The 144,179-nt window shown below is 42.6% G+C and overlaps 1 long non-coding RNA gene across 1 annotated transcript; it reads right to left on the bottom strand.

The window, feature by feature from the left end:
• Nucleotides 1-55,265: 55,265 nt before the first annotated feature.
• On the bottom strand, nt 55,266-87,784 carry LOC131831387 (uncharacterized). Its single transcript, XR_009353631.1, has 3 exons — nt 87,708-87,784; nt 86,995-87,077; nt 55,266-55,334 (listed from the first exon to the last, which is right to left on the bottom strand). It is a non-coding gene; the product is annotated as an uncharacterized LOC131831387 (long non-coding RNA).
• Nucleotides 87,785-144,179: the final 56,395 nt, after the last annotated feature.

Raw genomic sequence — 144,179 nt, 5'->3', positions numbered from 1 at the left:
TGCCAAGCGGGATCCCTGATTCTGTCAAATCCATGGGATGGGTATCCACCTTTGTTGTTACCCCTGAGCCGAGGCACTGGGAGGTTATCAGAGATTCTGCTTCTAAGAGTCAAAGAAGCTTAGGATGTTTTAACCTACACGTGGAAACCTGTTTGCTTGTTTGGTTGGTTGGTGTGTGTGTGTGTGTGTGTGTGTGTGTGTGTGTGTATAACAAATTCCCAGCCACTACTTTCTTTAGCCTCGCTTCCTCAGTTGGTTTTCTTCTCGCTGGAGATGAGCAACACAGGCTTGAATGAAAACCAACGTAACAATGCAAGTTAATTGGAGTCTGAATGGATCAGGACACTTGAAACCCAACTTGATAAACCCCCACAGGGTTTGGAAATGAGTCTGATGGGAACCAAAAAAAAAAAAAAAAATCTGGTTTCCATGGCCTCAGGGATCCATTTACCAACTTCCTACAGTAATCCCTGGACTATAACTAAATGCTTAGTTTTAAATGAACAATATATGTTTATGCCCCTATTTTACATGATACTGTAGTAAGGGTGTTACATAAAGAAATGCAAAAGAAAAATGTTAACAGTCTTTTTAGCCACTGATGGAACCTATAATATAGTGGGGAAAAGTAAGACTGTTCTGTTTTTTCTTGTTGGAGCTGACATGTACTTACTTTTTTCTTTTCCTTGTTTAAATATGTCAAAATCTTATACTATCTTTTAGCCTAGCTCTAATGCACTTTCCCTCATTTAGCCCTCCTAAAATTTATTTTTCGGTGGGGAGGGAGGGAGAAAGGTTGTTTCCCACTAAAAAGAAAGTCTTCTAAGCTGGAAACAGTAAGAAATTTGACACAGGACTTATTTGAGACTACCACAACATGAATAGGAACGACAAGCCGGGGCTGCTGGGTAATGGAAAATAGAACTGTTAACCTTTAGTCTATCCGCTGAATTTTGGCTCTGGGTATAATGACAAAGTCATTACCCCCTGAAGGTCCAGGGTCTTTGGGGAAATGAGTGTATAGTGGTTTCAGCTTCATCCCTAACAGCCCAGAGTCTCCATCAGACTGGCTGCCATTACAATTAGAGTTAATTGTCACCAGTGCTACAGAGAACAGGGATTGAATGAGATGGGAGAGTGAACTACTTCGCCTGCACTGCTAACAGTGGTCCCTGAGCAACGAAGGACTGTTCTTCTCCTAGGCGGTGGAAAATCTGGTTTTGGAAATTTAAGGAAAATGGACGGAAGGCCTGAAGATGTCTGTTCCTACGTTCAGTCACAAAGTCTTGCGTTCACACGGAATAACATTTTAATAGCCAGTGTCATTTAAAATTATATTTCATTAAAGTCCCATCTGTGTTAAGTCCACAGAAGAAGGAATGGTAAATCAGCTACTCCACTTCCAACGAGAATCAAGTATCTTCTTTGGAGGGTACCATGTGACGTAGTTTTGGAATATAGGTGAGGTTTGGCGGGGTGAGGTCCGGAGCTGACAGCCAAGAAAGAATTCTTGAGATGCCTTTGGTGCAAAACAGTGGTTTTATTAAAGCAAGGGGACAGGACCCATGGGCAGAAAGGGCTGCTGCCATCTGCTGCTCCTGGCCACCCTAGAATTATGAGGGGCACCTGATTTTATACTTTGCGGTTGGGAGAAGAAAGGTAAGAGAAGTTCTGAAAGGACTTTAATATGCTAAAGAAGACTCACAGGATACCTAAGGCCTCCCTATCCTCAAACTAAGGTTGTTTTCCCCTTGAGCAAGGCATTAACATTAAGACATTTGGGAGCGTCCCAGAGGAACTTTATAACAGCCTGCCTCAAGTGTTTGTCAAGGGGTTGCAGGTTGTAAGGATATTTATTCATCTACATTTCCTTGTGCCTTTGTTTCCCACATCACCATTGAGTCTGAGTGTTTTCGGATGGTAGGCTTGTTTCAAAAATTGCTTATCCAGGCAACAAAAGTCAATGCTTCCTCTTTGGAAGAACCTCCATTGGAGAGTTTTTAAAATCGACTTTAGTTGGACACTTTAGAGGCAGGGTTTGTTCATTTCCTTGTTTATTGTAGGTTGCATTTAAGCCTCAAATAGCAACAATGGTGTAGTTTTAGAATAAAAGAGGCAATTAAATATAAACAGTGGATAGAAATAACCCTAGCCTCTTTTCTTCACATATTTATAAAAGATGTTTCCTTCTCTTTAACCTTATCCTAAATACCATGAGGGAACTTGGATAACTTCTCTTCCAATTGATGTTTCTAAATTGGTGACATACAATTACCTTCTCCATATTCACGCTGCTGAATAAGCTGAATTTTTAAATTATACACTTGTAGCTGGTTGAAATCTTCCCTGAGTATAAAATGGATGTTAAGTGTCTTGAGAGTTGATTTTAAGATGTTTTATTGTTTGGTTTCCTGACAGGAAAACTAGTCTTACTTCAAAACTCTTAAAAAAGACTACTGCCATGCTAACTCTTTTCTGATCTTTGGAATGATTCTCTGATTCTATCTCCTGCTCCTGTCCCAGTGTCACCAGGTAAACTCTAACCTGAAAATTCTGGCTAAATTCACCTTCTGAGAACAAAGGACTTAAGAGTTTCAAAGTACCAGGTAAAGGGGATGGAATGGGTAGGCTTCAGTATGAAAGTGGTAACATGCATGGTAAGCTCATTGATATTTAGCTTATTCGTAAGACAGCCTGATTTAATTGGGGGAAATTCTAATATGTTCTCATCCAAGGGCTTAACAAATAACAGAAATTGAGTCATTTGGGGTTGTTTTTGTCTTTTGTTTCTTATCTGCCTGGTTGTGAAAAATGATACCATCACTCGGAGAGCTGTTTACAAGCGACATGAACTCCCGTATCTTACCTCCACGCATCAGCCAGCACAGACCTGGCTGGGACTTAAGAAGGGGTAGTGATGTCAATGAGAGTAGCTGAGCTGATCCCGAGATACACAAACAAGGACACAGGAGTCAGTGAGTCAGGGGCTCAGCAGACAGGCTGGAACAAAGCCTTGGATTTGGAAGTTATAAAGATACAAGAAACAGAGAAGCCATAGATTTAGGCGAGTTTGTTCACATGGCACAGAGAAAGAAAGAGAACCAGATGGCTGACAATGGAACCCTGGGGCACAGCAGCATTTTAGGGGAGAGCAAAAGGACCAACAAAGGAAACTGAGAAGAACAGCCAGACAGACGGAGGCACAGAATTAAGAGACGATACTGTCCCCGAAGCCAAAGAAATGCTTCAAGCAGGAAGAAGGAGTGTGCAGTGCCAAGGCTGTGGAGAATTCAGATAATGACGGAAGCTTGGGGCGTGTCCATCAGACGTGAACACTGGAGCCACCTGTGACTCTAGGGTCAGGAAAGCAGTTTCTGTGGGATGGTGGGGCAGAACCCACACTGTAGAAAGAGGGTCAGAAATAAGTGGGAGAAGAGGAAGTTAGGCTGTAAAGGGTAATAAGACAGAGGTAATCTGAGTAATATTTGGGATTAAAACCATTTAGACATTTGTTTGGTATTATGTTTTATGGAACTGAGAGGCCTGAGATCTTGGGTCTACCCAGGGGTCAGCTTGCACAGCAGAAGGGAGGTGGAAATGTTCGGCAATGAGAGCCAGGGACTTGATGGAGGGAGCCTTGGAGGTGGTGCCATAGTTTAGACTGACCACACGGAATGAGTCTTGCCCCAGACACAAGAGGAAGACCCAACCCCTTGCCTGGACTGCTGCCAAGGGAGCAGGGCCGAAAAGAAAGAAGGAATGGACTTAGACACATTTGTGGTATGCTGTAGCATAGGGGAATCCTATGATGACTTTTTTTTTCTTTCTGCAAAAAGAAGTTATGGTTTTTTGGAGAGAACAAGGAGAAACTGGAAAGGAAGGAGCTTTTAAAGAGGGTTAAAATCCCAAATAGCCACTGAGGGGCATGGGAGAGCGCCTGGGAGGGAAGGCCAGCAGGTAAAGGATGAGAAATAGCTTAAGCTGACAGTTTTCATCCTACTGCAGTTAGCATGCATACCTTCCCCTGGCCAATCATCAGTCTTGGCTCATATTTGAAGGGTGGGCTGTGGTCCTCACTATACACTTGGACTTTCAGTCAGAACAAGGACTGGTCCTTTAATTTAACAAAGCAAAAATGTCATATTACCCCAAACTGGATGGTTTTCCATTATTTTGAGCACCCCCTTCCAATCCTACATTAAAAAAAAATCACTTTTACCAGTTTGATTTTGATGGACAAGTGACCTTTTGATTATTATATAATTCTTCAAAATGGCTTAGCCACTTCAGTGATTATAGTGCTCAGAGGATATTTTTACATTTTGGTCTAATTTTGAATCTTTCTTAGAATTTTTGTGTACGTTCTTTTGTGTGTGTGTGTGTGTGTGTATGTGTGTGTATACTTTCAACTATTAGGGCTTTAAAAAAAATTTTTTTTAATGTAATTGTAATGGAGGGATTTTTATTTGCTTACTTAGGAAAAAGTGTGACTCATGATGAGAAATTATCTTTTTTCTAAAAGCCTTATCATCCAATTAACATGACCTCGGTTATTTTTAAATTTAGTTTTTCCAAGTTGTCTTTAAAATTTCTGGGAGGTCAACACACCTTTAAAAACAAAAGCCAAACCAAAGACCAATAAACCAATTTCCCTGCTTTCTCTTTTTCATACCATCTTTGTGCTAGAAACACATTACCACTGACACCGGATGAAGTTTCCTGACTGTTTAAATTCTTAATCTCAAGATAAAGTAGGGAGAGTGGCATTGAACTAATCCATTCTTGAAAACATCTTAACATTATAAGCAGAACAAAGTGGTACAAAATGTATTCAGCCTCACGGATTTCTCTAGATTGTAACCAGAATAGAAAATGGCAGAATGTATTAATTCCTAAGATAAAATTATAATGAGAACAGAAAATGGTGCGAGATGAATTAATGTAGCGGCAGGCTTCTGTCTGCAGAGCTCAGCGTTCTCTAAATACCACACTGCAGTGCTCTGTAGTCAGCCTCTGTCTTGTAATCTATATTTTAAAGATGCTCTAAAGATAAAGCCAGACCATATTCTCATCTCTGGGAGAACCGCCACAGCACTCCGGACACTCAAGGGCCCCAGGGAGGCAGCGGGCAGACTTACCTTGAGGGGACAAAGCAGATTTAAGTTAGATAGTGGGAAGATTTTTATTACTGCAAACATACGCTGACGTGCTTCCTTCAACCACAGGTCATCTTAAATCTGGAACTCCAAGGAAAACTCAGTTTGAAGTGGTTCCGGTTATAAAAGAAACATCGGCTCTTTGTTAAAAAGGAAAAAAAAAAAAAGTCCCATTTCACAGTGTATTATAACTACTTGGTGGTTTCTGTAATTGCCATTTGGGAGTGCAGGGATGACCACCTTCTGTCTGGGGTGATTTCAAACAGATTCTGTCCCAAGTGTGTGTCTGAAGCTAGACTGTCTTTTATAGTATCTTTCATCCATATTATAAACATACTTATTAATAGTCCCTCTGTGAATTTGGGGACAGAGTTGGGAAATGCAGATGAGTATTATAGTGATGCACCCGCAGTGTCATTCAGCTGCGTATTTTTTTATCAGCTTTGTACTGTTCAGTGAAGTCAAATGTGTCCCCACAAGAAGCCACTGAGACACACAGCTTCAAACACTTCAAAGGTAACTGTGGTTCCAGAAGCCACTGTGGAAAACCTCCGAGTGGCGATGCTAGACTTTTGAAATGTTTAATACTGCCTGTTCCACATAGCTTTGCATCCTCCAAGACCTGATCTGATTGCAAATTTTTAATCCAAAAATCTGGTCTTTGAATCAGAACAGGTTTGCCGATTTGATTGGCAGCAATATTGCTCTTGTTTTGAATGTCCATGATGCAGGAAATTTGATCCAGATTTTCCCCTTTCTGCATTAATACCATGACATGGGGCACAGCTAGGTTACCCAAACTACGAATTAGAGTTTTTAATAACGTCAGAGCAAGGCATTAGCAGTACTATCTTATCACGATTGGTTGTGATTTCAAAAGAAATCTGCTAACTCGATGATAATAAGCAATAATGAATTTTTAATTACCAGAATATGCTAACTCCAGATGATATTGTGACCCAGGCTATGCACCTTTAATGGCCTCTGTTCATGTATCACCGGCCACCATAGTTCTGAGACATCACCTCCTTAAGCAAACTTGGAGACTTGTGACTGTACCTTTCCGAGGACAATTTCTTTTCCCCCTGATCCCCTCCATCTGTCCCTTTGGTCTTGCCCTTACACAATCAGGCATTATCCCTTTGGAAATAAAGCTGTTTTTTTCCTCTGACCTGTCTCTAAAGATACAACCAATGGTGTTGTAGCTGCTCTCATGTTTCATTAAAAGAGAGAGAGATACTCGGGATGGAAATCCAAAATTGCCTTATGCTTTAAGTTTTCAGAAATCAAAACCTTTAAGAAAACAGTACTTCTGAGCTTATATTTTGGAAGCTGGAGTTAATGAAGCAGCCTCTTTTTCTGGAGAAATTTAACCTAACATATATTCTCCCCACTGTTTGCACACCCAGTACACGTAACATTTGCATTTTTTTTTAAAAAACCATAATAAGGAGAATTAGAACCCTATGATTAACCATTTAACATAAAATTAAATGGCCATGGCTATTCATTAGGAATGTACTACATACCTGGAATTCAATCAGGTCTCATATAGGTTTTTCTTTCTACATAAATTACATTTCATAGATTTGATATTTCTGTCTATCTTTTTTTCAGGCATAGCTCATAATATTTTTTTCACATCTATAGGATTTTGGGGGTAGGATAACACATTTTTCTGAGTTTACCATGGGCTGGATTTTTACTTCCCTGCAGAAATTCCAATTCTCCTCAGCTTCCGTAAACTACATTAGGCTGAAAAGAGAGGGGCCCAGAGAAGGCATGAGGTGACTACAATAAATTGGCCTGCATGCATGAACCATACAGTCTAGAAGGAAAGGCACAGACACTCTTCTACACAGAAGAACTTTATACACGCAAAAACGAAACAAAAACAAAAAAAAACCAAAAATACCCTAGTGATATAACAGGAAGGGTTGAGTATTTGGAAACACAATTCAATGTAGATCCTAATCTTCTGCTGTATTCCATAATAAATCACAAGTATATTAAAATAAAAACTGTGAAGAGTAAACAAAAGTTCAATATTTACCTGTTCCTGTATGTGGAGGGATTGTCTGCATTTGAAAACAAGAGAAAAGTACTACATGCAAAGAAAATAAATTTGAATCAATTTTAAGAGTCCAGTTAAAAAAATAAATAAAATTAAGAGACAAACAAGAAACAAGGAAAAGCATTTGCCACAATAATGAAAAAGGTCAAAACTACTTATCATACCAAAAGCTCATACAAATTGATATATACCTAAGACTTCATGAGTAAATGGGTGAAGTGATAACAAACGGCAAAAGAGGGAACTCAAGAGACCAAAGTGAAAAAGACATTATAGAAAGCTAGAATAAGTTACCATTCAGTAGCAATGATTGCGGCGGAGGCCATATTTGGTGATGGCGCTGATAGAATGAATGGTCACTTCTGTCCCACAGATGAGAGTGGCACTGAGGGGCCTTTCTGGACATCAGTTTTACATGTATCAACATCCTTAAAAAGACTATGTTCTTTGTGTCCACAGTATATTGCTAGACAAGAAAAGCAAATTATGAAACTGTTTTTAATAATACAATTCCATCGCTTTTCCATGGAAAGAGGAGGAAGGAAGGAAGGAAGGAAGGATGGAAGGAAGGATGGACGAATGGACTTGGTAGGGAAACAGTGGTAATTTTTTTAAAGTGTCATGGTTTTTCTTTGTTTCTGCAATGAGTCCATATTGCAATCAGAAAGAAGAATAAAATTCTCTTTAAAAAGAGAAAGAAACTTGCAAAAAATGCTCACATGCTTTGCCCCAGATGCTCCCCATTTAGAAAATCATCCAAAGGAACTGTCAAAAATGTAGACAAAGATTTATGTACAAATATGTAGTTTAAAATGAAGACAACATCAGGAGACTGTTGAAATAAATTCTAGAACATCCAAAAGATAGAGTATTATGCAGTTGTTATCAATTATATGTCAGGATTTTCAATGACATGGCAAAATACACCACAAATTTTAAGCAAACAGAATAAAACAAAACAGGGTATAAACCATATAAAAAGAATGATCCTAACCTCAAAAAATGCAAAAAAGACTAGGAAAAAAAAAAAACCCCACACATTCCAAGATGTTAATAGGGTTTATCCCTGGGTAGATTAATTATTAAGAATTTTTTTGTCTTTTACCATGCTTTAAAAAATTATTACATACTTCTATATTATGTACTTTTATACTATGTACTTTTTTGTACATTTTCTTTTTCTATGATGTACTTTTATAAGCAGGAAGAAAAAAAACCCAGATCCTCTGACTTTCCATATTAAGTTCTTTCAATTATATCAGGGTACAACAGTTTTCTTCAATAAAGAGCTTTGCCTCAGACTGAAATGATGAAGTATTTGAAAGGGGCCTTAAAATCTGTACATCATTGGGAAAATAAAATTTCTCCCACTAAGCAGCAAGCATCACTGTCCTCTACCTGCTTTGCCCAATGACACACCAGCTAGCTAATGTCCATTATTTAGAATGACATACTATGCTGCTAAACACAAGCAGCCAATAATCCATACTCAGGGGGACATCATTTCTAGAAACAAAACCTCCAGAAGGTCTGCTTTCCATTAATGATGTGCTAACTCTCAGAAGCAAGGTTCGGTGGCATGGCCACGTGTAGTACCTTGGATGGTTGCATCGCTGGGTGCATTGAATAATCACTAGATAAACATCTGAGTGCCAACTGCAAAAAGATACTCCTGTGGGTAGTAAAAAATGTTCTCTGTTTGCGAGTTGAGGCTTACCCCTGCGTTTTGGAAATACCTGAATTGGTCTGGCTCTTTTCCAATTACAATCTGTTCGTAATCACCCAGGGTCTGTAACATCAAGCAGTGTTATGAGGGAATTAATTCTTTCCTTGTGACAGTTGTTAGTGTAATTCATGTCCTTGTTTTTAATTGCTGGATCAAATTACTTTGTAGATTATTTCATATTTCATCCCAAGAGAAAGGAATAGAAAAAAACGTACAGTGCCTGTGGTGACTTATTTGTTTAGTCTACCCAGGAAAAAAAAAAAAAAAGAGCAGAATTAAAAAGATTGACTTTCTAAACAAAATGGCTCTTCTCTATCCTTAGAGCATATTTTGGATGATTTTAGATGGAAAGTTAGCCTGAGTATATTCTTTCTGTTTAAACACTCTAGGAACTAAGTTTATTTTCATAACAGTTCTGCCAAAATAATGGCCATAAAGGTCACAAAGCAATATCTCCTAATAAATACTTTGAAAAGGATTTACAATTCAATGCTCTTTCGTTAAAAGAAGCACCTTGCAGATAAGAAATTAATGAGATTTAGAATAATTTATTAAGGAACACCTAATAGACTCTCGTGAGATTCAAATGTCAAGATGTTAAAAAAAAAAAAACACAAAAGAAACTTAGCAAATGCAAATTATATTTGGGAGAAAAAAAACAAAGAGTATTTGAAAAGTCTCAGAAGTGTTTGTTTTTGCAGTGCTGAAATTTAATTCTTGTATTTGAATACATACCCAGTAGACATTTCTTCCACTTTAGAGTCAAACCCATCAAATGCTTTTCACCCTAATGTTTGGAATCTCAGAAAGAAATCACCTATTTCTTGGGTGTCTTACTAGTTGAGAGTTTACTTGTAGGCTGACAGGGAGGTGAAAGCCCAGATGAGACAAGCTCACATAACTGAAAAGCTATAGAGAAAAATTAATTATTCTCTTTATTTCCACTTTGTGATGAGGTGAATGGAGAGCAAAATGTATTTATAACAATGGGACACTTGAAATGAACTGCTATAACTGTTCAAGGCCAGCCAACATTCATATTGCCTCATAAATAGTCATCTTATAAAGTAGAACTGAGTGATAAACTAAAGAGGAATTATAGATCAGCAATCACTTAAAATCAAGCAGCAGGAGAAATTGATAAATACTGCCTGGCTGCCTGGCAAATAAAAAAACTCAGTCATCATTAGAGAGGGAGTGGCAACTTGCTGATTGCTGGGAAATTACACCAATAGACAAATGAACAGACCCACTCACTTAGGGCAAAGATACCTTGTAGTTCAGGTAGCAAAGTACTGTCAGCATGGAAAGGTCCTTGAAATAGGAGCTGACCCTGCTACTCCCAAAACAGAAGACATATATACAGACGCAGTGTTGAAAAGCTGGCAGCCCTAGATCCATTTTCTCAGCCTGAGTGCTGCATGTATTGTCACTGTCATCTTTAAAAAGGGAAAAGAGATATCTGGAAAAATAGTTGTCTTTTCCACCTCTGGCACCATCAAAGGATTACAAAGAATTCCTGCGGTCACTTAGGTCTCTCCTTAAAAACCCACTCCATTCTAGTCTATTAGAGGAAACCAACGTGGTTATATTGGTTTAAACACTGGTTGTAGAGTTCTCTATTCTAAATGTTGTTTGTTTGCTCATGTGTTGATCAAAAGAAGCAAGTTACCTGTTACAGGCTAAGTTGATGGATGGCGTAGGTTTTCTAGCTACACTTGAACCACTACAAAGCAAGTCTCTAATGTTGAATGAGCTCAAATCCATCTAAATAAGTCTCTTTAGAAAGACAAGAAGGCATGGGGCTACCAGGAGTCCACTGGGGACGATGCCACGTTGTCCCTGTGCTTCACACAGATTTCATTTACACTGGAAACAGAAAACCGTCTGAGGAATTTAGGGCTGCTGATCTGTTATCATAGCTTACCTGTGTGCAGGGCATTCGCATTTACAAGGCTAACTGACATATGTGGAACAGCTCTGTAAAGTGTGTGTTGTTATCCCCCTTACGAAAGGAGCCTGAGGCCCAGAGAGATCCGGGACTCATCCACGGAATAAGAGACGTAGAAGCCAGAACCAGGAGAGTTGCAAGTATCCAAGAGGATGGCAAGTTAATACCTCCTAGAACATTCAAACATTTTACATTATATAAAATCTTTCATCAAGAAATGTAACAGGTGGCCAACATATACCAATTTCAGTTTATTTTCGTATGCTTGTTCCAAAAGAAGATGTTTTAAAGTACAATAAATATGATGAGTATTTCAAGGTATTTACTCTAAGATTTCACATAAAGATTGACTGTTGTATCAATTATCTTTTGCTATGAAACCAACTACATAAAACTTGTTAGTCTGTAACATTTATTTAATTTAGCTCACAATTTTATGGGTTGGCTAGGATAACTGGAATATCTGAAGTGGCTTTTTTGCTGAGGGTCAGCTTGGCTGGAGCTGGATGGTCTAGGATGACCTAATGTGTCTCATTTTTGGCAGACTGGTCTATGAAGTTCTCAGATACCTTGTCTTGGCTCCATGTGGTCTCTTATCCTTTATTCCACCAGCATAGATTTCTTTGCATGTTGGTTACAAAGTTCCAAAATGTAAGGAGAGAGGACAAGCCCTAACAGGGAGTGCCTTCTAAGACTCTGTTTGTCTTGTGCTTGCTAGGGGACAGGAAGATTGGTTTGGTAATGGACATCATACCAAAACCTTAATGATAAGTGGAAGTTAGACTAAAGAGCTGAGGTCTAGGGTGGATGAAGGAGTGCTAGGTATGAAGCCCAGAAGAAAGAGGATGTCTTTAAAGAGAGTCTGGTCTGTTTCAGGAGCTGAAAGACTTTGGCTCTGGCTGAAGCCCAAGGGAAGTGATAAGTTGCAAGAGGTCAAGATGGAGAGGAAGACAAGGGAAAGATGACAGAACCAAGGCTATTTTTAGATACAATGAGAAGTCATTAAGGGGATTTGAATAGGGATAAGATAAAACCAGACTAATATTCTGGAAGAATCACTTTGTAGCTGAAGATTTGAACAGAGAGAGTACAGCTGTAGTCAAAGACTAGTTAGAAGGCTTCCAGCCTGTTATAGTGACTTCTTGCCTTAAAATCCATTTTTGTCAGATGTTAGTTATTCTAGCCCTCCTTTTCCTTTTTAGTTATTGTATTTATGGTCTTTTTTGCATCCTTTTCCTTTCAACGTGTCTTTATATTTATGATGTATCTTAGATATATAGCATATAATTGAAGTTTTTAAAAAATCAAGTGTGATAATATTTTCTAATTAGAATATGTAGTCCATTTACATTTAACTTAATGATATATTGGGTTTAAATTTATCATCTTAGTATTTTTTTCCCCAACTCTCTTTTGGTTTTAATATTTCTCTTTCTTGCCACAGTTTGGATTAATCAAATAATTTTTATTCTATTGCTTAAATATCTTGTTAACAATATATATTATATTATTCTTTCAATGGTTACCTTTTCAGTATGCATCCTTGACTTATTAAAGTCACTTTAAAATTGGTATTTTCCCAACAAACCAGAAAATTCCAACAAGCCAGATTTTACAAAACTTTAGTTGTACACGGATTTTTAATCACACCATTATTTTAAAATTATTGTTCATTCCATGGTCATCTAGATTTATCTATATTCTTTTCTCTTCTGTTGTTCTTTATTCCTTCCTGTGTTTCTATGATTCCATCTGAGATTCTGAAGACTCCCCTGAGTATCTGTTTAGCATGGATTTGGTGATGAATAATTCTGTCTGTTTTGGTGTTCCTGAATATGCCTTTATTTGGTCTTCATTTTTTCAAGGAGACTTCTGTTGGGTATAGAATTTTAGATTGCTTGTTATTTTCTTTTAATAATTTAAAGATGCACTTTCTGCTACAGATGCCATCCAAAGCAGAAAACGGGGGAGAAAAATCCAGATTTCTCATACTATTCTGCTTTTCTACTTCATTCAGTGCCTGTTACCTGAGCCCAGCCAGAAACCAGAAGGCATAGGAGCCCTGAAACATAGCCTGCAGCCTTTTGTCCTCTTGTGATAGAACTCAGAACATAGTGAAGTCAAGGAATGGGTCTGAAGGTAAGCAGGACATAGGCTTGCATAATAGCTAATATTTATGAAGTATTACTTTGTACTTTGCACCATGCCAACCATATTACATGGTGTGCCCATAAGAATAGACTAGGTTATGATGCAGTGTAAACAAACAAAAATCCCATGGTTTAATGAACACAAACTTTGTATCTCAGCTACATTATATGCTTCAAAGAGACTGGTGGCAGGTTCTTCTCTGCACACAGGGACCCACACTGACGGCAGCTCTTTAATCTTGTAGCTTTACTAACTGGAATATGTCACCTTTGGCTGCCACCTAGGAGGAAAAGATCCTGGAAAATTTTGCCTGGCCTCTTCACTTCTCCCCATAGCTCACTCAGCAATACTAGCCACATGGCCCCGGTTAATGATATGGATGCTAGGAAGTATGGAGAAGCACATGGAGCATTTGGTGAGTGTTATTATCTTTTCTACTCATTTTGTCACTTAATACCCAGCTAAAAAAGTCTGAGGTCTCCCTGCACAGGTCACTGGAGTTTAATTTTTTCTACTAGGTTCTCCCTGTCAAGTACCTTCTGGGATTTCCTCAGTCATGCTCACATGTCACACCAATTCCTCCTGGAGGTTAGTTGTCACCTCCCCCAGCCATCTTTCCTCTACCACTATAGGAGACCCAGGAGGTAAATCAGCTCTTGCAACTTATATTTGAATTCCCTGCACTACATCAGGTTTCTGCATTCTATTGTTTGATCCCAGGATGGACACATATAGTTCTCTTAACCATACAGAGCACACACAGACCAGACAGCAGTATTTAACAAAATTCTACAGACAGCTTGGGGATACTAAAAGGTAGTTAGAACACAAAAGAGGAAAACTAAGATATTAACTAACTTCTACTTCTAGATCTTGTGCTTTAATAAGTGGTTATCTTCCGGCTCTGACCCTTTTCTTAGACTCCTCGGTCTGCTGTAACATTTACAGTGGTCAGACCACAATGGCAGTTCTGTATCATGTCCCTCCTACTCAAGAGGACAGATTTGCTCCTGGGCTTCAAGAGAAGAGAAATACTTCTCTCTCTCAGGCTTACAGCTATTTTCTTCAGGGGAAAAGTCAACTCTTAGACAACAGTGTGTCGTCTGGTCCTAAGTGCTCAGACAGGGCAATCACAAAATTTGCCTCTCAGTTTCCCCAAATCTAGATTATACTACCTGAAATAATATCACAAGTGGGTTTTCACTCCAGATGGCATTTCCTATCTGGTTCCTTTTGGTTCTCTGCCCCTTAGTTTAAGGTAAAGATATGCTTCTCCATCTATTCTGTCATCTTCTGGTTCTGCTCCTGATCTCCAATAAGTAATTTTAAGATGGAGCCCGTGCATGCGTGTGTGTGTGTGTGTGTGTGTGTGTGTGTGTGTATGTGAGCATATGCATATACATATACCCAAGAACAAAGAATAATGTGCTGACACATTAGTTTTTAAAAATCACATTTAGAAAAAAAAAATCTTTTCAAGTGCACAATCCTACTAAAAATATATTAATTTGCCTTTCTAAACAAAATGTGCAGCATGTCAACTTGAGACATTTACATCTGGTTAACAGGTGAACAATCTTCTTCAAAAATGACACATACATATTTGCTTTACCATTGGTTCAGGAAATTGTCCTTTCCAATTTTCTTAAAATGAAGAAAGTTATTTCCAAAGATAGATTAATGTCTGTACTGGAAGAGATGGAAAATTGGTAGAAACATTTAAAGGACACCTTACTAGTTTTAAAACAAAAGTCTGTCCCACTGGATATTTTGCTATATTTGGGACTAATACCCAGGAGAAGGAGCTATATGAAGATACATTTGGTGGTTGTAAAGGAAATTATATGACTGCAAACAGTTGTTTGTGTTTATGGTTGTAGGTGTAAACAAAAACAATAAAAAAGTAAATTTTTGGTCATGCATCTAGAGCATCAAATAGTCCAATAGAAATATAATGTGAGCCACACACGTAATTTTAAATTTTCTTGTGGCCATACTACATAAGTAAAAACCAAACAAAACAAATGAACCCTCCTGTTCCCCAAACCAGGCTAAATTAATTTTGTTAATATAATTTATCAGTCCTATATATCCAAAATGTATGTTTATATTTATACTGTACATAAATATAAAATATACTAAAATATAGAAAGCGTTTAGCAGCTATAGGTAGCTAATGGCTACCAGGTTGAAGTGTATAAGCCTAGAGTAATGGCTGAGTACAGAGATTCAAATGAGGCAATAGGATCCATTTTTCTCCCCAGTTTCTCTATTCTGCTTGTCTTTTGGCCTCATTCTCAAAGTTGCTCCCTCCTCATGGTGGCAAAATGGTGGTCATACCTCCAACCTACATCTTTTCAGGTTCAGGGCCCATAACAAAGGTAAGCTTCTCTTTCCTCAACAGTGAGAACAAAAGTCCTGAGCCTGGTCGCCGTGTATCCATACTGAAGCATTCGTGAAGCAAGGAGAATAGAATGAAGGTCCTAATTCAGCCCCATCAAACCATATATACTAAGAATAAGGGGAGGTCCTGAGAGTAGAAACAGGTGCTATCACCAAAGCAGCTGTGGCTGGACAGAAAATACTGAAACAGAAGCAAAATGAAAAACCAGAGGTACTCTTCTAGAAATCAGCAGAGGGCAGACAGCAACTGAAGCTCTGGGGCTAAAAAAACATTTCAGGACTACAAGAAGCTCTGCTGGGCTTCCATACATGAGGAAGAAAGACTGAGAAAGGGGAAGAGTAGGGGCTATGACACTGACAGAGGGAAGCGGGGGAGGCAGCTAACTCACAGAAGCCAAAAGTGAGAACTGTTCTGGTGTTTAAGGCTGCCAATACTCAAAAGAAGTGCCAGCAAGCATTCAACCGCTTGAATGAAGCATGGGCCTTACTGACCTTGGCAAGAGCAGTTTTGGTGGAATAAGGGGGCAGAAGAGCGATCCCAACAGGTGGAGGGTGGGTTCCGTGGGAAGTGAGGGAATGCCATTAAAACATGAGAACTCAAGAAGTTTCAGCGCAAATGGGAAGAGGGATTGAAGGTGGTAAGCGGAAGAGGTCATCAAATTCAGAAAGGATTTCTTAAATGCGGTGGATATGATTTATTGTGTACAACTGTTTTTATAGGGGGCTGAGATAATAGGCAGTCCAGAGTAAACCTGGGTTTGAATTCTAGCTCATGACTGGCCAATAGACCACCTTTAGGAAGTCACTCGGCTTCCCTGCCTTAAGAGTTATTTGTAAAATGTTAGTAATCATGTTGCTTTCACAGGTATGTGAGAAGTATGAATGAAACAATGAATGTGAAAAGTACTCCACAGTGGCCATTATTACTCTCCTACTGTTCCTCTTTACTAGCCATTGGTGAGTGAGCCATCCTGTTTCTTATTCTTGTGCTTTTGTATTTTGTTTCAGATGTTTCTTCCCTTCTACTATGAGCCCAGTGAACTGCTCACCCCACGAGATCCACACAAGAGTATCTGTCTCTCTCTGCTGGCTGTGTGTCCTCTTTCCCACAGAGGCCCCATGCACAGATGAAGCACGGCTCCCCATGCTCCCACGTGCATGCTGCCCCAGGATGCCTATCTCGGAGGTTAATCTGTGCTGGCCCACCCGGAGGGCCACTCTCTTATACAGAAGTGCATGTCCTATCGCAGGTATCCCAATCGGGTATCAGGTCTTCCTGTCTGTAATTCCAGGAATTCAGTCTTCTTAAAACAAGGACCTTCCCTCACAAACAGCTCAGACTTCAACGTTTGCATTTCTCAGTCTAGCTTTTTGCATTCCTGTTGGTGACAGCATGATTCTGGGCAATTCAGAAAAGCTGGAGGTACAGTTCTCCATGTGTTGCCTTCAGAAAACAAATATATTCTGCTGATGCCTTGGGCAAAATGCCTCCTCCAAAATGCCATTGTCTGAGAATGCTTCCTCCCACAAACTCTAGCTGTGGTTACAGGGTGAGGGATTTTATGGACAAAAAGTAAAGTTATGTTTCTCCCTTTCAGATCACTCAGAAGTTCAGTCCTTTCTGGCTGCCTTCTGCCATCCACTCTGTTCACCTGGCTCTGGGAGTCTGTGTGCACCTTCCACCCTCCCTCAGCTTCTGCAGCTGGAGTTAGATCTGCCTTCTGCCTCCGGAGCAGGTTTTGTTCTTATCGCTTTCCTGCCATCTTGTATGTGATGACAGTGAGTGGCCTGAGCACAGAGATTGGGGGGGAGTGGGGGGATGAGGGGATGGGGAGGTGGAGCGGTAGTAACAGGCGCAAGGAGATTCTAATTTTGTACTGTAAGTCTTTGCGTCACCCTTCTTTGAGTATCTTCTGCCTTTTGAAATCATTTAAGCTACAAGAACATATACCTGCTACGTTGATACACTCTGGCTTTCTCTGTACATCCCTCCCACTCAGGGCAAAACAAAGTGTGAATGGTTTTTCTGCATTCTCGTCCCCCAGAAGCTGGAGTGCAGCTGTGTGGATGGGACAGAGGGTTAAATCCTGGGGATTAGCAATCCTCACCTTTCAAATGACTGCAGCTCTTGAGTGACTTGCTTGATAGCTATAGGTTACAGAAAAGAGGCTCAATAGAGAATGGGTTTTAGATATTACCATTTTGTTGATTATTTCAAAGTACTGCCATTGAGATATAATTGCTTAGAGACTGTTAAGAGATATGGATCAATGGATACAAAGATAGAACAATTTTGGACACATCAAATTGGCTCTGTTTCTGAGACTAAATATTTTGCTGTTTAGATGCATTTATTTCCTGATGGGGATTTCTTTATGTTCTGGAAACCCAGAAAATTAAGAAAGACTCCTTGCTGCTAAGGAGGCTGAGTCCAGAATGCAAGGCACAGTATCTGGAACACAGCAGAGGTCCAGTGAATGTTTGTTAGGGGACTTGATGCTCCATTTGGCCTGCTGGAGATAGTGCCAGCTCCTCGGTGCTCCATCCTTGTCAACAGACTCTCCCAGCCATGGAGGTACACCAGAGCAGACTGATGGATTTCACCCAAAGTTGTTAATCCGTTCACAATTGGCTGTAAAAGTATGCTTATGAAAACAAAACGGGAAAACTAAAAACCAGATTTGCAGTTGCAGTGTAAAAATATAATTGCCATGCGTTAGCAGAAAGAAGGGCCCCTTGCAGATTGCAAATGTTATTTTAATACATAAGGAAAATGTACTGGATTTAATGAATTTGCTTTAGCCATCAGCAAAATGGAATTTTGGATTTAGAGCCCTAGACCTGATTTTTTTGGGGTTCCTGCTGCTATATATTTTTCTTTTCTCATTCAATCATTTAAAAAAAAAAAAAAAAAAAAAGGGCTTCTGACCAGGCAGTTCTGCCACTTAGCAGGTAGATGACCATGGGTGATTCATTAAGCTCTCTGAACCTTGATTTCCTCATTTACAAAATGGGTATAAAAATTGGTATTTGTCGGGTGACTGGAGGAGATGATGTGTATAAAACATCAAGCAGAGTGCATGGAACACAGGACAGTACTTGAAAACAGCAGAATGTGCTGTCATGGCTACCACTACCCCTTGATATCAGGGTGGGCTTACACTCCCCATATTAATCCTGAGTCCCAAGAAACAGAACCAATATGGGGTGTGTGTGTGTGTGTGTGTGTGTAGAGAGAGAGAGAGAGAGAGAGTTTTATTTTAAGGAATTGGCTCACACAATCATGGAGGCTAGCGAGTCCAAAATCTGCAGGGTGGGCTGGCAGGCTAGAGGCCCAGCAGAGAGAGCCCACATTGCAGCTTGAGTCCAAAGGCTGTCTGCTGCAGAATTCACTCTGGCTCAGGAGATGTCAGACTTTCAGCTGATAGGATGAGACCTACCCACATTATGGAGGGCAATGTGCTTTACTCAAAGTCCACTGATTTAAATGTTCATCTCATCCAAAACACCCTCGCATAAACATAGAGACTTGATGTTTGAGTACACATCTAGGCACTGTGGCCAGCCAAGCTGACATGGAAAATTTTAGCCATGACATCCTTGTTTCTTTATCAGCCAAGGCAATGTAAGATGACAATAGCCTCCTGATGCACCTCTCTGCTTCTACTTGTTTCCTTCCTTCCAGGACATCTATAAACAGTAGCAAGAAACAAAACCTGGGTTCCTTTTCTCTCATGCTTAAATCCAATGACCTCTCATCGCACTTAGAATAAAACCAGTTTCTTATCAGTGCATAGAAGACATTGGCCCACTCTGACCTCTTTAATAGAATATTCCGGTTTGCTCCTGCCTTGTGTTACTGAAGGCAATGCCAGCTGCTATAATTGATAACACCTGGAATCACAGTGGCTTCATGTAACAGAGATTTACATCCTTACTTGCAGTGGCTGACAGCTTCTGATGTGTCTCGGAAGATCCCTGCTTCCCAGCAGTCATACCCAATGCCTCTCAGGGAAACCCTGACCAACTGCTAGAGGTTGGAGGTAGGGGCCCAAGCAACCAATGTGCTCTCTATAATGCAAGTAGAGGAATTCTGAAATTTACTCCTGGGTTGGGAAAGAAGAGGAGTAAAGCAAATGAAAGGAAAGAAAAAGACCGGTCAACCAGTGAGCCATCTGGAAGTTGGGTGTTTCTAAGAATGACACAGAACATGAGAAATTCTCTTTAAGGCAGAACTCACATAGATGGGAAATCGCTGGCTATGCAAATTACAATGCACTCCATAAATCCCTAAGACCTAGAAAGTTTTAGCAGGATACCTCATTTACATGTACTTTACATGAGTGGAGTGTGTGTGTGTGTGTGTGTGTGTGTGTGTGTACATGCATATGGGGTCATTCAAAATGAAAACGGGGCTGCCTTTTGCCTTTACACTTACCACTGCAAAATACAGACAAGTAGATATGGAAGTGCGAGTCCAAAGGCAGAAGTTATCTTGAGAATTTAAATCCCTGAGAATTCCCCAAGATTTCTGTAAGAATTTCAGACATTCCATGGGATGGAGAGAAGTTTGTTTTCCACGTTGAGTCTGAATTGATCTCAGGGCTGCCAGCTGGCATGTTTCTCACCAACCTTCTGACTTCCTGTTGTAGTCTTCACCATCAACATGCTGATGCCCAACTGGGGAGGACATCTGCCAGCCCCACTTGAATATAGGTAAGATCACGTATCTAGTTTTGGCCAGCAGAACATGCATGGAAGCAATATACTCCCCAGCAGGCTTGGCACATGGAAATCCTCCTGCATTTTCCACTTTGTTCTATTTCATTTACCAGTCAGGTATGAAAGAGTGTGGTCTCCATGAAGAATAAGAAAAGCAAATGCTGTATCAGGACCATGATCCTTGCCTATATGTCCATGCCTTATGGACTTGTGTGAGAAAGAAAAAGACACAGATGTAAAACAAACAAACAAACAAAACAAAACAAAAAACCCACACATAGAAGTCAAGCTCTTGGCAATTGGTGCCAAAAGAGCCTTTGGAACAAGAAAGGCTCGCTTTTTCAGTCTTATCCCCAAACAGGGCAGCTTGTTGAAGCAACCATTTCCAATGGTCTGTGAAAAACTATTTAATAGGTGTAAACTTCTTTGTGCATGGATTTAAACTCCCAGGTTTGGGAGGATGTTTGAGTCCCCTCCAGCAACCTTTACAGGGAACAATGAAATAAGGAAATGAAGGGCTTTTCTCCACGTGTCCTCAGTGTAAAGTTCCTACATAATTTTGGAGTGGGAAAAAGGTAGGGGAGTTGCTAGGAACTGCTTTTCCTCCTTATACAGCAGTATTGGGAGAATTCATGGGAGCAGTGAAGTAAGGAAGGTTTACTGGGAAAGGAAAAAGCCACCCTGTTTCAGGATGGAGTAAGAGTGGAGGTCACGGAAACTTCTTCAGGACAAAAGCAGTGGTTTCTCCTGACTCACTGTTGCCACTGTTGCCAAGTAAGCGACACAAGAGTCCCTTCCTGAGGGTGGAGCGACCCAATGGCATTTGTCCTGTACACAGAAAGTTTCTGTGCCTCTGGAGAAGGGATCCTATTTAATTTTTCTTGAACTGTACACCTTGTGGAGAGATCTATGCCATACCCTCTCCTTGTTAAATAAGACACCTTGGAGGAAGCTTGGCAGAATCCTAGTTTGAGAACATCTTTTTGGAAGCCAGCATTGTGATTTAAAGTCGAAGAGAAGAAACAGTGCTTCCACAACTTCAGTTCTAGGAAAGCATCTGTCTTCATCACCTTCATCCAGACTAACAATTTGAGCTTAGGAGAGACAGATGTGTCCTGCAGGTCCTTCCACCCTCAAATGACGAAGGGGGCAGTGCATCATACCTGGCTTGCGAACAAACAGACAGTATCAGCTTCCATTTCACAAATACATCTATTCACTGGAAGAATTTTTTTTTTCTGCTGGCTGAGGGAGCAAAATGCCCATTATAGTGTATTCTCCTTGTCCCCAGGCTTTAATATATCTCAGAGCAGCTCTCCTCAGCATTCCACATTATAAAATCAATCTCTATTTAAGTAAGAGGGGGATATTTATTTCTTAATTTTTTAATAATGTATTTTGTGATTTGTTATAGCTTCAGTGTTGTATTATTTATTTATTGTGCCTATAGGGTGCACTGCCACTTGGTAATAGAGGAGCTATCGAAACTTGAGACCTAAGCAGAAATGAGTTCAATAATATTGCTACACTCCAGGACTTTATCCAAAATTAACAAAAGAACAAAAGTGCAAGGCAATGATAACCCATCTGACAGCACTAGGGGAACGATTGTGAAGGCAGTCATGATAGAGATCTTAAAGAATGGCAGGCAATTAATGGGAACATGTCTGTCAACAAAAATAGAAATTTATAAACAGGAAGTCAACTTGTATGCATAATGCTCATCCGAAAGGTAAACCTCTCTTATACTCCACAATCCATTTATCCCTCAATTTTTCAGTTCCTTCAATAAATTAAACCTCTCTGGCCTGTAAAAAAAATAAATAAATAAAAATAAAAATAAAAAAATAAAAGAATGGCAGGCAAGGAGGAAGTGACAAATGGGTGGACAGTTTTACAATTCGGAAGCATTTCATAAACCTCCTAAAACAGGATTTACCATGTTCTTATGGATGTGTGTTTATGTGTGTTTATTTAATGTTTTACTAAAATAAATAAAAATAAAAACAAAAAACCCCACACACACCTGTCTAAGGACTCAGTAGAACTTAAATGTTGCCTCCCATCCTCTCGCAAGCCATACAGACAGGAATAGTGATGACTGCAGCTCTGGACGGAGGCCTTCACTTTGATTCCAAGGCCTGCCAACAATTTGCTGAAAAGAAGGGAGACCTTCAAATGGAAAGCAGAGAATGGTTTTGTTCGTTTGCTCTTACCATTTGTTACACACTATAAATGTGCTTCTTACGCTTGATTTTTGCCTCCCAAAGTTCAGGTAGGAGGAAGGAACCTCTAACAGTTGAAAATTCTCTGACAGGCATACAAATACTGGGGACCTTCAGTTAGAAAACCGGCGTTCAATTGGCATGTCTAACTCCAAAGCTTCCTACACCTGTAAGACATTACAGTCCTGCCGTTGATGATACCGTACGAATTGTGACCAACACCTCCGAACAGTTTGGAATTCTGTACCTCCCTTATTAATCCTGATGTGCATTTCAGGAAAATTATACCATGCTGATGACACCATTTGACATGAAGCAATAAATACAGGCAGTGAAGGACACTTGCCCTTGGTGGAGAGATGCCATTTTTAGTCAGGCAGTCAGCCAGTCTGTCAACAACATTTATTGAGTGCCTAATGAGAGAAGGTGCCATGAGACAGCGAGGAGACGCGGGCTCTGGCCTTGAGGGGCAGCCAGGACAATGACAGAGTCAGAGCAAAGAGACAAGGCTAGGAAAGCCATAGAAGCAGCACCTCAGCAAGAGCGACCAGGAGGATGCACGACTCACCTTTGTGGCGCACCGCCCGCCCGCGGCGCCATCTACGCTAAGGGTCTTTTTATCACGGAGCTCCTCGGACCCTCAAGCAACGCTGCGAAGGATGTGTCTTACCTTCTCCGAGCCTCAGTTTCCCCAGCAGCAAAAGGAGCTCAAAACTGGGGTCCACGAAGAGAGCCAAGCAAGGCCAGTGCTTGCGCAGCCCGCTCCACCGCCCGCGCACGCAGGGGTCAGAAGGCGCCGGAAGCGTCGAGGAGGTCACGTGGGAAGGGGAGGGCTCCCACCGCGGGGTGCGGGGGCACCTCACCCCTTTCGCGTCCAGTCATACGATGTTCGGTTTGGAATGAGGGCCGAGCTCTGAAATTACCGTTTTAAGGTCTGGCTGAGGAGATGACAGAAGAATCGCAAGCTGCACATTTGGCTCCAGCACATGTTCAGTTCTGTCATGTTTGTGTGATTTATGCTGGTGGAAGCAAGTTTATGGCTGGATGCCTGTGTAATCTAGTAATCCTCAGTAGCAGAGCAGGGCAGAGCCGCCTGATTCTCCCTTCTGTCTCCTTGAAGGAGCGACTTAGGGCTGGTTCTCTTTAAGGAGCTGCACATCGTCGCCCACTTCGTGGTATCCTGAAGACAGAACCCACAAAGGAAGGGTGGCATAAACTCAATCCCCATTGTCTTGGAGAGAAGGCTGTTCAGTACTCTCACGAAGGCAGCATTTTTGCCCTTTGGAGATCACAGCCAAGGAATGGGCCTTTGGGAATAGATGAGAGCCATGATGACTTTCATGGTAGCCATCTGAAGCTATAGAGACTGGGTGAAATCAAGACATCTTTGATCAGTAAGCTGCTTGATCAGTCTTGATGACAGCACAAAGAGGAAGGCTGAATTTTCTTTCTCTCTTTTACAGTCAAGTGACTGATTTGGAGGAGGTGAAGTTGGGGCAGAATGGCTGCATTGTCAGACAGAGAAGCCAAGTCATAGCTTCCATGTATGGGAAGCAAGGCCATCTAAAGATGGTTATAGCATTTTTATGTGCTGGAATATTTGAATATGGGATGTACTTATTCTTTATTTCCAAATACAGTGTGAACAAATAAATTCCTTCTGAATCAAATAAGCTTAAATTTCAGTATGATTAGGCCATTCATTTCTTTAACAATTATGGATTACCTACCATGGATCAAATGAAACACCAGGTATTGGGAGTTTCGAAAAGCCTGCCCCACCCTTGTGCTCAGAGCTCATCATGGGAAGGAGCAGGTATAAAGAAGAGTGTGGAACACACATATGGATGATCTAAGTATGAGGTACCCTGGCTATCCACAAGAGGCCATGTTTCATGGTAAACACACATACTGTGACTTTAGGGTGCTATAAAACCAAGCAAATGGCCCCAGGCTCGGAGACCTGTGGAAAGTCTCATTTCAGTTTACAAGTGTAAGTTCTCATGCCTTGGAAGGTAGAGACTTAGTTGCTCTGGAGTTGCTACAGGTTAATGAGTGGAAATGGGATGAGATTGGCTTGGAGGTGCAGGGGTTGAAATTGATCAAAAGCTGAACATCCATTTTCTCCCCAATCCCACTGCAAAAAATATTCTCAGGGTGGAATAGTCAGGGTGTTGGCCTGATGAATCTCTGAAGGCTCAAAGTTGCCATAGCCACAGCGAGAGGGGGAACAGGGCCATCTACCAGAATTACGAGGGGACAGATAGGAAGGGAATGGATGGGTATATTATATAACACACTCCTAAACTTTGGGGGGTGGTAAAGTGAATTTTGATCAACTGAATCATGATTTTTAACATGTTATGAAATCTGGCTCATTAAAATAGCCCTGTGAATAAAATAAAGGCATATATTTTGAAGTAAAAAATAGAATCCAAATCAAATCAAACCAGGGTTTTAAAAAAACAGAGCATCACTAGAGGCAATGAGAAGCAAAATGAAAGAAGACAAGAAGCGGCAGAGGATCTCGAGTTTGTTTTTGTTTTTCTCCCTTTATAATGGAAAATTTCAAACATCAACAGAAAGAGAGGGGCTGTGTAATATGTCCTCGTGTACCCAATCACTCCGCTTCAATAATGTGGTAAGCTCGTGACCACACTTATTCCATTTACATCACCCACTCCCTTCCTCCCCCACCCCCACCAGCTCAAGGACTGACATGGCACTGTTGACTGTGATTTCAGGACCAGGCATACCAAGTAAAGAGAGTGGTGAGCAGGGAACAATCTGTGCCAACTGGGAGGCTGTGCCAGGTGGCACCGAGTGAAGCGGTGGCATCTGTGTCCCCATGCTTGTTGGTTCCTTTGCCTGCTTCTAAGCTTCTTGTTTCTTTCCAGAACTTGGAGTTTGAGACTCTAGGAAGTAGGATACAAGTGGTTTAGGTATTTTCTGTGGTAATAAAGGACTGTATCTGACAAGAAGAGGGGAGGAAGGGAGAGAGAAGGGAAATGTGGAAGGAGGAAGGCGGGCCTGAATAGTGGAGTACGGTGATTAGGCTTGTAAGTGACCAGCCACAGCCTCAGAAGACTGGGAGAACCAACCATGCTCCCCAGCCCCCGTCCAGCCTTCCCACAGTCCAGGCTGTGGGGAAACAACCTGAACCACTGCCATTTCCTCAGCGATCCTTGGTCTCTCTTCATTTTGGATTTCTTCAAGTGCTACAGTTCAGCCTTGAATATCACTCCCCCCACGTGTGGTCCCCTGAGCCCCAGGACTGGGTGGAGTGCCCTTTCTGTGTCCTCCCCAGCTCCCTACACTCATGCCCGTAGTGTCATGTAACTCACTGTTCAATCACTTGTCTTCCCGCTGCAGACCATGCCTTCTGTAAAGACAGGAGCTGTGATTGTTTCGTATCCCCGTCTATATCAAGTGCCCAGTACGCAGTAGGTGCTAAATATAATTTCTAATGAATGCACTTAAAATAAGCTGAAAACAGTATGCTGGATATGCAGCAGTGCACACCCAGCAATAGGGGAATGACCCAGGGCCTCCTCTGTAGAAATGAGACAAAAGGTAACCCAATTTTGAAAACAAATGCCTCCTCCAAATTAGGGCACACTGTGTGTGGGCTGATTTTCAGTCCTCACTGGCCCCTCAGTCAGATGTCGTTGTGTAGTGAGCTACCTGCCCAACCACGGATCACAGACCTTTTAGGATCTTCATACCCGTGGTTCTCAAGTCAGGCTACATGTTAGAAAAACCCGGGTTGCTCTTTGAAAATATCCTTGTCTGAGTCCCCATCTTGGAGATTCACATGTGATTGATCCTGGGGCACTGGTTTATTTTTAAAGCACCTCAGGTATAACAGCCTGGGTTGAGAGCTCTAGCTTTACACAGCATGGTCGTGAACATCTCAGACCAGGCTCTGTCACAGATACGTGTGTGCATCATATAGGCACGTGAGTCTGTCTTCCATTGGTGTTGGCCAACCAGTGACACTTCTTCATTCACTGCCAGGAACATTTGCCTTCATTGCCCACCTCCACACCTCTGTCCCCTGACTTGCCCCACCTCAAGAAGGGAGCTAACAGGGAGCTGAACCACTACCCTGCCACTGTAACTCAAGACTGTGGGAACAGGAGTTCTGAAGTCCTTGGCCCCCTGCACCTGGCTGCCCAAACTTAAGAAAGATCCTTTATAATTCCCTGCATTGGCGACCTTGGCTAGAAAATCATACTAATGGTATGGACCCACTTGCTGGAAATGCCCTAAGATTTAATGAGCAAATAATTGTAAACTGCTCCATAAATACAAGTTGTTGTGCAATTGTTAAATAACTTCACTATATAGAATTCCATAGAAATCTGTGTTGTTCCTTTGGGTTTTTTAAAAATCGCTATTTATTTGATTTATGCATATAAGACAGCATTTGCCTAAAACCCCTTTCCTACATTGGTTTTCTCTTTGATTTATTCTCTTTCCTTCTGCCAGCACACAGTCTGACATATGTATAAAGGATTTGTAAGAAAAATCACTTAATGCATAGCGTTTCCTTCGTTGTGACTGTCTTATCATGAACTGTTATAGTTGTCACTTATTCTCAGAATTGTTTGTCTAGTTTTCACTCAGGCTTATAAATACTCACCTTGGACGTGGTTTATAGACACTGTAGGGAAAACAAATACATATGCTGGAATAGTCAACTTAGATTTATTCTTACTTAAGGAAAAAAAAGGCTTAAAGGTTTAATGTGTGTATGATAAGCTATAATTCAGCCTGAAAGATGCAAGTGGTTTGTATTTACTCTCTTGGGTAAGCTCCACATTTATGGTTTCAACTCTTCACAGTACCTCTTCAGTAGGTTACATCTTTCCCAGAAGAACAGATCTCAAAGCACAACTTCCAAGAATGCTATCAACAGAGGAATGGGGCCTTTTAACCAATGAAGTCATGCAGAGATCTCATGAGAAATGCAAGGGTTTTGAGTGTTTGTGATGTACCATGAACAGGCTTGGCTACTGATGCACCCAAGGCCACTCAGAGTGCTGAGGCTTTGAAAATGTGTGAAGTAGACAGTTTGCTCTTTGAGCCCCCAAATCGCTAAACAGCACTCCCCACCCCTATTCCAGAAGGAAGCTATCCAATCTGACCACACAGGAGTCTGCTCTCTAGAGAGGGCCCCAGGGGCTGGTGTTTAAGCAGGAGGCACCACTCATCACCCTTCATCAGAGATGCAGTGTGCTATGGTTTAGGGTCTCATGACTCAGTTTCCTCACACTCTGGATCTTTTGGCAAGTCATTTCATTTTCTGAGCCTTGGTTTCTTATCCTGTAAGATGAAGGTACAAATGCCCAGTGGAATTATAGTGGGAAACCATGATATGTCTAGCACATTGTCAAGGTCACAAAATCAATTCTTTGAAGGTTTGCATCTTAATCCATGAAGAAAAGCAAGGTTGAAAATGAGAGCAGGATAGCACATGGTAAAGGAAAACAGGCTTTGGTTTCAGGAGAGCTCTATACCTCTCGCTGCCACTGACTGGCTGTATAACCTTGGATCTGTCACTTCATGTCTCCCACCCCCATTCCTGAGCTGCAAAATGTAGATGAGAGCGTCTTCCTCACAGGGTCCTTGCGTTACTCGTCAATCAAATAATACCACTGAGTCCCTGAAAAATGGGTTTGATGGAGTCAATGACCATGGTTTTCGTGGCCTCTCTCTTAGGAGATGACTCTTCAATACCTTCAATCGGTGATGAACTGGAGATTTAAAAAACATTGTGATGTTCATAGATCTCAGAAACTCTCTATTGACTGTACACTGAAAAGTCTCTTACTAGTTATTTCCTGCAAAGCAAAATACAGATCAAATACTTTGTGCAAGGCTGGTGTTTCTCTGAGCTAAAATATTGCACAGCAGCGCTGATTAATGCCCTCTGAGCCGCTTGTAAGCCTTTCCCCTCATAGCATGTTAATAGGTTAAGTTTCCTTCATGATTACTAATTTCACATGACTTCACGGGATGATTACATATTTATGTATTATTTATTATGCAAATCTAGCATTATACATTATTTAAAGCCATATTAACAGTATGTATTATTTATGATGGAACTGTATTAATACATATTATTTCAAGTAACTTTGGCTAGGTCTTTTCTTTTTTTTTCTTCCTGTGGATCACGGACATCAGAAGTTAGTATTCCATTCAAGAATCCATGCAGCTCTCCTTCTGGGGACATTGCCATCAAGTTCCCTTTCAGCACAACTTCTGCAGAGCCATTGTCTGTGAAATGGCTCTAATATGAAGGGGCAAAGCCTGCAGGATTCTGTGACTGCCTACAACTCTGCTTAGAGAGTGCCACTCCCTTGAAAAATCACGAAGTGGGTGGTTTGTCATTGGGATTCCACCTGCTCTGACAGCAACCACTCTTCTCAGAATGTCATCTTTCCTCTTCCAGAAAAAAGAAATCAGATAAATCTGAGAAACTGAGCTATGTATGGTAAAGGTAGGCATCAGTTAAGGGGTATTTGTCTGCAAGTCACAGAGAGCCTGCAAAACCGTGGCTTAAATATTAGGAATGGATCTCACTGATCAGGAAGTCCAAAGGTAGGTGAGTCCACAGCTTTCCCCCCCACTCCATATTTCATACTTTTTTCCATACTTCAATCTCTTAAAAACAAAATTGAATGCTTACACAAAAATAGTAACAAAGTATTGTGCAATTTGTAATATCCATACAAGTTAAATGTATAACAACAATAGTACAATGGCCTGGAGGGGAGAAATGCAAGCATACTGCTGAAAGATTTTTAAATTATGCTATAAAAATACTATGCGGGGAGTGGTATAGTGTGACTTGAAGGGAGACTGATAATTGAATGATATGTAAGGTAAGCCCCTGTACCATGCTGTGAGGAGACCAGTCACTTGGTCACAGCTGATTAAATTAGACCCTTTCCACCCTAGAAGGGGTAACTATCAATCTTGATTGAAACTAGCATATATTCTGAATATGGATTTGCCTTCTAGAGTGTCTGATTCACTAATACAAGACTGCAGATAACATCACATGAGGCTGGGGGACCCACATTGTTATAGAGGAGGTTCAGCAGTATGCACATGCCACAGGATTTGCTACTTTTATCATATTCCTCACTTTCCAGAAGCTGTTGGGCTTCTGGAACAATCTTTTGACATGGCACCTGAGGAGTCAGCTTAGAGCAGACACCCTAACAGAATGAAATGTCATCCTCCAGGATGCAGTATATACTCTGAGTCAACAACATAATATATTCCCCAGAAACATGCCCAAGAACCTAGAGACAGAGTAGCATCACTGCCAGTGGCCTGAGGGAATTTCTACTTTCTGTCCCTGCAGCTTTAGGATATGTAGGTCTAAAGGTGCTGGTTCTGAAAGGGGTGATTGTTTCTACCCAAGGACACAGTGAGAACCATATTAAACTCTGAGCTACCATGGCTGCCCAGTCACTATGGGCTTCTTAGGCCAAGAAACCAACAGGCAGAAAAGAATTCACTATCCTGTCATTGGTAATGGATCTAGATCTTGGGGAGGTGATACAATCAGGGTAGGGGATTCTTTAGCAAATTAGTGATCACAACACATGGACTCAAGCAGCAGCCACGGGCTGAGATGGCCCTCGTGACCAGCGTTTCAGAACATTCAGGGACGAGAAGGCTGTGGTCCCACCAGTTTAGCCACCATAGCCATCAGAGGTACAACTGAATGGGAGGAATCTAGAATGGGCAGCAAAGGAAGGAGATGAAAAGAATCAGTAAAGGCTTTGAGACCAGCTACAGGGCTAGGGACTATAGCTCATCCCACCACCTTGATAGTTAAGTTTCCTTGTGAAGAAACCCAACCCAAATCCTGAAAGGCAGTTTCCAGATGGGCTGAACTCCATTTGGAAGAAGATGCAGACAATGCAATGGAGGGCTGTATTGACATGCCTCTGAGATCCCCTTTCAGGGTGAAAGTACTTATTTTTCTAACTGCCAAAAGTGGTGATTAGTGACAACTCATACCCAAGTCCCAGGCCAGGGATTTCCCTCTGTTAATGGGAGTTGTCTTACCCAAATTTATAGCCCTACCTGGTCTAAACCCAATGGCTGGTTATGGGGTAGGGAGCTAGTCTCTTTCTCAACTTATTCAAATAGAAAGAGCCATCTCAGCTCCAGCATTACCCAAAGATTTTCAAAGATCTCTGTTGCAACTGTGTGACAGTTCACCATGTCCCTCTGCTTGATCCTGCTTCTTTCGTCCTCCCCAGATGTCAATCCCAGGAGCAGTCCCCAACAAACCTTCTGCATTCAAATCTAAGAGACTTGAAGTCTCTTTTCTAGAGAATCCAGTATATGACACCCACGAGGTTCATAATGCCCCATACAGAGGATCAGACACAGAGGCTGGCAAGAGGCATGCTTGACACACGAAAAGAACTCCTAATAGAGACTGTAACGTCCTAAACCAGCCCGGAGTGAGGAGAACTGAAATTACCCATGAGGCTACCACCTCCACATACTTGAAAGGCTAGCCCTGGTCCCAACAGAAAATGTACAAGTATCATATTTTAAAAATGGATGGGAAAGTTCTCAGAATTTCCTGTAACTGGCACAATCTCAGAACAAAATGCCTTCACCAAATGAAAATCCAAGTCTCTTTGATAACAAAGCCCAAGACGTTAGAGGCAGATAAAATGTCAATATGAGATGGCAGGTTTATATTTACCTAAAATATAAAATGGCAAATTGAAGGGTTACATCATTAATTCACTAGAAATATCATCTGGATTAGTCTTCTAAGACATTCCCAAAAAGCCAGTTATAAACTCAGTTCTCCAATACATGGATGAACATATCTCCCCAATACCAAACCTTTGGGTACAATCTCTGAAGGACCCCCCTGTCTCTTGCAGACGTCTGTTCCTCCTTGCTCGCCTTTACTGTGACAAAGTGTTCAAAATCTAAATGACCTAAGATGATCTGGACAACTGTCTGGAGTGGTAAAACCTTTATGAAATGCCAATTCTCACGTCCAACTTTCCATTATTTCCTGCTTATTTATTCCGCATGTGTATTGTCCAGTTCTCTTTGTACCCTGGCTTCCTAGTCATTAAATTTTTTTTAACTTTTAATTTAGATTTACAGAAAAGTTGCAGTGATAGAACAGAGTGTTCCTGTCTACTCTTCACCCCACTTTCCCTAATGTTAACATCTTACATAACCATGGTACACCGTTAAAACAAAGAAATTAACATTAGTATAACACTGTAAACTAAACTACAGCCTTTATTTGGATTCCACCAGCTTTTCCACTAATGTCCTCTTTCTGTTCCAGGATCCTATCCAAGATACCACATTACATTAAGTCGTCATGTTTTCTGTCTCCTCCAATTTGTAGCCCTTTCTTAGTCTTTTCTAGTTTTTCATGACTTACAATTTCAAACTCCTCCTCAATGATCCTGTAGCAAGTCCTTCAATTTCTCTTTATTGATGTTTTCCCATGATTAGACTAAATGTAAGTTTTGGGAAAGAATACCACAAAAGTGATGTGTCCTTATACCATCTCAGAGAGCCCATGCTATCAACAGAATTCATCATAGCTGATGTTAACTCCTTGTCTGTGTCCTTTCAATCCTTTGTTTTTTAGAAGCAAGTCACTAAGGCCGGCTCACGTTCATGGGGAGAGGAGCTAAGCTCCAGCTTCTGGAGAAGAATACCTGCATATGTTATTTGCAGTTATTCTCCAAGATTTGTTTCTTCTCCTCATTTATTCACTCAATTATTTGTTTACACCAGCATGGGCTTATGAATAGTTATTTTATTCTCTGTTGAAATCCTTTTGAGGAAATATTTTGTTGGTCAGGTTGTCCCAGCTTTGGCCACTAGGAACTTCTGTGTCTTTCTGACATACTTTTTTTTTTCCTTACTTTCCTAACTTCTGCCATTGCAAGATGCTCCAGGGACATCTGGTATTCTCCTTTCCCCAAACCAAGACCAGCCACTTTTCCATGGAGCCTGGTTTGTTTCACTGCAGAATGGTTGTTAAAAACCAAAATCTGGATGCTGCGTGTGTTTGTTGCTATTGGGCTGACACTGCATTCAGAATCTCTCAGTGGTCAGGGCTATGAAATGTATGTGTGTACACCAGCCCATAGACACACACATAGCCCTCCTTCTGTGTTTATCTACCTGGATCCATATGGAAATAAACAGGAGTTCATACTGATATCTCTGATGCCAATCCTGGACCCTAGGGTCATTCTAGCTAATCGCCCTTGTTTATTTGTAATATTGTTTTTCCTAACCTTAAGAACCTGAGTCCCATGGTCTAGAATTTATTTACTTCTTTGTTCAACTCTGTTGTATATGTAAGTAGTTTCAGAATTGCTAATTTCCATTCCTGCAAGAAACAAATTTATCAGCTATAATACAGTATCATGTGCAGTTCTTTTTGTTTTTGGCTTTGCAGTAATCGCTAAAAATACCATTTTCCAAAGTTAGTTAGGTCAGTTCCTTTTTCCCTCCTCCCTTCAGTAAGGTTGTGCCATACATCTACAATACACCTAGATTCATTTGTCACATGCTGTATTCTATCTTGGGATTCTCTGAAATTCTGGTTGATTTGTTCTTAAATTTGCATAGAGTTCATTCTTTGTGGTGTACAAATCTATGGATTTTAGCAAATGCACAGTCATGTAGCCATCCCCCTAGTATCATGCAGAGCAGTTTTATTACTCTAAAAAGATTCCCTGTGTGGCACCCTTGTAGTCAACTGCTCCTTCCACTCTCAACGTGTGGGCATCAGTGGTCTGTTTTACCCCTCTATAGTTAGCCTTCTCCACAATATCACATAAATGGAATTTTAGACTACATAACCTCTGGGTCTAGCTTTTTTCCCATAGTGAAATACATTTAAGATTTCTCCAGGGTGTTGCATAAATCAATAGCTCCTTCCTTTTCACCCCTGACTAACATTCTACCATATGATTGTAGCACAGATTGTCTATCCATTCATCTATCTACTGAAAGACATCTTGCTTGCTTCCAGGTTTTTGTCAATCATGAATAAACTCCTAGAAAAGTGATATGTAGGTTTTGTGGTATAAACTTCAGTTTTCAATTCAGTTGGATACATAACTTAGGAGTGGGATCACTGGGTTACATAAATGAGTGTTAAACTTTATAGGAAAATGCCAAACTGTTTTCCAAAGTAGCTGGACATTGTGCTTTCCCACCAGAAACCCATGAGTTTCCAGTTGCCTGCAATCTCATTGGCACTTGGTTTTCTGTTTTTTACAGCAATTCTAATAGATGTTCCATGATATCTCATAGTAGTCGTAATTTGCATTTCCCTAATAACTTGGTAATTTTTAACACTGTTCTTTGCTTGGCTCCTAAAACTCTATTGACATCAGCCTTGAGGGAAACAAATTTAGATGGAAAGAACAGGTGTAGCGTGAGGTTGTGGGACAGGGAGCAAAGGAGAGGCTGGTGCAAAGTGATGTGAGAGTAGAAAGGTGGCTGTGCCTGTAATTCAAAGACCAAGATCTGAATTCTGGATCAACCACTCATGGTCTTTCAAAGGTCACTGAACTTTAGGAGCTCAGTTTTCTCATAAATCGAGTGGAAGTAAGCTGTAGAAATTGCACACATCTATAATCATGGTTTGTGATTTCCACAATGAAGGGATACAGGATTTGCCATTCTAGCCTTTCTCCTTCCTTACCCAGCTAAACTCTACAAGTGCATTCTGCAACCCTCTACCATCATTCTTATCCAGCACCTTCTGGCTAACCCTGGCTTGTCAAGATGTCACCATCCCTCACAGTGTCCCATCACTTCCCTTTCCCTAATCTTTGTCAAAATTTACCTTTTCTTTGGGAAGATGGGGTTTGGGAGAAGAAAGAGCCATGACCAGTAAAGGCAAACACAGACTGCATTGTGAGAGAGCATGCTAATGGGACTCGTAAGAGTACTAACTCTGCCACTAAATGCCTCCAGGTCATTTAATCTTTCTAACCTTTAGTTTCTTCATATGTAAAAATGGGAATGCTCAACCCAAGAGCCATGATGAGGCACAAATGAATAAATGGATATTGATGTTCACAGACCTGTTTTCAGGTGTGCAGTTTTGTGTGGTCTCTAAGTTCCACCTCTAAGCATGGTCCTCGGTACCCACATCCCTCCAGGCATCCCCAGACATTCCTGGAGTCCTGACGCACCACACATGTGCTCAAAGCCTGACCCCTCGTGTCTTCCCCTCACAAGCTCTACTGACATTTGCTGTCTCTATAGAACGATGCTTCCTGACTAGGCTAGGGATCGCCACCAAATCCTTCAGGTGCCAAAGAATGATACAAGTTCTTACCTCTGGCTGGGTCACTACAGTAGCACCATATTCCACGAACAAATGGGCTGAATGCCCCCCCCCTTCATATTTCTGAACCATAGAAAGTAATTTGGATCACAAAGAATATTGCTTGGGCTCCCAGTCTTAGCCCCTCAGAAAAGTAGCTCTTTTAGGACTTCCTAAAGACTGTCTCCTCCATCAGAGGCTCAAAGGCCAGTGTGGGGATGGGCTGGAGATAGGTCATGGCTTCTCTAACATGCTAACCTATGTCCCATGCTCTGCTTCCCAGAGACCTCGAGAGCAAATACTTTCTCCTGACAGACTCCTAACCATGCAAACCACTCAGGGAAATAGTTGCAAGAGGAGAAGAAGGGGGGTGAGGTTTTTCTAGAACCATCCACTCAATCTCAGCTGCAGTTGGCTCACAGGGGACCATTCCACAAAAAATGCAAGGACATAAAAGCATTTTATAAACCTAAAGGCACTATTCGATTTTTATTATCATTGTTAGCTGTCCAGTCTCCTTGCGACTGTGTGAGCTACTTTCAGAAAGCTAGAATGCCATCACCATAGAGTTCAGGTAATGAGAATTTCAGGGCCTGTGCAGGCGCCTAGAATCACAACCCACAGATGCCTGTTTTCCACCACACTTATCTGGTTAAGTGTGGCCCGGCCAGTCCCTCACTCTTTAAGCAATAGCTCTTCTCTGTGTTTCCGAGCACAGACCTTGATTCCTGCTGGAGACAATGCTGATGTGGTGGACCAGAGGCCACCAGCCTAACACAGGCCACAGCAGCTGCCAGATTCTTTACAAACTGCTTGAAAATACATTTTAAATAATGAAAGTAAACAAGATAGAAGAACTGGCCTCCCATCATTACTCCAGCTTTGGGGAACCCTCTGATGGCTCAGTCCCTGGGAGAACAGAGCTCAGGTGACAGCATGCCTGCAATGGATGGGGTGCCTGATACTGGTTTCTGAAACACAGACAGGACTAATGACAATTTACTTGGGTGTGCGTATCCCCCAGCTGCCTGCAGAAAGGTAAGACAAAGGCAAAACATTTGTCAACCTCAGTCTCTGGGGTCAGCTTTGTTGATAAACATTTTAACCCAACATAGAGGCTTACTGTGTAGGAAGCTCAATCAAGGTCTGGGTCCAGGACTCAGTCAAGTCCATAAAAAGACTATAGAGGAGAATTTTTCTACATTTCCTTCCTTTCTTCCATCACTCACAGTCTTTATCTGTCCACAACTTTGAAAAAACAAATGCAGTCAAGGCAGGAGTCATACAAAGGCCATGGTGTAGGGTCCCGGTCTGCTGTTCCAAGCTCTCTTTGTTGCGTCTTTCTTTATAGACAGGAACAGGGTGGGCACGTCCGATGGGTGGGAGAAGAAGAACAGGTAGTGTGGTTCCTCTATGAAAAGCAAAGCCAAAAAGCAGCAACATAACCCTCTCAGTTGTGCTGCACTCAAAACCAAGACTTGTAAGAGGCCATCTCTGGTCCCTGTAACAGCTATGACCTTGAACAATTTCCTTGTTTAGAAAACAGAACTCCTCTCCTCTCCTGCTCCCCTACTCATGAAAAGGAAGTGAATGGGGTAGAGTAACCCACTCTACCCCAGGCCCAGCCATTCTGAGCCAGTGGGGATCCCCAGCAGGGAGGCTGGGCTCATGGGAAGTCTCTGAGATGTTATCCACTTGCTGTCCGCTGCACAGTGCGTCCTTCGTGGCGGCCTATGCATCCTCACCTTTCAGTGGTTCTGAGAGTTTTCTGATGGTATTTGAAGAGTAGGCCTGGGCCTGGAAGCCACTACCAGAGCTTCTTGTTTGGGACAATAAGTGGATGAGTCCAGCTACTGGGGTTGGGACTTACCTTGTCTCCCCACCATCAGCAGAAGCCACTAAGAAAGCTCTTGCCCTGGAGGAGTGAACAGATAGATGTCCCTTATGGACAAGACAGAACCAGTCTGTTGTAGTTCTCTCTTAGGTACAGTCCCACAAAGACTGCCACTTTCCTTCCCACTCAGGAAAGCAAATTGTTGCATGAGAGAATGAGAGCTATGTATTTTGGTTTTAACTTTGAATCCACACTCACATATTAAAATTTACTTATTTTCCAACTTTGGTATTTATCTGCAACAGATAATTTGCAAAACATCTTCTGAGTGGGTTCTGAGAGCATGATTAAGAATACTATTCTTTGGGACACCTGGGTGGCTCAGTTGGTTAAGCAGCTGCCTTCGGCTCAGGTCATGATCCCAGCGTCCTGGGATCGAGTCCCGCATCGGGCTCCTTGCTCCGCAGGGGGCCTGCTTCTCCCTCTGACTCTGCCTTCCACTCTGTCTGCCTGTACTCGCTCTCTCTCGCTCTCTTTGACAAATAAATAAATAAAATCTTAAAAAAAAAAAAAAAAAAAAAAAAAAAAAAAAAAAGAATACTATTCTTTATACTTTAATAAAAAAAATCATACATCTATTAAAAAAAAAGAATACTATTCCCAGAGACCTCGAGAGCAAATACTTTCTCCTGACAGACTCCTTCTAACCATGCAAACCACTCAGGGAAATAGTTGCAAGAGGAGGACAAGGAGGGTGAGGTTTTTCTAGAACCATCCACTCAATCTCAGCTGCAGTTGGCTCACAGGGGACCATCCCACAAAAAATGCAAGGACATAAAAGCATTTTATAAACCTTAAGAGCAATTTGTTGGGGGGTGAAGGGAGAGCCACATGTGTAAAAAGACTATAGAGGAGAATTTTTCTACATTTCCTTCCTTTCTTCCATCACTCACAGTCTTTATCTGTCCACAACTTTGAAAAAACAAATGCAAGACACCTTAAAAACTAGAAATAAGGTGCTGAAGAAAAGAGTCTTAAGTGTGGCACTTAATTATGTTGCCTCACTTAAGTACACGTAATATTGAAATCTTCGGAGGAAATGGAGAAAAGAGCTGTTAGCATCCTTTTTAAAAAGTTCATAAGGAATTATCTGGTATCTCCCTATACTAATCATGGCAATGGTTTCACTGGGTTGTACCTAGAGAGGACATTTCCCTAAACCAAGCAGGCAGTACCCCTTTGGGAGGTATTAGTGTACATGAGATAGATTTTGAAACTGTAAACATTAGATGAATAATGCAAATTATTTAAATGGTCTCACTATTTGGTGGCAGAATGACTCAGGCCAAATCAGATAACAGTCAAGTTGAAAAATCCAGATGGGCCTGAACGGAGTGGTGGAAAAAAATCTGGCTGCAAATCACCCCCTAATTCACCTCATCCTTTTTTTCTGGAGCAAAAAAGGACCTAAAGCTCTAACAGGACTGTGAATGAAAAACAATTCTGGAAACAAAATTAGCATGACTCAGAGCAGGGCAGTCTGGAAGCCTGGGCTGGCCTGGCACACTCCCGGGCTGACCCTGTTTGCAACAGGGGAGAGAGGAAGCTGCCCTCCTGGCTCTGGGTGGTAGAGGTGTGAGCGGCGGAAGAACAAGGGCCAGGAAGCCCCACAGACGAGCAGGAAGAGTCATGACAGACACAGGAGGGGCCGGATCTGCGCACAGACCCGGAGGCCAAGAATGCGGAGGGGATGGTCTAAAGCCAAGTGGAAAGCCAAGTGCTATGGCACAAGTATGGGAAGCTGAAAGATAGTTAGCGTCAGGGAGTAAGCAGAGTCCGAGACCACGCTGTGTTTCGGCACATACACACATGCATGCATGCGCCGTGAGCCCCTTCAGACCAGGAATGTCTCTTACTCCCTCTGTATCTCCAGCACCTCACCAGAGTGCCTGCCAGCAGGTGCTCAGTAAGTGCTTTGGGAGATAAAAATGTGGAAGTGGGTCAGATCAGATGAGCAGCTGATCCTGGGAAGGTGTCAAGTGAGAGGCAATGGTTGGTCTGTCTGAGCTGGCTTTTGGGGATGAGCTAGGAATCAGAGGGACCAGAAGTATTGCAGCAGTAGCCTATCTAGGTAGCCGAGATGCAACCTGAGCAACAAGGAGCTGTCAATTGCGAAGCCATCTTGTAGCAAGAGGCACTATAGCTCAGTGTTTGAGAGGGCAGGGCTGTAGCTGAGAAGCCCTGTGTTCATGTCTCAACCTGCTGCTTAACAGCTATGAGACTGTGGACCACTTACTGGTTCTTTGAATGCTCAATCTCCTCATTTGTAAAATGAGACTAACAACAGTGCTTAGCATAAAGGGTAGAGAGAACTGATTTATTGCAATTAAGTGTTCAGAGCAGTGCCTGGAATACAGAAAGTGCCCAATAAGTATTAGTAATGACTATTATCAATTAGCCTTCTCCTCCGCTCAGAAAGTTTATGTGTACTTGGTGCCAGCACAGAACGAGTCGCAGGACTTAGACTATCCAGGGCTCTGCTGGGAATGTTAAGCCGAGCTACCTCTCAAGTGTTTGGTTCTCACTGCACTTGCATTGGTTAAGACACCAACTACCACCCCCTGCCACCCCGCATCCTGGCATGGACTATTGCAGTAGTCTCTCTAACTCTGCTTTCAGTCTCAGTCTTATCCAGCCAGAAGTGATATTTCTAAAATGGGAACGCAGTAAGACAAACTCACCAGCTTGCCTAATATCATGATTTCCATTTGTTCCTGAGATCCTTTGGGTTTCCTTTCATAAAGAGCATGAGAGAGCTCCTTGGAAAAATAGCTGACTCCAGGGCCAGAGCAGGAAATATATAAAAAGAACCTGGAACATCTTGTGGTGCCAGAAAGTAAGGAAGTGCTCACAAACAGAAAACCCCACAATGAGAGGGGCATGTGGAAGGGACACAGGAATGGACTTAAAAGAGTTTTCAAGGGCCAAATCTGGAACAACCTGAATATCAAATAAATAAGATAGTATTAGATGATAACCTGAAGTAGAAAATAAATATCCTTGAGTTCTTATTAATGTAAGTAAATAAGTGAATAAATAAATAAATGGTAGAGAAGGGACAAATTTCCCCTGCAGAAGAATTCCAAATAAATTATGTAGCAGCTTCATTTACGCTCAAGGAGGGAGACTAACTCCCCACTCCTGAAGTGTGGGCTGTGCATGGTGGCTTCCTTCCAAAGCTGTAAAGTGTGGTAAGGGGGAAAAGAGTGATTTTATAGTGTAAAAGCTTGGCAAACACTAGCACAGCTGGTTGATCAAGGTCAGCCTTAGCAGTGTGACTCCTAAGTGATAGAGTTCTTACAGGAATAACATGTGCTTTTGCTACAGCGTGATGAGGTTGGCACTTCCTCTGGGGTCTTCCTCCCAAAACTCCTAACTCCAGTCTATTCATGACAAAAACATCAGACTAATTCAATACCTGACCATACTTCTCAAAACTGTCAAGGGCATCAAAAACAAGGAAGTCTGAGAAACTGCCAGAGCCAAGAGGAGTCCAAGGAGACATAACAACGAAATGCTGTGTGGTATCCTAGATGGGATCCCTGAACAGAAAACAAACACTCCATAAAAACTAAGGAAATCTGAATAAAGTATTGACCACAGTTAACGTTTCAATACGGGTTCATCAACGGTGACAAATATACCCTATGAAGAGCTGGTCCCAACTCTGTGTGATTTTTACAATTTTTCTCTCTATCTGAAACTGTTCTAAAAATTGAAGGTCATTAAACGAAAGAAAAGAGGAGAGACTCAAAAGCCAAATGTTACCTGTTTCAGAATCCTAGGAGGCTCAATTACCATTAGCTCAAGCACATTCCCAATTCAGCAGCCACAACTCTCCCACCCACAGGCCCTACTCAAACTCTGAGTTCTTCCGAGACGTGATGACAGGGTTACCTACCCCACTTCCTTCCACCAAGGATAAAGAGGGCACCCAGGGCCACCACCTTGTCAGACAGAGGCAGCTAGGACAAGGGTAGTCGAGCACCTCAGGCCTGGAAGGAGGCCAGCTGGCTCTGCCATGAACATGGGCGAACTCTGAACCAGTTTCCTTGTCTATAAAGTGATAAAATAATAACACATAGCACAGAGAGTTTGGAGAGAATTTATAAAAATGCTTAACACAGTGCCTGGCACATAATGATAGTGGAAGTTTATTATCTCATCCTCCCCACAGCTGGCCAGGAGACCCCAGGGTGTAGGTCCTATAGGCAGAAGAAACCGAAATGCTTCCTGTTCTCTAGAAGTTTCTCATCAAAACCAAAGTAGATGGATAGAGTGGAAGTGAGCATCTCCATCAGGCAGTAAATTGTCTGAGGTACTTGGCCAGAGCTTGCTGAGAAGCCCAGACTGCCGTTCATTATGGAACTGCATTCAGAGGCTGAGCATTTGGAAGGGAAGCCACATTGAGGCCTAACATTTACCCCGAGGCAACTCACTTGGCCATTTGCTGACTGGATTGATTTCCACAGGATCAGGAAGCTCTGTTTTAATATGTTCCAGCCAGTTCTCAGCCTACACAATGATTACAATCAGACTCAAACCAGTTTGAGCAGAATTTGCCAGTAAAATGTCATAAGACTACAGAGCCAATTCTTTATTACTTCAATAAATCTAAACATACAACAACTACAGTTTTAACAACAACCCGTTGTGTGGTGGTAATTTTAACACAAATAGCAATTGAGTGTGTCTGGTATGATGTGTTCCCACAATTTTGAGGTCACCCTGCTGACTGAGCATAATTCCATTCTCCCCTGCTCTCCCATCCCCCCACTGATAGTTACCAAGGTTCTCCTTGGCTATTTGAGTAGGTAGAGATGCCAGTAGGGCTGGCATCACTGCCCTTCTTTTCTGAGGACCCCCGGAGCAATTCCCTGTCCCTGTCCAGCTGGGCAATTTCCCGGCAGAGCGGAAAACCTCCTGGATGCCAGAACTGGAGGCCGAGTTTCTGGCCCCCGGAAGCCTGCTCCCATAAGCCAGACTCTCATAAATGCACAGAAGGGAGGACTTTCCATGATCATCAGGCCTAGGCCAAGCCATCTTGTAGGGTCTCTTCGAGAATTTTGGCCCATTCTTATTTCTGGGGAGTTAAAGATCACATATTCAGTAGGTACACCAGTCAGTTCCTCTTAATAGAATATCAGTTGATCTGGTTTTGGGTTGTGAATCCCCCGTATCTAGCAGCATGGGAGGAATTTAGGTTATCCTCAGAGGCAGGTCACTGACAATGCATGTTTTGTGTTTTGTTTTAGCATTATGTTTCCCAGTTTAGGTGCCTCACCAATTTCACAATACTTCCAACGTTTCATATTTTATGGTTTTCTTTGTTCCTCTTTCATTTTATGTTTTTCACATTCTATAGCTTTAGTTCTGTATTATGCAGGGGAAATAAAGTAGTAAGTTAAATAGTTTTATATGATAAAGTCAAATAAAGCACAATAACTATTTGGGTCCTTCTGGCTAAATTAAAGTTCCTGGTAAGAATTTCCCAACTACTCTGCTCCACGATAAATAGTTGATTAATTCTATTCTCACCCATTAGGGGAAAGGTAAGTGATGTTCGTTGAGTACCTACTATGTGCCAGTCACTCTGTTAAGAGCTTTACAGACATAATTTCATTGCGACTACAGAGATTAGTTATAGTCATTACAAATTTATTTGTTTCTTTTGGTTTTTAGGCAGCTCAATTTCCATTTCCCTGAACACACCCATAATAACACACAAGAACAAATGCCCTGATTGGTACATTAATACCTGACCTTCATCAGGGCAATATTATCCTACTGAATCTAGCGTTTTTACATATTAGTGACTCAGTAAGAGTTGTTGAGTTGAATAGATAATCTAGTTTGAATCTTTATATCTACTCATCTCTATGTACAATCCTGTAAAGAAATTTTATGAAAAAAGATAAGCTAACATTAAAAATTACTCAAAATGTATACAAATATTTTCAAGTGATTTCTGACATTTAGGTCTGTCTTTGTCCAATATTTGGATGTCTTGATAAGAAAACAAGAACTAAACCAATATTTGAGTTACTCAAAAGATCAGGTGCCAGGTTAACTCATTTGGAATACTGTTTTGGCTTCAGAAAACCCCAACTGCAGAAGTAAAAATTAAATACCAGTGCAGGTTCTGCATACATAACTAAGCATAGTCAACTCGAGTTTCTCCTCCTTGCCAAGTCAGACCTACTTGCTGACTACACACAATGGGCCCAGGTCACACTAAATCACACAATTGGAGAAATGAAGTGTTCAGTCATTCAACCAAAATGGATTTCCTGAAAATGCATTGTAGTTGTACCTGTGGAATACAGTCTGGGGAACACAAAAGATTAATAAGACAGGGCCCCTCTCTTCCTGGAGAGAAAAGAGTAGTGCAGTTAAAATAGATATGAAAGAATGCAAAAGTAGGATCCAATTAAATTTAATTATATCTATATCTGTATCCATATCTAGATACGGATACAGATATAGATATCTGCTTGAAACCATTAGAAACTGAACTCTGAATTCAATAAATCCTTTTCGTGTGCCAACTAAGTGCAGGGCTTAGGAAGGCCTGCTCTGTTCACTTTTGAAACTCTGTTCCTACAAAATGCCTGGCAATTAGCAGGTAAAATCAACAATGTGAATGAATGAATAAATGAATCTTCCTATATGGAAAAAGCTTACTAGGGAGTAAACCGGTAAGACAAATATATAAAGAACTATAATATTCACTAGAAAATGTTCCCAGTGCACAGTGTTATGAAAGTTGACAAGCGGAGAAAACACTCAGTTGACAATTAGGAATACAGGTTCAGGGACAGATAATATAACTTGAGAGAATTCTAGGGCAGTGGCAGAGGGTGAGGCAATAAAGATAAGTTTTGGCAATATAGTGGACACCTTCTTAAGCAATGGGAGCCACAATGGCATTTTTAAAAATTTTTTTAAAATTAATTATTTATTTGACAGAGAAAGAGTGGGATAGAGTACAAACAGGGGAAGGGGCAGAGGAAGAGGGAGAAGCAGGCTCCCCACTGAGTAGGGGGCTGGATATGGGGCTTGATCCCAGGACCCTGGGTTCATGATCTGAGTTGAAGGCAGATACTCAAAGGACTGAGCCACCTAGGTGCCCCCACAATGGAATTTTTAAAAATACAACAATCTAATTGAGCCATGCAATGTTAAGAATAAGCCTGAGATAGGAGTGCCCAGGTGGCTCAGTTAGCTGGGTGGTTGACTCTTGGTTTCAGCTTAGGTCATGATCTTGGGGTTGTGGGATCAAGCTTGTGTTGAGCCCTGTGTCAGGCTCCGTGCTCAGCAGGGAATGTGCTTGAAGATTCTCTCCCTTTACCCCTCCCCCTGCTCATGCTTTCTCTCTCAAATAAATAAATCCTTTCTTAAATTTTTTTTAAAAAGAATAAGCCAGAAAGTTGCGTCAAGCAGATTGGGGTGGGATGAAAACAGAGGTAGGAACATGGTTAAGGAGGGTCTATAACAATTGTATAGATAATAAGAAATAAGAGGTCAAATTAAAGTGGACAGTAAGATAGGGAAAATAAGTAATTTTTCAAATATATAACAAAAGTTAGCTCTTTGCTCGCTAGAAGTTTCTGGTCAAAACCAGGTTGTAGCTTTCACCTACTGAGTATATATGCAATATTGGTATGAAGGATGGAGGAGAAATTTAAATTGGAGGCTGAGAAGATGGTTTCTAGACAAGTACTCTGTGCAAAACTGGGGAGAGGTAGAGGAGGAGATGTGGCCTCCACGAATTCTGTTACAGATTGAAACTATATGGGAATTCAGTGAAAGGAGATTTCACTCCGAGCTGAAGGTCAGAAATGGTGAGGATTTGGGGCATAAGCTTAGCTGGATGGAAAGACAAGAACGCTCTTGTTCAGAACGGTGAGGAGAAACAGGCAAGCTGATGAAGCCCTCTTGACATATCTGTTATTAACAACAGTTCTTTAATCGAGACCACTCATGTTTATTGAAGCAATTATTTAAATGTGAGGTCTATACAACTCCAAACACTGGGATACTTTATAATCATCCAACAGATTACAAGCATTTTGTCTGTTTGTTTCATTATGGTCTTAATCTATGAGATCATGTAGTAACAGCTTCAGCATTTGGCTGTTTTTTCATATTAAGGTTTTCAATCTCTTGGAAGATCCACACAAGTTTGAGAGTATATTAAATGCCATCAATTTAGCCAGAATCTCATATGGAGAACATAAATTACATGAGGATATGTATTTTGGAAAATGTTATTTTCCAAGAGAAGTTTTTGTTAGTCTATCAGGAAAATTCAGATCTACTAAACAAAAAAAGACAAAAAATCCTTTTGTTCATTTTTGGAAGTGACTTACGAACATTCGTAATTATTTCTAATGGGGAGAGGCATCTTTATAAAGTGAGAGAAATAAATAAAGGAACAATAAAATAAGAAAGTGGTGAATCCTCTTTGTTTCATTCTCCACTGAAAAATGGCCAATTCTGGGAAAAATTAAAATTATTGTATCAATAAGATCAGTTTTGGCAACAGATCATCTTAGTAGTGACATGGCATTCCTGATCTTCACATTGTACAGTTTAATGTTAGAGCTCAAATTTTACTGTTTTGGTCACAGACCACTTTTAGGATTCAATGAAAACTTCACACACTATCCTCAGGAGACTAAACAACTACAAATAAACAAGGAATCTTGCATAAACAGACTTTAACATAACACCCTTGGCTACTCATTTCATTCTTGAAAGTAGACTCAAACAAAGCTCCAATTTGCAATTGCTAGATGAATGTCAATACGGCTCTTCAGGATTTAACACTTCAAAGTTATCTTGTCCTTAGTTATCTTTGAAATTATGACAGTAATAATTCTCCTAATCCGACACATTCTTTAAAGAAGCTTGCATTCTTTATAAAAGCTATTTGGCCTAAGACGTAAGGTAGACCTCTATCTAATAATCCATACATGAAACTGGACCCAACCCAATCCACCAGGTTCCAGGTGCAGCAGGCATGGTGCCAGGCCTGGGGCCTGCAGCTCCCCCAGCTGTTCTCGGTGGCATGTTGGTGGTGGAGCAAACTCTTGAGAGCACTGCAAGATAGCTAATATATTTTTTTAAATATTTTATTTATTTATTTGAGAGAGAGACAGAGACAGTGACAGAAAGCAGGAGCAGGGTGGAGAGGGAGAAGCAGACTCCCCACTAAACAAGGAGCCTGCCATGGGGCTCGATCCCTAAACCCTAAGATCATGACCTGAGCCTAAGGCAGATGCTTAACTGACTAAGCCACCTAGGCACCCCAATACCTAGTATTTTGGAGAAAAACAGTGTCGTGTGTCAGACAGCATGAGAACTACTGGCCCAAGGTAGTTCACAGTTTCCGTGTTAGATCAGAAGACCTCCCATGCAGTGACATCACATCCTTGAGAGGCTGGGCTGGGCAGGCACTGTGCAAAAAGCAAGCACTGCATGAAAATCATTGTGGAGCAGAAAATGATGGTCGTGACCTCCAACTGGATTCTAAGGCTTAGGAAGTTTTGCAATGCCCAATAAGCACACATATCTCATTAGCAAGTGACCGTCATCGTATAAAAATGGAGTAAAAATACTTTATTTCCCTTCAATTTACATGTACTATTTTTTTTCTCAAAAAACTACTGAGTTGTTAGGACATAGATATTTATTGTTTTGGGGACCAATTTAATAAGAGAAACTATTAGGTATTTCTTTAGGTCTATGGGCACCATGAAAAATTACTGATGTATCAAGGGCATTGTGAGCCACAAGTCTGGGAATGAATGACTGTCTTAGAGGGGAACTAACTTGAATAAGACCTAGTACCTGCTTTGTAGAGCCTCTTAGAGAGACATAGGTCCTATAAACCACAGAAGTCAATTGGGATATTTGCCATTGCAAGAATATAGACAAAATTCAAAGAGCTAGGAAATCTCAGGTGCCACTGTTAGACACAGAGGAGAGACTTGAGGAGGCATGTGAATTTAGCCTTAAAAGACAGTGAGATTTTAACAGGTGGGCAGGAGAGGGAGAGCATTCCACTATAAAGGAACAGCATGAACAAGGCACAGAAGCTTAAAATAAGCACCTTGTTTGGCTGGAAGAACAAGGGCAAGGAGTGGCAAGATGTAACCTGTTGGAAGAGCTGAGACAGTTTACCATGGACAATGGCAAGACAAAAGAAGCTTCCAGGCAGGGTATGATGAGGACTGTGCCGTAGAAAGGTAAGTATTACAGTGATACAAAAGGTGGGGTGGAGACAAGGAGTTAAGGGGAGAAGATATTGAAGACAACCATCATTTCTAGCTTGGATTAAACCTCTTGTTTGTACAAACTGTGTTTTATTAATCTATGTATGAATATTACCTAGGATAAGCCTGGTAATATTTGAGACACTGAATAAACTTTGGAATTTGAGGTACTTGAGGAGACAGAGAAATAGCTCATGGTAACTATGGGGAAATATCCTAAAGCAGAGTGGCAAGGTCACATTTGCCATGTCAATTTGGGAACCATCCACCTAGAAATGAGAAAAGAAACTGACAAAATAAAATTTCACAGGGAGCAAATAGAGATGAAAGAGAGAAGCCCGGTGACAGATCCCTGGGGGAACAGCCGCCCCTGGGAGTTGGATGCTCAGCTGCCAGCAGAAGAGGACAGGCAAGGATGGAGGGGCATTGATGGGGTGAGAGCCAGAGGGAGCGCTGGCTCAGAGAAAACAAAGCAGGGCACACTTCCAAGATGGAGATGAGAGTCTATAACATTTAATGGAGGTGGGGTGGATCCTGTAAGGACCTACTGGAGATGGTTAATCAGCAGGTGCTTGATGCCCTTGGGGAAGACAGATTCAGGAGGACTTAGAGGCAGAAGTAGACTGCAGTAGATGTAACCAGAGCCCTTCTGGAGAAGCTCGGGGGTTGAAATGGATCTGAAATGGGAGCTTAGGTGGAAAGAAGTTTGTGGGAGAACACTCTGAGGACAAGAGTAGCCTGTGGGGAAAATGCAGTGGAGAGGAATAGAATACAGCCAGGTTCGTGTACAAGAGAAGGAAAAGATCATTCCAGTTTCCAGCAAGAAAGGAGTGGGGTTAAAAATATGCTTCATTCTTCTTCTCATCCTTCCTTTCTTCCTTCACTTCCTTCATCCTTTCCTCTGTATCCCCCCCACCCAGAGCCCAAGCAGGGTGAGGAGGGTAACCAAGCAGGGGTGAGTGAGGGCGGCCTGCAGAGGGTGAGGAAGAGTGGAAGGGAGGGCACTGGAGCCCAGTGAGGCAGGTGTTCATGCAGGGCAAAAGCTGGGTAGGGGGTCTGGCAGAGCTGAGTGGGGCATGGAGCACGTATTCCATGAGGTTGGACACCGAGGCCACGGGGTATTTCTTACGTACAGGAGGACTGACCCAGTCAGTACACATGTGAAGAATAAGGGGGCTGAATTTCTCACTGTTGAAGAGGAAGTCACAGATATGAAAGGAGACTAACTTAAAGTAAACTCTGGTTCTGTAGTGGAAATGAAGACACCAGTGTTTAAGTGCATGGATTTCAGCATATATAATTATACTTAAAAACAAGCAGATACAAGCGCAGGTGTGCGTATAATGGAACAACACACATGTTTCCCTAGCTTTGTCTACTGAGGTCATTGAAAAGGCCTGGTAACAGCAAATCTTCAATAACAATGAACACATCTAGTACTAACGTGACTTTGAAACAGAATTCTTAGCTAAAAGAAACCAGGAGAGATGGTGGATTCCAGGATTGGGTAAAGGAAAGACCAAGATGAAACTGGCATTTCGTTTTGTGCCAGAAAACAGGGAAGTGCTCTTGAAAGGCAGGTCAAAAGGACACGGAAGCCAGCCTGAAGTGGCTTCCCCTGGCCAGAATGGTGACAAGGTGAGGCCAATATAATGCCAATAAAAGGTTATGCTCATTAAGTAAAATAGGAGATCGTGAGTCTGTACAAATAAGTAGATTAATTGGGTGATAGAAAGTTTGCCAAGGACAGGATATTGAATTAGTTTGATGGTACCTCCCACAAGGCACTTATCAAGAAACAAAGAGTAACTTTACAGAGAGAAGGCTGGGCAATCCCACTTGACTCCAGTCCACATGAACATCCTTAGTAACAGGTCAAAGTGAAATCGTGGGCCACCTGAGAGGTGTCAATGAGGACACAAGATCGCTTTGGTGATATTCCTGTTCGAGATGCTTACCCTGAATCTAATCATCAGGAAACATCAGGAACTCGAACTGGGGGACAGTCTGCAAAATAAGCTGTCTGTAATTTTCAAACATGTTGTGAAGTGAAAGTTCAGGAAAGACTATGGAACGTTCCAGACTGAAAGAGTCAGGAGACATGACAACTGTATCTAACAAACAAGTTTAATCCAAACATATTTGGTGCTATCCCATTTTCACCATTGCCATGCAGGGCTTCTCCCTTGGTAGCAATGCCCTCAGCCTGTAACTTGTCGGGAGAGTCACTCCCTACAGGCTCGATCCCTCTCGAATCCTTCGTTCATTCAATCCCTCTTGAATGAATGAGCATGGAGAGGACATGCGCCCAAGCAGCCATCCATGTGACTCCAAGCAGAGCCCTGCAGCCAAGCCCAGCCCAAAACAGGGAGGCTCCAGAGATCCACAATGGCAAGTTCTATCTTAAAGAGTGAAATGACTAAAAACTGTTGGAGGAACTTTGCATTTAGGTGGAACAACCCACAACAGAATGGGTCACCAAGGAAACTGCAGTCTCTTTTCAGATCCTCAAACGCTGGTTGCAGTTCTCTACTCAGAAGACAGCAGGTTTGGGAAGCTGCTATCCCCAGGATCTGACTGTTGCACCAGGAGAAAAGAGGGGTTGAGCCCTGTTTCTCAGTACCTACGAGCCAGAGCCTGGACCCTGGAGTCCCTACTAGAGCCACAGAAAACAAGACCCTTCCACAGCTCAGTGCCACTGGATCAACAGTGGAAACTGCAAAACTCGGGCCCTCCGTCCCATTTGCCAGACCTCACTAAGTACAGCTGATTGGCCAGACTTAAATCACATGCTCACTGCACTCCCCAAGGAAACCTTGGAAATGAAGCCTTAAACCCTGAAATCTCTGTATTACGGAAGGGCATGCTAGAAAGAGAATGGAGCAGATGTAGAATTTCAAACCACCATATTCATCAAAGAGGGCAGGGGAGCAAGGAAGGAAGGAAGGAAATAATACAATTCATTTAGACAATGGAATACTACACAGTAATGAAATTGAGGGTAAGGGTAAGGAAATCAATCTGTAAATCTCAATATATTTTGTGCAGAACAGGAAGTCATAAAACAATAGAGTTTAATAATATTTATATATAGCTAAAAAATACTGGAAAACAATACTATGTATTTTTTAAGGAAGCACAAATATGCAGCAACATTCTAAAAGCATGCATTGGAATGATGGCTAGTGGGTTTACCTTTTGGGAGGGAGTGAGTTTGGGGAGGGTGTCCACAAGGTTGTTTTGATTACCTGTTGCTGCAATTAAGAGACCATCCCAAAACAGAGTGGCTTTAAAGCCACAGCTAAGTATTTGCTCATGATTCTGTGGGTTGGCGGTTGGGCAGGGCAGGCTGGGGGTGAGGGGTGGTGCGGGGCAGAGGAGGGCTCATCTCAGCTCCACGTGGAGCTACAGTGCTCACTTGTAGGTTTTTCTCCACTTGGTTTGTCAGCTGGAGGTGCCTGGTTCCAGATGTCCTCACTTACAGCTCTGGGACCTCAGCTTTGAAACCTGAACCTTTCTCTCTCTGAGAGAGTTCTCCCCATGTACTCTCTCACCTTCCAGGAGGCCAGCCTGGGCTCGCTCACAAAGTAGCAGCATTCCAGCAGGCTGACAGAGGAAGCTTGACATCTCTCTCTTAAGACCAAAGCCCAGAAGGCATATAATGTCATTCTACCATATCTGAGTGTCCCAACAAGCCATAGGACCAGCCCAGGGTCAAGGATTGGAGAAACAGACTCTCGAAGGGAAGAGATGCAAACAACTTAACGTTTACATGTAATGGGTCACAAAGGAGCTCCCACTGGGTATACAGTATTTTATTTAAGCAAATCTAACAATATCTATATGATTTGATAATACTTACTACGGATATAGTTGTTGATGACATCATTTCCTCTACTTGGTCTTTATGTACAAAATATTTCACAGTTTAGAAAATGAAATTAAAATGGTGGTAATGGATTGATGCCCATATAGGCATCCTACACATAGCAGAGAGACTCTATACTCCTTCATGCTTCTTGGAGCCCCAGAGCCATTCAAGTTCCTGGCCTTTCAGAGGCTGACTGTTCAGCTGTGTTTTCAATTCCAGAATGTAACCCATAGACTAAAATAATACACTGTATGATAAAAAGCAAATTATACTTGGAGAACAATTTTTTGTGTGTCATCGGAGTGCATAGCTGAGTGGGAGTTGGAGCTTCTGGAACATGCACTTTAGGCATCTATTTATTGCCACTGATTTTCACTGAGTCTGACAGACTCTTGGGCTAAACTCTGTCCATATATATTCAGAGATACACAGGTAGAGGATAAACTGGGGTAGCCCTGATGGGAGCTAGATGACATGGTGAAGCATCATGGGGGTCCCTTGGTGAAAAAGGACCATAAGGGAAAGGAGTCTGGTCACACACACCAGACCCAACAGCAGGATCTGACTGTGACATGAGGTCACAGTTCCTGGCACATGTGGCTTCTAGTATTGAAAGGAATCCCAGGCCAGCCTGTGCATCAGGAAGAAAAGAGCCTTTGAGATTGAAAGGGCTACTTTGCTAAAAGCTCTAATGTTTTCAGACCCAAACAGTCCTGCTTGAGAACCCCAAAAGTCCTAAGAAAGGAGGAGTGTTTTCCTTCTCAATTTGTATGAGGCATATTGAAATCCTGACCTCAAAGCATACTGATGTTTGCCCAATATCATCATGATGGGGTGGGGCAAGTCCCCCTTGTAAATGACTTTGGGGCCAATGGCTGTGGGAGGAGAGCTCCCAGCCTCAAAGTGGCTTTTCTGTAGAAATACAGGCCCGGGTCAGACAGGGCAGACTTGGGGGCTGGCCAGCTAACAGGCCACTTCATGTAGGCACATGGGCATAGACTTGGGGTTTCCAGAAATATTTCAGGAGGAGGACTTTTCAAAAAGCATCTTCTGCCAGTCAAAGGGATGAGGCCTTGGGTCCATCAAGACTAGAGTTTTACTTTTAATGGGATTAAGAGGTAACTGACTCTCAATGGCATTTAGACTATGTATTTGTATTTTCCCAGCATTAATGCAAGTAACATTTAGCATATCTTTAATTACAAGAAGTTTATGGCATCCATATAGAACTCATTTCAGACTCTAAAGCCTCAGGACACTGTAAACATGTTTATAATGTGTTTTCTTTAAGTACTGAATTTAGGCAGAGAAAAAACTACCTTACCAGCACTGGGTACGTACAGACTCTTTCTTTTATTATCTAATGATTATGATGATGACGATAATGACCACCAGCTGCTGCTGCTCTGACACCCTTTCTCCTGCTTCCTTATATCAGCCTGTAATGAATCCCAGTTCTTCTGTTTGGGGTTAGCTTTTGTATTAGTCAGGGTTTTCTAAAGAAGCAGAATAAAAAGAATGTGTGTACATACATTTATTTATTGTCAGGCCTTCATTCACTTGGTTATGGAGGCTGAGAAGCCCCAAGGCCTGAAGTTGGCAAGCTGGAGACTCAGGAGAACTGATGGTGTAAGTTTCGGTTTCTGTCCAAAGACCCAAGAACCAGGAGAGCCAATGGTGCAATTACTTCTGTCCTGAAAACCAGCAGGCTCGAGACCCAAGAAGAGCTAGTATTTCAGCTCAAGCCTGAAGGCCAGAAAAAGCTGATGTCCCAGCAGCTCAAGGTGGTCAGGCAAGAAAAGTTGCCTCTTACTCACAAAAGAGTCAAGCCTTTTAGTGTTACGCAGGCCTTCAACTGATTTGACGAGGCCCACCCACATTAGGGAAGGCAATCTGTTTTATTCAGTCTACTAATTCAAATGTTAACCTCATCCAGACACACCCTCACAGAAGCACCATGAAGCCAAGATAAGTCAACACAGGCAATTAACCACCACAGTTTTACTATGTGATAAGATTTTCAAATTTTAAATGTGCAATTCAGTGGGTTTTGACACATGCATAAGGCAGTGTAAACAACACCACAATCATGATTCAGATGTTTTCATTAGCCCCAAATGTTTCCTTGTGCCCTTGGCTGTCAATCCCTTGCCACCATACCCAGACCCCTGGCAACCGCAGAAATGCTTTCTATCACTATAGCTTTGCCTCTTCTAGAAGTTCACATAAATGGAACCATAAAAGATGTGGTTTCTTATGCCTGGGCATTTCACTTAGCTTGATGCTTTCAAGATTCATCCATATTGTTTAGTGTCTTTGCCATTTGTTCCTTTTTATTGCTGAACAATATTCCACTGTACAGATGAACCACAATTTGTTTATTCACTCACTGAAGGAAATTTAGGTTGTTTCCAGTTTGGGGCAATTACTAAAAGAGCTGCTAAAAACATTTATGACATGTTACAGCATAAGTTTTTGCTTTTCTAAGTTAAGCTCCCAGGAGCGGGGTTGGTAGGTCTTATGGGAGAATAGAGGGATACGTTGATAGGAAGCTGCCAACCTGTTTTCCAGAGGGGCTGAATCATGGTGCATTCCCACCTGCAATGTATGAAAGTTCTGGTTGCTGAATATGTTCCTAAGAAATCGTATTTCAGGACAATCAGCAGAGGCAGAGAACTCCAGCAGAAACCCAGTGCTCTAGAAATAAACTAAGCTACTTGAACTGGGAGAACTTCAGAGTTGAGGCATTTGAGGCAAGAGTGAGAAGGGAAAAAAGGTCATAAAGAAGCAATTATCACTTCAAAATGTAGGGGATTTTTGTCCGAACAAAAACAATTACAGGCAATGAAAATGGCCCATGGCACAGAGTTGCAAGAAAAATAAACAAGTCTGATTTAGTAAACAAATCAATGGTTAGGAAAAAACCAGACCTGATGACTAAAGACAGAGAAAAGCATTCAATTCAGGACATTTCCCCGCCTGGTTTTTGTGTTTGTTTTGTTGTTGTTGTTTTGTTTTGTTTGTATTACTCTAATTGCAGCATGTCCTTGTTATTGAGGAGAGATTTATGTTCTTAAATATTCATTAACTATTAATCTACATATAACACATCTATCTATATGAGGGTGCATACCATAGGACAGTGTTTCTTAAACCTCAACATGCAAAGGAATCATCTGGGGACCTGGCTAAATGAAGCTTCTGCTCTGCACTTAGGTATTCCAGCAAGGCCATGGGTAAGGACATCTCTGCTGGGCTGCAGGCCGGTGGCTCCAAGGGCAGACTCTCGGGCCATATGCACACGTTCAAGTCCTACCTGTGTCAGAGTGCATTTCTTAACTGGTCTGCAAAAAGTGGGGGTAAAGTGGTGATGCCAGCCATGCACGGAAATGTCCCAGGGGTGTTGTGAGGATTCCACGAATGACTATGGGTCTGGCACTTCGATGAGCGCTGGCCACACCACAGGTGTTGTGTCAGACTCTTCCAGCTTCAGTGGGTTCCAATGGTCAAGGCAGCAGCCTGTCTGACAGCTTTAAACCACACTGATTGAGTGCACAGTGCTTTACTTCCTCCCAGGTCCCGAGCCATACTTCTGGCAGCCACCAGTTCTACTCGGGGTAATTAAGGGAGCCCCTTCAGAGCCACTAGGCTGAGAGGGCCTTGCAAAAAGAAAACCCAGTGAAAGAATTTCAAAGAGAGAGAGACTGACCATTCAGTGTGCTTTACCTGTTGGAAGTGTCAGCAGGTTCATCCCCTTGGGGAGACCGGGGCCTCCACACAATAGCTATTCCTACAAGCAGCACTAGTACTGGATGGAGCTCAGACGGTGCATTTGAAAGAATTTCCAGCCTAACCCGAGGCCCAGCGGATGGCTAAGAGAGCTGCGCCCAGCCGCGTGCCCTTCTCTCCGGGAGAGCCAGGCAGTCACTCGGCCACACCAGCCAATGAATAGACACTCTATTGTTGTTTGCCTCCTGCCCCTTTAATCTGCCTCCAGCACCCCTGTGGACATCCTAATTGGTCCTATGAATCCAGCCTTCTCTGGCCCGTCAGCTCTGCTCTGTGTTCATGGCCCGCTTTCATCTCCCTGCTCGCTTGGCATATTGCTCTATTCTCGTGGTTTCTGATGTTAAAATGCAGCTTGTAGAGCTTGGATGATCTTCATACCATTTCTGCCTCCCTGTTAGTAACTGTACTAGAAAAACAGCTGTTAATCTCAATTAGGTTTTGATTGCTAGTTAGTAGCTACCTGTCAGGATCAAGCAGCCTTCATCCCAGTCCCTTCAGCTATTTCTCATGCAAGCGGTACACTCGGTTTCCATGAGAACCATTTAGCTAGATGCCGCCTCACCCAAAACTGCCCCTTCTTCTGGGGCTTTTCTCATCTCTCTCCAGGAAGCTCTGAAGTTCCTGGTCTACTTGCCTGTTTCCTGGTTTTCTTCATTTCATCGTCCAGTCGGAGTTTCCAATGAAAGCCACGTTCTCTCTCTTGCTGGTGTGTCCTGGAAGGGAAATCAGGGGATTAGTTATTCCACTAATTGAACTCTGGCTAAGAACCCAGAGAAGGATGGTTCTGGAGCAGAGGGCACCTGCCCTCCCCCAGCAAAGTGGAGAGACTGACGGGCAAATACGGAGAATCACAATATGGAGGAGCACAACGTCTGAGGAAGCAACGCGCGCCAGGAAAACTTGAACTCTGACTAGTTGCTGGAGGCTCAATGAGGACAACTCTGAGAGGGAACAACTCCAGCAGGATCCAGTCACTGGAGATCCCTACACTTGGGGAAGTTTTCCCTCCCAGAGGTCTACCAGGTCCTCATGATGCTTCCCAGAGCCAAACACCCAGATACCTCCCACAGCAAAAGGGGAAAAGGAACAATTTTGAATAATGTCAGGGCCTTCTGTTCTTCACAAGATCTGCCCACCTGCATGGGTTTTTCAGAACCATAACCAGCCAACTCTGGTCTCCTCTGGCTCTCCTGTTCTACTGAACGGGCAAGGGCTGGGGTTCACTCGTGTGAGGCTCACACTGCAGCTGCAGGCAGACTCAAACACTGAGGTCTGCTAGTAGGAGTATGAAACCCCATCCTAGACCCATGCATTACACCACGTTGCTAGGCTCTAGCTCACAGCAGTTTCTTTTACCCAGTACACATCGTGTCTGGCTATCAGGACAAAATTGCAAGGCATACTGAAAGGTGAAAAGCACAGATTGAAGAGACAGAGCAAGCAATGGAACCAGACTCAGATATGGCAGGGATGTTGGAATTATCAGATGAGGAATTTAAAACGACGACGATTAACATACTCAGGGCTCTGATGGGTAAAGTAGACAGCATGCAAGAACAGACGGGCAATGTGAGCAGAGAGATGGAAATTCTGTGAAAGAACCAAAAAGAAATGTCAGAGATCAAAAATACTAACAGAAATGAAGAATGCCTTTGATAGGAGACTGGTGCAGCTAAGGAAAGAATCTGAGCTTTAGGATATCTCAACAGAAATTGCCCTAACTGAAAACCAAAGAGAAAAAAGATTTGGGGGGATAACAAACAAACAATCAAAACAGAGTGTCCAGGAACTGTGGGACAACTACAAAGGGTGTAACATGAGTAATGGGAATAGCAAAACAAGATGGAAAGGAACAGAAGAAACGTTTGAAATCATAATGACAGAGAACCTCCCAAATTACCGTCAGAGAGCAAAGCACGTACCGAGCGAACATTAAGTGAGATAATGCCAGAAAGCCGAGTCCTACTGTGTGCTGTATGTCTACTCAGTGGCTGTGTTGTGCTACGGTGGCAGAACTGACTAGTTGCCACAGAGAACTGATTCACAAAGCCAAAAGTATTTACTATCTGACTCTTCGCAGAAAACAATGGTTACTCTAAATTGATGCAAATTTTGCAAAGCCAAATGGCACCTTCTTTTCCTGTTGGTGAATGAGAGCTCTGAACAGAGGTGAGTGCAGTGGGCAAGATGGGGACAGATGGCAAGAGTGATATTTTGACTTCCAGAGGAGGAGGTTCAGATTCTACCTGGTGGCAGTAACTTGTCTGGGGGTGCAGTCTTGTTTCCTCAGCTCCCAGGAAACTCTCAGAATTCCCCTTGTCAGAACTTCCACTTCAGAGAGCTTTGTTATATAGAAATCATTCTAGGGAGAAAAATCTCTTCCTCCTCTCTCTGCTATGAGTGAGGGGGTATGAAATTCTCGGTCTCTGCTCCCCATTCCCCCCAGCACTGACATTAGGCACCTTCCCTACAGAGAAGGTTGTGCTAAGTGTTATATGGGCAGTAGGGGAGGGGAGTCTATTGGCCCAGCTGTTAGGAATGTAGACTTTTATTTAATTATTCTGCTGATTGTCCCTTTTAGCATCTGTGTTTGACCATGAGCTTGGAGTTTTCCTGGAACATGGGTTCTTGAACGCTATGGTGTGTCAGAATTATCTGGGGGGCTTGTTAAAATCCAGACGGTTGGGACCCACTCCGCAAACTTCTAACTCTTTTGGTCTGCGCTGAGATTTAAGAATTTGCATTTTCAATAAGTTCCCAGGAGCTGCTGCGGCTGCTAATCCAGGAACCACCCTCTGAGAATGCCTGGTTTAGGGCTTTCATGGGAAGAACAGTTCTTATCTGTGGAGGAGGACCATTTCCTTTGTTGCCTTGCAGCACAGTTTCTCTACTTTCTATCTTCCACAGTTTCATCAATTTCTGATAATCGTCCTTAAGTTATCTGTTTTATGTAGGATTCGATTCTTCCAAACTCTTTTCTTATCTGTTCCATGGGCGCTGGGTACTAGAGAACAGATAGACACATATGCTTCATCTTCTTTCCTTGTGATTTCTTCTGATTCATTTATGCTGAAGGAATACTTTTCATTCTATATTTACCTCTAACATTTGATAGGTCAAAGATCACCCACTGCAATGTATTTTAGAGTGGTAATTTAACTTTGTTTTTCCAAATAGTTAATTATCTGTCCCAGCACCATTATTCAATAATGATTCCTTTTCTCACTAATTTGTGATGCCACCTTTAATATACACTTAGTTCACATCTATACTGGGGTCGATTTCTGGGCTATCAAATCCATTACATTGATCTGTCTGCTGATTCTTTTGTCAGTAGCACACTGCTTTAATTATTGAAGTTGCATTATCTGATAAGGCAAATTCTCTTTCATTAGTCTTTACTTTCAATATATTCTGGGTTATTTTTGCCCTTCATCTTCAAAATTACTTTATCACATTTCCCCCCTTCCCATTTATCTTTGGTATTAATGAAGATTTCATAAATCTATTAAGTATTTTATGTAAGATTGACATTACATTTCCAATGCAAAACCATTAGTCTATTTATTCAAGACTTCTTTTATGTATCTCAGACTTCTGAAGTGCTCTGCAAATAGGTCACATACTTTTTGAGGTATTTTTATATTTTCTGTTGAAATTATGAACTAGGAATTTATTTTTCATTACAGTTTCTTATCCCCATTTTGAGACAGTTTTGGGGGTGGAGCAGAGGGAACACTTTCAAGAAAGACCTTTTTATAATAAAAGAATTCAATGTGATTGGGGGTTTTGGCTCTCAAAACTGGGTGTTCATTTTGGATTTCAGTATATTTGAATTAATGGCAATGCTCGGTGGTTCTTGACTTAAAACCCATAATAATATGCTTGCATTATGCTGAATTTTTGCAATAAAACAAAAAGAATGTTAAAAATCGAATAATAACAGAAACGTAATTCATAGCTAAGTTTGCCCACCAGTAGGCAGGGACAATGGAGTGTATCAAGCGTACAATTAAGCAGACGCCCTCTTTTCCATTTTATCCAAGGCCAGTTCATTCTGCGCCTGAATAGCATTAGAGTATGTCATCCTCTTAACAATATTTTTTAATTTAGTCAATATTCCCAAATGATCTTTCCACTTCAGGATGATGTTTTGCATATTGACTTTCATTCACAAAAGAGAATATATTCTTCAGGTAATAAAATCTTACTCTGGTACTAAAGATCAACTCGGCATGTTCTGAAGATGCGCTAACCTGAAAATGCAACTTTATAATACCGAGGGGGTATATCCAACTTAAAGAAAAGATTATCTTAGAACAAAAGTTTACATAGGGTGCCTGGGTGGCTTAGTGGGTTGGGCCTTGCCTTTGGCTCAGGTCATGATCTCAGGGTCCTGGGATGGAGGTCCGCATGGGGCTCTCTGCTCGGCAGAAAACCTGCTTCCTCCTCTTTCTCTGCCTGCCTCTCTGCCTACTTGTGACCTCTCTCTCTATCAAATAAATAAATAAACAAAATATCTTAAAAATGTAAAACAAAACAAAACAAAACAACAACAAAAAAACCTTATCATAAAACATTAAACAACTGGAAGCAGAAAGAAAGAAATCCCAAAGTCTAAAGTAGTCATCAAATACATAGTAGTTTGTCAGATCTAAGACCCCACCATTTTAAGTCACAATATTATTTTATGTATTGCAAAGAAGAAAAAAGAGTCTTCTAATAAGCTATGTTGTGTTGTAGAATGTAAGACTGATTCTAATTTTAGAGATTTTAAAATTGGGTTGAGGAGTGTGCTTCTTATAATAAATTACATATGTTAGACTGTTATAGACTAACAGACATCTGATTCAGAAAGCACATCCCTGGAACCTGACTTGAAGTGGCACCTTCAGGAAGGGGCTGATCCAGCAGTTCAATATTGTCATTAAAGACCACTATCCCATCACAGGATCAACTTCATTCTCTAAGGTTGGTTCCCCTTATTGATAAAACACAGATGTCAGCAGCAAACACAGATGCCAACAGGCTACAGAATTCCATGTTCACACTGAGTCAAAGACAAAGGATTGTTTCCAAAAAATTAAAATTTCCCAGTCATCCCTAGCTATCTTCTCATTGTTTTCTTAGCAGCCCAATTCCAGAGTGTCACCTACCCATCCCTGAACAAACTAGTATTCTATGAGCTATATTGTCCAATATGATAATGACTCACTGTTATGGACACCTAGAGAGGCAAATGAACCCTTGCCCCAAATTTGGTTTGGATGCCAAAGCTGATGAAGCCGTATACACACCAGGAAGATATGAGAAGTTTGATAATTTACATAATTCAGCTTTCTCAGGAGAGCTGGGCAGGCCTCTCAAGCAGGTTTAAAATGGCTCAAGAGAGGCCTGATTTTTTATTGTAGTCAGGGTGGGGCCAATGGCAGAGCTCTTGGGTGCGCTGGGACTGGCACGGTTTGGATCTCTTCATTGGTTCCAAAGGAGGGAACACTCAGGCTTTCTTATCTGCTTGCACAGATGCAGGCACAAGGGAAAGAAAGAGGGGTGAGGCCTAAAATCTGTCAGCAGATGTCAAAAAGTGCAGATTCCTTATTATACCAGGCCAAAGGTAATTGTGTACATTTAAATTAATTAAAATTAAATAGAATTATAAATTTGATTTCTCAATCACATCAGGCACATTTCGAATACTTAAAGTCACAAGTGGGCCAGCTTATAGAAGATTTCCACTATCCCCCCAAAATGCTGTTAGACAATGCTGGTCTCCAGAGCAAGTGTCAACAGACCATATGTAGCCCACAGGCCAGATTCAGCCCAGTGTCTGTATTTGTACAGCTAAAAAATGGTTTTTCTATTTTTAAGTGGTTAAAAAAAATCAAAAGGAGAATGATATTTAATGATGTGAACATGACATGTAATTACTATTTGAATGTCCATAAACACAGTTTTCTTGGAATTGGGTCACACTCATCATTTCCATGTTGTTTGTGCTGCTTTCACATGACAATGGCTTGAGCGGTCAGCACAGGGACTGTCTGACCAAGAAGCCTGGGATATTTGCTATCTGGCCCTTCACAGGAAGGGTTGTGATCTCTGGGCTGCAGGAACAGGATGGTCCTTATTCACTCAGGCTCACTCCTGGGAACTGTGATGGGGTCAGCTTCTCCTGAGTCTCCTGGGGTGTATAGAGGCCTGGGGGATACCTGTTGTGAGGGAGAAAGCAGAGCTAGATCCTGGGTTGGTCAGCACCAGCCTGGAGAGTAGCTGAAAGGAAACAGAGACTAACATTTAACTTTTGTGTGGAATGGAACTGGTGGTCTGTGAGGCGCATCTCTCTATCACTAAAGAAATGGCATTTCTTCCTCTTTCCAGAGAAGACACACCACTTGGATTCTGCTTTATGTTCATGGTGTCACTCAAGTTCCATGTTTTCTCAGTCCTGGCATATACACTTTATATTCATCCATGTTATTTCATTGCTACTTCTGGTGTGCATAAGGTACAAAATTTCAGACCAATTCTTTGTGTCAAAATTATTATCCCCACTTCATCCCTCTCTCTCTCCCCACCTGCCTCCACTTGCCTCCAGGTTTTCTGTCAATCCCTTCGATTTATTACTTTAAACCATCCCTGTTTTTTCAAAATAGATAATTTTATTCTTTTTCAAGTTTTAATTTAAATTCCAGTTCATTGACTTATGGTATAATACTAGTTTCGGGTGTAGAATCTAGTGATTGATCACTTACATACAACACCCAGTGCTCATCACAAGTACCTTTCTTAATCCTCATCACCCAGTTAGCCCATCCCCTACCCACATCCCCTCCAGCAATGCTTAGTTTGTTCTCTATAGTTATGAGCCTCTTATGGGTTGCCTCTCTCTTTTTTCTCCTGCTATGTTCATCTGCTATGTTTCTTAAATTCCACATATGAGTGAGATCACATGGTGTTTGTCTTTCTCTGACTGACTTATTTCACTTAGCATAATACTCTCTAGCTCAATCTACATCATTGCAAATGGCAAGATTTCATTCTTTTTTATGGCTGAATAATATTCCATTATATATTATATATTATAATATATAATTATATCTATTATATAAATTATATTGTATAATATATAATATAATGTAATGTAATATATAATTATATTATAAATATAATTATATAATATATAATTATATTTATATATACATTTATTATATACACATATAAATTATATTTATACATAATATATAATTATGTCCATTGATAAATGAATGGATAATATATATATTATATATATAAATATATATATAAAATTTATCCATTCATTCATCAATGAACATTTGGGCTCTTTACATAATGCTATAAACATCTACGTGCATGTGTCCCCTCAAATCAATATTTTTGCATCCTTTGGGTAAATACCTTATAGTGTAATTTCTGGGTGGGAGGATACATCTATTTTTAACCTTTTGAGGAATCTCCATACTGTTTTCCAGAGTGGCTGCACCAGTTTGCATTCCCACCAACAGTGTACGAGGGTTCCCCTTTCTCCACATGAGACAATTTTAAAAAGTAATACTCACATGAAAAGTGTTTTCACATTAAAAATTATTGATCTTTTGGGGCACCTGGGTGGCTCAGTGGGTTAAAGCCTCTGCTTTCGGCTCGGGTCATGATCTCAGGGTCCTGGTATCGAGCCCCGCATCAGGGTCTCTGCTTGGTGGGGAGTCGGCTTCCTCTTCTCTCTCTGCCTGCCTCTCTGTCTACCTGTGATCTCTGTCTGTCAAACAAATAAATAAAATCTTAAAAAAAAATTATTTGTCTTTTAATTTGTAGAAGTTTCATTACTATGCATTCATAGATCAACTGGGTTTTTTCCCCTCAGAATAGGATGCAAATTCTAGAAGATGTCTGGGAGCAGATTTGATTGATGTTATAGGAACAAATTTTAAGCCATCTTTTCATCTGTTAGAATATCAGGGTTGTAAGTGCCCAGGATGGGCTGGAACTGGAGAAGCTCTTTTTAAAAAGGATCTCTTATCTGGAGAATTTCAGGAAAGTTTGACTCTGACATGTCTTACTTTTTTTAAGAATCTATTTATTTATTTGAGAGAAAGAAGGCACACAGTGCAGTGGGGGAGAGACATCAGGAGAGTGAAGGAGAGAGAGAGAGAAGCTCAAGCAGACTCTATGCTGAGTGTGGAGCCTAATGCAGGGCTCAATCCCACAACCCTGAGATCAGGACCTGAGCCAAAACCAAGAATTAGACACTCAACTGACTGTGCAACCCAGGTGTCCCTAAAATGTCTCACTGTATTGTTTTTAATTTCTTCCAATGTTCTTGGACTAGATAGAGGCAGTAGTGGTACAACACTGTGAATGTAATAAATGCCACTGAAGTGTTTATTTTAAAATGGTTAATTTGATATTATGCAAGTTTTATCTCAATAAATAAACAAAAGAGAGGAAAAACGTATCTTCCAGTGGGTTTATCAAGGTGGAATTTCACTGTAAGTCAAATAGAGGAGCATTTCCATGAAAGATCAATGAGTTTTAAATGAGAAGCGTGGCCTTGCCTTTGTAAATGTTGTTAAGTCACGCTTCTTTCCATTGCTTGCTGGTGAATAAAGTTTGTGGATTTTAAGAAAAAGTAAACCAAGAAAGGGGAAGGGTTGGCTTACCAAAAAAAAAAAAAAAAAAAAAGAGGATGTCAGGTGAGAATATTTCAACTTGAGTCATTTTGGAAGAGCTTTTGTGGTATTGATGTTGGGAGAGTCCAGAAAAAGTCCATTGGTGCTCTGATGGCTAATTGGTTTTGAATGGAATGAATTGTGGATTTTAAAATTTATGCTGCCCCCCCACACACACATAAAGCTTTTCTCTTCTTAAAAACAAAAGAAAAAAGTGCCTTTATTGAAACCATTTTTGGCTTTTGGCAAAGATGGAGGGCTGTTTTGTTTTGCTTTAAAGGCCCACAGCCCTATTGAAAGAGTTCCCCCACCTCACCGGTGCTTTGCCAACCAGGGTGGGAGGCCCAGCAGGTACTTCTATAAGAAATGCTGATGTGTATCGCTGGAGGGAGGGAGGCTGCCAAATCCAAGAAATGGGCTGTAGGGATCCAAAGGGACTGAATTTCAGGAAAGAGAGGAGGGAGACAAAAAGCTTAAGGAGCAAGCTCATGTCTGTTCACCGATCTTTTCTGCTTTTCAGAGAGCATGAGGTTTAATATTCAAGTGGAAATATGACAGTAAAAGGCATGACAAATAAGTTGTTTGCAAAATACATTCTAGGCATGCAGAGGACCCAGGGTGACATCTGGCCACTACAAGGTCAGCTGAGGCCAGGCAAGGAAAATTGTCCCCAGCAGCCACCCCCTCTATTAAGGGGAACCTCTGCAACCTCCGACACCAGCCCTGGCCACCCAGCTATTCCAAAGTCTTCAGCCTGCCCAGCCCAATAGCAATGTGAGGGAATGGAGAAGGAGGGCTTTGTTCTACCCCTTTCTATCTGAACACATTGTATTTGGGGGAAGAAGCCAAGGAGTAGGGGTCTGAGATATGAGGTATCAGCTGAGCATAAAATGTTAATACTTTCCTTACCTCGCATATCTGATTCTCCAGTTTGCACATGCTTTTTTCCCCACATATCCTCTGAAGCTCTGTGAGGACAAAGAAGCTCTCTATCCTATGCCCAGAAAAGTTCCACATGCAAAGAGGTCCTTTCAAGTGAGCTTTTAATCACACCAGAGACATGTTTGCCCTGTAGTTTCCAGTATGTAGCTGGCATACTGCAGACCATGTTATACTCAAATTGAAGATGTTATTTCCCAATACCTGCAGATTATGTGTCTAGATATCTTAGAATAGAAGGGATGTGCTGATAACCATATTAAAATCATAAAAATATCATTATGTTTTTCAAGGTAGAGTCAGGTTTAGTTAATCAGAATTGGTTTGCAAGATTCCATTTGTTTCTGTGTTTAAAATAGTGTCAGGTTGACAAGTCTTTTGTTCTCACACTATCACACTGGCTTCTATTCTAATCTGTGTGATACCAGGACAATACAGATAAGCTAAATGTGGTTTAATCAATTCTGACTCTTCTGATCTGACTGATATTTTTGCATGGATTTTGATTAATCAGAAATGTATAGAATATTCATCCCTCATTCCATAGTTTTGACAAGTGCGGACTTTGCTTTTCATATGTTCAGAATGATGCCACAATTCAAAGCATCCCTTTCATCTGACATACTACTAATTGAATGATTTCTTTTGTTTTTTTGTTTTGTTTTGTTTTTGAAATAATGGAATAGCCCGTTGGCTTTATACTTAGGAAATAGGAAATGGGAAATGTAGTTTAGAAAAGCTTCTGTGAAGTGTTATCAAGGGTAAATAAATCTGTAATAACGTAATTCACATGCTCTCTCAACACAAGAGAATTTCTGAAGATTTTATTGACTTGATAGCAAAAATAATGAAAAAAAAAAAAACCAAAATGGACTCTATAGCAAATATCAAAGAATTCAAATAAATACAGGAGTAGAAAAAATATATGGGAGGTGCATATTATTTTACCTACAGAGGGAGTGTATTTTTCAGTTCTCCATTGGGATCTTCAATTTCAAATTCCTAAAGATACCTCTGCAAGGAAGGGTAGAGGCATGGGTGGACAGAACAGGATCTTGTCTTAAATAAGGGAAGATTTCTAGTTGTATCATGAAAAGCAAATAGATACTTTCTGTTCCATCTGGGGATGCAGAAAGCTGGAAAGAGTATCATGCTCATCCTTACAAAAGCAGTAACAGCAGCAAACACAGCAACAACATACACAGAAAAAGAGACAAATAGCAAATCCATATCTCTCTTTCCCCTATCAGAGAGGGAAGGAATGACACGTGCTTATAACGACAGAGGAGGTGAGAACATTTTCTTACCTGGGATACATATACCTAGTAAGAAGAACTTCGCTGAAATTGTTAGTAAGTCATTGAAGACTGAGTATAGGTCAGCAAAGTCTAAGTACAGGTGAGTAATATACAGAAAACAGGATTGCCAGGGGCTTTAGATTTTTGCCCTCTTATAAGCTCTTTTCTATTAATCTCCCCATGTGCTAAAAAATTAATATTGGTGAAGGTCTTGAGAAAGCATCCCTTGAAGTGCATGCTTGTAGGAGGTGAGTGGAAGAGCTATGGGAAAGGGAGGATTCCATTCTCCCGGATCCTTCCCCTACTTCCTCTATGGAACATAGACCTTATATTTTGGGAAGAAGGACAACAAACATGGTCACTCTCAGGAACTGGTGAAAACCCACTTCAGGGAAGAGGCAGGAATACTGAGAAAGCAGTGAAAGGCCATGAGACCCAAGGACAGAGTGACTGTGTGAGTCTGATGTATTATCTGAACATTAGAAACCCGTCAATATCATCAAGCTAACACATGTCAAGTAACAGTAGGCTTCTGCAGGGAGAAGTGCAATAGTGTGGAAAGAGACTGTCTCTGAAGTGCAGCAAAAATGGATGACTTAATGCTAAGGGTAAGACAGCCACTGAGGAAAGACCCCATGATGAACCAGCCCCCATCCTTCAATGCAAGTTGTCACTAGAGGTATTTGAAGTATGTGGTGCATTGCGGGTAGCTATAGCAACAACAAACCCTAAACACAGCTCACATCCTTACTGGATTCATTTAAAACTGCAGAGTAAAGGACTAGCATAAGAAAACTATGCCCATTTTCAGCATAAAACTACTTTTCTCAGTCTCTACTGTTCTATACAGGATGTTCAGCTTGCAACAGAAAGTTATGAAGCAGGTAAAAAACAAAATTAAGGAAAACAATACAAACAGACATGTAAAACAACAGAACCAAACTCAGACAGGAATCAAATGTGGGAACTCTCAGACAAGGAATTCAGTATATCTGTGATTAAAATGCTAAAGACTCTAATAGGAAAGGAGGACAATATGCAAGATAAGATGGGTAATTTCAGCTAAGAAAGGAAAACTATAAGCAGAAGTCACATAAAAATACTTAAGTAAAAAAAGTACAGTAACAGAGCCTTCGATATTGTCTTGAAGAGCCTCATCAGTAGACTCAACACAGCTGAAGGAAGAATCAGTGAACATGAAGATATGTCAACATAATTTACAAAAACTAAAACAAAGAGTAAAACTAATGCTAAGTAAACAAATAGAAGAGAGCATCTAAGAACTGTGGGACAATAAACAGTCAAGCATAGCTAATTTCAGAAAAAGAATTCCAGAAAAAGAGAGAAGAAATAGTGGCTGAAAATTTCCCAAAATTAATGACAAGTATCAAATTGCAAATTTAAGAAACTCTGAGAACACTCAGCAAGGTAAATACTAAACACATATACACATGCACATGTTCTTTACCAGTATCATACTCAAAGTGCTCAAAACCAAGGGAGCAGGGAAGAAATCTTAAAGGCAGCTAGAGAAAAAAAATACAGTGCAGATAGACAAAGATCACAGTTACAATAGACTTCGCGTCAGAAGCTATACAATCCAAAAGACAATGAAGTGACAATAGCAGCAAAAGGAAAAAAAGAAACTTTCAAATTCAGAATTCTACCCCTGGAAAAAATACCTTCGAAAAATGAAGGAGGAATAAAGAATTAATCAGACAAATAAAAACATAATATTTATTGACATCATATGTGTCCTGAAGGAAATGTTTTCAAAAGGTCTTCAGGCAGAAGTAATGTGATATCAGACAAAAACTTAGATTTATACAAAATTAAGAACTGGGGTATGGTATAAATTCCCATTTTCACTTTTAGCTTCTCTAAAAGATAACAGAGTATCTGGAGCAAAAAACCAGAGTTTGATTCTCAAAATGAATGCAAAATTTTCTTGGTAAAAATCCAACAACCATCCATGATTAAAACCTCCCAAGAGGGGAGTCTGGATGGCTCAATGGGTTAAAGCCTATGCCTTTGGCTTGGGTCATGATCCCAGAGCCCTGGGATGGAACCCCACATCAGGCTCTCTGCTCAGTGGGGAGCCTGCTTCCCCACTGCCCTGTCTCCACCTGCCTCTCTGTCTACTTGTTATTTCTGTCTGTCAAATTAAAAAAAAAATAATAAAACCTCCCAGGAATCTAGGAAGAAAGGGGAACTCCCTTAAGATAAAAGGCATTTACTGGGAGCCTAGAGCTAATATCATCTATGGAGACTGATTTCTCTCCTCCTGTGTCAGAGAGCAGGCAGGAATTTCTTCTCTTACCACTTTTATTCAATATTGACTAGAAGTCCTAGTCAGGGCAATAAGGTAATAAAAAGAAATAAAAGACATACAGATTGAAAAAGAAGAGAGAAAATTCTCTCTCACAGATGATATGATTGCCTATTATGAAATTTCAAAGAAACTACAAAGAGGTCCTAGAATAGGTCAGCTCGACAAGGCCACGAGATACATGGTCAAAGGTAAAAAATCAATTGTATTTATATATATAAATAATAAAAATTAGAATGTGAAATTAAAAAAGAACAATATGATTTACAATTAGCACCAAATGCAAGATCCATAAAAAACTCCTGATGAGAGAAATCAAAAAAACCTAAAGAAAAGGAGAGATATACTGTGTTTATGTTGACTCAATACTGCTGATATGATAGTTCTCCCCACACTGATCAAGGGAATCAAGGAAATTTCAGTGAAAATACAAGGAGGATGTTTTACTGATACTGTTAAGTTGTTTATAATATTTATATGAAAGAAGAAAGCAACTAGAAGAGCCAAAACAATTTTGAAAAAGAACGAGGTTGCAGGACTTACAGTTCAAGAATTACTATAAAGTCTATATTAATCAAGACAGTGAGTTGTTGGCAAAAGGATGAAAACTTACATCAGTGGAACAGAAGAAAGATTCTACAAGTAGACTTACACATAGGTGAGAACTGATTTTGACAAAGGTACAAAGACAATTCAAGAGAAATGATAATCTTTTCAAGAAATGGTGCTGGATCCCCATAAAAAATTTTTTTACCTTGACCCATACTTCATACTTATTACAAAACTTAACTCAAAGTGGGCCACTGACCTATGGATTAAATATGAATCTACAGATTTCCTAGAAGTCAAGGGAATCAAATCTATGTCAAATTATACTTGGTGAGTAATGTTTAGATTATGCAAAATGTTAAGTTCCTCTCCTGTCATGGGATTCTTAATATCCCTGAGCCTCCTCTGAGTACCTGCTCACAGAACACAAGTCCACATGCAGAAGTGGCACTCAGTGACGCCCCAACAGATGCAGGTCATCATGAGTGATGATGGTGAACAGATTCCTTTCTATTGCCCATCCCCTCTACATATGTCTAGTTGCACATGCCTACGAGATTCTCATTCTACGCGCTATAAGAAAGGTAAATCAAAATAGACCTAGAAGTGTGGCTTTTCTCAGTTGGCTCTTGCTTCTGTCCAATTTCCCTTTTTTGGGGACCTCTCTGTGTCAGTCTCTGGCTGATCAGTGTTCGCACCCTGCCCTGATTTAGTATAAGCTTAAATTTTGATGAACACACAGAGAGATTCACTCCCTCTTCCAAATTAATGGTGAAAGTGTTAAATAAGGCCATCCCTAATAGCCATCTTTGTACCTTCTTACAACCAGATACTTTGCCATTTATCAATAACCTTTCCTTGTGATCTTGTAGCTAATTTTGTAAATAAAATTTCCTGAGACATATCAAATCTTTACCAACATAAGATAGATTACATCTCTTGCATTTCCCCTTTGTCTATTCATAACTCTGTCAAAAAAAGCTATTGTGCTGGTATGATTTGTTTCTTTGAAGCCCAAGACACTTATTGTTCCTGATATCATCACTTTCCTGCTACTTAACCACACATGCGCTACGCGGGCGCACACACAGACACACACACACAGACACACACAAGCATGCATGCACGCAATTATTACAGCTGGAACTGATGTTTACAGGGCGATAATTGCCTCTATCTTTCTTTTCTTCCTTCTCACTTTGAAGAGCAGGCTATGTTTCATATTCACAAAAGTCCATTCATCTCGTAATTTTCCTGATTCTACACCAAGTGCTCAGTCTGATTTTCTATGATTACTAAGTAAATCTTACCAGGAGGCCCATTCTCTGGATCTTGAGCTACACCCTGAATAATACAGGCCAATGTCAAGAAGGTCCCTACGCCCTCACAATGTGGGGGAGGGGGGAAGAACTTTGGAGGCTCCAAAAGGGAAGCACAGGGATATGAGGTTCTGCCATTGGTGGAAATGTTTTTGTCTCAGGGAGTTCCTATGGAGATACGGGGTTTTAGAAAATGATTTGCATTACAGAAATCAGTTAATAATAGAAGTCCTACCTTGTTTACATGTGGCCTGAAATAAATTTGAGGAATCTGGTCATCTTAAAAACCCCTAAATATTTGACATCTTCTGGTGTCTTGTCTTTTTGAGAAATGAAATTGACATTTATGGATAGTCTATCCTGCAGTAGATATTCATTTAACTCTCATTTAGTCCACATAACAACCATTAATATATGTTATTACCCCCATCTTACCGATGACGTGGAATCTATGGTTCCATGATTATGCCTTGGGCCACAGGGCAAAGGATGGACTGGGGATGCATTTGCCATCTCTGTAACCTCAGAGGCCTGTCGCTCTACATAATCCATACCGTTCTTTATTTTGCAAAAAATCATTCTGTGACTGTAGATAAGTCTCTGAACTACTCGGATCTCAGCTTCCTCACCTGTGGAAAGGAGAGGTCCGACTAGCTCAGGGCTAGGATTTCTGCCTGTTCTAATGTGCTTAAGCCTTGAAGAATTTGACCTTAGGCAAGAGAAGACCTCAATACTGATTTTTAAAATAGAAAAAGAGAGAGAGCAATAGGAGGTAGACAGTTTTGGCCCAAGTAAGTGTGCATGCAGTTAGTGGACATTTAGAGAGCTTAACGACGAGATGCAATGTTAGTTTTTGGATGCACGAGGAACTGAGGTTCCCATTAAAGGTGCTTCAGACATCTGAACAGAAAAGATGGGAGATGCTGAGATTGAAATGTCTAGGACTTCTGAACTCCTGACTCCAACTCCTGAGCTGCAGGGCCTCCCCAGGTATCTAAGAAATTTCCAGAGACAGGGTTTTACTGAGTGAGGTCCAAACTTCTGAAGAGCATAATTCCATTTACGGATATTTCCAGAAATCTCCATGACTTCAAGCATAACCTTGTCTTCTGTTTCGTATCCCTCTCCCCTTCCTTTACACAGAGTAGATGCCTTTCACATAATTTAGTACTTTTGATAGATAGAAAAGTGACCTAAAGTTACAAGAGGTGCTATTATTCATGTGGTCAACTATACTCTCCCTCCTCCCTCCCCCCCCCCCTTTTTTTTTTGAGCAGGGTTTTGCTTTCAGGAGTTACAGTGTCCCGTTTGTAGCTTCTACAAACAGGATCAGACTTTAAAGAATCCAATGGCACAACTTAAAAATGCTCTCTGTTTCTACAAGGTGAAGGCAGCCTAACTCTTTTGAAACCCTCTGACAGACCCAGTTCCTTAACCAAGTGCTCCTTTCTTGACAGCATGGGTACAATGAAATCTTCTAGAACAGACCCCTGTGCATTTTTGGAGGCTAGGTGAGGAATGCAGACATGTGGGTTCACTGGTAAAAACTCAAGGCCGAAGTACCCCTTCAATCGTATTATAAAACTGTGTGCATTATAAAAAAATTGAGATTCAAGTTATTTTCTGACTTGATTGAACCAGAAACTCTCAGCAAGAGCTTGATTTCCAGCCCATTATCCAGACCAAAGAGGTTTGAATGAGCTTTTGTTAAGTATGCAATTCTGAAGCTCTCTGAATTCTGCTCATCAACAGTGAAGGCATGTTGCAGACGGCAAGCGCAGGAGCTTCTGTGTCCTCTCATTGCCACTGTCTGGGCCATCAGCTAGCAGCGCACGGCATTCTAATACGGGGCGCCCGCCCCGAGCCCCGTACCAGAACAGCTACTTTGCTGCTCCCTGTGGTTACTTCTGCGGGCTAGGAGCAGGGAGGGGTGGCATATCGAGCCTCACAAATGCCACTGCATCCGCATTGCGTCAAGGGTCTCACAAAATGCTGAGCTCCAGAGCACAGTAAAATGCCTGCGGCTCCCATGGTGCCCGACCTTGCTTAATGAGGGCAACACACGCATCTTGGGGGACCTCCCCCCACCTCTGTTTCTTGCTAGGTTCTGGGCTGACAGACAGGGAAGCTCCGGTCCACGAAAAGCCTGCAGAGAGCCCTGCCACAGCTTGTGCTCTGCCAGAGCTTTTGCCAGGCCCCAATCTGAAGCAGCCTCCCAGCTCAGGCAGCCCACCAGGCCTGTTACTCATGCGAGTGTGGACACTAACGACACCTTTGCTAGCAAAATGTGAGAATTCTAATTTCCTTCTCCCCCAGTTCCTGAACCTCGAGGGTCAGGAGCACCCAGAGAGTTGCTTTTTACCCCTGGGGCCTCCAAGTGCAAGTAGTTCCTAACTCAGGCCTGAGGGTGATTTGTTCTTTATGAATATAATAGGCAGGGTGTCAGTGCTTGGTATAAAACACGCCTTCAACTGTAGCAGGATGCCTGGTTTACGAAGGGTTTGGAAAACCACAACTCTGTAGAATGTGCGGGTAGTTTCAGTAAGAGAGAGAGAGAGAGAGAGAGAGAGAGTGTGTGTGTGTGTGTGTGTGTGTGTGTGTGTAGCATACGTTTTGCATGCTCTTTTTGAAAAATTATAAAATTACGAGATACCAATAGATGCCAGTAGAAATAAAGAATGTAAATGACCCCAAACCCCCCTATTCAGAGTACATTTAATGGTTAATCTTCTAGACTCTTTCGGTTGCCCATACATGCATATCTAAATAAAAAATGTAGACATCCTATATTAAAGTAGGGCCATATTTTACATGCTGGTTTCTCTCCTTGCATGTCTCTCTAATATGTGTGTGTGTGTGTGTGTGTGCGTGCGCGTGTGTGTGTTTGTATATATATGGAATATATAGATATTCCAAATGACTATGAATAGTATAATTTAATCAATTTCCTCTTATCAGATAGTCTATTTTAATTTTTTATTCATAAATGTGACCTGCCTGACTGTCTCAGGCTTTGCTAACCAGTGAGCACAAACGTAGTCCCTGTAACATAAATTTTAATTTAATAACTCGAAGGCTCCAACTCCCATCATTTTTAGAGTCTTCTTCCCTAAATATTTCCAAGAGCCCCTTACCCCAAGTAAAGGGTACTTACATGTGTTAGTGGCTCGTTCCTGGCGTTGCTGGCTTCCAGGCCCAGCAAGGCCAACATGATGCCCCCACATGGACAGTCGCACAGGAGTGCACTTTAGGCTGGAACTTGGCATTTCTCGTCATACCAACTCATCACCATGTTCTGAAGGTCTGCTATTACAAATGTTGGTACAACCAAAAGACCATTACTGTACTTCAAAACTGATGATCTTCATTGCTGGTATGAGCAATAAAGTGAGAAGTGTGAAGTGAGAAGGAAAACACATATTTGCCATGCTCAGCGAGTTCAAGGGTCCTGCAGGGAGGCTGCTCCGAGCCCAGTGTGTTGGTGTTGAGTTACACTATCCTTCTCACAGAGCTTCTTCCTCTGAGTGCCAACCACATCTCATGAGTAGAGGTAGAAGAGCAACCTCTTCTACTTCGCTGTGACTTTTCTGATGTCAGCATTGGAAGTCCCAGGTCCCAGGAAACTCCTCAGTCCCAGGCAAACAAGAATGATCAATCACCAGCAGATGGATTGGTTCAAGTGCTGGTATCAGCTAACACGTGTTCTGAATTACTGGTTCCTTCTAATGATGAGGTCCTGCTGTTAAGCCTAGCTTGCTTCCTCCTTTGTGATAAGATTCATCTTAGCACTCTCCCCACCCGGTTTCCACTGGGACCACATCACCAGACCTGCCTGAAAATGCTTAGTCTCAAAAAGAAAAAAAAAAAAGAGAGAGAGAGTTTCAGTTATTTTATCATCAAGAGCCCTTCAGTTCCTCACTTAGCCTATGCTCAGCCTCTTCAACCAGTGGAAGCAAATGCATATGGCGGGCAAGATGTTGCCTGACCCCACTCAGCAGAAACTCCAGAATCCAATCACTTTCACCTAAACAACACTCGTTTGAGTCTGACTGTTTCTTCAGGATGAATCCTCCAAAAAGTAACTGCCTTTTGGCCTTTTGATATGTGTTGCCAAAGTGTCCTCCAGAAAGTCTATTCCAGTGTACTTTGGGGATCTATTTTTTTAACCGTGAAAATTTATGCCCAGAATGGAAAGAAGCTCTGACCTGTTTATAGAATAACACAGTACATTCCACGCCAGGAAGTACTTGCCCGAGGGTAAAGGGAGAGGCTATGAACAGAAGGCTGGGGAAGAACTGTTCCAGAGCGGCCTGAAAGGATGTGAAGCTTTCGTCAGCCCCTTATACTAGGGCTTTGTGGTTCGCATGCAGCACCTCTCCCTAAAATATCGGTGCGGTCCATCTAGCACAAGATTTCCTCTTTCGCTCAGGTCCAAATTCCAGCAGGCTGGCCAGGCAGACCCCACCTAGGGAATCCACACTTGGAAGGAAAAGAGAAGCTGGGAAAATTCCACTCTGACTTGCCCTCTTTTCTTGTTGGATTCCCACAGAATCTATGGCTGTTGACCCCCAGGAAATAAAAATGAGGAACCCATATTTGGGTCACCATCAATGAGATGATGAAGTTGTCTAGTTAGCTGCCGAACAGTCCAAGGTGGGGGTGGAGATTCTGCCTTGTATAAAGTTCCAGAAACAATGTGGAAGACTGGTCGAGGTCACTGACAGGGCTTTGTGCATCATACAACTTCCGGTTCCCAGGCTGCCAGGCCCCAGCTCCCAGCGTTGGCTGGAAGGGTTGGCATGGCAGCTCCTAGAATCAGGCAGGGAAGGTGAAAGCTGGGAGCATAGAGCACATCAAGTGTATTTTACTCCATAAGATAAACTCAGTACATAGTCTGGAATGAAATACACAGGAGCTGTGTACCAAGGGCCTGTCCTTTAAAAAAAAAAAAAAGCAAAATATTCAAAATAAAGAGGGTGCCATGTTTGCATGAACGATTTGTAATTCTCCTTGTGCAAAAGTTACCGGCAATGATCTGCTCCTCACTGGGCAGTATGGGAAGCAAACCAATATGACCATTAGATCTGATTTAAATGCTTAGTGCCCTAAATAGACATATATCTACATAATTAACCATCCAAATGAACACAAATAAAAGACCCAATTCCCTCAGCTCTCAGACAGAATCCAGAACAGGCAGATGGTTCTGATCTTGGTCCTAACTGACCAAGGGTTTCCAAACAGGAACAGGCTTCCAAGAGACTCCCCCTCTGCTCATTCAAGACAGTTCCTTGACCTGCCTGGACTTGAATGAGAAACAAGGAACAAAAACATTGCTACACTGAACATCACGGCCAAGACAGCATTTGTATCTGGGTGTTTAACTCTGCTATGTCTCTGGAGAGGAAATACTCCCACAGAAAAGACTGGAATCTCGGTTTCAAGCCCCAGCACATCAACTGTCCAGTTGTGGAACCATTAGCAAGTTGCTACCCCTTTGTGAGCATCAGCTTTCTGGACCTCAAACCTGGGAGCTTGAACTAAGTTGTCTCCCAAGGTTATTCCTCCCCTCACATTATCAGCAAAAAGCTCTCACCAAATACATAAGCTGGGAGCAAGAGCACCCATATACTTGTTGTGACTATTCATGGTATAATGGACATAAAACCAATGTGTGGCACATAGTAAAAGTGGAATAAAAGGCAGTTATCAAGAAAGTTTAATAAACTTGGTTGGCACAGGTTGGTAGCATAGTGTGTGGTGGGAAAGGCTCATTTTTACATCTTTTCCAGGTTTCACATTTCATTGTAACACCAACATAATTTCGGCGAAAGCAACTGGAGAGCACACACAGCCTTTCCAATGGCCTCCACCAGCCTCTGGATTTAACAACATTAAGAGGGCTATTTAGACAGTTTAAGGCTGTGTGTTTGCAGATGGGATTTTAAGGGTGAAGGCCCATTTGTAACCCTAAGGTGTTTAAACAACCCTGCAATTTGATCTCCAATTCCCCCAGCACTGTCCCAACTCCTCCGGCCTGGCCTCCCGTCTGCCAGCTCAAGCCCCACTTCCAGGACCACCTGTCAGCTGCTGGAAAGGCTGGGGCTTTGTGAGACTCCCAGCTGTAACCCGATCTCCACAACTGCTCCAGGGATGCTGCAGCTGCCACACAATTTGTAAGTTTTATGGTCATGTACGGTGGCTGGGGTTCAGTGGCATGCCTCTGGAAAGTTTCCATTCATTCATCTGCTCATTCACCGAAACACATTGAGTACTTACTAATGACCAGGCCCTGTGCTAACTCAGCCCTGCGAATAGGAAGGGAGTAAAATAGGGCCTCTGTCTTTGGGGGCTCACAGATTAGCGGCAGGCCTGGACAGACACCGACATATTACAACTCAGCCTCACGGGGCAAGCCGAGAGAGGGACACACACCTGAGAGACAGTAATTAACTATCCAAGGCGTGGGGATGGAGGAAGGGACAATTACCCACAGGAGTGACACTTGAGTGTTCTATTAAACATTTCTCTTGGCTGTCCTACCAAATCCTTTTCAAGAACTCATGTCATTGTCAAGCAAGTTCCCAGCTTCTGAGTCACCTTGTCTCTGTTGCCACGCCTCCCACCCCCAAAATACACACACAGGCACTGTAGTTCAACACAAAATCCTGCTATTTTTTCCTCTGTCTGCTTTCTCTGTCCCACAGCTTTGGTCCAAACCATAATCACTGAGCACATGGACTCCTGCCTCCTAATCAGCTCCCCTTCGTCCAGCCTGTGGGGGTCCCCTCTCTTCTACTGGACACACATCATCTAGAATCACCTTCCTCCAGTGTCGCTTAGATCATACTGCTCTGCTCTTCACACACCCATAAAGACTCCCAGCTGCCTCCCAAATCATATTAAAACTCCTCCTGTCTTGGGCTTCAAAGCCCACTACCAATTAGCCCTGCTGTACCTAACTACCATCCTTCCTCCTAAGCTCAGGTTAGCACGCTCTGCTCTAGCCAAGCAAAACTCTCCCACCTGCTTCTTTCCGCCTGCCCTGCCATGCCTGAGCACAGGGCTGTCTGAGATCACTGTGTGTGTGTGTGTGAGTGTGTGTGTGTGTGTGTGTGTGTGCGCGCGCGCATGCACGCGTGCGTGCACCCTGACAGTATTGTTGTGTAAGTGTGCAGGGAAAGGAAGAGAAGGCAAGGGAAGCCAACTCTCCCTTGATATTCTGCTATAGGGGAAGCTTTAAAACAGGAGCACCAAGGGTAGAGATGAAAGAAACACCAAGGAGAGAGTGATGTAGACAGTGGTCGAGCCAGGGGAGCTGCCGCCCAGGGTTCAGATGGGGTTGTGGGCAGCCGAAAGGGTAAGCAGGTCAACACCAAATGCCTTTATGAACCCTGCCTTATCTTTTCTACATTCTTCTCATAAGCTCCTTTGGCCTATAAATTGAGTCAGGACCTTCCTATGGTTAAAATCCCTCCACAGCTTCTTCTCAGGGTAGAATATGGCTCTCGTGTTTTACTCTTCCGGCTGGGGTCTGACTGCTTCCTTCTCTAACATCATCCCATACCACTTTCTTCACTAGGCTCTAGATGCCCTGGTCCTTCCAATCTCAGGAATATTCCCCTTCTCCCACCACAGGGCCTTTGCCCATGCTCTTTCCTCTGCCTGACAACTTCTTGATCACATTCCTCACTTAACTGACCCTTTTCATCATTCGGGTCTCAGCTTCCACATCCTCTTTCCTGCCCACCTTTGCTAAAATTCCCTAGGACAATACTCTGTCCATTCCTTTCATGGTACTAGTTATGTTGTGTACATCTACATGTAAGAGTTCATTTTCATGTTAACTGGCCACCTCCTTTAGTGGGTTGTAAGCTCCATTTGTCTTATTCACTGATATGCCCCTACAGAAAGCCTGGCACAGGGTGGGAGCTAAGACCTTGCTCACTCACCATTATCTGGATTTCTCCAAAGCAGAGGCACCTTGTGACTGGTCCAATTTTCTTTCAAGAAGAAATACTTTGGTCTTCTAGAAAACTTTCCTCTAAAATGACTCACACCTGATCCACCAGGCCACTCTACCTTGCCTTTCAGAATCTCTTCAAGAATCTTCTATTTCCAAAACACATTTCCTAACTAAACCTTCCTGTGTCTGGTTCAGGACTTGCAACCCATGATACCTACAGATACCAGCAAGTCATTGACAGGGAAGGTCCTGGTGTAGGGGAAGAGGGAGAGCTGGGGACTACAGTTAATGGTGATGCTTGTGTGCCACATAAAGGCAGACGGTCCCTGCTCAACTCTAGTCAGTGCTAATATGCAGGAAAAGCAGACCGTGCATTGTTAGATTTTCCAATTTTTCCAAAAAAGCTTTAAAAAATCTGAATTTCCATATGACACATCCAGATTTTTAAAACATGTAGAGGCATATTTCTGCAATTCCTATCAGCCTGATGGTCAACTTCTGCTCTATTCTTTCAAGGAAGTTGCTTGGCACTTGTGTTCTTATATGGAGGGCACGCCTACCATTCCCGAGTCCTTGGCTGGATCCTGTCTCCAGTGCCAGGCTTCTCCTAGGGCAGGGCAGAAGTTATGCCCCTGTTTTCTTCACAATCCCTCAAAGCACCTCGTGAGCATTGAACACTGTTCTCCCTGTCAGTGCTAGTGCCTAACAAAGCATTTCTTACAAAGGCAGCACTCCACTTTGCTGTTTTGTGAACAGAAGACTTGCCTATTACGCTCGGAAGCATAAGGCTCATACATTTTGTTCATTAGACCTTCATCTCTCAATCAGCAGGAGAGTTACAGACTCTCTCCCCTTCATCCATCCTCCGTGTGCCTTAATGTCGTGTTGAAAAGTATCCCCCTCCTTTGTTCTAAATTCCCATCTCTTTTGTGCTATGATGATAATGTTAACTTTGTAATTGTGCATAAGTCAGCAAACCAGAGTAATGCCTTATTCATCCAGAATCGTCAAGAAATGAGGTGTTCCACATAATTAAATTGTCCAGATAACTAGAGCTAACCAACATTTTAAAGATCAACGTTTAAAAAGAGTAAATGGAAACATCCCAAAATGTATTATAGACTCTCTTGCTTATTTATTTTTAAAATTATTTTAGATCTTTTTTTTTTTCTCCCCCAGAAGAGAAACAAAAGAGGAGAGAGTGATCATCCTGTCCTGCTCCCCACAGGGCCGCAGCCTTAGGCTTCCCATCCCTAACAGATGCTACTGCTACCATTGCCAGGGTATGGGGTAGAGCTCTCTCCTCAGATTTTTTTTTTTTTTTCCACAAAGGGTGACACATTCTGACATAGGACTGCATCCTGCTATTTAAGATCTTACAACTTGGTCATCACTCTTCAGCAACATGTTAAAGAGTTGTCTCGTTCTCTAGGACGGCAGCATCCCGTTCCACTGCGTGGGTGCAGCATTATTTATTTAAGCTGTCCCCTACGGAGAGGCCCCTAAGTGTAGCCAGTCTGATGCTATTATCAAAAATGCCGCAAAAATGCCACAATTAGAATCTCTGTATTTACTCCATGTTGTACCTGTTTGAGTATCTCTGCGGGTTCAATCTCCAGAAGAGAAGCACGGGGTCTAAGAAAGGACATGTACGTTTGTAATTTGGGGAAGACCCATCACACTGCCCTTCACAGAGTAGGGGTCTGGTGCTTTCTCTTGCCAGCAGTGTATGAGCAGACTGCTAGCCCCACACTTCAGCAGCCTGATCTGCAGCTAAACCCTTCTTTGGAAGTTTTGTCAACCTGTGAGTAAAGAATATTAACTTGTTTATTTTATTTTAGTTTTTTTTTAAGATTTCATTTATTTATATCAGAGAGAGAGCGCATACGCGCAAGTAGGGGGAGCAGCAGGCAAAGGGAGAAGCAGACACCCTGCAGATCAGGGAGCCCAATGTGGGGCTTGATCTCAGGACCCTGGGATCATGACCTGAGCTGAAGGCAGACGCTTAACCCATTGAGCCACTCAGGTGCCCCTAACTCGTTTAATTTTTTTTGTTTTTTGTTTTTTGTTTGTTTGTTTTGTTTTGTTTTTTAATATTTATGCTGTGGAATGTGGCTTTTATGAAGTGCCTATCTGTGTCTCTTCTCATATGGTTTGGCTTGAATTACACTTTGACGTCAGGATTGCCATTTCTGCTTTCTTTATGCTTCCATTTTTGGGGGAAATCTTTGCCCATCCCTTGTTTTCAAATTAAGAGACTTTACCTATTTATTTTCTTTAGGTCAGTGTCAGGTTTACAGAAAACTTGAACAGGAAGTACAGATTTTCTGTCTACCTCATCTTTGCCCTACCCCGGCCCCCCCGCCGCCCACAGTTTTTCCTGTTATTAACAGCTCACATTAGTGTCGCACATTTGTTCGAATGATTGTAGGAATATGGTTACGTTATTATTAACTAAGTCATAGTTCACTCTTTGTGTTTGGGGTTTGATATACACGTAAGGTCACATATCCATCATTACAGCATCATACAGAATAGTTCCTCTTCCCTAAAAATTCCCTATGCTCTGCCTGTTCATCCTGCCTCACCATTCCCAACCCCTGCTAAACACTGATCCTTTTTCTGTCTCCACAGTTTTGCCTTTTCTAAAATGTCATCTAGTTGGAATCAAACAATATGTAGGCTTTTCAGATTGGTTTCTTTCTTGTCCTCCATATCTTTTAAGGTCGTCTGTGTCCTTTCATGGCTTCTATAGCTCATTTCATTTTAGCCCTGAATAATATTCCATGGTCTGGATGTACCACAGTTTCTTAATCTGTTCCTACTGAAGGACATCTTGGTTGCTTCCAATTTTGGGTAACTATGAATAAAGCTGCTATAAACATTCATGGGGAGGCTTTTGCAGAGACATAAGTTTTTCGATTCATGTGGATAAATACCTAGAAGCATGTTTCCTGGGTTTTATGGTAAGAGTATGTGTAACTCTTGTTTTCCAAAGTGTCCAAGCCATCGTGCATTCCCAGCAGCACTGAAGGGGAGTTCCTGTTGCTGTCTATCCTTGCCAGTATTTCGTGTTGTCACTCTTTTTTGGATTTTAGCCATTCTCATAGGTGGATAGTAATATCTCGTTGTTGTTTTAATTTGTGATTTCCCAATGACGTATGATATTGGGCATCTTCTCATCTTCTCTTATTTGCTATCTGTAGATCTTCTTTGGTGACATATCTGTTCAGGTCTTTTGCCTTCTTTTTTGATTGGGTTGTATATTCTTTTACTGTCCAGTTTTAAGAGTTTTTGGTATATTGCAGATATACCTTTAACCTAATATTTGGTTTGTAAGTATTTTCTCCTAGTCAGTGGCTTGTCTTTAACTTGTTTACTCTGAATTTAAAAGGGGAAAGATTTATGCGATCTGAAGAGAAACCAGAGTATGTTTACTCTGAATTTATAGTTGCTTCTTTCTGAATGAGGTTGAATAGCTTTTCGTACTTTAAGGACTGTTTATATTTTTCTTTCTGTGTATTGTACAGTCGTATCTTTTGTTCTTCTCATGTTTGTGACTTAACAGACCTACCAAAATCTAACCATTACTTGATAATTGAATCACTAATATGAACACTGATTGCCACACTATACCATCAATATCCAAGCTGTTTTGCTTTCTTGGGCCTTTGTATCGGTTTTTGTTTTTGTTTATCCCCTAAGTTTCCTCTTTTCTTCCTAGGTTTTGGGATAAGCATCACCATTTTTTGCTTCCCTCAAATATCTGTCTTTCAAAATCCCCCCTGTAATTGGGTTTCTGATACTTAACCAATAAAATGTGTTCCAATAACCTAGGAAGCCTGATGCGTGAGTCAAGTTTGTAGGCCACACAGCACATAATTCTTTAGATATCTATTTTGACCTTTCGGGAGTCTTTTTCGTGTCCTGATTCTTGGCCTTCTGCAGAAGATTTGGAACCATCCAGCAAGTGAATTTCTAGTTCCAGCATTCTCTGTTAGGACATTGGAGAGTGCTCACAGGTTAGAACCCTGACTTATGAATGAGGGGGGCCCACATGTCCATATGTTGTTATACATATGAATATGACTGCCTTGGATTGGGGAGAGTTTATTCTCTCACTCTCTAATAGAGCAATATGAACTTATATTTCTGGAAAACTTGAAACAAATAGCTTTGCAGGGGTCTTTTGCGTGGAGGATCCTGCAAAGCCCGTGCTCACCATGCATGCACATTTCCACGTGGCTTTGTGCCTGGAGTTTCCCAGGAGTTCCAGGGGAAGGGCACCCACAGCCGCGGCTGCCCCTCTCTGTCCCATAGAGGGCAGTACACACACTTTTTAGCACTTATCTTCAGCTTCCTTGCAATTGGGCTCCTTCATGGAAAGAAAATGCAGGAACTGTGGAGTAATAATTAGCCAACAGAATCTAGTCATTTGAAAAATTGGCAAGAAGCCTTATTAACGGAGGTAATAATGGTCATATTTTGCACTTCTAATGGGGCCTTTCATCTCTAGGCCTCCAAGAGCCTGTCTGAGTCACGTAAAGGGGAAGAAAAAAAAAAAAAAAAACCAGAGCTAGATCAGAAGTCAGGAAACAAGGGCTGTTTGACATTCTCTCTCATAACGCAGAGAAGGGAGAGGGTCTCTGATGCATTGAAACACTAGGAATTGATACCTGTTGGAAAAGGAAAGACCGCAGTGTACTATAAGATAAACCCCACATTCCCAGGGAGTTCGGAAAACATGCCTCTCTCAGAGTTGTTTTTCTGTGAAAATAACAATAGAGCTTTAAATACTTTGCCTCCCATAAACACACGGACAGCATTATTATTCATAGTGAGCTAGACAAATTGAGAAAGAGTTTTTCTATCCTCTTTCACGTATCAAGGTGTAATTATCAGCACATCCTTGTATTTATTCCTCTGAGACTGGAAATAAATACTGCTGCTGATGGATATCAGTCCTGTGAACTCGGTATCATTCATTCTTTATCTCTGGCAGTGGTAGTGGCAGAAGCAAACGACTCCAAACATGTATACACAGCAAATGCCTTAAATCGACAAGATACGGCTGTCCTCCCTGTCCTGCATTAAACCTGCATCTTCAATTTCCCACACAAACTCCAGATCTATTGAAATCTTGGAACATTAAAATTCTCCTTCATTGTTGTCAAGGTTTAGTAACTTGACAACCAGAAGACAGATTCCCTGACTATTGGAGGGAACATAGGTTTGGAAATAAAGAACAGCTTTTCCCGGTGCAGTAGAGTTTGCTTGGGGCTGGGAAGGAAGAATGTGTTTTATTATGACCATTCTTTGGCTGTGTGACTCTGACTTTGGGCAAGTGAATTAACCTCTCTGAGCATCAATGTCTTCACTGTAGTAATTCCTACCTCACAAAAATTGGCTTAAGGATTAAATGAAATAAATATAAAAGCGTTTAGCACAACACCTGCCACTCAAAAGGTATTCAACAACTCCCGGTCATTAAAAAACAGACACACGCACATACAAACATACGTATCTATGACAGAGACAGAGAGAGAGAGAGACCCAGATTTCTACTGGGCTTTCCTGAGCCTCACAGATTTAGGTAAATTGCTTCAAACCCCCAGATTCTGAGCCCATCAGTCATCGTTAACAATTCCTACAAGCTCATGACCTTATCTCCTCTTGATTTTTTCCCATTCTTCCAAATCCAAAAGTCTCAAGTTAATTTAGTGCCCGGCTAGCTATTGCATGAAAAAAAATCTTGCCTTCTTTCACAATCTGGCAAATTGATCAGAGATTCACATTTGAGAAGAGATGGATCTTGTACCTCTCAGCTTTCTGTCATCTTGTTGGCCTCCCCTCCTTCCTTCTTCTATCTTCCTAAAAGGGCAGGCTTGCAACATAGAACTCACACACCTAGGCAGCCCCGTCCTGGGAAGGCACAGCCTGGTCCTTCCCCCTCTTCTCCAACCACTTTTCAGGTGGAGAAATTTCCATCTGGCCAAGTGAATTATCCCAGTCTCCTTGAAATTCTGGAAAATATAATTCCTTCCTTCTTCTTATCTAATGGTTATTAATTTGCTATGAAACTCAGTGGTTAACAATCTCATAGATGATGCTATTTACTTTAGACCATGCAACAATCTATTCTTATGCATTTACATGTAAGACCATCCGTATAAACACAGTAACATTATTTATTTCATACCCCAAGAGACATATAACAAGCTATTCTTTTAAGGATTACTTGGGGTTTTTTTTTTCCTTTTAGAATTTTAAATGTGTGTATACAAAATTTTTTCTGTTCATTATATTCACCCTATTCTGTTTTTTTCCCTACTCAGAACATGTCATCTTTTCATGGTGGTCCAGAGTCATCAGTATGCATAATTGTGATGATGCTCGGCCCTCTGGGGGCATTGACTAGGCTGTACAGGGCTATCTGGCCCTGCGCTAGCTAACCTCAGTGTCCTGTGTCTTTGCAGTTACTGTGTCTGGTTGTTGGGGTTTTCCCCTACTCTTTAGCCCCTTTGTCTCTTTTGCTGTTACTCGTGTACACTGTCTCGGGAACCAATTCTTTTATCTGCAGTTTCCATGGGCAGCTCCAGGTCTACAGATAGATGAAAACAGGGCAAGCATTAAGGTGGTTTCAAAGTCAAAACCACTGGCATAGGGACCCTTGTATGAACTCTCCTATGAGCGGAGCATGTGAGCCTTGCTATGTAGACCTCCTTCTAGATAGGCTAAGCAGCTCCATCATATTTTTGCTGCGATCTTTGGTTTCTGCCTGGACTTTAGATTATTTAAAGCCTATGGAAAATGAGCTGAGAAGAATGAAAGGTTGTTCTATTGCTTTCCCATGGATCTCATTTTAAAATTCTAGATCAGTGACATCTGAGGGCTGAGATCCAGTGGATTCCCATGGACACTGTGTATCAGGAAACACCTGCTCTGACTGGTTGGTGCTCTGGCTAACCCGGTTGTGAGCTTTGGTTTACAACTGGTTTGTAAATTTTGAATGTCATCCTGCGGGGCTATACACTCTAAGACTTTTTTTTTTTTTTTAAGATTTTATTTATTTGACAGACAGAGATCACAAGTAGGCAGAGAAGGAGGCGGGGTGGTGGGGGGAGCGGGGGAAGCAGGCTCCCTGTTGAGCAGAGAGCCCAATGTGGGACTCGATCCCAGGACCTGAGCCGAAGGCAGAGACATTAACCCACTGAGCCACCCAGACACCCACTACTCTAAGACTTAAGGAAGATTCAATATAATGAAAATCTTAAATCAAAGTATTTCCTATAAAGGCAAAAATAATCACCAAACCGAAGGGCATCTGTAAGGCCAGACTCTTTTAGGTGATCAGGTTATACTCTCATTACCATGCTGTGTAGTGCGATCTAAGAAAACTTTTCCTGTCTTCATGCCCTCCCTCCTTCTGTCTATCCTTCTTACCTCTCTCCTTTTTCCCCTTTCTTTATATACCCATTAGTGATTCTCTATTTTTTTACAGTGGACAGGAATTTTTTTTTACCAACATGCTTTCACTGAGGCCGAGACAAACTATTAAAAAAATGCCAGAAAAAAAAAAAAAAAGCAAGAAACATTTTCCTTTCCAACTTTGAGAGTAAGTATGCTAATTTAAAAAAAAGAAAAAAACTTAATATCCGGGCACCTGGGTGGCTCAGTGGGTTAAAGCCAGGGTCCTGGGATCAAGCCCCACATGGGGCTCTCTGCTCAGCAGGAAGCCTGCTTCCTCCTCTCTCTCTCTCTGCCTGTCTCTCTGCCTACTTGTGATCTCTCTGTGTCAAATAAATAAATAAAATCTTTAAAAAAAAAAACACAACAAAACCTTAATATCCTACGGGACGTTCAGAGTATGAACAGGTTTCTCCTGAGTTTCACATTGTTGACACTCAAAAATTAAGCCCTCCCTAAGTTCAGGAAACACTTATGACTCCACTCTCTCCGTGCACTTTGGGGACAAAGAGAACTGCACAGGGACGGTCACCTGGACGTTCTCTGGCTGTTGAGTCCGGTACAGGGTCAGTGGCCATGAGAGGTGTTCCAAGTATGCGCTGTGTGTGTATTGTTCCTGAGAAGATCCCCCCCCCCCCTTGCAAGTCATACATGTAAAATCCACAAGCTTATCTCCTCGGCAGGCGCCATAGCAATACAGTTACGAGACAGACTTCCTGGGGTTAAAATTCTGACCTTACGCAAGTCATTGAACTTCTCTGAGCCTGCATTTGTTTATCTCTAAAAAGTAGATCCTAACAGTGTTCACTTCACAAGGTTGTTTTGAAGTTCCTGGAACTGAGACACATAAAATCCTTAGAAGAAAGCCCGAGACACAGTAGCACTATGTGTTTCTCATTATTGTGTTCGGAGTGTGGACGGGGGCCCTCTAGAATGAGATGGTGTAGCTGTCACGTGGATTTTTAAGAGCCTGGGTTCTGGAGTCAGTCTCCTGTGATCCTGGCATCTGCTCTCGCATCTTGGTAGCATGACCTTGAGCAAATTACTCAAGCACTCTAAGCTTTAGTTTCCTTATCTGTAGATGTGGTTAATTATAACACCTTCCTCATAGGGCTGCTATGGAAATGAAATGCATGTAAAAAAAAAAAAAAAACCCACAAGATGCCTGGCACATAGAAAGTGCTCCATAAATGTTAGCCAAGGAGATGTTAAGGAGGAGGAGGGTGTCAGTGACATGATGACTTGTCTGCTGAGAATTTTAAAAGGCAATTTCCATATTTCCCTTGGGGGAGTGAGGGAACACGCCAGAGCTGTTTTTTTGGGAACTGAGGGGCATAGCTTACATAGTTCTTGCTGGGCTTAGATGGGGGGCAGGGGGAGAGCAACTGAAAGCAAACTAAGGCCCCCAATCTTGCAGGGACTAGAATTGAAACAGCTCCAGAATAGAAATTCAGGGCTTCATCCTGCAGCCTCTGACCAAGAGCAAAGCCCCTAAATCAGAGAGGGAAATAAACAGTCCTGGGATGAGACTCAGGTCAAAGAAGACAAGAACCTGGAAGAAACTGGGATTCCACTTTCTGATTTTTCCTTTAGTCAAGCCCATTCTCCTGAAAGAGGCCAGGGGAGGATGACTGTGATAGTTTAGCTTCCATTCTGCTCTGTCATTCACCTTGGAATGTCTTCCTTCCTTTGCCCTGGAACATTCCTACCTTCTTTTCAAGGCCAAGATCAAATGTCCCTCCAGAAGGTCCGTCCTCTTGAGCTGTACTGTCTGTTATGGAAGTAGGAGAGGTATTCTGAAATTTTCAGAATAGCTACTTACCTTGGATTCCTGGGCTTTCTATTTGCCACAAATATGCTATGTGAGATTTTGCATCTGTGCTGACCTGTAGCCCTCCTGAGTGCCTGGATGGAATGGGAAGACAAGGAACAGACAATTAGAAGTTTTATAAGAATTTGAAGGTCTGGGACATCAGACCTTAACTGGCTCAGCCAGTTAAGTCATCTGCCTTTGGCTCAGGTCATGATCTCAGAGTCCTGGGATCGAGCCCCGGGATGGGCTTCTGGCTCAGCAGGGGGGGTCTGATTTTTCCTTCTCCCTGCTCACGTTCTCTCTCTCTCACTCTCTCTCAAAAAAATAAATAAGATCTTTAAAAAGCAAGAATTTGAAGGGCTGACTAAAGCAATGAAATTGTTTTCTGCCCGGTACTGATTGTGAAGGTCCTACAGCAAAATAGGAGCTCCTAGCGCATAAGATCCAGCCTTGCTGGACCTGCCGGTGGCGGGGATGGGGTGGGGGGAGCAGGGGGAGGGTGGAGCTCCCAGCTACCCAGAGCCCCAAACAGTCTCTGTAATCTCTGTAACTGTCTCCCATCTTCCAAATGCAGCTCTCTCAGGCCGTGTAAATCCAGTCCCCAACGTTTCCTAATACTTCCCCTATCTGCAGATAACTGCCAAACTTACCGCCTACCCTCATCTCTTCCCAAACCGGGCCCTGTCCCCCCCCCCCCCCCGCCCGCCGCATTTCTCATATACCATTGTTTTAATTCCCCTTGCTTCTGGTGGCTCTCCCTTACTCATTCAAGTTCATCAACACCCCGTTTAAAATGCTGTCCACGGGACTGAACTCATTCTCCCCTCCTCCGGCCTGCCGCCCTTCTGTGCCCTCCCGTCTCTTTGTTAATTGAACCAGCCGTCATTCATGTCGGCTACTCCGCACCTCGTCACTGCACCTCCTCCATCACCTCCCCCACCCACCTCCCGTCAGGCACTAAGTCCTATTGATTGTTCCAACTAAATATTGAACAACTATAGTAGGTATTCAGACAGTGTGTGGTGAAGGAATATAAATGAATAAAATTCATCACTTTATATTCATTCCCGCTACTTCTGCCTTGAGTGAGAGCTTTGCTTTGCTTCGCTTTTATTTTTAAAATTTTCAAACGTACATAAAAGTTGAAAGAAATTGTGATGAACATCCGTATACTGCTCCTCTAGATTCATCAACTGTTGATGTCTTGCCTCAATTTCTTCATTTATCTCTCCCTCCCCAGCACACACACCCACCCACACACACACAAGCATGCACACTTCTTAAAAATGTGTTCACCAACTATTTGAAAGTCAGCTGCAGGCATTGCGACATATCAATACTACAGCACATATCTCCGGAGAAGTAAGAAATTCTCCTTAGGAAACAAATAATTTCCCACAAATAGTTTTAAGTCCATGACATCCATGAGATCACATGCAAAATGTGAAACCAATAAACAGTTTTCTGGAAAGGAAATTCACAGCATTTACCAGAGACTCAAAACTCTAACCCCCCACCATCCAGTCTCTCCCCCTTGAACCCAAGAGGGCTAGCACTGTGGTCAGCTGTGGGGGTTCAGCCACCTCCATACTAGAGATAATTCAGAAGCTACCTAAAACGCACATAATGGCCTCCTTCTATCTGCTGCATGAGAAAGTTAATGTTTCTTAGCATAACACAGACAACTTCTGTCATCGTGGATTCCGACATTTCCAGGCTCATCTTCCACAGCTCTCTGCTCCTCAAAGGAAGCTGGCCACTGTCTCCATCCTGTAATGCTCTGAGCTTCACCTCACCCCAGCCCCACTTCCTACCTAGTTTCCCTCTTAGTAAATTTCAACTTCCCGTTCAAGACTCAACTCAGCTGCCACCGCCTCTGGGAAACCCTCCCCTAAACTCTCCCCAGTGGTTTCTGCCTCTAATTTGTACAGTTCTATTATTTATCTCATTTAGTACACTGATACGTTTCCATAGCTTCACGCTCAGTGATGTTGTGAAACACTCGATGTACAAGTAAGGAGATACACGATGGGAGGATCACATGGCCTGTGCTCCCTGCCGGGACTTCCCATCCTCCTGCCACCTGGTCCTCTGAGACCCGTTTGCACCCTTACTCCGGTGGACTCTCCTGGTCTTGGACCCCGGATTCGCCTTCATCAAAGGCATTGACAGCTCTCCTCTTGTGATACTCTCGGCTCCTCTAATTTTGGCAGATTACCTCATATCCACATCCTTACAGTCTCTTCGCTGTCCAAATTCAACCACTTGAGAAGACAAACCTGCATCCAGACATGGTAAAGATGCCACAAGATTTAGAGGGGCACAGACACCAGGAAATGGGTGTCTGTCCAGGCACTGAAACACCAGGGACAGGAGCAGTGCTGAGGCTTGGTGAAAAAGTACCAAGCCAAACTGCAAGGCTATCGCTGCTTGGAATAGACTCTGATGCTACAGAGGGCTGAGCTATGAAAGCTGGCATCAGGAGGGGTGACAGGTATGCCAGCAGCACCCCAACCCTGGAAGGGGAGGAAAGAGCATGAGCTTGAGGCTGTGGTCTTTGATTTTTCTAGGGTGACTCTGTTGTGCCTTTCTAACATTTGTACTAATGCTTCTAAGCTAGAAATCATATCCTGACTTGCAAGATGGCAAGCAGCTGGCCTTCTGGCAGGAGTCCAGGTCTGTAGCCCAGGTAAGACACCTTCATTGTATTACTCCAATGCAGAGTAGGGTCAACTGAAAGAGAGTAACGGGTTAGAGTGGGGGCAGGGTGGCAGTGACCATTCTGCTGTGGGTCTCTTTGCCTTCAGGAGGGGTTACCAAAGAGGATTCACAGAAGGGGTTCAGGATTCAGAAGACAGGAGTTGGGACACGGTGCTGAGCCTCCAGACTTCCCAGGGAGCAGCACCCAGCGGCCATCAGCTTATGCTGAGAAGCTCAAAGACGGCTAAGCTATCTGCTAATGTCAAGGTTGACCTCAGCTGGCAGCTCCCTCTTCCTCCTGCTTCCCTGGTGGGCTGGCCCCTGTGGGATGTCAGCCCATCCCATCTGCTTTCAGAAACGTGGCTGCCCCCAGCCTGTTTCCCACTATGGCTACCTTCTTCTCCCCCAGCAGGAGCGCCCGGGCCCCGATGAGCAATGTTTCTGAACAGATTCAATCCCCGGTGCTCCAATCGGAATGCATTACCAGGCAGGGCGCGTCAGCTTGGCGATTTGGCTTCAACAATAAATCTCCTTGCTTTCATGAGTTTAAATCAGACTTTAAAACATCGCCCTTAATGTTCTTTTAATGCAGTTTTCTTCTGAATGAGTTCCCTTTAGGTCCAGTCCTTGTCATTAATACACTCTCTTGGCAAATGAAGGAGGGCTTCTTCGAGGAAAACCCTGCCAGTTTAGGAAACCAGTTGAATTGCCTTGGTGATGCCAGGAGCCTCTTTTGCATTTTACAAGGACACTTGAGAAAACAAAACTCTCTGACCGTAAGTTTAATTTTCTCTTGACAGCCTCAGTGTCTCTGCAGCCCTGTAAGTTATCCATTACTTCTTTCTTCTGTAATTAAAAATCAAGGGGGGAAATGTACAGGATTAACAAGTTCTAATTTTCATTGATGAGCTCTAAGAGCTTATCAATAATGGGATCAGAAAAGCCGCTTCGCCTAAGCTCTATTTTTCTAGGGTGTCTGAGTTTGATGGAGAATCTCCCTTAGGGTAGAAAAGTCTGGCTTTCCAAGGAGTGCCATGGCCAAAGTAAGGAGAAAAGGGCAGAGCAAGCTGAGTGAGTCTTCAGCAGGGGTGATCAGAAGAGCGGCTTGGGTTTGCAACTTTTACAGACTCAGCATTTGGGCTCGGGGGAGCTGATTACAGGGAAAGATTAAACAGGCTGTCTTTCACACACATGTTCCTTTTCTATGGATGGCTTCTGCGGAAAAGGAGTTTGCGCGGATCTGCTTAGGAGGAAGAAAGATATTGCCAATTAAAGGAATATTGGTGGTAATTCCTTTTGAGTTATACATTTGTAGACACAAATGCTTTATCAGGGGACAGGGACATTCATCCTGTTTATCACCCACAGGGATGTAGCTGAGCATGGGTTTCTCCAAGAGACACCAAGCTGATCCGCAGCATCTGGGCAGCGTCATTTCAGAAGCTGTGACACACAGGCTCCCGGTGAATGTGACAAGCATGTGACAGGAAGGAGCTGTTTAATTGACATGCACAGGTTTCACAAAACTCCCAAACAATCAGGTGCATAAATGATTCAAGCTGGGATTTTCTTTCTTTTTTTAAAGAGAGGGCAAGCGTGGTGTCGGTACTCTGACCAGGAGGCCTGCCCCGGCTTTGAGGTTCTTCTGTAGGACAACCTGCTCCGCAGAAGCACAAAGATCTCCAATACATTCTGCAGGGGTTGGGCTTATGAGTTTCAGGCAGAAATGGAGTGGTTTGGTTCCCAAGCTTTCTTGCTTAGAGCTGGAAAGTTCAAGCGATCTCTGGAGACCACAAAATGCACAGGATAGCAGAAAAGGCCAGCAGCTGGGGATTCTGTCAAAATGATACCAACTTGGCACCTTTCACAAAGAACCTCTGAAACCAAGACTGGAGAAGCAAGGACTACTGAGTTGCCAATTTCCAAGAGGTCACCTTTTCTGGGTATCTTGCCAGCCTTCTGGCAAAGCATCCCTCCTTCCCCCAGCAAGAACAGGCCTCATTGCAACAAAATTTAGGTGCCAAAGACAGTCTCATCTAGAGAATACTGGCAGCACAAAAACCTATTAGAAGTGATATTATATGGTTAAGGTAAGAGCACGGACTCTAGCCAGACGGTTGAGTTTGAAGAGAGGGGTCAACAGCTGTGTGATCTTGGGCAAATTATTTAAACACTGTGTGCCTCTATGTTCTTTTCTGTGAGATAATTTTAGTCCCATTTCACAGAGTTATTATGAGGACTAAATGAGTAAATACAGTAAGTCATGTGGAATAGTGTCCAGCATGTAGAAGACACTCCACAATTATTACCAACTTAAATATTATGCCATCTAAGCATAATATTTAAGATCTTACCAAAGGCAGTTGGATTGGCTTCTCACAGGCGTCTCCCACTTCATGATTTTAAACAGCATGATGGCCCAGCTCACCGTTTTGAGAAAGTGGAGGTAATTATGGTGGTACCCGAGCTGATCTTTGGGGATCATGTGGATGGGCAATTTTAATTTAATAAGTATACATTCACTATGTATCAGAAAAAAAAAAAAAAAAACAAGCCCATTATTATTGCCTGAACACTACTGATCCAATTGAAGACAAACCTTTTAAAAACTGAAGATGTGTGGTGCACCTGGGTAGCTCAGTGAGTTAAGCAGCAGACTCTTCATTTCAGTTCAGGTGGTGATCTCAGGTTGTGAGATTGAGACCCATGGCCAGCTCTGTGCTCAGTGGGGAATCTGCTGGAGATTCTCTCTCTCTCTCTCTCTCTCCCTCTGCTCCTCCCCTGCTTGCACAATCTCTAAAATAAAATAAATCTTTTTAAGGAAAGTGAACATGTGGTGTGCAATATGGGAAAAATCTTAACACTTAGGTTGAATCTTAAAGGATAAGAAGGAGTAGCAGAGGGAACTCCTAGCAGAAGGACTATCTTGTGCAAAGGCCCAGAGAAAATCCAGCATAACAGAAGGGAAGAGAGATGCAGCTGGAGAAGGGACAGTTAGAACACAGAGGGCCTCATGTGCCATGGTAACAAGTTTGACTTTGTCCCCCAGGTGATGGGAAACATTAGTGGATGAAGTTCAAGGGGACTTGAAGAAGGAAGGTGGTTAGGACACTCTTGCCAATTAAGAGATGAGGAGGATGGGAGCAGAAGCACTGGTCATGGAGGGGGTGAGAGAGGCAGGTGAAGTCGGTAAGCCTTTGGAAGGTAAAAGAAGATGCTCAGGATTCTATCCGGACATCCAAATAGATACCGTGTCACCAACCAACCCTGGCATGAAGCAGGTTCGTGAGGAAGATGATCTCTGCTTGAGGGCAGGGTAAATATCCGATCAGTTTGGGACTGTTGTTTGAGGTCCCTGTGGGGAGACCTTTAGCAGACAGATCTGGGCCAAAGTCTAATTCAAAGTCAATTGGGAGGGGCGCCTGGATGGCTCAGTGGGTTCAAGCCTCTGCCTTCGGATCATCCCAGGGTGCTGGATTTGAGCCCCGCATCGGGGTCTCTGCTCGGCAGGGAGCCTGCTTCCACCATCCCCCTGCCCCCGCTGCCTGCCTCTCTGCCTACTGGCAATCTCTGTCAAATAAATAAATAAATAATCTTTAAAAAACAAACAAACCCAAAGTCAATTGGGAAGTAAACAAGAGGACATGCAGGGTGCTGGCTGGCTAGTTTTTTAAGAGGAGTGGATGAGATGGGAAGAAGAGAGGCCAAGGACAGCTCTGGGTCAAGGAGTGACGGATCCTGGACCAGCAGAGTTGGGAAGGGAGAAGCCCAGCAATGCCTTCCAGCCCCTGGGCTGACCTGGTGCCAGCCCCTCGGCCGACAGCGTGATCTGTGAGTCTTCATGCACTTACACATGTTTTCTCTTTGCCTGTCGCTAGCCTCCAGCCCATTCTGGCTAGCCTCCCAATGTTTTTGTTTTTTTTTTTCTCTCCTTCCTTTCTTCCTTCATTCAGGAAATATTTATTTAATATCTGCAATACATTCTAGGGGCAAACAGACAAATTATGGAGCATCTATTCTAGTGAAGAGATGCAAACAACAAAAAGTAAAATGTAAGCTGCGGAGGATGGTGATATGTGCTCTTAATGAAAACAGAGCAGGAAAGGAAGATAGGGAGTGTTTGGCTGGGTGAAGGGTAGGAGTAGCAATGGCGAGTAGAAAGGACAGGAAAGATGTCACGGAGAAGGTGACATCTGCGTACAGATCTGAAAGAGTTGATAGAACGAGGGATGGAAATGGCAGGGGAAAACGTGTTTTCTGTAGAGGGAGCAGTGAGAACACATACCCTGAATTAGGAATACCACAGAACTCCCCCTCCCCCACCCGGTGGGTGTCCAGGGTCACACTGACAAGTCAGCACACATGTCATCAAGAGTCCATCCGGGTGGAGGTTGCAGTTTGTTGTCTTTGTAGCCGTAACATTCGGGATCTAACTTGGATCATGTCGCACTTTTAATGAGCTATCCCTTCACTGCATATTTCTATCCTCTTTGGCTCCTCATTCTTCTCGACATCAAGCTAACCGCTCCAGGTTGTACCCATTCAGGAGGCCTACCTTCCTCCAAACTCATGGAGAGAACCTAGGAAATGTAACATTTTTTTCAACTTTTAGAAAGGACTACACCAGATTCCTAGCTGGGTTTTCAATCTGGAGCCAGGATTTAGGAGTAGTGAGGGACATCAGATCGGGGAAGGCCAGGATCAGAGGTAAAGGCTGAACCCTAGGACATGGAAATGCCAAATCCCAGGAAGAAAGGAAAGGGTAAGTGTTCCCAGTCTTGAATCTAGAAATCATTCTGGAGCTCCAGCTCTGTCCTATGGGAGAGGCCAGGCAAGAAATGATGACTGGTGGTTTTAAGATCAAATATTCACAAAGTCAATTCAGAAAAGGGTGGTGAGCAGGGTGAGTAACCAAGGTGACTTAGGAATGTACTGGTAATCCAGTATGTTAGGGTAGGTTCAACAGCAGACATGTGAGAAACCCAAGTTTAGGGTGAGGAAATGCAGTCACCACCGCACCTGGAACTCAGACAGGACTTGGTTCTGGCTTCATGGACTTGGATCAGGCCTAACTCAGTAATGAGCCAAAGTCACTGGCTTGAGATCCTTCAACCCCCTGTCTAGGGATGAGACTGGCTCCAGAGTCTTGGCTGGGGCCCACCTTAATTGTGGGATTAAATGGCTCCAGATTTGAAAACTGGGATGGCCACATCCCAGAACCCAGCCAACCCTTAGAAACATGCGAACAATTTAATCATTGGCTCCAATTATTCGCCAGTTCCTGTAACTCTCCTTTTGCCATGACCAGCTCTCGAAGAAGAATACTTTCCAGCCTCTTGTCTTTATACTTGGCCACATGATTTTCTTTGACCAATAAGAAATGGGTTAAAGGTAATTGTGTGTCAATTCCAAGCCTCATCCTGAAGATGCCTCATGCATTCTCACTAGCCCCCTTGAACTTCTGTGATCAGCATAAGAACAGACACTGACTAGTCTGCTGGTCTCAGCAGGAAAATGGAGACAAAAGGAACACAGCCTCCCCGACCACCACAGCCTGAAGCAGAGCTACCAGTCAATCCCAGTCTAGAACAGGCAGAAATCAGATGGCCATAGACACAGGAGCCACGAGGAATAAGCGTTGCTTTAAACTGCAAAGACAAAGACCAAACAACTTTTTGTCTGGCCTCAAGGTGCCTAGCATGGTGTTTTGTTCCCCAAACCTCCAAACTAACTTGCTAGTTTCATTTGAGATGCTTGGTGGAAATCAGCTGGATATCTAGGTTCTTCATGATGAGAGGAAATCGAGACATTCCCATGCAAGTGACAGGAAGTAAAAACCCGCCAGGCCATTTCCTTAGACACCGGAGGCAACGTCCAAAGTTGCTGTCTTGTGCCTGCCCCGTGCACAGCCATGGTATCTGAAGGAGAACACCGAAGGTTTAGAGTAGTTTGGGACTCACAAAAAATAATTCATTATGCATAATGGTGATGTTGGCAGCGTATGCCAAATGGTTAAATCTAATGTAGCATACAGTTTCATTAAGGCACAACAAAATTAATCTATCCCTTCCCACCAGGAGGTTTAAACAAAAGCAATGGGGAAGGAGATGCATGTAAAAAGCAGCAATTCATTAATGAAATGAAGACATGTAAAATAATTAGGCTTATAACAAGAGATTAGAGAACTAAATTAACCCTTCTGTTTACTTTGCACAGGACGCAATGGAGAACTTTGGCAAACATTAAGTTACTATGGAAATGTCACCTCGAGAGTTGAACCTGGTAGACTCCCATGAAAGGAGTGACCCGTGTCAGTCCCTGGTCTCATAACTTTGTTCATGATAGTTAAAACCCTCCCTGCAGGTTATTTCTGTTGTGGTCCCAGAGGCACAAAAGAAAGCGGGCACAACCATGGAGTTGCCAATGAAATAGTTAATTCAAAAAAAGTAGGGGTTTGATGTTGACATGCTGTATGCTAACTTGGGTAATTAATAATATTGAAACGAAGGGGCTAATCTAAATCAATGGTGGGCTGAAGCTTTCCTCTGCCTGGTTAGTAATGATAAGCCAAGGGGGACAATTGAGCTTCTTTTCTTAATAATTCCCGAGCACTCATCTGCATGGAGGGGGTGGGGTGGGAACAAGAACCTGTCCATGTGATGGAGTAAAACGCAGCCCAAGACAAAACAGACTGGGAAATGGGACCTGCACAGTGTGGCAGGCACCCTCCTGGACTAGGACCCCGAGGCTGAGGCTTTGGAACCTGACCCTGGTTTCTTGCACCTTAGTTCCCTAATTTAAGGCCTGCAGTAGACTTGTGGGTTTGTGTTTCCCTCACTGCTTCAAACTCCTCCATGTGTTGCTGGAAGAAATCTAGACCTTAATACCTTTATTCTCTAAATCTGGACTCTGTGTATCCTGTCCCTGAGGTTGGGGACATGACGAGAGCTGGGAAAGGGTGAGCATGGTGAGAGCACAGACACCCCTTCAATGAGGAGAGACAGCTAGAAGCGCTGTGCCCAAGGGACAGTGGCCGCGAGGAGTCAGAGGGCAGCAGGAAATGGCTCAACCTGCTGACGCCAGCAAGATCTTCTGGTTGGAGATGGGAACAATGTCCCTCTATAGGTCTCTACCCACAGTGGCAGCTCCACTAAGGACAGCCTGGCCCAGGCCAGGGTCTTCCGTTACCTTGCCACCCCTCCATGCTATGCACAGGCCCACAGATGCTCTCATGTCTCACATGTGGTGAAACCATCTCTTCCAACTTGCCTGAGGCTGACGAAAAACACTGACCATGACTTCATTCCACATGATGAATTAAAGATCACAAGGTTGTGTGAGACGCTGAGAATCAAAATTAACTTTTCCTTGGCACCTACTCTGTGCTTGGTGATCTTCTCACATTATCTTGTTTCACCACCCAGTGTCAAAGGGACTGTGTTCTATTTTATAGAGCAGGAAGCTGAAGCTGAGTCACATTAAGAAATTAAGCTAAAGTCACTTTATGTATTTATCTATTTATTTTCCATTCTTAAAAAATTATTACTTTATTACTTTATTTATTTTTAAAGAGAGAGAGCATGCCTGTATGGTGGGGATGGAGGAGAAGAGAGAGAGGGAGAGAAAAAATCTTCAGCAGGCTCCACACTCAGCATGGAGCCCGATGCAGGGCTCCATCTCATGACCCTGAGATCACGACCTGAGCCCAAATCAAGACTTGAACACTTAACCAACTGAGCCACCCAGGTGCCCCCCCCCAGGCACCTCCCAGGCTGAAACCATTTTAAAGATTACTATGACTTCTGAAGTTTTTATAGACACAAAAATCATCCTCTATGGCACCTCCCCAGACTATCTAGAGAACAGAGCAGGGAAAATCGTGGTGGGCCCAGGGAGCCCAGAGATCAAGTACCTCAAAGTTATCTCGGAAAACTCTTTGCATAGGCGAGCCCAGAGCACATTACTTTCAGGCACTCCCTTTCCCACCCCAGCCTTACCAGGGGCGGGAAGGTAAATAAGGCATGGACAGGAGTAAGAGGAGAGCATGGTTGGACAACTCATAGGGCTACTGGAAGAAATCTCAGTGGCCCGGTTTTTCTGAAGAAGTCCGAATGAACAGCAAGTATCATTTCCAAACTAAAAGTAGGGCAATTGCTTCACTACAAGTATCCCGAATAAAGGATATTTGAAATTCTGGAGTTTCTGTAGAAATAGGGATATCCTAACTTGAGCCATTTCAGGGAGCACTACACCCTCATCTTCTCATGTGTTTCCATGAATCCAGAAAACCCATCTTTTAGCATTGACCCTCGTTGACCCAAGCCAGCCAGAGAGAAAAGAAAGCAAGCATAAGCAAAAAAAAAAAAAAGAGAGAGAGAGAGAGAGACACCCTGTTTTTCCTCCTTGGAGTTCTTGATGCACATTCCTATTCTCCATCTTCTACATGAACTACTTTTCTACTCAGTCACTAATTCGTTCCTTCAATACTTATCCACGTGCCTATGGTGTGCCAGATAGCACTGAGCTCTCCTCTCTCGGTGCACATTTGCCCCAACAACCTGAGAGGAGGGCAGAGTTATCTGGTGTATACAGGAGCAGACTGAGGCTGAAAGAAGCTGAATGATTTCCCCACATATGCCCGCTCCCACATGTGGAAGCCAGCCTCTCCAGCTCCCCCCCAACCCCAGATATACACATACTGTCTTCCCTGCCCCATATACTCAGCCATCATTTTCGCCAGAAATTTACCATTATTGGCCCCAGGAGAGAAGGCATTTCCCCCCATTATCCATATATTCTAATTGAGGTCCTACGATCTTTCTGGAATAAATAAGAACTGAGAACCCTTTTAGACTGTTGATATCTTTGCTAATCTTTAGTGATCTACTTTGCCTGCAGAGCCACACTCCAATTTCCAATGCTAAGTAGAAAGTCTCTCTAGAGAGGTGCTGTGTCCTTGATGGTAGTTTAAACAAAGAAAACAAATTGTGAAACTTTGCCGGTCTGTGAGGAGATGGTGTCCAGAGCCTAGCATAGTGTTCTGTGCATGTTAAAGGTTTAATAAAGCTTTGATTTGCATGAACAAGTGAGTGAACAAATGAACAAGTGACTTTGAAAGGTCCCTGAGGCTTCTCTGGTCTCCTCAGGTCATTGTTATTGATACAGATGTGTGTGAGAGGGTGGGTCAACCACATGCCAGCACGTCAGCACTGTGCGGCTCCACAGGTAGTCTACAGGTGGGGGCAAAGCACACAGTTCATTTGCGGAAAAGCTTCTTTAGAGCTTCGGTCTGAAATTCCCCTCAAAGGTTGGTGGAATTTGTTTTTAGGATTACCTGACGGGCATCAAAAGCAATTGACTTCAGAGCAAATACTGAAAAGTCACTTTGTTCATTGTCATTGACTTAATGGGGATCAAAAAGAAAACTGGGTGTGAATCCATCATTTTTTAAAAGAAATTCTGTTTTATTTATTAAGATGGAGAAATCTCCATTCTACGGCCCACTTCTTAACTAATTAAATTAGATGAAGGTGGGAAGAATTACATAGCTTGGGATTTGCAAGTGTTCAGACTCTTGAGGAAACAATGTACATGAGGTTTCCCATTTCAAAAAATATACATAAATAAGAGTGGATCTTTGGTACCTGGAGATCTTGCTTCTGGGGTACCTGTGTTAAATCGCAGATACCTTGGATTACTGACATACTAAGTTTGGTGTTAAATCATTGTGCCATCTAATTTTTAATGCCTGAAGATGTTTGCAAGAGGGAAAAAGAATCCAAACTAGCTCTGGAAATAATCTCAAGAGTGAGTTTGGAAAGAGTCTTGAGGGATGAAAGTATCACTTAAGGGAGTCCTCCAAGGTGACTATTTGAAAGTACTTTCACGGGATATGAAAGTTTTGATATGCTAATAAAGATCGACATCAGTTTTAATGTCGTTGATGAAAATTTTTATGCCCAGAAAGGACTACTTAGAGTTTTATTTTTGTTTTCAAAACAGTACCTAATGTATTAAAGTTATGCTTTCAAACACATTTGGTTTTTAAGTTTAACTTTCAAATATTTTATTTCAAAATCAAGCAACGTTTAACACTTGCTTTTAGGAGGCCCCTGTTTTGTTTTTGTTCCAATTGACAAATCAGTTATTAAAATGCTTTAGAAATTTTAAAGTGAGTGGATCAATTTCTATATTCAATTTTCCTTCTAGGTGCACCCTTTCTCCAGCTCGCAAACACATTTTTCTAAAAATGTTTAGTTTAAAAATCACACATATACTCATATTAAATTAGAATTATATCTAATAAGCTAAATTCTATTAATCACTACAAGTTTCCTAAAATACTAAATATGCACATATTATAAAAAACCAAATATTAATATTATAGATTGATTTTCTTTAAAAACACTTAATTCAAAATGTTCCTGGGGACAAGAGATGCATATCTACTAAGAAAAGAATTATGTTGTTCCAAACAATTTTGCAGTTACCTTCAGAAGCCATTTTTAGGACTATGTTTTTAGTTGAATTAGGTTACTTAGTGATTAAAGAGGCCATAGGCCAGGATGCCAACTGGATTTGTGCCTATGACATTGACAGGACACACAAAGTCCCGCTTAGATTTATAGTCGCTTTGTCCATGCTTGCCAAATGTTAACATCGTATCTTTATATTTGAGTCTGAGTTTTAGAGTCTCCAATCCCAACATTTTATCACTTGCTTTGATTCAACTTCTCTCCTTACTGTGTCATTATACATATGTATATACATATATTTCAAATTCTTCATGTTAGAGCCAGAAGTTAAAGAGACATTTTTTAAAGATTTTACTTATTGAGGGAGAGAGAGGTTGAGAGCAGGGTAGGTGGGGAGAATGGGCAGGAAAGGGCAGAGGGAGAGAGAAGCTTAGGCAGACTCCATGCCGAGGGTAGAGCCCAACTTGGGACCCGATTTCATGATCCTGAGATCACAACCTGAGCTAAAACCAAGAGTCGGACACTTAACCGACTGTGCCACACAAGCAGCCCCAAAGATATATTTAAATAACATGTAACTGAATCTCCAATTCTGTCATCATCATCTTAAAATTAGGTCATGCCAATGACAAAAATTAGTCACAATTTTATATCATAATGCCTCATCAATACAGATGAGTGTTGACCTTTCTGGTTTCACCCTAGGAGACTCTACGTAAGTTACTGAACTGTCCCCACCCCCAGTGCCTCCCCACAACAAGCACGCTTGCATGGATCCCATGGGACCTTTGCTAACCTATCAGGAAAGAAGAACAGTTTGGCTACCTGCATTTGAATTCTGGTTGATAGTGGTCAGGGGGCAAGTGAGGGAATATGAGAAACCCTAAAAAGATAATGAGCTTAGAGAGTGTACCATAACTTTTCCTGGAACAGAAGAAAGCTGCTCAGTAGAGAAGGCTGACATGGTGGTGGTGCTGAATTAAAGGAAAGACACAGGAAGGACTCGGTATTATTTTGACAAATCAGGGAAGATACCAAAGTCCATCTGAGCAGCGCTCAGTAAGATTCAAAATCCCCTTCTCCTTCTCCACAGGACTTAGTCTTTGGATCAATTTGGTGTCCTTGACTTTCTCCCCCTTACGTGGTTTCCTTCCAGGGAGTTCTTGTGTCTTTCATGTGGATCACCCCAGACAAGGCTTCCCCAGCAGAGTCATCAGACCCGCTCCAACAGGGATGAAAACGCTGCTTGTAAACAGTCCATCCCTGTAAGCCCCCACTGCTCCATCTCACTCTCTACCCAAAGATAAGCCAAGATGAAGCAAGCTGTCTGGAGAACTGGTGATATCCCTTCATCTTCCCTGAGTTATTCAAGCAAGTACCTGAGGATAATCAGTGAGGATTAAACAGAGAAAATTCAATTGTGGAAATAAGAATTTATGGCTTGGGTAGGCCATTCTTGGGCCTGGAGGCCCCAAGGTGTTTGATGTTTGAATATACCCCCATGGCAGGCTAAAGATATTATTTATACTGTAAAATAGTTGGAAAGGTATTTTATAATTTTGTTTTGCAATGATTGCATTTAAAATATTTCCAACGATTTCCAATCTATGATCACGCATTTCATATCCCCTTGTCCCAAAGCCCAATTGGCTCCTCTGTGCACTGATTCATAAGGACACCTTTGTCAAACACCAGGTTCACATACATATAATAGTCTGTTTCTCGTCTGCAGCATTTGTCTGTTTATGCATACTTGTGACACTACCACTTGCCCATAGCCTTCTTTTCTTACTTCTGTAAAACTATCTTAGTAATGCTGGGTTCTTTATTCCATATCATCCAGAGGATCAGCTTAGTAACCACCACCAAAAACTCTGTATGTGTTTTACTCAAAATTACATTTAATCTATAGATTAATTTGGAGAGGACTGACATCTTTTCTGTCCTTCAGTGAAGTGTTGTAATCAACCCTACAAAGAGCTTACGTATCTTCTGTTGGATTTGTTCCAATGGCTTTTTTGCATTTTAAGTTGGTACCTATTTGAATTTCCATTTCGTAACTGTTACAGATGTATCAGAATGCTATTGATTTGAATATACTGATCTTGCCGAACTCTTACTATTTAATAGTTTACATGGTAGACATCACGAGGTCTTTCTGAGCATTCAGACAAAACGAAACAAAACGAAACAAACCCCTACACTTCCCAGGTACCTTGCATTTAGGGTACATAGGACTGGCAGTGGCCAATGAAATGGGAGTAGAGGTCCCATTTCAGTCTTCCTAAATGGGTCACTTCCAGGCTGAACAGTAAGCTCCTGAATGATTCTCTCTCTCTCTCTCTTCCTCTGCTGAACAGGTGTGGATGCCTCGAATTGAGGTGGTGAAGTCTGGGTTGATGAATCACACTACATGGCGGACCGTCACTCGGAACTTCAACAGACTGCATGAGAAGGAAATAAATGGCTGCTGTGTTCAGCCACCAATGTTTCCAGATTAATTGTTACCACAGCATAACCAGCCTCCATTGACTAGTATAGTCTGTCCATAGATTGCCTCGGATTTTTAATATGGACCACAACAGCAGCTATGAATAATGAGTTTTTGTTTCTTCCTTTCTAATTCTTAGGCAATTAAATTTTCATGAATACCAACCTTAACAATTAATGAAGTTGACACAATGTTGCATTTTGTAGATCTTTAATTAAACATTTATTAATTTTGATTTGCAGTTTTCCTTTGTATTCCTTCAGTTCTCAGACAGTTGCTCGGCCCTTAAAAAGTTGACAGGCCCCAGGCTACATGAGAAGAGGGCCTAAGGGTTAACAAGGTCGTGGTTAAGCTGGTGGTCACTTTGGGAACTTACCAGCCTAGGAGCCTGCGGGTCCAAAATGAACTAATGTAACGGGAACACACAGAGCCCTGGCTTAGGGGAATCAGCTGGGCTTAGGCCAAAACACTAACAATAGCTCCGTGGGTATCCTAGCAAATCAAAACTAGAAAGTCTCTTTTTTCCAGTTCATCTTTTCTTTTAGCAAGAGAATCAGAGTTAGTCTTCTCTTGCTTCTAGAATTTGGCGACAGCTCTGAATATTTCATTATTACCATTTTAACACTGTAGGTATGCTCTAGTTCAGAAAGGTCCAAAATAATAAAACCTGACCTTATCAAAGAATATATGAATTGGAGGATGGTAATTTGCTTTACAAAGGGTTCCCTGCTCCACAAAATGAATTCAACTTTGGTGTCCCTAAAATAGCCAGTTCCCTTGGTGCATGTTAAATATAATTCAATTTACAAAAATTCGATTTGCATATAACCTTTTCAGTAGCACATCCATTGTGCAAAGCAATGTACACTTGTAATTGGCTGCAAATTGCCAGGAGACCACCCTTGCACATATTGTTCCTAGATGTGCGATTTTTTTTTCTTCATCTCCATGGGGTAGAGGAGTAGAGTGGCTAAAGTTTCAGTTGTTTATCTGATCCCAGTGACCACGCCGAGAAAGAACATTTGTCAATGATTCGGGGGCAACAAGAGCTCTATACGGACTAACGCTGTGTACTGAGAAGCAGGGAATGAGGAAAGGTTATGAGAACTGGCTGGGTTCATGACAACTGTCTGGCTGTGTTGTAAGAGCTCTCTTCATCTTGCTGGATTGACAGACATCAGGACAAACAGAAATGAAACAAGGGACGATTTACGATCGTGGTTTGGATATCATTTTTTTCTCTCCGTGAGGTGGTGGACATGCAGGAGCATCTTCCAAGAGAAACAGTACTAAGTATAGGGACCTGAGCCATGTGGTCAAGGAGAGTCCCAGCTGACCCAGCCAGCTGTGCAGCCTGATCTCAGAAGTCCCTTGTGTGCTGTGTTCTTGCCACAGGAATATAGCCAAGATACTCAGCAAAGCGAGCGCCGCACTTTCTCATGTGTTATGTAAAAAGCAAAAGTGGCATCTTTTTATGGCAAATTGAATTAAAGTAGATTATTGCTTGTGATGCCAAGTCACATCTAAAACCCTTTTCGACCTGAATAGTAAAAACCCCGCCTGGCACATCGCACTCTCTTTCCAGACATGATACTTTGCTCACGCATTCCCACTGCCTCCCTTCCCCACGTTGGATTCCGGAGCCCTGCTCTTCTGATTAGGAAGTTCCCTTTGGGATTTCATCCATGGCAGGGCTAATGGCTCTTACTCCCCAGGCTAGCCCGCCCCATGTGTCAGACCTGTGGCCCAAGTCAGATTCCTTCCTTCTGGAGCCTGGACTCCTCCGCCAGGTTCAGGAAGGAGGCACTGAAAGGAGCTGAACCAGACCTATCTAGATAGAGTTGGTCTCCTCTCCTCTCTTCTTTTTTTCTTTTACTGGAGGGAACAGCTCCTTAACCCCCAGTTTGGCAGAGCAGTCTCTTGCAGAGCAAATTCAGCTCCCAAAGGGTGAGGCTCAGCTCCTTCCAGTTCTGAGGCAGAGGTTCTGGTTGATGGCCCAAACACCGGGATGCAGAACCATTAACAACCTGAAAACAGGAATTTCTCATAAACCAAATAAAAATACTGCAGTGTTTCTTAGAAGCCCAAGTTTGGGGTAGCTTGTTAAGTCCTTTGTCTCAGTCCCCCACCCTTCAACAGAGAATTTGTTATTTGACCAGAATGTACTGCAGTAGCAGCGTGAGACAGGCTGCCACCTCAGGTGTGCATAGTGTGCCCTGCGCCACTCCAGGGGTGTCGCTGGCAAAGCCGCGGTTTACAACCTGCTCATGCCCTGCAGCGCCGGCCCCGGGAAGAAGGGGGCCCATGTATTTCTATCTCAGTGGCCTGAATTTGGGGAAAGAGGACACCCAGGCTGCAGAATGACCTGGGCTCACATAGTTTGTTAGCCACTTATAACCTGTGTAATCCTGATGTGCACAGCCTCTCCCCCAGGAGCCATGCACAGCACCATCTGACGGACCACAGCGAGATGATAAGGATGGATGTGCCTGGCCTATTGTCCGTTGTAAATGTGAGCTTCTCTTCCTGCAGCGCTCCCAGCCAAACCGGGCACCACTGGTCCCTGCCTCGCCGGCTTTGATCCTGGAGACCGAGGGGAGAAGGAGAAAGTAACAGAGGAGCGGGACCCTGGCTCCGTGGCCCTCATGAGGTCTGTGAATGCGGCGGCCGGATGTGCTCAGCTCCAGGCCTGTTCAGGTGACATGAGCCCCTCAGGAAAGTGTCACTCAATTTTTGCTATGAATAGGAAAGCCAAGTCACTTCCCCCATGAGGGCTGGGGTGGGAAATGAGGAGGAGGAGAGAAATATTTCCTATGCTGCTTTCCCTTTTGTTTGTGTCCAATGGAGCCTGCCAGAGCTGAGGTAAGTCCTGCCCTTGGAGGGGGCACTATGGCACAGGGCTGCAGTGACCAGGTGACCAGTCCTCCCCCAAAGCTACACACACTAGGAGGTCAGAGTCTGGCTCCTGGGTGGCCTCCTTGTTCCATTAGGAATGCAGAAACTGGAGTCTTCTGGGTTACGTCCTGGACAGTTTTTACAAATAAAGGATTCTATTCTCTCCTATTGGTCAGGACATGTTGGCTCTAGTAGACGGACAGCTTTCAGAGGGCTCCTCCGGCCCACTTTGCCTTGGCTGGAGATGGAGACTGTCCAACGAGGGAAAGGCTTCAGATGCTGCTTTCCTTCCTCTCTCCGGGTCCTCCAGAGAACCATGAAGCTGAGCTCACAGCTGCTCAGATTCCATGACCACACACAGCAAGAAGGGGCGTCTTCCAGGGCCCCACCCTTAGCAAGCTTGGTGACACCAGCATTCATCTCACTTCCCTGGACAAAGTTAGGGTTGACAGTCTTGACCACTGGAGGTAAGGCTCGGGGAACTCCAGAAGGCCCCAAAACAGCTTCTCACCAGTTCAGTTCTCTTCCTCTCTACCTCTTAGCTTTTCTGCACTGATTTTACTATGCTAGGTTTAGTACATTTTCAGGACTCAACTGCTCTCCTGCCCGTCTGTCCAGAGAGAACAGAAATGGGGTGAGCTGTGGACCGAGGAGCAGGAGGCTGGCCTCCACAGGAGCAGTGTTGATACAGGGAATACACAAAATCTCCCTAGACCAGTTTTCTTAAAAAACAAAACAAACAAAAAAAAAAAAACAAGACACCTGGCCTACCTACTGACCTTGTCAAGTGAGATGTGGATGTGGGATGTGAAAGCATTTTGTAAACTATAATACACTGCGTAGATAGAAGATATGTTTGCTCTGAGGAGGGCATGGATGCTTATGTGAGATGGGCCTGGGTTTCATCCTACCATTTATGGTAGAGACATCAAACTAGCAGCCATCAGAGACCTGGGTATGTTGTGTTTACACAAATTCCACAAATATTTAAAATCTACTGCCAATGTTTAAAAAAAAAAACCCAAAAAACAAAAAAATAAGAAATTTGTACATTAAAGAAAGATTTCTAGTTTCACTTCAAAAATTAGGAGACCCAGCAGCAGTGGCCTAATGGGCCATCTTGGGCTGGAACACCTGTCCCTGTAACAGTCATGTGCTGGCCAGTTCAACACTATCTCCACCACCCCAAGTGTCTTACACCCTCACCGTTCTACCATCTTGCCTGGCTGGCACTGATAAGGAACTGCATTGGCAACCCTTGCTCCAGAGGAATTTCCTTGAGAAAGTTGCCTCTCATTTCCTGTCCCCACCACTGCTACGCTCCCTTCCCACAGACAGGAGTTTCTTTCTTTCTCAAGCAAGTGAAGAGGGAAATCCAAAGCTCAGAGGAATAGCATGGAGGACCTCTCCATAAAGCAGCACCGAAAGCTTGGTTAGGGATGCCTGGCAGTCTTCAATAGCTGTTCCGAGAGCAACTAGCTAAAGTTTTTACCAAGCAGTATATAATCAAATATGAAGAGAAATGCTCTGGTTAGCTGTGTCTACGTAACTCTCCCAAAGCTTAGTGATTTAATATTAATTTGTCTGACAGTTCCGTAGGTTAAAAAGGCTCAGTAGGTGGTATTCATCCAGACTATCTTGTCCCGTTGCAGTCAGAGGGTAGCTGGGGTTGGAGTTGTCTAGAAGACTCAATTGGCCTGAAGCCCAAGATGGCTCATTCATAAGGCTGGCTGTTGATGTTGCCTGGGAGCTCAGCTGAGGTTGTCCATTGGAGCTCCCGTTTGTGATCTCTCTGTGCACCCTGGGATTCTCACGATAGGGCAGCTGGGTTCTAAAGGGGAGTGTCCCAAGAGCGAGAGTTCCAAGAGATCCAGGAAGAAGATGCAAGGCTTTTTATGTACAGGCTCTGGAAATCAGATGGTGTCACTTCTGCCATATTTCACTGATTAAAAGAGACTCACAGAGCATGCCAGATTCAAGAAAACACGAGTACACCAAGCATGAATAATGGGCGGTGTGATTCATTGAGGGAGCCATCTTTGGAAACTACCCACCAGAAGTAGCTTCAGGGAGGCTGGTCCTTATTTCTTGGCTCGTTCACATGTGTTTTTATTTTAGAACAACTCATCTCCTCTCCCTTCAGCTTTCCCCAAGGTAAGATATTAATGAGAGCATATTTGAACTTCTTGACAAAGCACTGCATCCTGATAAAGCAGACTATTATTATCGGCCTGCCTGGCGGCTTCCACCCGGAGCCCACACGAGACCGGATGGGGTGTGATACTGCGTGTATCTCAACAACCAACAAAACTTCATTGAATCTATTGAAATAACACAGACATTCAGATTTAGTACAGATCAAATCTTATTACCAACAAATTGCATCGAGTCACCTCCAAAAATCTGTAGAACCAGATGTTTTCCAAGCCCTACTTCCTTTAGGCAAATACCCAATGTAAGCAACTTGAAGGACTACCAAAGAATTAGAATATCCCCTGAGATCTGTTAGGTTGGGATTTGACCCATTTCTTTTAGTCACAGGTTCAAGCATCTTAAAATCCGAAAGAACAAACTCACAGGACTCATGAGCGTTAGCTGGCGGAGAAATGGGTCTCATTTAAATTGTAGAAAATGTGTCTTTAGGCTGCTACCAGGCTTCCCTTCTTGGCCCTGGGGAATTCCCACTTGATTCTCTGGTCAGCATTTGGGGAGCTTCCAGTGCAAGAGCATGCTGGCAAGCAAGCACCTGACTTGAAATCCAGAACCTTCCGGAGGAAAGACAGCAAATGAAAACAAGGGTAAGGGCTTTAGACCATGTACATTTCTGGAGTAGCAGTGGATATGTTGGCACTGCACAGCATTTAGACATTTCCCCAAGTGAAGCCTCTGTTTTTGCTTTTCTGAATACACACATTTCTTAATATTTTTCTGCTTATTTCTGCTTGAAGACCCTAAAGGGATGTGTTAGGGTTAGTCCAGGTGTTCAGCCACAGGAACACTCCTGAGCCTACAGATGGCAGCCCCTCTCTCAGTGCAAACGTTCCGGAAGGCCTTACAGGGCCTGCATTCCACCCACTGAGTCCCCTTCTAATGGCTCTTGCTTCTCATTTCAGGCGGCATCTTTCCTTCCCCATTAACGGTCATCACATCCTAGGCATTGTTTCTCCCTCACAAAGACCTCTACCTAACCTACCTGCCTTCCTTCCTTCCCTCCCTCCCTTTGGCCAATGTACACATGGGCAAAGGGCACAAACTATTGGTCAGGAGCTCGCTGAGAGGCGATCTGCTTTCTCACAGTATTTCCAGAAATAGGATATACTTAAAATGGGAGACCCCTGTACTCTTACCCAAGGGCCATTCGTTAAAGCCATCTTTGTGTTTTCTTCCCTTCCAGATTCATTCATTTGTGCCTCTTTGCCTTTTTTCCACTGAAGAATCCCATCCCCGACGCTCCTTGGTCCATTGCCAAGTTAACTGCGTGCAAGCTACCAGCAGCCACGTAACTGACTCCTTTGTCTCAGAGTTAAACACCAGGTGTACCGCATTGGTAATGTTCGGTTTTCCTCTGGTTTTGTCTTAAATGCAATGATGCCGAAGTGCTGGAGATTCTGCTAAGTTCTGGGACACAGAAGTAAACAATACCACATGAGATGCGGCAGCACTGAGGGCAGTTCTTACACTAACTGGAAACGGTCTTTTGTGTGTGTTTGTCTTGCTCATCTGGAAAGATTAATCAGCACTTTCCAAACAAAAATTAGGCCTCCTGTTTGCATTTGTACCTCTCTCCACACCAACCAGCACAAGGCTCTGCCCACACTGGGCAGTCGGTATTCATGGCCAGAGGGCTGATGGTCAGTATTCATGACTCTCAGGCCAGAGGCCACCTCTACTTCCATGATGACTCAAAGAACTTGGTGTGGGCTAAGGACCCCTTAAGGAGCTACCTTACAAAAGTCCTTAACCTCTACCTTATGTCCCATAGGAAGCTTTTGATCAGTTTTGAAGTCTATGCAAGAGATATGTTTCCAGTAGCTTAAGTATACTTTCTTAAAGGATAAACTTTATTTTTCAAGTTGGACAGATCTGAGTATGTCCCTATAATTACCCACTTTCTGGCTTGCACTGGAATATTCTTTCTTCAGGGGTGTAGTGTCAGCATTCCTGAATGGTGCTGGGTAACCTTTAGTCTGTCCTCTGTGGCTGGTGCCAGAAGGAGAACAACATGAGTGACCATTCACCTTTGGCAGATATTCATTATCCTAGAGATTAACTTTTCCAAATTCTAAATTTTTAAAATAGAAATTGGCATATTTCCTTGGGAGTTCATCAGGCTTGTAAACACCACGTGTCTATGTGTTTGGGAAAGAGGAGGTTGGGAATCGTGTCTTTAAGGGGAGCTCTTGTCCAAGGTGCACACACAGTTGTGGAGAATGGTAGCACTTTGCTGAAAGCTCCGGCACCGCTCTGGCAAGGAGCGGGTAGCAGCCCAGCAGGCCTTTGTGCGCTTGCCTAAGGAATTTTTGTGTCTCTCCCAAATGTGACAGAGACTCAGAGTGCTAGCCTCAGGGTGTGGAGAAGCTTGTCCTTTTAAGCTGTTGTTCTATTGATCATGATGCATGCCAGTAATTGCCTCTCCTGCTTTATGTATTTTCTTTTTTTTTTTTTTTTAAAGATTTTATTTATTTATTTGACAGAGAGAAAGATCACAAGTAGGCAGAGAGGCAGGCAGAGAGAGAGAGGAGGAAGCAGGCTCCCTGATGAGCAAAGAACCCGATGTGGGGCTCGATCCCAGGACCCTGAGATCATGACCTGAGCAGAAGGCAGAGGCTTAACCCACTGAGCCACCCAGGCTCCCCTCCTGCTTTATGTATTTTCATTCCTTGCCTTTTCTTCCCTGTCCTGGAGTCTCTGGGTGATTGGATCACCAAGGGGACCACTGCAAATAATTCTACTAAAGAAGAGAGTCTGTTATGATGTTGGCAACTTGACCTTCTTTATTAGACCAACTTCAAAACGAAAATCACTCTTCAGAAATGCTGCTTGTGGAAACAGAGCTCACATCCTCGCTGGTCTTCAGAAGTGCAAGCGGGAATTGCTCCAGGATGCACACGCTGGGCAAAGTAAGACAGGCACCCGCGACCTCTGTGGCTGTGCTGTATGTGCCCGCCCACTTGCACACGTGCACGCTTGCATCTGTGCATGCATCCAGACACACCTCTCCCAGAGACAGGAACAACAAGGCCGCCTTGCCTTTATCTAGGGCAATGGTGGCCCATTCCAGAATAGGAAGAACAAGTCAAACTAAAGATCACGTGCTCTCTGTGTTCCGAAAGAGCTGCTGTGTTTTCAGAAAACATTCTCCCTCCCCTGTCACCTTCCATCCCTACACCCTGTGGGGTGACAATTCTTTACTGTAGATTACAGGAGGGGCCAGTGCAGGAAAGCGGGCTGGGTCCCCTCCATGCTCCAGGGACTGCCCCTTGAACTGACCTTCCCTCCACCTCCTGCCAATCGTCCACCTCTCTGGGGCTGGTCTCGGGCATGAGGAGACTACAGGGTGGATGGTACAGATGGGCACATGGGAAGAAGCACACTGCTCAAAAGCGGTATAGCATTAGAAGAAACTAAGCTAACATCAGATCTCAGAACCAGATGTCCTCTTTCTTTTTTTTTTTTTTTTTAAGATTTTATTTATTCATTTGACAGAGAGAGATCACAAGTAGGCAGAGAGGCAGGCAGAGAGAGAGAGAGGAGGAAGCAGGCTCCCAGCTGAGCAGAGAGCCCGATGCGAGGCTCAATCCCAGGACCCTGAGATCATGACCTGAGCCGAAGGCAGCGGCTTAACCCACTGAGCCACCCAGGGGCCCCAAGATGTCCTATTTCTTTTTAATTCCTACCTTGTTCCATCAGGACCAAAAAAAAGTCAATTCTGAAATCTGACCAAATCTGAAAACCTATTTATATCCTCATTACATGATTAAAACGAATAAATGTATACATTTTATTTTGTTAAGAGTTCCTTATACAGGATCTCTGTAATGCTATGAAGCATTTGATTTTATTTTCACTTAACAGCTGAGGAGACTGAGACACAGAGGAGTTAAGGGACTTTCCAGAAGTCACACAGCCGTTAGGGCAAAGTAGAGAATTTAATCTCCCTCCTGTGACTTCAAGATCAGTTCTTTCCAAAACATTTTTTTCCTGTTAATTATTTTCCCATTCAAGCCTACTTCCCTCTTATTTCACCGGCCATCCGTCCGTCAATGTAATGTTGAAAACCACTTTTTCCTCCTTTAGATGCCACTTCAGAGACTGATTTTCTTGGATGCTTTTTGGGAAAACATCTCATTACGAAATGATTCCAATACATACACCTGCACACAAGTGCCCTTGGTCTAAGAATGTTAATTGTGTGGACTATACTAGCAGTTGAAGGGACATTGACGTGACAGGACTTTCTCCTAGGCCATGAATAACTCCAAGCTTCCGTCCCACTGACCCAGCTTCTCGGGCTCAGGGCCCGCTTTCCGGTTTTAGAGGACACTTATTTCCTGCTCAATCGTCTATCATGAGTTATCTATGATGTGCCAGTCTCTTTGCTGGGTGTTTTCCATGTACTATCACTCATGTCCGCAAGAGGTCTATCAGACACAATGAAGAGGAGGATTCCCAGCCTACAGATCAGGAAACTGAGGTACTGAGAGTGTAAGCCATTGTCTATGCAGGACTGCAGTTTACTTTCACTCTAAAGCCCCAGTTTTTCCTTTATAGTCCTTCTTCCTTTGTGTTTTGATATTAACTGCTTGGTATAAGAGAGCAAAAAGCGGGGCACGTGCGTGGTTCAGTGGGTTTATTCTCTGCCTTTGGCTCAGGTCATGATCTCAGGGCCCTGGGATCAAGCCCCGAATCGGGCTCTCTGCTCAGCGGGAAGCCTGCTTCCCCCTCTCTCTCTGCCTGCCTCTCTGCCTGCTTGTGATCTCTCTCTCTTTGTTAAATAAATAAACCTTTAAAAAAAGAGAGAAAGAGAGAGCAAAACGATTCTTAATACCTTAATGGCTTAAAATACGGGAAGCATCAGTATCAGCACTCTTTGGATCATCCTTAAGGCCATTGGGTAAAGAAAGCCATTGGTCTAATGGATAGGAGAATCAGGAGTTCCAGATTCAAATTCTATGGCTCTACCTAAGTACTAACCCCCTACGTGAACTTGGGCAAGTTGCTTTGCCTCTCTGGACCTCCATATCCTCATGTACATAACTGAGAGGTTAGAGGAGGGACTCTCTAATCCCGTCCTAAGATTCCTCTCACACACCTACTGGGATATGTTCTTTTTCAGAACAGCTCTGCCACCCGGAATCTTATGAAGCAAGAAGACTCAATTCCCCATTACCACAGCATTCAACATTCAGCATTCCCACTTCCCCATAGCATATGGTGCCATGGATGCCTGCCAGGAAGCACTGTGAACAGAAGTGAGGAATGAATGAATATCAGCAGCCAACACATTGGGTTTGTCCTTCTTGTTGTCCTTACCACTGAGCCTCTACAGTGGGTATGGGAGACAGTCCTTTTATTTCAAGGACTGGCATTGGTAGAGTCATTCACTTCAGGGCCTCTACTTTACCTCACTACTCCATCAACAACGCCACTGTGCCCCAAACTTCTTTCTAGCATTTTCTATTCTAGATGTCTTTCTGTATTTAGTAAACTAATTAAAAAACTAATTAAAATTTTTTTTTAAATTTTAAAAACTAATTAAACAAAACAAAATAAACAACAACAACAACAACAAAAAAAACCTAAGCTTCAAATAGAGGGAAAAGAAACACAGAATCTCATGGTGGCCCTGCTAGTAAGGGAAGCACTGAATGAAGACCTCTTTTCTTGTGGCCAAACAAAGGGGAAACATGGGAAGACATTTTGATTTGGGTTTTTGACTGGCTTCTCTGTCCTTTCCCTTTCTCTTCGACTCCATCCCAATTTTACTTTTTATTGCAAAGGCTCAAGACTCTGATGGGAAAAGGGTAGAGAGGAAGACTACAGGGATATAGAGAGGGTGAGAAAAAAGAGCAAATTAAATATATTTAATGGGCCATCTCCCAGTTCAGAATTCTGATAGTCAAGACTAAAGTCAGATTTTCATTGCTAAAAACCCAGGGTTTTGTTTGTTTGTCTTGTTTGTTGTTTGTTTGGTTTTGCCATTTGCAAGGTTGGATTTTTGAAAATGTTGCTGTTTGTCCATTGATCACCCAAGTCCTATGCCCCTCCACAGTTGCAGAGAGGAGCTCTGTTGCCAGGCTGTGGGTACTCCAGGCCTGAAGGGAGCACGGCAGAGCTACCATCAGCCCAGTGGCAGGAGGGCAGGAATGCAGTTTGCTGCCAGTTCCTTCTGCCTTGGGGAGGGAAGGGGCTGGGGAGAGGAAGGGCAGGGCCACTGCAAGGTTTGCCAAAGATTCACAAACACTCAGTGTAGGAGTATGTCCAGCAGAAATTCCTTTCCCAAGGCTTCACTGGGCATCCATCAGGAGGATGGGGAGGGGAGTAATGTGGTAGACAAAAATTTGATCTGTGATGACAACCTGGAGAGGCGTGAAAAGGTTTTTATTAATGACTCAAGTTGCAGAAAGTCCTGCCAATTACAAACAGGGGTCACCATGCATTGGAACTGCCATCGGGGGCTGGCATTGTGGGGAAGGAGCGCACATCTGGCACAGTCACAGCAGATTCCTGGGCCAACAGTTGTTGCAGACGAGGTGGGTGGTGAGCTGATCCCAATCTGTGCAACAGCAAGCTGCTTTATGGTAGCAGGGGAAGGGACCAAGTGCCACGTCTCCATTTCTGTATTAATGAAGAGCCAAGAAGGTACACACCCACCCACAAGGCAATAAAACAAGCCATGTGAGATTCAAGGAGAGACCCTCAGAGCTGTGCGTCTACGATTCCCAAAAACAGTGAAGTGAAAAGAGATTGAATCGGTTGGTTACTTTGACCTGATGGCTTAAAAACTGGTCTGCCTCCTTTTCATTTCCCTCATTGATGTGTGATCACTGAATTAATGAATCTGGCCTCTGTTTCCTTTTGGTTTGACTTGGATGTAAACACTGGGAGGAGAATCCTAAGGTGTGTATCTATTCTAGACAGTATGTATTGGGGCAGCTAAGAACTATGGAGATAGACAAAATGAAAAAGAAACAGAGGTGACAAGAAGAGGGACAAGATGAGCATCACTGAGGGGTGGTGGCATGAGGGACCAGGATGAAATCAAAATTATAGCAAACACCACTTTTGAGATTCATGACTTCTGGAAAAACAATTTATACCAGAGTCCCCAAGATCTCACAAAAATCGTTTGAAGTACTGGTGACCTAAACAGAATATTTAATAAACACATACTTAGAATAGCACTAGGCACCATTTTAAGTTGAAATGGGTCTATGGAGGTTTAACAGGATATTTGCTATGAGTTGCAGGGGAGAAGAACATGATAAAGATAATGATTTACCTGAGATTTGAGAAAGACCCCTGGGAAGAGTATTTGACTCTGTGTAGGACCAACCACGCTCTAAAATCTCAAGTTCCTTTACACATATTTCTGAGACACTGAACCACACGCTCTCCCTCAGAAGCTCTGTTTTCTCAGTTGGCTGACAGCAGACTCTGTAAGGCTATTGTTGGGATGGTACCTGCAGCCTGTTCTGGGTGGGTAGAACAGCCTTTGAAATTTTCTCATACCTACTTTTCTCAGAATGTGTACAATGAGGAAAATTCACTTCCTTCCTCTCGAGAAAAGTTAATGATCATTTTCCATTATATTACAATATTACCCATTGTTATGACTTCAGTTTAATGTTCCTGTAGAAATCACCATGTGTTACAGAGTTTAACTATGCCAAGGCCAAGGCACCCATGGGTTATTTCAGAGTTTTTCTTAAAAAATGGACAATTTAGGATGAGTTATGACAGGAAGAAAGAAAGAAAGAAAGGGAGGGAGGGAGGAAAGGAGGAAGGAAGGAAGGAAAGAAAAGGAAAGGAAAGAAAATGCCAATCACACCACTTTGGGAGAATTAATAGGTAATTACATATTTTTAAAAAATCCCTTTTAGCATAAAAACCCGAATTTTAAACAATGTTGTCTCCAGAATATCATTATAAATGCCACATTAAGTCTCTGAACCAGAAATAAGAGCTTGCCTTTAAGATATAATAAATGCTTTACGTTTTGGGACTGTGTTTCTCTTTTCGAAGAGCTGAAAAGTAGAATTACAGGCTACTACTGTATTGTAATTCCTTGAGGAGTTTAGTCATTAGTATCATTTTTTAAAAAGTTCGTTCCCTCCTCATAAGGTCATTATTTATATCCACAGAGGACAAAAGGCAGGCCAGGAAGTGGACAGACGGAAGATCCAGAGTGGCCTCAGAGATGACCAGCCTCAAGTTAGGAGGTAGTTCTCCCCATAATGGGGCTGATGTACAATCACCAGGACCAGAATCTCACCATGTGAAGCCAGGAGCAAAGAAAGCAAGAGGAGAAAGAAGGTGGGGTTTGCAAGCAGAATGAGCTACACATTGGGAGAGGGGAAAAGAGCCTGGGGTTCATCCCAGCAGGTAAATCCAGTATTGATTCATTCCCTTCTGTGATCAGTCAGCTTGGGCTACCAAAACAATATACCACAGAGTGGGTATCATAAACCGCAGGCATGTATTTTCCCACAGCTCTGGAGGCTCCTAGTCTTGCAGACAGCCCCCTTCATGCTCTCTCTTCACATGGTCTTTGCTCTGTGCATGGCCGCCAAACCTTGATCTCTCTCTGTCTTATAAGGACACAAGTGATACAGGAGCAAGGAGCCACCCTAAGGGCCTTGGATTAACTGAATTACCCCTTTCAAAGCCCTACCTCCCAAGTAACTTACATGGATGAGCATCTACTCATATGACCACATTTTACCTTAATTTCTTCTATAAATGTCCTATCTCCAAATTCATGAGATTCTACAGTATTTCCTTTTATTTTAGACGTCTCCTACAAAATAAACTAAGAATAGCTGGCATCTTCAGATACTCCAGTTGCTTTATGGTTGTACATATATAACCTGGATTTCAGCTGCCCCACCTCTCACCTGCCCTGCCTTTGGACAAATAAGACAAACTTGATTCAAAAACAGTTCTACCACCCATGAAAATACAAAGCCTGTGCTGTGAACCTGGGATTGTCCTGGAGACCCCCTGGACTCCTCCCCGCTGAGGCTCACACTCATGGGTGCAGCCTCTACTTCCCCCACCTTAGCCAGACCCCAACCTGGGCTCCTTCAGGGAGCGTCCCAAAACCTCATCGGGGGCTTCCTCACTTTATTTAAGAGTTAGGGCTGGAGCCAGCACCATGGGGAGGGACCTCCTCACACAGGGCGCCACCTCTCACCACCACCTCCCACCTCCCCTTACTTTCTTTTCTCTTCTCTCCTCTTCCCTCTGATGATTATGACAAATTCCTCTCCTTATCACATGCAGAACAGTTTAATAATAACTTCTCTAGCTTGACGATACTCTTGGGTCTCACCCTCTACCCCAAGTGGCTTATTAAAATATTTCTTCATCCAAATATATTCAGAGCTCTCTCGAAGAGGAATTCTGGTGAATACGATTTTCTTTCCCTCATTATAAGTACAGAAGGCAGCTCCTATTTCTGATCCAGCCCCCACGTTCATCCTACACATCCATAAACCCTTGTGTTGGGGTATCTCCCTGAATGCCTTCCCCTAAGGGACCAGGACACCAGGAAGGCTGCTTGCCCGTTACGGCAGCCGCAGCTGGGCAGAAATCCGCAACACGGCTGTGTAAAGGGATGCCACCCACACCACGGGTCTTTATTTCACTGCAGTGCAACACTCCCCCATGCAAAAGCTCAGCAGTTTCCCCACGTGCAACTCGCATTACCCACCAGGGACACCTGTGGCTACAGGCTGACTATTAAAACCTGCCTTTTCTAGACTTCGGAATTTTCTCAACTCACAGTTAGGATGCCCGTGGCCAAGGAATTCTCTCTGGCCACAGAGAAAAAAAATTTCTCTGAATCTTTGTGTCTCAGACAATCTAGCAGATCACAAAGGATAAATGGGCACACTGTCTTTGAACTTGGCTTCAGGAGTGTGTCCATCAATCCAACGCATCCCGGCTGCCAGAGACCACAGAGTTCATCAGTCTAGGACCCAACTCCTCCAGTCAAGGTTCTTTATGTTTCCTTCTCTCATGCCCCTTCTGTCACCTTCCTTAGTCCCCAGTCCCCTGCAACTGCACACTCTCCCTAGGACTCAAATACCAGATGGTATTCTGTTATTTGACAGAAATTCCCTGAATGAGAGCGAGGATCCTGCCTCTGAGTGTGAGGGCACTCGAGCTATGCAGTATTTTCCACTCCTGCAAGCTGCCTGCAGCATAGGCACATGCCTCACAGAATGGCTGTGCCCACAGCAATGCCGGCAAGATGTCACCACCCTTGTCAGAGGCCACCAAGTCCTAAGTTTCTGTTACTCCATTCTTTGAAACAAAAGAATCATAACATCTTAGTTTTTCCCCTTTCTGAGCTCCTGAGCCAGTCATCTTTGGTAGTTCTCAGAACTTCTTGTCAAGGAAGCTCGTCTACTCCCTGGCCAAGCATTCCCCTGGGTCTGTTTGCAAAAGGATATTCTAATGGGTACGCTATCTGAGTACCACTGCATTTCCATGACATCTGCCTCATTATCTTACGGGAATCTATCTGTCCCTTGTTTGGAAACATGCGTATTGTGGAGCCTGGTAAATCTCGATCTGAAAACGGGAGATTTATGAGCAGTCCTCCAGTTCCTGTCGGCCCTCTCCTAAGGCCACAACCCCAAAAGATCAGTCACTGAAACACGTTTTGGTGTCAACTCTGAAATTCCGCTTTTGAAGAACATATCATAATGAAACCTTGGAAATAGCACGCAAGGGTTTCACTCCTGCCGTACCCCAGAAGGTCACATGCTCTAATTCAGCTTAAAGGGACACTAATCATATTCAGCATGTGAGGAGAGAGGCTTACAGTTGGAGATGACACCATCATTTGCATAGGATGTAAAAATGAAGGACCATTAATTTTATAGCATTAATTGAAGAGCAGAAGTGTTAGACCTCTATAATTATCTTCAGTGAATACATTTCAGAGACATCTTCACAAATGAGGCTTGTGTGTGTGACTGTGCCAGAGTGCAGATACAAGAGCAAAGGCAAGGCTCCACGCTGTCCCCTTCAAGATGTACGGATTAGCGCATTGAGTTAAAATCTTAACTTAAATTTCAATTGCTTCCTCTGTGTGGAAACAAGATGTGTGAATTCCAGGCTCCTGCGAGGACAGTCTGCCTGGAGGAGGGTTTCCAGAGTCTCACGCCATGTTTCTAAACGCCTGAGACGGAGGGCAGAGAGGATACCCTATAGCCCTGGGATGGAGACGGCATCTCGCCATATGGCCTCCGACACCCTGTACTCCAGTCTGCAGTGCCCCCACTAGGACCTGGCACCCTCTTGCTCCTAGTTTCATTCCCACATCCTCCCTACAGTCTACATTTAGCAGTCCTATAGATTATTTCCACACACCAAACTAGGCAGCAATGTCTGTGCCTCTCACTCAACCAATCACTTTGCAAGCTTAGCCACCTGACTGGTCGGCAAACCCAGGTCGGCATGGAAAGGGGTATGTCTAAGGACTTAACAGAGTGGATTTTAAAGAGCAACCTGAGTGACTTAGGAGCCAAAAAAAAAAAAAAAAAAACCCAGGAGAAGAAAGGATATGGATTGGGGTGCGGGGGGACCATTGGCTGGCATGAAGAAGTAAAAAGCAAATCCAGTCCGGTTATCACAAGCAGCAAGGTGCTAGGGTCAAAGGCAGCAGTCACAGCCACAGTGGTCCATCTTTGCCTCCATGTGAATGGGTCAGGGGCTGGTGTAGGGCATTAGGGAAAGAAGGACTGGGCAAGGTTTAAGAGCTGTTTGGGAGTTCTCTTAATTAGCCCAACATGCAAACTCATCACTTGAAAAATTATGAGCTACTTCTGAACCTTAGAGTCACAGAATCTCCCTGGTGGGTAATTTAGGGCTCCTCAGGGGAAAGGTTAGAAGCCACTAGTGTAAATAAAGCGAGGCATTAGCTAATGAGATAACATGAGGCACACACTCAGTTGAAAAGGCCCCCCTGTCTCCTGTGGCCAGGCAGGAGTGACAATACAGGTAGGAATTTCAGGTTCCGATGTGCACACATTGGGGAGAACCCAGGGCGGATGAGCCTATTAAGATAGGTTATGCGTGGGAACCTCATCTTACTTTGTGATAAGCTTCTCTAGGCATAAGGGGCTCACTCGGGATGGTAGAAGCTTCCTCTAAATTCCTATATGCCTCACAGCTCAATTTGCTCTTCATTTCGTGCTTCATTAACTAAGTTTGGTATAGATGCTTTTCTCTTCACCACTTTCGTGAGGTCGATTTTGCATACAACAAACTATACATATTTAAAGTATACAATTTGATGTGTTTGGAGAAGTTTGCAGTATATATATATACACTGGTGAAATCAAGATACCAAACATTCCCGTCATTTCCGAGGTTTCCCTGTATGCCTCTGTAATCCCTCCACCAGCAAACTCTGGTCTGTTTTCTGTCACTGTAGGTTAGTGGGCATTTTCTGGAGTTTCATGTAAATGCGATCAATCAGTATGTACTCTTTTTTGTCAGCCTTCTTTCCTTCAGCCACACTGTATACATTCCCCTCCCATACTAGACAGCCTCGTGCACCAAGACAGAGGTGAAAGAACACAGTTTGTATGTTACATACAGCATAAACAGCGGTTCTGTATAAAACCTTTTTTTTTTTTTTGAGATGCTCAGGAAAGAGTCATCCCTCTTCACTAGTAAATAGGAACGTGATCTTTTTGGAAGAGCAGTAATTCTTACAGCTTGGTTTTGTCCTATGATAGAAATTTCAAGTCCTTAAGGAAAGTTTCTTCAAAACAGTCTCTGCACCTGGGTGTTGAACCTCCCGACTTCATTTTCTTAATTCCATTAAGTGGCACATGGACTTTCTGTGTGGAATATAAACTGAGTAAATGGACCTGGAAGTGAGAATGGCTGACTTGGTGTTTGTTGTTCTAACAGCCGTTGGAGGAACTGGAATTGCCAAGTGGAGGGCTCTGGACTAAGTGGACTTGAAGGCCCTCCACTGTCCTTGACTCCAAGAGGATGAATGTCTCACCCAGAGGTTTCCACAGAAGCCACACCAATGAGGAAGCTTGCTTAGGTGTGATCAGTAAGACTCCCTCGAGTACAAGTGTCAAAAACTTGACTAAAAGTGGTGTAACCCAAGAACCAAAACAGAAGACACTTAGCGGCTTAAAAACAATTAAAATTCTGGGAGTGGGCTGAATCGGATCCAGGAGTTAACACAGGTCATCAGTATCCAGACTCTTTCTGCCACTCTGTTCTGGCTTTCTCAGCATTGATTTTATTCTCAGCCAACTGTCTGCATGTGGACCGCAGCAACTCCAGGCAGACACCTATCACCTGCAAGCCTAAGAGAAAGGGAGCTCCTCACCCAGTATGCCCACCAAAGACCGAGTTTTAGCACACTGACTCGAGTGGTATAACTATCCCCAAGGCCAGGAGATTGAATAGTCTGATGGTTCAGAGCTGTGGCATATGTACAAGGTATATGTACATGTACAAGGCTGGAGGACAGAAGGACAGAAGGTCAGCCAACCACAAGTGCTAAAATGTGGGGGAAGAAAAATTCCCCCAGTAAGTACAATTCCTGAGAGAAAAGAGGGCTAGATGCTGAGTGCGTTACAAAAGATGCCCACTACAGTTGTTGCTTTTTTACTACAGTGTGTAAAATTCCCATGGCTCTCTTCAAAAACACATAGGGGATTCCTATCTACTTGTTCAGCCCTATTCTATATATGGACTATGTTTAGGATTAAAATAAAATTAAAAGTCAGATTATTCTGTACTTCTAAGATTGGAAAACCACGATCTCTCACTTAAGGACAACAGACATCCTATAAAAATGAGATAACACCAGTGCACTTGGGTGACTCAGTCAGTTAAGGGTCCAACTCTTGATTTTGGCTCCGGTCATGATCTCAGGTTTGTGAGATTGAGCTCCACGTCAGGCTCTGCGCTGGTCATGGAGCCTGCTTCAGATTCTCTCTCTTCCTTTGCCCCTTCCCACCCCCTGCCCATTCTCACTCTCTCTCTCTCTTCCTCCATCCCTCCCGAGAGAGAGAGAGAGAGAGAGAGAGAGAGAACATCTCATTGGGAATTTGAATCGCAGTGCGTAGAGCATTTGACTTCCTTTGGACTCACTTGCCTCATAAGTGCAATGGGAATAAACAAATAATTCCCTACCCTCCATTTTTAGGAGGTAAAAGTTTGAGGCTCAATCAGATCACCTCTGGAAATCCGTTCCTTGATTCTGCATGATTCCATATGTACCAGCAGGTTGATGTAATATATCACTCAAAAATAAAAAAAAAAATCTCACTCTAATTAAAAATGGGAACTGGCACTGTATGGTAATGACATTATTCATGCTTTGAATACCTTTCATCTATCAAGAAAATGTCCCATCTTGTGAATCCTGCCATCCCCTATGTTTCCCAGTTTCTTCTGCAAGCTAGGGTGCAGTTACATGACCAGGACTGAGGATCAAACACCCTTTTGTGAGATTTAAGTTTAGAAGTGACATGAGGAAAGACATGAATAGACTGTGTTGGAGAGAGGGTTGTCAAGATGGCCATCTTTCAGAAGAAACCTTGTGCCAAGTCCCAGTGGAAGCATCCCATGCCCATCACTGGCCAAGTGAGCCATAGTGCTGTGCTGACAGCAGTAGGAGGCAGGCTTCCCCTGCAGCAGGCTTGGAGTCATTTGGACATTGTTCATGGTTTCACACCACTCTATCTAATTTTCTGTCCTCTGTGAACTGCTTAATATGGTCTAATACATCATACCAGCACACATGTGAGCTTAAGTGGTTTCCGTGGTGTGCAGCTAAGAACACCTTGACTGATATAGAAACTGATTTGAAGAGTGTTTTCAGGTCACAAACACATGAAGAAAGGGGCAGCCAGTAAAGCTAAAGCAGTGAAAAACCCAACTAGCATTAGCAGATGGGACTCTGGTAGAAAAATACTCTAAATATTCATCTGTGGTTACCTGTGATTCACATCTTAGAAAAACAAGGGTGCAGGGATACAGTGGCATGAGGAATTCAAGCAATGTGAATGGCATGACTAATTCAGAGCCAACTTCTAACTGTGCTAGGGTGTTTACACTCCCTGCTCAGGGCATGGTCAGAGCAACAGGGACTTCCTAGCTCCCTACTCTACTGTCCTCTTCAGGTACAGGGCTAATGTCTGACTTTAATCCTGACAGGGTTGCCAACTTACAAGGTCAGTTGAAATCACATCTTATTTAAGTGTTTTCTATCAGAGTTAGGGTCTTAGTAGGGAAGAATGGGAGCTTGAGAATTGAAATTGGGAATCTACAAGAAGCCTTCAGCAATTCAGAAAATTCTGAATTCCCATGGTCTATTACCAAAAAGCAACTGGACATGCAGAATGGTAGAAAAAACTCTACTGAATTCTCAGGTATAAAGCCAGCTGGTGCCAGCTGAACACCATCACCCTGTGAGTTGGAGGTGGTGTGTATGGGATATGGCACACTCTCCAAACCATGATAAATTCATGATACTCTTTTTCCATCTGTAACCAAAGTGCAAAGAATTTGGAACCAGAAAGTAGAAACAAAAGGGCAGCACTCTATATTAGATCTAATGATCCCACTGAAAAAGTTTTGTTTTCAATCCCTGCACTTCTGGGCACTGCCATATTAAAGTCTTGGTGCCCAAGGGAAGGAGAATTTTGGTGCCCAAGGGAAGGAATGGTTCATCAAATTAGAAAACAAAACTCCATCTTCTCAAGAGGGTATATTAGACTTTCAGTCCACTAGAAAAATAAGCAATATAGGGGTTTTCAGTGTTGACTACCGTGATTGATTCTGACTAACAAGACAAAATAGGGTAGTTTATACCATTTTGTAGAAGGAATATTTTGGAAACCCAGGAAATCCCTTTGTGTCCCTTTGTGTTTTGCCATGTCCACTGGTAAAATGCAATGGCAACCAAACACAAGGAGGACCATAAGACGTCTGATTGTGAAGTGCCTGCATGAAGTTCAGTTGGTTGTGTCCCACTCTTGATCTGAGCCCAGGTCTTCATCTCAGGGTTGTGAGTTCAAGCCCTGCACTAGGCTCCACACTGGGCATTGGGCCATCTAGAAAGAAAGAAAGAAAGAAAGAGGATGGGAGGAAAAAAGGAAGGAAGGAAATAAGAGGTCTGAATGTTTAGCAGAGTCCCCTTATCAGGTAAGGAGCTCTAAACTGCTGACATGCTGTTTCTGAAGGTAAAAACAAGATGGCATGGTTGTGGAAGAAGATGTCACTAAAACCATGCACATCCATAAGACCACTTGCACAGACAAGGGTTATATCAGCCATTTATTTCTCTGCCTTGTCACATATATGTACTATTCTTCCTTTTTTCCTTCTCCTGTTTCCCTTCCATTTTTTACTGGGTGTGAGGGTAATATCAAGTGGTAATCAACTTTACATTTTAGTCTCTGGGCCACAGAGGGTCAAGAAAGGATTGGGAAAGAACTGGAAAACATGAACATCCCCTGGTGACTTGAGCTAAGAGCTTGATGGGCAAACTGACAAGACTTTATTCTCTCTCCCTTTTGAGGAGAGGGTGGGCATGCTTTTCCATTGCACAAAGAATACTTGCATGATGTTAGGTAGAAGCCTTTTGTTCTTGTGGTGGGAAGGGTTTAGAATTTTAGTATGGAACAAAATTTATAGGGCTGTTGACATAGTACACCTACTTTCTGTTGTGGGTCGCCATCTACATCTTGAACACTCTGTCAGTGTTTGGGAAATCTTCTGCCTGCCCAAGCTAAAGGTGAGACACTTGGTTTCCCAGCCTCCTTCACAGCTAGAGAAAGCTTCCCAAAAATATGACCTAGTGTCCACAAATTGACCAATCACTAGTGATAGTTCAGATTGAAAGGATAAAGAAGACAATGTCCTGAAGAGAGCATTCTGGTAAGGAAGGCAGTGACTCACCCAGTGTGGGCTGGGCGCTGTTCCTATCTGCAAACCCTCCCAGTATGCTAATACAGCCCCGTGGGAACTCCCCGAGCCACCACAGCTTCTTTGCCAAATTCCCCGGTCTTGCTTCCACTAGCTACAGCAGGTTTGCTATTTGCGACTCACTGCTATCCAGAGAAGCTTTTGCTGCTTGTCACAGTCAATCCTAAAGAGCACAAAGAAGGGAATCTTCCTTTTCTGCAGATGTTGACATATCCCAGTTGTCCCTGGCTCAAAACCCCAAATACCCATCAGGTAAAGGGAAGTGGTTCAACTTAAACACTCCTTTACACAAAGGGACATTAGCACAGCTGCAGTTTGCCTAGAAAACTTAAGAGTGGCCCATAAAGGGAAAGCCCATCTGTTTGGGGACACTAAATCTGTGTGTAGTCCACAGGATATCACACCCAAAGCAGGGACTCTAACTGTGAAGCCTAATTCTATAGACAAATCGTATTTGCCCTTATGGCAGGCCTAGTGGGATGCTTCACTGTGTCCAGGGGGCCATACATTGGATTAGTTGGTGGCTGTTTATAGGTTAACAGGTTTGCAGTATAGTTTAACTAAATCTACATTTCCTGCTGGCATTGAAGAAAATTCTGAAACAGCTGATCAGAAAAGAATGCAATGAAATGTATTTTCATATCAAAACTCAAGGCAAGTTCTTGAGAGGGACCTCAACATTTCCCACCAAGAATATTTAACGAGCCATAGTTGTAAGCATGCCTAATTAAGTTGTTACCCATCGAGTTTTCCTAACAATTGTGACTTATTAGAATTTGTGTGAAAAATCAGGACCGGATAGGTATTAGTCAAATTGTCTAGTCCATCAAAACTTAAGTCATCCTGGCTTACTGAACTAAAAATGATGAGAATTATCAAAAGGATGGTTTGCTCCTTACCTATTCACACATACAAGCTATCTTTCCTTTATAGCACATTTTAATACAAGTGCCCAACATCCCCCTGCTTTGCTGATACCATATGGTGTTGATGTAGGTTTATTTAGGTTCTTTGTTATCTGGGGAACTAAAAATTGACTGGGGAGTTAGACAAGCTCTTATCTCCTGCTGGCTTCTTTGCTTGCTTATGCTGCACTTTGAATAAATCACAACCTCTGAGCCTCTGTTTTCCCATTTAGAGAATGGGATCAGTGATGTCTAATTTGCAGGCTCTTGGGAAACCAGGGGAAAGGCAGGGCTCTGTTATTTCCTCGGATGCTAGAAGCTATTGGAAGTAAATGCACTAGTGGTATTCATGAGAAGGTAGCAACAGCCTGCAAAAGAAAGATACTGGCTTTCCCGAGACTCATTATTCAGACCGCTCAAAAGCAAGTGCCTCCCTTTTTCACATTTCCCTCCAGAGAATTTCCTGTTATTTCCCTGGTATTAATTGATGGTGGGCACCCACATTCTCAATTCTCAAAGGGAGGAAGTGCTTCCTACTCTTAACACTGGCTTCTTTTCTTTTCTTTCTTTTCTTTTTTTTTTTTTTTTTTTTTTTTTTTTTTTTTATTTGCTTTGCTTGTTTCCTCAGGGGAGGAAACAAGGGGAGGAAACCTCAGGGGAGGTTTGTGGGGTTAATTGTGTGGATTACTAGGTCCATGCAAGAATGGCCAAGCTAAGCTCTACCTGCTTGCTTTCTCTACCTGCTTGCAGCAAACTTTTTGAGCAAGAAACGAGGAACACATTTCCCAGCCAGGTTCTTCATGCTGACAAAGTTGCCAAGGAGGCATGAGGCCATCCATATTCTTTAAGGATGAAGTCTACATTTCTGCAACAAAGAGACCCAATCATAACTTGACCTGCTGAGAATATGCTTTCATGGGTAGCAGTCTTGATGGGAGCAGGTCAAGATGGCGCAACTCTCCCCCTGTCATGCTGAGACCTTGGCTCCTTTGCCCTTGGTGTTTTATCATCTTCAATTCAATTCTACTTAAATCGTACAGTGAGATCTGAAATGGGTTCCATGAGGCTATGGGGTCTTTTCTTACACTGGGATAAGTGGGTGGGGCCTCTGAATTAAGAGTACCTGGGTCATAAGGGTCTTGAAACATTCCAGCATGTATGTCAACAGTGCTGAACCAGTCCTTGTCCTCTCCTCCAACTCCGATAGACTGCAGTATCAAGCTGAGGTTGCAAAAAATCCTCAACAGCGACAGGTCTATACCAGCAGGAATATTTTATTACTTCCCTCGAAACTATCTATTTTGATGGGAGGAGGACTGGCTGCCTACAGGTTAGCCCGGTGAAGATGGGGAGGAAGGAGAAAGACTGTTCCAGACAGAGAGGAACATTCACAAAGCAGTGAAAGGCTATACAAGCGATCCTGAAAATGACCAAAATGAAGAAGACAAGGGGCATAGATGTAAGAGGTGGAGTGAAAGAAAAAAGTAAGGGCCACTTCCTAATGAGTCCTCACTTGCCATCTGAGAAGTCTAGACCAGATTCTGACTGCAATGGAAAGCCATCCAAAAAAATTTTTTTTAACTGTATGATGAACCTATTTTTGTTGCTAAAAGATCACAGAGGACATCTGGCTGGCTCGGTCAGTTGAGCATCTGATTCCTGATCCCAGCTCAGGTCATGATCTCACGGTAGTGAGATCATGCCCTGCACTGGGCTCCACGCTCAGCTCAGAGTCTGCTTCAGATTCTCTCTCCCTCTCCCTCTGCTCTCCCCCCACACCCCACTCACATGCTCTCTAAAATAAATAAAATCTTTAAAAACAAAAATCACTCAACAGCAAAAGAGAAAGGGATATTCCTAAATGTGGGATCTCAGATTCACCAGCATCAAATTCACCTGGGATGCCAATTAAAACTGCAAAATCTTAGACCCCCACCTTACACATACTGAACCAGAATCCTGGGGACTAACGCTCCAAGCCTAGACTCATTTAGAAGATATACTCCAAGTGATTCTGATGCCTATTTAAAGGTCTGTGGTAGCAATTCTTTGAGAGCCCTGGGTCAGATAATGGGACATCCAGTCCTAGGGACATGAAAGGAGTCTACTATGGTGGCAGATTCCAATGAGGAGGGTGAGGAAAATGTTCATCATCCACACGAGGAATTCGGGATTTCTTGACTCTTCGAGAACTTCAGTCCTGAGAAACCACTGTTATACTTCCTTCCCCACACAAGCAAACACAGAAAAATCTGGTACAAGAAGATAAGAAATTGCTATTCCTCCTCCAGGTGGTCTGTGGACACTCAAGGAGCCTGTCTCCAGGATGTGGATATGCTGTGGACAAGCTCTGTAAAAAAAACAAAAACCAGATATATACTTCAGGCCAGTAAAGTTGGCAGCTCAGAAATACTGACTGATGGGTTGCAGAAATAGTGCTGCTCCTTGTGGTGTCTTTTTATTTGTCTTTTAACTAAGTCAACTCAATATTCATCTCAGGCCTTGGAAAGTTGACACTGACAAGGACAGACACATTTTGATTGGTGCATCTGCAGCCTGGCTGCACCAGAGAAAGGTCAAATGTTCCTCTCAGCTGGCCAGACCTGGCATCAGCAAGCAGAGTCTGTAGGGATGGAAGGCGTCGTGCATTAAGACTAGTGAATCCTAGAAGAACATTATTCTCCCCTGCAGCAGAAATCACCATCACCTGCGTTTCTGCTGGGGCGATTGTTTTTGCTTTTATGGGTTTTCCCTTTGGGTGGCAGTTTTAGCACCCATGCTGTCATTTTCCTTGGCTGGGAACCCAAAGCCAGTGGGGGCAGACCCAGGGATAGAGCCTAAACTGCTTTAAAAAGAACTTAACCTGCTTACTCTCAGTCTACTGCTCTAAAACTGTGCCCAGCTGCCTCATACCACGAGCGACCCTTTTCTAAAAGGAAAAGGCCAGGGGCACCTGGGTGGTTCAGTGGGTTTAAGCCTCTGCCTTTGGCTCAGGTCATGATCCCAGAGTCCTGGGATTGAGCCCCGCCATCAGGCTCTCTGCTCAGCGGGGAGCCTGCTTCCCCTTCTCTCTCTCTGCCTGCCTCTCTGCCTATTTGTGATCTCTGTCTGTCAAATAAATAAATAAAATCTTTAAAATTAAAAAAAAAAAAAAAAGAAAAGACCAGATACCAGAGGGACGCCTTCCAGAATACACTTCTGCTCTGCCCTGTATATGATACTCACCATATTCAGAATCTGGTTTGAACCGAGAAAATTCTATTGAGTCCTATATTAGTCAAGGCAATGTTAGCTCTGGAAACAAACAGACCCCAAAAGGGCTTGACACAGCGAAGTTTCTTTCTGTGTGGCAGTTCAGTGCAGGTGTTTTGGATTGGAAAAAAAGAGAGAGAGAGAGAGAGAGAGAGAGAAAGGGGGGTGGGGGAAGGGTTCAGTGTCATGCAGTCAGTTAAGAATTCAGGCTGACAGAGCCTAGGCTGCTTTCAATCTTTGTCTTCCAAGGTCACTTTGGGCATTCCCTAGGCAGTGGGATGGGAAACATGGGAAAATTTGCATGGAGCATGGAAATTGTGAAGCCTGGAAGTGGTACATATCCCTTCTAATACACTCACTGAAATAAAATAAGTTCATGGCCACACGTAACCGAAAGGAGGCTGGAAAACACAGGAGAAACAAGTTATGATAAGTACGAAATGCCCAGCAACACACAGGCAACGATGGAAAAGCTTCAGGAACAGTTGTGACAGAAGCCAGGGGACTCGAGCAAGGACTCCTTGCTTGTTACCTGCTACTTCTAATTATTGTACTCAATACCAAGTCCACAAGCATCCATTAGGTTCTTACTATGTATGCTAAGTATTGGCATCCCTAAGTGAAGGGATTTTTAAGTGTTTTAAGGCTTCGTTCCTTGGAGGAGTTCACAGAATCATGGGGGAGACAGACAAAAACGGTGCCAAACAGGGAGATAAATACTACCATACGGAAATATAGAAAGAATTAAACAATTCCTTTAGAGGGAGAATTCTGCGCGGCGAGGGGTGGGGGGTGTGTGGGGGGGTGGAATTCACCTACGTGGGCCATCAGGAAAGAATAAGGAGTTTTCCAAATCAAAAAGAAAGGACAATCTGAGAGAGCGAACAGCATCAGCAAAGGCATGGGATTCAAAGAGTGAGGAATGTTCAGAGAAAGGAATGTGGTGCACATAACAGGTGGAGTTGAGGGGGAGGAGGGAGAGGCACAGGAGGCAACAGTGGAAGGCTGGATTAGCACAACATCACAGGAGGCCAGGGAAGCCTGCAGTGTTTTTGGTTTTTATCCCAAAGCCAGTGATTCACCTTGTGTTTAATTATATACTGTTTTTACCTCACTGTTCTCAGATACCTGGTTCAAATTTTTATTCTGTCTGTGTCTGTGAGTGTGTGTGTGTGTGTTTGGTTACTCGCCTCAGAGTGTTGTAAAATAAGGCAGTGCTATGTCCTCGGGACTCAGTCCCTCTCCATCTCTAGGCTGTGTTCTGTCTGCTGAGCTGAAGCCTCAGGCTTTCTGTGGTGGCAACACGGCAGGAGCCATGTTCACATTCAACACCAAGTTCTCTTAGTGTGTCACTGGCTTAGAGTGTCTCACAACGCCCATTCCTCAGCTCTCATCTGCAGTGTGTAGATATTTGTGGTTTTTCTTTTCTTTTTTTTTTCCTGTGAGGTGGGGTAGAAGGGAAGTGGGGTGGAGATGAGCTTTGCGACCTCCTCGCCTTCCATCTTGCTGACATCTTGAATCAGTATTTTATCCCACAGAACATACTCCTCTGGTTAGCCTTGAATCCATGCTTCCCTACTGGGCTTGGAATAGTTGAATGATTGGTTGCCCGAAAGGAAACGTAGGTTCAGTTACCAGAGGATGGGCGAATGGACACATAGGCAAGGAAAAATTCCTTCCCAGAATTTCACTGGATGGAATGCACCCAATTGGCCAACTGCTCAGACCCAAAATATGCCTTGGGCTTTTCTGACATGTCTACCTTTTCATAAGCTGCCTATTTTTTTTTTTTTTTTTGGATTGTTCCATCTCTCTCAGCTGGTCCAAACATTCTCTCTCTTTAAAAATTAAGGAAAAACAGCTCAAATCCACTTCCTTGATAATGCCCAAAGTGTTCATTGCTTCCTGCAAAAAATTATAGTACCGTATACACCACTCTTTAGGAAACAAATGTTCTCTACTTTCTACCACTTGCCAACTTTTAATGACTACAGTTTTCCCATACAGTGTGACTCTAAACTCCTTTAGGGAAACAACTTCACACATTTTTATCTTCCCTCAATACCTAATTTATATTTTCCTTGATTTACATATTTACGTCCTTCCTTGTTCTAAAATGAATTGGAGGTATCTTACAAAAACGCACTTGTACCACAAAGCAGAATAACATTAAAAATAAGTAGGTGAGCTTCTTTTGGGAATCTGGTTATTATGTAAGAAGCCTGACTACTCTGAGCCTGCCATGCTGGGAGGAAGCACAGACTCATCATACGGAGAGCAAGCTGCCGGCCATCCCCTCGCTGTTGTAGCCTTTCTACTTTAGGCATCAGACACATGAGTGAAGAAGCAATTTTACACACTACAGTCATGGAGCAGGGGAATTTAGCTGATGGCCAGTACTGAAGACCCAGATACAGAACCACAGCCAAACTGCCCCAAACACACCCCACCATGAGAGCCATTCCTGCTGAGGCTCCACATTGAGCAGCAGCCATAAGTGCCCCCAGGGATCTCTGATCCAGTGAAAACTTAACTCACAAAATCTCATTCAAGGCACCACGCAGACAAAAGCCTCGCTTGGAGTACAGGAAGCAGAAATCTGGAGGAATAAGAACAAGATTTACACCTACTAGTTCCAGTTTTCTGGATAAAATAGAATAAGCACCTTCCACTCTGTCTCTCTCAGTAATAAGATCTGAGCAGAATGCATTGAGGAATCTGAAAAGTTAATACTAGCGAGCACGTTGGGCAAGTATGCCAAGATTTGAAGCACCATTTTTTTATGTCTGTTATCTCATGAATTTATGCATGTATAATGTAGATTTGTATATCTTCTTGCATCCAGAATACATTGATAATTCCCAAAATTTAACACTAGGAAAGCAACACAATTAAAAAGTGGGCAGAAACTTCAACATTTCACCTTTGAGGGAAATACAAATTAAAGTCATGTGCTGCCATTACTAATCTATGTAATTTAAAAAAAAAAAAAAAAAAAAAAAAAGCAATACCAAGGGCTAGTGAGGACAAGGACCAAATGAGTCTCCCATATATTGCTGGTGGGAATCTGAAATGGTACTCTGGAAAATAGATTGGCAGCTACAGAAAAAGCTAAATGTACGTTTTCCAGGTGAGCCAATGATCTCATTCCAAACACTTGAGCAGGTGAATGGATAACCATCAAAATAAATCCTTACAAAGAGATATTACCCAGTAATAAAAAGGAACAAAATTTAATGAATCTCAAAGACATCAAGTAAAAAGAACCAATCCCTACTGGTTATACACTATATGATGCCATTTATAGGGTATTCTCAGAAAGACAAAACTGTAGTAATGGAGAACAGAACCGAGGCCACCCTCAGTTTGGGTGGGCGAAGGGTTGCAAGTACAAAAAGAAAGCATGAGAGAATCTACGGGGATGGTAGAGGGCTCTGTATCCCAACTGGGGTGGTACTTGCTATGTAATTCTACACACATTTGAAAATGCGTGAACTGTACCCCAAAAAGAGAGAGGAATTTACTTGAATTTTTAGAATAATACTTTTTTAAAGGGTGGGATGGAAAATACTGCGCAAGGACAATTGTCTATAACAGAGAAATTGAAAAACCATACCACACGAAGGAAGAAGACCCGAAGAATTCTACTAGAGAAGCAAAACTTACCCCTGAGCTTTGACATTTCTAGAGTGTAACTATGATGGTGCTCAGCTCTGGCCCTCTCTCTGCAGTGGGCTGCCCCAGCCAGGAACTATGCTGACAGCTGCTGCTATCATGAAGGGCATTTCTATGCTGACAGCTTGATGGAGGCTTTAATGTGAGTGTTGAAAGTGGAAGAGAATTTTGAAAAGCTGAGATTGAGGCAGGGCCATCTTCCAAAAGCAAAGTGTGTGTGGTGGCCAGTCTCCCAAACAGCCCCCAGTGATTTTTGCCTCCTGACACCCACACCCTTGGGTGGTTTCTCCTCACACTGAATCAGGGCTGCTCTGGGTAGACAAGAGAGTGAAGTCAAGGTTACAGTGAGGGACTCCTGAGGCCAGTTCAGACAGGGCACTGTGGCTTCTGCCTCACCTCTTAACTCTCATGCTGGAAGAAGCCAACCACGGTGTCGGGAGGTTGCTCAGGCAGCCCTGGAGGAGAAGTGAGACGTCTTGTCAACAGCTGGCACCAAGTCACCATCCATGTGAGTCAGCCACCATGGGACCCTTGAGCTCCATCAAGTTTTCAGATGACTGAGAACCCCAGTAAATACTTCAGTGCGAGCTCATGAGAAACCCCAAGCCAAAATCAGCCAGCTAGGCTGCTCCCCAAATTTCTTACCTACAGAAACCATAAGAAATAGAAATAATTATTGCTATTTAAGCCGCTGAAGCTTTGAGGTGAAATTTTTTTTTTTTTTTTTTTTTTTACACAGCTTTAGGTACAAATAAAATATGTCAGCCAGCCTGCAGAAGAAAGAAAACCACAAAACTTGCTCAGAAGATAGTCCTCTCCCAGAGGCCAGGCAGGTAGAGACTCCAGCTGGGCACGAGGTAGAAATGAGCTGAACAACAGTCACGGCAGGAAGAATTGGAAGAAAGAGACACAAAGGCAAGGTGTCACAAAAGAGAAAATTTCTCAGTCACCCTGAGGTTCTGCGCTGAACAATTAATGGCTATTTCTGTGGACGTCAACAATTCTAATGCTCTTAACAGAAATATCTTAGGGAACACAAGCAAACCGTTTCCTTTCTACTTTACTTCATTACGCTAGATGATAGCAAGTCATTCACCATAGTCATTTTCCTTTCTTCCCAGACACAGTATTATATCACATTTCTCAGCTTCCCTTACTTTTCATTGTGACTGTGTGACCACATTCTGGAACATAAGCACCAGAGGTACAGAACTTCCAGGCCTAGACCAGGAAACCTCCCACGTGTTTCTTTGTTCCCTCTTCACACATGGGCTGACTCTATGCCAAGGGTGGGAGGCCCTGGAGGATGGAAGGTCAGTAACCATCATGGACCCCACATTCCCTCACAGAAGGCCAGATGCCAGATACCCATATTTAACAACTGCGTGAGGAAGAAATAAATTTGTTGTGTAAACAAAGACACCTATATTTGACAACTGTGTGAAGAAGAAATAAATTTCTGTTGAGTAAACAAAATAAATAAGTGAAGCTAGCCCGACAGTGTAAATTGAGTATAGGGAAAAAGGTAGAGAATGAATGAGCTCAGTAAACACACACACACACACACACACACACACACCTGGCTGGATATTTGTTAGAAAGGAGCCACAACATTATAATCTTGAGCTTTCTAGTAGCCAAAGCAAAAAGGTAAACATGATCCGTGACATGACTGACAAAGACCAAGAGATTTATTTAAAAAAAAAAAAAAAAGAAGAAGAAGAAGAAGAAGGTCTCTCAGGAAAAGTACAACTACTTCCAATAATAAAATAAACAGAACTTTTTCCAGTGAGTTTTCATAAAAAAGACACTGCATGATAAACAATATTCTCAACCATATCCTAGCAGCCAGAAGAACCACAAGATTCATAACTCCACTTCTTCTAATGTCCTTCAGTGAAGGATAAAAGAAGTGATAAAATGCTATAGTCAAAGCTAGTAAAATCAGTTCCATGGGGTCTGGGGCGGGGAAAACACATTTTGTAGCTGAGTTAGGTCTCTGCTGGTCTGGTGGTGCCCAATTATAAATGTGAGAGCACCTAGAGGTATGAATACATTGTAACTTTCTTAGAGAGTCACTCCTCAACCAGTAGTAGATACTTGAGATGTTTTGGTTACCTGATTCGCTGGTGCTTACCTATATAGTTTTGAGGGCAGGAAAAGGAAAGTGGCAGAAGGAGGCCCAATGTCCTTGGGCTACTACCCTATAGCCCCACATGACCTTCCAAACCTTAGCAAGCTATTCATGGGAACCCGAGTGTTTCACCACCTCGTGTGACTTGCTGTATTTTCTCCCTGTGTATTTTCCTGGGGCAATGTAATTAGAATACTGACTAAAGAATGAGAAGGGAAGAATAATCAAGTATAAGTACAACTGTAAAAAGTCATTATGATATGCTTTCAAAACCAGTAATTGCCACTGTGACTTAACATGTAAATCACTATTAGTATTTTATTTGAACTACAACTGGGTGCTGTTCTTTGACTCAGAATGCTTTTGAGAAAGACCTAACAGTTTCCCACAGTTGGGGTCCTTTCCAAGCACCCCTTAGAGGAGGAAGAAAGGGATAGTCAGGAGGGTAATAGTTGTAGTTAAACCCTTGACAGAGACCCACTATAAGGCAGAAAAGCAGAATGAGATGAATTAATAAACAAGCAGAATAACTTCTGATAGGCTCTGTACAGGCAAATTCAGAGAGCTGTCTTTAAAGTGAGAAGTGTCAAGACTGGCCACTGGTAAAATAAAAATGTTATAAACTGTACCGGGAAATCAAGACTCTTCTGAGGAACAGGCCCCCTCTGAAAGGAGTTGATTGGGGCGGTGAGGATGGAGGGAGTGTGACGCCTGGGAGAGCTCCAGGCCCCAAGACCCCTGAGACTGACTTCCTAACTTCCTAAAACAGAGGAATATGGTATGACAACTGTAGCTTGGTATATCTTTGGATCTGGGGTGTGGTGAGTGGAGGATATTTGGAATTAAAGGCACTTAAAATCTGAGTTGCAGACCATGTGTAGTGATAGCCATTTAGATTCCCTCAGAGTCAGGCAAACTAGCTGTGAATCTGACAAGATGGGTAAATTATTATCCTGACAACTCAAAAATCTGGCAAGAACTGGAGAACGATTCCAGTAGTAATGACAGAAACAGGTCAGGCTCGGGCTGAGCCAGAGCTAAGTAACAAATACTGCTAGTATTTTATGCAAAATATGATTCAACCCTTCTTCCTCCAGTTCACTGAAGCTTAGAAACAGTGAGAAACCATATTCGTATGACTTTGGAGGAATTTAGGAAAGCTGCCAGGACGCTGGAAATCGGGAGGATCAATGGGTAAAGATGGATTTATGTTGTATCCATTTAAATAGTGCTGTAATCTCAGACCTCAGGTTCTGCCTTCAGAGTGACATAAACCTAATAACCTTCCTCAGCCTTGGAAACATTTCTTCTCCTCCCATCTCCAGGGTGATTTCTTCCGCTTCGCTCTCTGGAACTACAGCGAACCACTCCTATGACAATAACACCGCCTTGTTCTGTAGACAGGGCACATACCCTCAGTTGCTTACTCAATAGTCCTTTCAATCTTTCCCCTTGTAAACAAAACCCCACATTTGCTTGGCAAGGAACCCTCGTCTACTTGGCTGTGTGCCTCACTGGACAAGTCATGGCAATTCTGTTTCTCTTGCCAGTCCTTACTTAGGAATAAGTGGGGAGACTGTTCTATGTACTAAGATGAGAGGAGGAACCTACTGGGTGGATTCTAGGAAAGGTTTCTCAGCCTTAAGAAAAAGTGATGAGGGGCACCTGGGTGGCTCAGTGGGTTAAAGCCTCTGCCTTTGGCTCGGGTCATGATCCCAGGGTCCTGGGATCGAGCCCCGCATCGGGCTCTCTGCTCAGCAGGGAGCCTGCTTCCCCCTCTCTCTCTGCCTGCATGTATGCCTACTGTAATCTCTGTCTGTCAAATAAATAAATAAAACCTTAAAAAAAAGTGATACAGGGGCAAAATCGTCATTCAGCAGCTGATTCTCATCGTCATGGCTGTGTGTTCCTGGAGCTGGGATAACAGTTCTGCAACCATAAAGGGTCCTAGTGGAGGAAAAATCAACCAATGACAGCAGAGTAGGAAGACAGAAGGAACTAACATCACTGATGTCCTTAAGGTCCCTGAATCAGCCAGCCTGGAGCTCCCCGTTTTAGAACTTATAAATGTTCTCATTGTTTAAGTGCTTTTGACTTGCATTTTCTACTTTTCTATTACTTGCAGCTGAAAGTATAACAACTAGCAAAACAGATATGTATGTATTTATACTCCTCACATTAGGTTTCCTAATAAACACCTTTGTTATCACCCACTGCGTCTGCCATACACCAGTGTCAATGAATGCTGGTTTCTTGAAGAGGCAAATGCATGGATGGATAGATATGCCATTCTTAATACTAGCTGCATTCCTTAGCCTAGTAAATCATTGGAGAATAAACCAGAAATCTATTCTAGCTTCTTCCCTATTCCCCTCTCTCCATAGTCAGTTCATCTCCAAGTTTTGTTCGTTTTGCCTTTTGGATTCATCTCAAACTCATTTACTTCTTTTAGTCTCTACCACCATTCTATTTCAAGCTACTACCAACTCTTAACTGGACTAGTGCAGTAGCCTCCCAAGTAGCCTCCTGAAATTTCTCACATCTATTCTCCACACTACAGCCAAAGGGAATCTTTCCAAATGCTAAATCCCCTACTTCCCCCATCTCCATCCTCAATTAAAGGATAAACAAGACTCCAAAATTCTTAAGATTCCAGAGGCCTACATGGCCTAATGCCATCTATCCTTCTAAGCTACCTCTTGCCCTTGATACTCTAGCCAAACAGGCTTTCTGTTGATTCCTTGATGTACCCTGCTTTGCACATCCTATTCTATCTGCCTGACAGGCTCTCCCCCCTGACACCCCTAGACAATCACATACCTATGCATTCCAGCTACCATTTTTCAGGTCAGTCTTGCCCATCTTAAACTCTCCGAGTAGATGGTTCTCTGTTGTACACCTTGCTAATACCACGCAGCAATCAGTCATAGCCAGGATGGGCATATAAACTGAGACACTTCTGATAGTGAATGGGGGGTACAATTAATAATTACACTGAGACAACATACATGAAAAGAGATTTTCCTGGACTAACAGAACATTTGGTAGCCCTTTATCTTTAAACTTACATTTTTGTTTTTAAAGTTTTCATTTAAACTCTGCCTCCCCCAGATCTCCACATGGGCCGAGACCATGTCTTTGTTTTTCTCACCATCATGTTCTCCATGCCTAGAGTCCAGATTTAGTAATAGGCACTCAATAAATACTTGCTGGAGGAACACTGGAAAGAGGGAATATAACTCAGCTCATATTTTCCTTTCCTATTACTTTTTACATTCTTCTTAGATCAGTGGTGATGTAATGTTATGCTTTTTCTCATGTATTTTAAAATATCTGACCGCTTTTGCACAGCACTGCTTTATTGCTGACCCATGCATTTGGTCCACAATTATCTACTGAACATCTAGTATATGCCAGGCATGAACTAGATGCTAGGAAGGTAACAGCAAACAAGACAGTTCCCATCCTCAAGGAATTCACAGACCCATTAGGGAGATGCTTGAAGTCCACTAGGACTCTAGATCAGTCTTTACCATGTTAATGCCTAGGCAATCAGGGCCTGACCTGGGCACAAAAGAGATAATCTGACTTTTTTCATTTCCTTCTCAGTTGTGTCATGTCAGTTTTAAGGTCAGTACTTTCATGATTTCCATTTCTTACTAACACCTGTCTCCAGGAAACATTTAACTACTTTGCAATAGTTTCAGATTCTGGCAATATATTAAAAATCATATTCATGGGACGCCTGGGTGGCTCAGTTGGTTGGACGACTGCCTTCGGCTCAGGTCATGATCCTGGAGTCCTGGGATCGAGTCCCGCATCAGGCTCCCAGCTCATGGGGAGTCTGCTTCTCTCTCTGACCTTCTCCTCGCTCATGCTCTCTCTCACTGTCTCTCTCTCAAATAAATAAATAAAATATTTATAAAAAAAAAAAAAAATCATATTCATGCATATGAACTTCCCCAAAATATATGGAAATACCGAGGTGCCTCAATTTAAGAGCAATAAGCTTAGGATCTCATCCTGAAGCTTCCCCATGGGTGGGTATCAAATTCAGTAATAACTGGGTTTTAATACACAGTCAGGCCAGATATGAGGTTATGTGTTCAATGGAAGCACTGAATGGGAGCTAATACCCCTTCGTGAAGCTGGGTTACTCAAAGGGATGTAGCCTTGGTAATGAGGTGCCTAGAAAAAAGACAGGCCCACCTTAACAGAGAAATATTAAAGTCTGCTATGCTGAGCTATAGAAAAGGAAAAAATCTGTTCCCAGAAAAATAAAATCTCAGGGCTCTGCCTCATGTTGTATCAAAGTAAGTATGTACGCTCAGTCATAGTATGGGAATTGTCAAGATTGGAAATTTACATAAAAATTAGTCCTGGGACAGTGATATCTCTAGAGTACCTGGCAGACGTGAACAGAAAAACTCTATGGAATGACACTTTCAGAGCTTAGGCCACATAGGATTTTCACAGGAAGGTTTCCATTGAAGGTGAGGTTATAATTCAAGATAGAGGTACAAAAACAGAAGCATAGGTACCAGGAACCTACAATAATAGCAGTATTATCTGAAATAGATGTCTTAGGCAGAATCTCCTGGATACAGATTTTGAGATAGAGATTTGCATGCAAGAGGTTTATTGGAGAGTAACATAAGGAACACATCTGAGGATGTGAAAGGATCAGGCAGAAGGGAATAGAGTGATACAGGTGCAACAGAGCAACCAGCTGATCTCATAAGGATTTTTGGGATTGGGGCATAATCTTTAAGAATATCCCAAACTGAGACAACAAAACTGCAGCCTTGGGATGCCTGGGTGGCTCAGTGGGTTAAGCCTCTGCCTACAGCTCAGGTCATGATTCTAGGGTCCTGGGATGGAGCCCCACATTGGGCTCTCTGCTCAGCAGGGAGTCTGCTTCCTCCCCCTCCCCGCACCTTCCCCCGCCTCTTTGCCTCTCTGTCTACTTGTGATCTCTGTCTGTCAAATAAATAAATATAATCTTAAAAAAAAAAAAAGATGTTCAAAACTGCAGTCTTTATATCTCAACATCAGCCAGCCACTAGATGCAACCTCCCCCTGAAGAGAGGTTATAAACCTGGGAAAGATGGCTCCCTTTGGCCAAAGACAATCCCCAGAGAGGCCCAGGAGTGAGCCAGCAGCAGCCAATGCACCAAGCAACAAAAATATGAATTTCTCCTTCCTGAAGTTGGAGATGGAAGGTGGGGATTCTGAGCAGCACACATCAGCAGCCACTCTAGTCCACTCTTGAGCTGCCCAGATCCATTTCCATTTCCATTTTGTGGTAAGTGAGTTCCCCATCTGGGAAGAGTATTCTCAGGATTCTGGTTGGTCTCAATTCCTAAGGAATCATACAAGGGAAGTTAGTGGAGAAACTTGGCAGTCCTTGCTGCTGCAGCTAGTTTTAAAAACACAATCAGTTTTCACTGTCTCCTTTCTTTACTGCCCATTCTAAAGTCTCCTCATCCTTGGCTAGTACCCCTCATGGTCTTAGTAACTTAACAGGTAGAAGCTAAGAAGACCTAAGTTTCTAACCATAATGTGTTCCTCTGAGCTTGTGTCTACTGCACTTATTCATTAAGCACCCTAATTTTGCAGCACAGTATTAAGAGATGCCCCCATTGCTCACTGAAACATAGTCTTCTTCTTTTACATTCTTTTTCCATTAGGTAACAGCAACTGTATTTACTCCTGATCAATGTGAATGACCCTTGCAAGCTTTAACTTTCTTTGCCTACTGGTCTCTTGGCATGAGGAATCCTAAGTGTTTCACTGGTAGCCCAGTTTAAAGTAAAACAGAGCTACTACTGTGTTTCCTGGTGGAAGCATTCACCGTCTGGGAATAAGGATTTCTACCACAGAAGCTAAAGCTGCAAACACAGGAAAAACAAATTCCAAAAGTGGGTCATTGTGAGTGATAGTAAGAGAAAGGGACATAAAATAGAAAAGAGTAAATAAGAAATGGAGCACTAGGTGTGGTGAAAAAATAATGAATACTGTTTTTCTGAAAATAAATAAATTAATTTAATTAAGAAAAAAAGAAATGTGGTAGATAGAATGTGAAAGCTCTGATACTTACATCATATGAATAATTATCATATGAGCTTCTCAAAGAAGAAGGGTTACAATAGGAAACAAGCAAAGTAAACCGATGGCTGGTTGTAAGCAGAAAATAATATGGTGAAAATAAAACCAAGTGTCTATAATCACAATAAATATAAATGGATTGAACTCAACCACTAAAAGGCAGAGATGCTCAGATTGAAATTAAAATCCAACTGTATAAAAGAGAAGGTTAAACATAATGGCACAGAAAGACAAAAAGACAAGGGATGAGAAAAGATTTATGAAACAAAATCTTATTTTAAAAAAAGCCATTGTGGCTATATTGTATGAAACAAATTAATCTTTAAGGCAAAACAAATTTTTATGAATAAAGAGATTCATTATTTTTTAAAATTACCAGAAATATAGGTGGTTCTGAATCTATAAACAGGCACCTAATAGCATACATTCCAAACATGTACTTTACAGCATAGATCCCAAATACTTGGAAATTCAGGGGTTGGTGGCAGTCTACAAAGTGCTAATCTCCTGGGAGTTTTGCATTTTCACAAGGCTTAGTACCTCAAGAAGAAAAAATCAGATTTAAGAGAGTGTTTTTGGATCAATTTAACTCTAACTACTCAGGAGCAAGGCTAATTTAAAAATGCTCTGGAAAGTGATTAAGCAAGTCCTTTTAGATAACCTCCTTATGTTTGTTTAGTACAGCTGTGTTTATGAGGTCGAATTTTTGCTTACTAATTCTAGGAAACAAATTGAGTAAAATGTGGGGTTAAGCCGAACTTTCATAAAGAAATCTAAAACCTGAGCCAACTGTCAAAGATGCATGCATCAGGGTAGATTTTTCCAGGTGAGTTTGTTATGAAACTGAAACAATTTTTGAGAACTTTGGACTGGCTGACACCTTTATAACAACAGAGTCAAATTCTGGAAATTAGCTGTTCTGTCTTTTTGTTTTGTTTGCTTGGCTGGGAAAATTTTCCATTCTTTAATTAAAATAAATCTCAGTGGTATGGCTTATACAATCATAGTCTCAATCAAAAAGGTCCTCCCCATGGACTAAAACTCTATAAGAGAACCACATAACTCTCATTTACAATATCTATTTACAAAGTCAGACAATCCCTTCTCTCTTACATGTAGGTTCTTTCCCTTCTTTATGCCTCCATGATTTTCTCGCCCGTTCTTTCCTTGTCCTTTCTCAAATTTAAGTGAAAAGGAATGAACAAATCCGGGCTTAAATGAGGCAGGATTTTGTAACTGGTGATACTCTTCCCCAGAAGAAGAATGGGGGAAGGAGGGGAGAGAGAATGTGGGTTTAGAGGCTTTTGCAGGGGATGTAGATCTTGGGAAGGGAGCTGATAGATATATTCTTGATGGCCTCACCAAAGAGGAGATTTGGCTGCTAAATTTGACCTTGCTCCCAAGCAATTGATGAGACGTAACATTATCATCAGAATAATGGTAATGAGCCATAGATGTAGACTCTCTGCCTGTGGAGGCTGCAGACAAAATAGACTTTAAGACAAAATATTATTCAGGCTCAGAAGCCTCATTTCATAACTTCCTGTTAGGAAAACTTTAGTGGGGTTATTTGATTGTGGTGAGCTCAGTTCTTCCACATCTGAAGAGAAGGAAAATTCAATGGGGAAAAAAAAATGCTCTGAACTACACTTACTGGCCATGTCTGAACCTCCAGTCTCCTTGCTCCTGTCATCCTAAGAGGGAAATCTCACTAATGGCTCAAAATCAGGTTCAACATCAAGTTCATTATTAGGCTCTGTCTTAGTTAGACTGTGGTACTTCTTCTCTGACACTTGAAAAGGCCAAACATTTTCCTAGTTGTGGTTTTAGAATAAATTAACTTCTTCATCTCTGCTTTCTTTGTATTCTTTCTTGAGAATTTCCTTTTGGAGAAGATTATTGTGTTTCTACCTGCACTAATCTGACTAGACATTTTACAGTTAAGGCATCTACTTTCTGCTCCGTAGTTTACCTTGTTAAATGGGATTTTAATCACGCATTTTGAAAAGCTCTGCCTCTGGAATTTTGGTTTACCCTTGTGAATGTTCTCACTGACTTTGGAAGAAATTCCTCATTGTTGTTGGATTTTTTTTTCCTCTGTGTGGCAGCAGCCTTTCTACTGGTGTCTACCTTTTATTGATTTATGGTAATAGATGACCAGACCCTTCTCTTCTGTCACTTACAGGTTGACCTCTTTAGGTGACATTTTTCTAAAACTGGCACACAAGGTATAAGAACAGATAACCTTGTAAATTCAAAGGCCGGTTCCACTGAGTTAAAAATCCTGTAATTCCAAGGTGCTAGAACTTGCTGCTAATGAAAATTTAAACATGCAGTCTGTTTGATACTTGTTGCCTCACACGGAGATTTGTTGCCATAAATCTAGGTTTGTAGACCTGGGTTTGTGACATCTCTCTTTTAAACCAGTGGGCTTTAGATTCTGGTGTGGATCAAAATGATGCAGTGCGCTGATTAGAAATTCAGACTTCCAAGTCATACCCCTACATATTAATTCAATAGATCTGGGACCAGGACCCTGGGATCTATGTTTTAAGAAGCTGTATGAGTGATTAGATGCAGATCATATTTCAGTCCTCATGAAACAAGATGAGAAAGAGAAAAGTACTTCCTGACTCCCATATGGAGTTGCTAGAAGCTGTCCTGGCATAGACTGCTAGGCCCTAATATTCTCCTGATGAACAAAAACAATTTCACATAAAATCAGCATCAAGCAAGATTACTCTGTGGCCAAGATGGGTAAGACAAAAACAAGATCACTCTATCATATCTAAACACAGACAAAACCAAGAACAATGTTCAAACCACAAAATACCAAGGAACCCCCACCCCCACTAACTACCAGCTAATATGAGTGACCGATACTACTTTACCAGTTATAGCTTTATTCTTGGTATATTCTGGCCTCCTTATAGATGAAATGTATTGAGATACACAATCATAGAATTACTCCTGCTTCATCACAGTATCCAAGCCAGAGCAAAGCCCTGCTTCCTTAAACCTGCCCCCAAATCACCCAACACAATCATACATCCTGTAAGTCCCTCCTAACGCCTTCTTTCTGTGATGCCACTATTGGCCCCATAGTGTGCCTTCTCCTTCACTGTAAAAAGTACTAAAACCAACTATTTTACTACAGGTATGTTCCTGGAGGCCATTGACAAGGGCCACTGGCTATACCAATGCTTTCCATTCTCTCTGTGTGCTCATGGTGTGCTGACTACTTATGGCTACTAAGCCACTCAAGGACCTTCCTTCCAACATTGCTGGGCATTTGAGCTCTCTGCTATGGAAATTTATGGGGATTTATTGTGTCAGTCATGGCCCACACAGTATGG

The sequence above is a fragment of the Mustela lutreola genome, chromosome 5 (genome assembly GCF_030435805.1).
Source record: "Mustela lutreola isolate mMusLut2 chromosome 5, mMusLut2.pri, whole genome shotgun sequence".
Taxonomy (NCBI): domain Eukaryota; kingdom Metazoa; phylum Chordata; class Mammalia; order Carnivora; family Mustelidae; genus Mustela; species Mustela lutreola.
The sequence above is the reverse complement of the archived record's forward strand: the minus strand, read 5'-3'. Positions and strand labels throughout refer to the sequence as shown.